This window comes from Harpia harpyja, chromosome 9 (genome assembly GCF_026419915.1).
Source record: "Harpia harpyja isolate bHarHar1 chromosome 9, bHarHar1 primary haplotype, whole genome shotgun sequence".
Taxonomy (NCBI): Eukaryota; Metazoa; Chordata; class Aves; order Accipitriformes; family Accipitridae; genus Harpia; species Harpia harpyja.
This window is the reverse complement of record NC_068948.1, coordinates 41,036,428-41,166,080: the sequence shown is the minus strand read 5'-3', so window position 1 is coordinate 41,166,080 and position 129,653 is coordinate 41,036,428. Positions and strand designations below refer to the sequence as shown.

Genomic DNA, 129,653 nt, shown 5'->3' with positions numbered 1-129,653 from the left:
GATTAAATCCTCCACTTAACCCACTAAAAGAGGGGTTATTTCCTGCAGAGAATTACTTAACTGTTAAAGACACAGTGAAGTACTCTGGTATGCAAGAGTTTGTTCCACATTTTAGGTACAGCTGCACCGTAACGGCACAGAGTATATGTTTTTGGATGCATTTTAGAATGCAAGATCACAAAATTTATGAAAGCCATTATACTTAGCAAGAGAGCGACTAAAGCAAGACTATTCATCAGAGCTGGCAGCTTTGCTTTCCTTGAGAACTCAGTCATTCCTGTAATTAGATTTCTAGACTGAAGCTATTAAGGATGCCCAGGCTAGCTCAATTCTCTACAGGTCATGAGCTGTTCTAGTACCTAATCTAGCAGTTTACTGTGTATTCCACCATCAGCTTGTACTTGTTGCTATAAAGTCATAGTAAATTTTTAAGTTGAGAGGAAGTAAACTCATACAGTCACACTAATCCTAGAGCTGGTCTTCAGTTCCAGCTGACTTACCCAAATTCCTTTCAACCCACAAAGAACTGGTTATGAAATAGAAGTACCCTTTGTCTGGAAAATAGTGTGCTACCTGGCTAATTCCTGCTAGGAATAAGTCTGGACAGAGTGCAGATTTGCTTGAACTCATTAGCTGCTCAGTATTTCAAGCTGAGCCATTGAGTGCTAATCAGTACAAAACTGAGATTAGTATGTTACATCAACACTTGGAGCATTCTGGCCTGTATCAGGAAGGTTGACACCGCATCTCTTTGCCATTGCTATCACAGTGCACTGCCTAAGGGAGACAATCTACTAGTTAGAATTGTGCCAAAGCATAGTCTGCTGTTAGTGATTTCACAATGCTGGCAGTCTCTACTGGTTGGCATTTAAAGATGCTTTGCCCTGTTCAAGTAGAATTCAGTATGAAAAGGTGTAGCTTGCCACTACCACTGCTGTATTAATGTGTTTTAGTGGAGAAGACACTAACTGCAGCATCACCCTCAGCACAGGACAGAAGCTTTTCCAGTCCTGTGAATGAAGTCATATAAGCATGTGACTGCCTCCTGCAGCATGACCTCCACACGTGACAACATGTGCTGATGTGTCCAGTGAAGAGACCACAACTCCCTTTTAAGTTAATTACTAAGCCAGCCATGTTAGGTACTTTGGCACAAGTTTCTCTTTTCCTGCCTGGCAGCCTTAGTTGTCAGATTAAGAAACCTGATGCTATTAGTGGTAGTGTATTACTACTAACCAGTCCCCACCCCCCAAGATATTAAGACTAGAACCACACAGTGGATACTGCAGTTTTACATTTATAGTTGGACTTTTATAATATTCAAGATTAGCACAAGATTCATAACCATAAATTATACATTGTTATCTAAGTACATAAAACGTTAATGATACATGTATTTGAAGTGGCACAAAGTAATAATACATCCCTGTTGGCATTCTCAAAGAAAGAGGTGGGTGATGGACACGCTGTTGATACTACTGCAGCATAGCAGAACTGAGTCACTGCACCCTGTTAGTTCAGGTGGTGCTGACTCTGCCCACCAGACAGGGTCAGAACATGGTGTGGCAGGAAGCCAATGCCAGAATCAGTTAAAGGTGCAAATAAAAAGTCAGGATTATGGCCCTCCCTACTGCCTCAATATTTTAGCAGTGTGTGCCGTCCCCCTCCCCAACCCTGACACTGTGCTCTTGCATCTCTAGTACTTTGGCAGCCCATGCACACTCCTATGTTCACTTGCCACACATAGCTGAGGTTTCCTTTAGTACCATTTAACGTCAGTAACATGCTCTCTTCTTGTTAAACAAAAAGGATCTGGGAAGTGTTTGCTCTCTGGCATGAGAAGATTTATTTTCTTCAAGTCTCAGATCTACTCCAGAAAATATAGAACAGACTGCAACAGCATTGAACCCCAACAGCATTATTGTCCAGAAAAGGAAACTTTCCCAATATTCCTCTAAACATTCAGAGCACGAATATTAGAAAGCCCATTTTCTTTTGCATGTAAGACTGCAAATAAAATGGGGTAGTCAGATGTACACAAGCTTTCAACAATTCATTATTAACGAGATGCTTCACTGAATTGTTAACAACCCTGCTACTTCAGTAGCTTCAGCTAAAGCTTTAACAACTTGGTGCCAGGCAATTTCCCAGCTGCCTTCAATGGGCTTTGCAAAAGAAAGAAAAATATGCTCTCTTCCCCCTGGCCTCAAGCAGTTATTGCTATATGAGTTAGTGAAATAGTGCCTTAACTTCAGACAAGAGTCTCACAATGTCATTAACAAAAGCTGCCTTTCAGAGGTTGAAATGTAACCGGACAATAATCAATAAATAACAGTAACAGGCATCCCGTTGAAGTCTCCTCACTGAGCTGGGCAGCAAGTGTGTTCAGCCAACAGAAGGTCATCTGTGCCCTTAGGACCATTGTACACTTCTTGGAGAAGTTAAAAAGGGACGGGAAGGAAGAGAACAGAGACAGTGAAGGTCTGTCAGAGAGCTAGTTACATATTGAAACCATAAACAGGCGGCTGGGTGAATCCTGGTGCTGTGTATCCATATGGGAAGTTTGCCTGGGGAGGTACTGCACTGGGGCCTGCTGTTAACATCAACTGCTGGCCTAGAAAAGCATGAGAAAAAAAAAAAGAAGGTTAGTTTAAGAACCTCAGCTTCCCTAACGCTAGCTGTACTATGGGACAGCATTATGAGGCTTTAGCTAAAAATCAGCCACTGTGCAAGCATACACTAGCAAGTCACACTATTACTCAACATGCACCACAGAGTGGGCACAGAGGCCATCTGCTCTTGCTACCAGAAAGCTACAAAAGCAAGGCAGGACTTGGAAGGAAGATGAGTATCAGCTGATCTTGAGGGCAGGATAAACATGGCTTGTTTTGAAGAGACCATACTGAAAGCCAAACAAACCGATACTATTTAACCCATGCATGGTAAGGACTGAAAAGTAAAGCAGTTCAAGCAAATAGTTAGGTCTGTTAGGTCTCACAGTCTGGAGAGTGCTGCAGAAGGCCTGAACATACCTTGACAGATTTGTCTTCATCACTAGGAGCACACATGCCTCATGCATATGTTAAATTCAGGTTAACATTTACATCAGACAGTGAACCAGTCACATCCTTCCCTTACCAGCCACTTCTAGGTGCTTGTTAGCAGAATGCCTCTTCAGAAGGGCTTCTAAAATAGCAGCACACTTGAGGACTGCCATGTTTTTTTGGCTGCACATGTCTTAAAATGGGTGAGCTAGGAAGTCAGTCTGCCTTTCTACTTGGAAAAGCAGAAAGCAGACACACTCCTCTTAGACAGGAATAACAGGAGGAATTTGCGTGCTCTGTAAGTTATTCCTGGGGTTGTGCACACCTTGGTATCCCCTGTCCTGTTACCATACTGAAAGACTATTCCTAAGCTAGAGTTCTGAGCCATGTAAGAGGAGCAATACTTTAGCTGAAGTACTTCAAGACTGAGATGTCACTTCAACAACCTATGCAGTTCATCGAGCAGAGAGAACCATTTTACTGCTGGAGGTAGTCATTTAAGTTACCTCCACAAAGAGAAATCAGAGTGACAATAGGTAATCAATTAAAACCAAGTCTTTCACCTACCAAATACTATTGGAGTGGGTTCAGTTACTTGTTCCTCTTCTTTTCTTAGGCTTTCAGAAGCATCAAGTTTATCCACCTACATTGAAGTGAACAGGAGATGTATGAAGGCTGTGTCTAGGAATTGCACCATCGTGTGAGGCTTTTCATGCCTGGTACCTTAGCTATCAAGTGTTCCTTTTATTAGTCCAAGTTGGAGACAACAAAAGTCTGCATGTTCCCAGCAAGCTATGTGGTAGACCTGCCCTCCCAATTGCTTTAAGTTTATTGCAATAAACAATAGCTGTCAAATGCAGCTGAGATCATCATTACCTTCAAGTGAAACGCTTTTTGGGGCCCTATTCTAGTCACTGTTAACTCTGTGACCCAGAAAACAAGCCCCTCATATTGCAGTTCCAAGCATCATCTCAAATGGGCCTAATCTACACTTACCTATTAACCTGCAATCCCTCTCCCCTTCAACAAGAGCACCCAGGTATTTGCAAATATTCCAGACCCATGAAGTTTGATCTTATCTAGGACTACAGCCTAACCTGGGCTGCAGAGTACTGGTTTACCATATTAGTATTCACATAGACTCTTCTAAAGGAAACTCTAGAACCATCATGGAAAGTGGTCTAGTATTATCAGCTTTATACAGATCCCAGTGCTGTGCCAAATAAAGCTCTGTTCATGCTAAACACATTTGTGAAAGTGCTACAGTAATGCAGGAGCCCTGAACACAACTTTGAATTGGGAGTGGTGGGAGTAATCCAAGAAGGCAACAGTAGCTTCCTTCTCTCAGGTTTAACAAGTTGTATCTTCCATAAGAGAACCATTGAAATTGAAGACTGCAAGGCATAAAAATCACACAGCTTCACATCCAGATACAGGCAGTACTAACATAGCCCAATGCTGTATTTCAGCTGCTCCTCATCCTCCTTTCCCACTGCAAGTATCATATCTGGTCTGAGAAGTGATGCAAGAAGGATCTCTATTATACTTTAGAGATGTTATCTAGATCTGGTGTTTAACAGTTTCCTGGGCTTTTTGAAGTCTGCAACTCAAAAACTTCAGTGGCAGTAGGTCTTTAACTGGTTCACTTATAGCTATCAGCCTAACAGCTCTTCAGGGTAACACTAAATATTGGTGCTACAAATGCTATCCATATTACTATGGATCAAAGCAATTGAGAGCTACCAGTTTCAAACTAGTTGTATGGCTCTACTTACAACCTGAAATTCCCACTCTCTCAGATTAGACTTTTCTCTTTAGTGCCCCTAAAGCATTAAGGAACTTTTTACAGAAGTGCAGTTACTCCCTCTGTTGGAGAACAGCAAGCATGGCCAGAGCTGACATCCTGAAGAAGGGACAAGAGCAGCTCTCCAGGAAAGCCTAAACATCTGTCTGCTTTGCTGCCTAGAAGTGAAGTTGTTCAAAAGGTTTCCAAATGAGTGTCATCATACTTTGTGTGCCTGGCCCCTTCTGGGCCATAGGGTATTCTGTGCTTTAACACCTTCTTATGCATAAAAGAAAGAAAAATTCTAGAAGACGTACACACCCCACTGATAAACTAGTCTATTCTTTTGTACTTTTGAAGTTAGTTACGTGACAATTTTAGACATACCACATTTATAAAGCCCATTCTCTAATTCCATGTTTTGCAGTTAATTCAACAGACTAAATTAGTTCCACTGTAAACCACTTTCACCATGCAGATTTTCCTTCTGGCAAGTTATCCCGTATTTAGTACATGTGATTACTTGTAAATCCAACCAGCAGTTTAAAACCCATTATTTTAGACCTAAGCCTCACATGGAAGAGTTCAGGTGAACTTGTGTGGCAAGTTTCTCCTCAGTGGAATACGAGGAGGAAGAAGTGTTTAAGATCTGTGCAAGTACTTTCATCATACTAACAGGCAAAAAGTTTACAGAAGCTTTATGCTACTATTCAAACTCACCATGCCTGAAAGATTGCACACTTCAGTAATTTACAGCATAACAAGCAATTTGCACTTAGAACACATCCTGTTACACAGCAGCTGCTTTTGTTTACTTATGAACAATATCCTCCCTGCCACAAGATATCTGTAATATAGCGAACAGGAGCCCAAACACTCAAGTCCTCCTCAATCGCTTGCTTCCACTTCCCATGAAGAGGAACAGAGTCTGGTTGGATTTTCAAGTTGCTTGTGAATAGTTAACCTTTTAGCATTAGCAAGTGAACAGAAAATGAGTTAGAGCTAAATTACACTGCTCTTCTGGCAGAAGCTACAGCTAGATTCCTGTAAACGAAACCTAGGATATCGAGGGACACAAATGAACACAAAGAGTTTGAAATCAGAGTGTCACCTTATAGAACAGCCCATCAACCTGCAAGAAAATTCAGAGGGGAATACTTAACATGACTTGATTAGAAGCAACCAGAAGCAGTCACTTTTAGATTACTCATTTTAATGAAGTTCTTTACTGTGATGTCCTACGCAACCCTAGAGCCTTCTAAGAAATGATCTTAGCTTACTATCTTAGAGCTGTTTCAAGACAAGCATTTCAGAACCATACATGATCAGAATCTCTCTTCTCTCTGAATTGAGGACTAGCTATTGGTATCAGTATTGTACAGTCACACTACACATTGGAAGTTCTGTTTTCCATTTTTAAAAAAAAAAAAAAGATCTTCAGCAGTCTACTCCTATGGCTGATGTAGGAATAGCATGTACTATTAGTTACTCAAAAGCTATGTTCTCCATAACAAGAAAACAGAGTACTTTTACAGCTACATGAAGTAAGAAGTGATACAGGTTGTCCTCACCAAGTTTTCAGTTTCATCAACTATGGAGCTGCTCTGAAAAGCACATAGTTGCTTATGCCCACTGTTAAAAGCAAAAATTTAACTAGACCTCTTTCAAGTCCCAAGCCATCTATTTATAAGTTTTGCTAGCTAGCCTAAAGTTATCAAACCCACAGAACTTCACAGAAGACTTAGTCTATGAGGAACAACAATATTCCAAATACATGCAAAGAGCTCTGGTTTGCATAATGCTAATCATCCAGCAGACTAGAAGTCTTAACTTTGTAGCCTATGCAATACTCACTTTGGTAAGGTACTCTCTCATCACTTGGATGAAATAAGGCATTGCAAAGTCCATGATGTTATGCCTCCATGCCAACTCAAGGACTACATCTGGGTGCAGCAAGTCATAACATGTGAAAAGGCAGGCTGCAAAGCACTCCTGCTTGCCTTCTTCCAGGAACCACTGAAGCAATTTCTCAGCTAGCTCTGCATCTTTGGACTCTGCAGCATACTGCATAGCATCCTACAGAAAAGAACAACAGTTAAGCTTGACCCTTGCCTGTCAGCATCTTGCTTTACACCTTATGCGCATGTTACTGGTAGCTAGATAAGCCAGGTATTTGGCGTACCATGAAGTTAGTCTTTAACACCACACCAGGCATGTTCTGTAGGAGCCAAGCTACAGTACATACACTCAGTTAAGTCCTCTTATTTTGAAGCAACCCAGATACTTGTATGAACACTATCCAACAGGCTTTCCTTAGTATTTGAAGTGACCTGATGAGATTTTTGCTTATTTTTGTAGCAGAGAGGATAAACAGTCTTTCTGGTATCCCACCTACCTCAACATTAACTATTAAGGATTATCCAGAGCAGAAGAGATTATTGCATCAACTGCTTGCTATGTGGCAAGACAGAAAACTATTTGCCAGCTCTCCTACACAGTAGGAAAAACTGGCCCATGTGAACTCACTACAGGCTTGAAGACTATACCACTGTAATCATGTTTCATCTGTACTCTTATAAAGGCCTAAGTCTTCAGTTCTATGGAAGACATTCCATACTGATACAGAAAACTGTACAGATGCCATTGATTGATATAGATAGATCTCTGAGTACAGGAGAACATTATGAAATTAGATTTAAGATGTGAATTTGAAATTGCAAACACTTCTGCTCTGAGAGTCTTTCCTTAAACTTCCAAGTGAAGGGCTAAGACTAATTAGAAATCCAAATTTGAAACTAACAACACACATTCAGTATCTAGGAGATCTATGCTTCACAGCTCATACTTCTTTTTGACAGTTAGGGAGACAAGCTGCATTAACTCACCTTATACAGACGGTCTTTCTTGCATAGCTCCACACTCTGTTTCCAGCGGTTGTTACCCTTATACAAGTATGCCGCAATACGCCTAAATTCAATTAGTTCGTGCTTTTCCAGACGCTGAGCCAATGTTATGTTATCAAAGTTGTCATAGGCATCAATGGAAGCTCTCAAACCCTGTTTGAGAGAGAGATGTTACACATGCTTCCAGATGGTAGTAGGGCAAGAACTACAGTAGAGAAGCATCTAAGCATGGTGCACAAATGTTTATGTTCTGCCAGCTGGATGTTGGTACTATGGCTACAGCTTACCCTGCTTATTTCATGCATCTCTCCAAAAGATGATTTTTAATAAAGCAAGATGCAAACTTGGTCATACTGATTTTACTTGACAGAACATAAAAGCTAGTTACCTTTAGAAGACAAAGCATGTCTTCCAAATAGCAACCAGTGGGGCCAGAAGCAAATCTGTTTACAGAAGTGTTGCCCAGTAGAGTACACACCTGATATTGACCTTTGTGAAGTCTGTTCTGAGAAAAACAACTGTGGCATCTGTTATGTTTGCAAATCACAATGTCTCCAGACTCCTGCCCACAAAGGGTCTGATTCCACCCCCCACCACTGCATTGAAAAATGTATCTTCTACTCAAGGAAATTACTCTGTGTCACCTGAGGAACAACCAAACTATGGCTTCTTTTTGTTGGAGAAAGAAGCATCCCTCAGGCCTAGCAATCTATTTTGTGGGGCTCACCTGGTAATCTTCCTCCTCTGTTAAAAGGTTGTTTAGAGCTTCATTAACTCCTTTGTTGTTGTGGTTCTGGACTGAACGCAGATAAGGCTTTACTAGAAGTAGCTGATTAACCTGGAATTAAGACATTTCCAATACAAGATTAAGTATACCAATTCTGACACTTCATAGTCCTGAAACAGGTTCCTACTTGTTATTGCAAGAGTTTGTGCTTACTGTCAGGACCCTTCAGACAAAGCATCTTGTTTCGCCAGAAGTAAAATAAAACGGCTTCCTAGGCCAGCTATGCTAACTCTTCCAGTGTTTCCCATATCAAGCCAGAATTGGGCTGCTTCTCAGTCCTTTATACTGGAGGCAAAGCTACTTGACAGATACCAACCCTTTTTTCCAGCCAGAGACTGGAGTGTTTTACCCTGAGCAAGAAGATTTCTTGTTCATCTACCATCTCCCAAATTCACCTTTGAGAAAAAATTGACTGTCCTGGTGTGATCCAGTCGTGGAGATAATACAAGCAGGAGATCGTTGATCAGCAGAGGTTTGTAGTCCAAGTAGAACTGCAAGGCTTTGTAGTACAGCTCCACATTAGCCACCTGCATGGTTAGACACTAGTTAGTAGTTCAAACACAAGTAAGCCTAAGGTGCTTAGCTCAGACCACTTAACTCAGCACAAAGTTTATCTGACAAATAAAAGCTGAAGTTTCCTTCTAGAGGTCAGAAGTGTTACACTTACATGCAGAATTCTTGCTCAATCTTATGACTGCTTCTTGTGCCATCTGCTTCCAGACAGTGAACTCACAAGCTACTGGGGTAGTACAAACCAATTCTAACCCATCCACAGTTAAGACATACTGGCACAGGTAGCCCACTACAGTTAATGTGACCATTTGTTGAACTCCTGAAGCCAGTAAAGGCTGTAGCCTTAACCAGTCTAAGTTGTTGCCTTGAAACCCATAAGACCAACAAGAATGCGTTCAGTCTCAAATCTTGTCTAAACTATTCATCAATTCACTATTCTCTACTGTATTCATGGGACTGCCCACCCCAATTCTGACACTGAAACAGCTGAAAACATTTGCAGAGATCTTTCAAGAACAGTTACAGCCTCAGACTAAAGACAGCAGTCAGCTCAAAGGTATTAAGGAGGTTACGCCTCTTGCTTGTGACCTATGATCCTGAGCAGTCTCTGAAAACATTCTGTGCTAGCTGCTGCCACTCAACAGAATGTGCTGCACAGCAGAAAACAGAGTATAAGATTAGATTAATTCTTCTGCTAAAATGATTGGAGGTTCTTTTAAGTACAGCAGGAAAACTGAGTAGCAGCTTAAGCAAACTCATTTTCTAAACAGCAATTCTGTTGTACATTTTTGCCTCTGTTCTGAAAGAAACTTTCAATGCTTTCAGTTAACTAGTTACTTACCTTAGCAATTATGTCTTTAAACTGCCCTTCTTTCCAGGCATCAGTGGGATGGTTCATCATAGTAATTATTGCATTGTCATACTCCTCATACTTGTCATAGAGGAATACAAGTTCTGCCCAGAGATGAGCCTGTTCTGCAGCTCTGAGCACCTGATAAAACAAAAAAATCAGTTTGATTCACTGACAGCTTCCCACCTGCACTTGCAGTGTAGCTACCCTACTGCATACCTTTGGAATATTAACTCTAGACCAGAAGAGCTCCAGATGTTCCCTCATTTTCTGAGGCTTGAATTTGGAGTATAAGATGGCAAGTTCAGTAAACATTCCCATGTGAGCACGCTCTAGGCCCAAAGCAGCTTCCAAAAGGGCAATCAGTTCTTCAAAGTAGCCACGATCCTGGATATTAGGAAAATAAGGATTAATTGCAAATTCATGACCAACTGGCACTTTAAAGCTTGCTAAAATGCATATTTACTTCAATTCAATATGCTTTGATTTTCTCTCCAAATGAGAGTGCTTAGATTTGCAAGACATGATTCCAGTGAGGTAACAGAATTGTAAAGAAGGGACAGTGAAAACTATCATCCTTCCATTTACTACAGAAAAAAAATACATGCAGCTATTGGGAAGTGGAGATGGAGGAAGAATAAATTTAAGATCAGCCCCACACAGTATGAGGTTTTGTCTGTGACCACTTCACTAGCAGATACAAGTGTGCTGTCTAAAGTCTTCTAGGATATTAACAGTGATCTAACCTGATAGTAACTGATCAGCTCTTCAAGTTCATCAGCATGGATGACTATGTGTAAGCCACAGATCTGTGCCAAGCGGAATTCTTTTCCATCCACACAGGCGAAGCATACCTGTAATGAGAGTTGGCAAATAGTCAGTCAACAAGAGAATACTGCAATGCTTCATCTCCTTATATTAAAGGGAAAGCTAATTAGCAAAGCTTTACCAAATTTGAGGCTTACGTACAGTTCCAAATAGGTATTTCCATAATGCTAGTTCTAGAATTAACATCTCTACCATTCATTTTACACTGTTTTGAAATTAAGCTTTGTTATCTTGGACAAGAGGACAGCTTATAAATCTACAGACATACTCTGTAGCCAGAAACAGTTAAGCAAGCTACTATCAGAGCTAAAGCAACATGCTCAGAAGCAACAGTACAGCACATTCTGCAGACCATTAATAAACATGTGTTTAAGTTACCTCTTTCCAAGTCCTTGTGCTGTTGGCTTTGCGGCCACTGTCCACTGCTGCCTGATACTCTCCAAGGTGCACCAAGGTAGATGCCAGGCGAGCAAAGTTAGATACATTGTTATAGAGTAGTTTTGCTGCTTCATACATCCCCTCTTCATAACAGCGATCACCAACCTGGATTAGGAGTCCCAAGGTAAACAAGGATAACAGCAAAAATCAGAAGTCAGCTAAGCAGCAGGTCATTCACACACGGGAACTGTGGATCAAGACATACCTGTTGTATATGGGCATTATTAGGGCCACTAATAAACTCCTCCAGTTCTGACAGACGATTAGTTTTAGCCAAAGCAAAAATAAGTTCTGTCTCTACATAAGACTCTCTAGCCTTCTTCCTGGCCATCTGTAAGAACTTGACTAGGTCCTCCCAGTTATCTTGGAGAGAAGAGATAAGATCCTTTGTTTAGTCATTCTGTATTGCCCACCTTAGGAACAGTCTTCACTAGTAGTCTCAAGGATCTCCTCCACCATGATACTAAGCCATCTGCATTTGAGTTAAGGAAGTCCCTGCTAAACACCACATCACCTTCATGTAAGGCTGAACTTCTTGCAACTATTATAGAATCCAGTTGGCAAGCAATTCTGCCACATACAGCTAAATAAATACATTATACTTGGCTATACTTGAAATGGTAACAGTCCAAATAATCTCCACAGGAAGGTCTATCTTTGGTGTAGCGACACAGACAAGCTTGTTGACAGGAATCCCACTAAACATTGATTCATCCATTCCACATACTGACTGCTCCCATTTCCTCTGAAACAGAATTCATAAGAATCCCTGCTGCTCAACGTAGATGCAATAACCTAGCTCATATCCAAACAATCTTAAGTTTGAGGATGCTTTGCCTTACCGTTTCTATTAGCTGCTTGAACAACCTCCATGTAGGCAGAAGGATCATCTGCCTTTATATAGGAGTCAATGGCTTCTTTCACCAAGTCCTTCTGGAGCTGTGCTCTAGCTAGCTGGCTCCATACTGCTGGTTCGTTACATCTCTCTGCAAATTCGTAAGCACGGTCTAAGTTGCCGATGTGCTCAATCAGCACCTGTTTGAAATTGAAATTGCAAATTAAAAATCAAAGCTTTGTAACATTGTCCTTTCTAACAGAACTCTTTCTTCAAGTGTCCTGTGTAAGCAATATGAAGCTAACTGCTTTTAGAACAGCCATTTCTGTCCAATGCAGCAGAGGTAGTCAGAATAAGACTCTTGTTGCTAATGTTTCTCCTCTGCCTTACAGAAGTCAATAACGCTGGCCTACAGACAATGCCTAGTAGCATTTGCTCCTCCTGCACCTTTCAAGTAGGAGTCTCCAAAGTAGCCACTCTGAATCAAATTCAGTGCACACACCCCAAGTGTACAGTGCAACATCCCAACATTTTGATTGCTCTGACCAGACCAGTCTCTGAAGTCATTATTTTGACTTTGTTTTGCTATTCTTTGCACATAATCCCACTTCTCCCTGCAACTTGGTATCATATGGGAACTCTACTCAAGTCTCAATGATTTAAGTGACAATCACCCCTTGAGAATCAATGTAACAGTACACTCCCCATTCTCTTCATTACTAGCATTCTACACCTTCACACAGGAACCACACCTCACCTGAATTGCTGAAGTATTAACATCAAATTTTCTGAATATAGCAAATGCTTCTTCATATAGCTCATTACTGATGGCAATGTTTGCGATATCTGGGGCATCATAGTTATCCAGCCGATTGATGTATTCCATCACACGAGTGCGGTCAGCCTTAATGGCAGTCAGGATCAGCAGATTCTGGAGATTCCTTTGGTTAACAGAAGGCATAGGCTATAAGCAGTGCACGGTAACACCTGCTTAAGTGACATATATTGTACATGCAAAAAAATACACCCACTTGCTGTCACTAGCAACAACCTCTCATCCCCAGATTGAGAAGCACTGATATTTGCCTTCCAAAAAGAAAAAGCTTATCAATATCAGTGTTCTCTTAACACATCACTGCGAACTGCATAGTGTGAACTAGCTCTGTTCTTAAAGCACAGAGCACTTCAAATTTTGCTTTTTCACCTCATTCTACACATTTAAGAGTGCTTAGGTCCTGCAACCAAGAGACCCACAAATAACTTTGGTCACTTCACAACCTAAACAAAGGCACTGAATAGGCTAAACTTGTGGACAAAGCTCTCCTCTTACCTGTGTTCACTGAACACAGAATTATCCAAGACAATTTTTTCCAATAACTCAATCAATTCATTAGGCAGGTCAGCTGTCATGAAAGCTTTCACAGTTACAGAAACTTCCTCTGGATCCTGTGTCTCTGATAAAGCTGTTTGGACAACCTGGATTTGAAGGCAGGAGAGTATTAAGTGTTTTCCCCAAATGAGATAATTGCCAACATATTCCAGTGAACTACAAATTAAGGCTTCAGAATTTTGAGAGTATTTTGTCATAAACAGCAGGAAAGAGCTACTTCTATACAGGACATAGCTATTAAAAGTCACACCTTCGGTCTGCGTACGGAGCAAATTCACTAAAGGTAGGTCAATTCACAGGACAGAAATGATGTCTTACTGGTAACTAGATTTTCTGACCACGAAGGTCAGAATTAATACCTGCCACTCAACTCTTAGAAATTTCTATATGGTTGAGATGGGGCCTCAAGGGACCTTGTGGGGAAAACAGCTACTTTAATACTCCGTAATGTTTCCGAGACATCCTGAGGTCTCCTCATACTGAAAATTTAGCCTTTGTGCTGTACCTGGTCAATAAGCTGCCGCCTGAACGGGTTGTTTTCTTCCAGAACATTTGCCCAGAGCTCAGGGTCCTTCCTGCGCACCAGATAGCGAGCCTCACTCTTAAACAGCGAGTTCTCATTGCAGACCTGAAGAAGTTACAAGTATTAGCATTAATATCAAGGGTCAGTACCACAAGACAGGTTTAGCTAGCTATGAATCAGACAGTCTAGAAGACTGACTAGAACTAATTGCTGACCAATGCTAAATGCCACAGACAAGTTCTTACCCAACCTCTGATCGGGAAGTCTCATGGAGAAGGTCTCCAGCAGAATTTCTATAGCTTCTCTTGGTTTTGCCCGACACACAAATACTGTGACAGTGGCTTCACAGTAACTATTTGCTTCTGTTTGAAGTGAAGACCTGCAGAAGCCTGAAGAACTTAAGTTTTAAATCTAGAAAGGGAGCCACTTGCCTGGGCAGTGTTAAGGAGTGAACTGAGGAACGGTGCTGGTGTTTAAAGCTAGAAATAGGTTACAGATTCGGTGTCATTAGCTTTACACTAGAAGTGTGCAGAGTAGCTTGGATTCCCCTGTTAAAATGTTAAGGGTATAGAATAAATGTGAAATCTCCAATAAAAGTACAGCAAGGAAGAGTTATGAGTTATGATCCTATTAGTACCACTAGCTTCAATTTCAAACTACAAGAGTAGAAACCTGAAGGTGTATTCCATCTTCTACCAACAGGTCATGCTTTGTTAGTATCCACATTAGCTCTTGGAATCTCAAGTACTTTGCTGTAAACAAATTAGTAGTCACACAATTTTGCTTTATATTGTACATCTATTAGTTGCAGGAGTTGAGCCCTCTTCTAGGAGGCAACAAGGTCTCAAGAATAATTCTTACATGAGGAAGATCTTTTCTCCACAACCAGAAACACCTGCTCAGAACATCAGTTCAAGGAAGAAACTGTTACTGGCAGGGGTTTTTTTTATGGTTAGCCAGAATGTTAAAGCTTATCCTAGTAAAGTCAACAGCTCGGACCCACCTTCATACCCTGAAATAAAGAGTGCCAAATATAGCCAGATTTTTTTTTTTAAACAGCTATAGGGGAGGTATTACTTCAAAAATAGCTGCTTCAGTCTGGAAAGTCATCCACTTTCAACAGGAAGCCTAGATTATACCACTGTTTTAACACTCACAGGGTATGCCTCACCAGGGAACAGCGTTTACTTCCTTTCAAACAGGGCAAAACAAGCTAGTTCTTAGCCCTACACAGCTGACATTCTTTGCATATACTAGTGCTGAAGTGCAGGTGGAAGGAGAATGTTTTCTTTCTCAGCAGCCACAAGCACTACAATCTGGCATTAAACTCTGGTGTTCAGTGTGAAATTAGGATGTGTTTGGAGAACCCTGGGAATTTCACTTGCCCTTGAACTTCCAAGGGAGGTTCTAGGAATCAACAAGCTTAAGATAGGAGAGGAATGCTATCGGAGTAAGTCCTTGCAGTTTGACTGTCAACATTTATTTTCCTCATTTCTAGTTACGCATTGAAGCAACTCTCAGGGTCAACAACAATAAAGGACAGTTACAAGCCCCATTCTACTTTCAGGAAAGCTTTTCTTCCTACTGTAGAGTCAAGCTAGATGAAAGCCTGTCCCTTCTGCTGATCAAGTGCTCAAGGCTCAAAAAAAAAAAATCATATTAACAAAGGTTTAACAGTAGGCATATTCATTAGCTGAGCCCAAGAAAGAGTTTAATTTTGAGAAGAATCAGCAGATGAAAAACATGAATGGTACCCTAAAGTTGCAGAGTTATATAATTTTAGTTTCAACATATAGCATAAGAGTTCTTCTCATCAGCATGAAGGTTACTGTCTCCATATAGAAGAATCCTGCCTACCTCAACTCCTGAGTAAGACTGCAAGACAGGATTCTGCAAGTATTAAGACAAATAGCCAGCTAGGCTTCCACTTCAGGCAGCAAGTAGTTCTTTAACATGTTTATAAATGCAGTTTTGCTAACCTTTATGAGTTCCAGATCACATTGCCCCCTCTCATAAGCAACGCAGGCCAGATGAGGGTCCCTCTTTTCACAGTATTTGCCAACTACCCGGCTGTCATAGTAAGGATTCTCACGAAGGAACCGCTCTGGATTATTATTACTGTCAATGTAGATTTTGGCCAAGGCATTATGAGTCGCAGGTTCTTCACAGCCTTCATGAATCCTCGATTCAAGCCATGGCAACAGCAACTTAAGCCTTTGAAGAAGCAAATATTTTAGGTTTGTAAGTCAGACTGAGGTATGCTTGACCAGCTACCCATTAATACCTTGCCTTCCCTTCAAGCTAGTCTGCTGGTCAGACTTAAAAGCAGACTGAGACCAGCCAGTTATTTCTAATGAGTATTAAATGAGTGGAGGCCAGATCTGCAGTTTACCATCAGGTACGGTTGCAGATGCCACTAGTTTTGCAATCTTTCAACTCCTGTTCTATTAGCTGGCTCTTCACACTTAAAGCCATTTGCTTATTTTACAGGTACCTACAAACTAATTACACAAGCTGCTGTGTGCCTTCAACAAGACTGTCAAGACAGTTTTATCCAGATTTACTCCAAAGGCACATCCTATGGTTGGCTGCACAGGAAGTGTTCAAAAGCCATGTTACTCATCATGTAGTGCTGTCAGGCATTCCTATATGGCCCAAGTAATGAAGAGACCGACTAGCAAATCTAAGCTGCTTTTCTATAAAGAAACATAAAACAGTATTAGTACTGTATCATTCAACAAAACTGCACCCAATTCAATTTGAGTGTATACCAGGGTCAGGAAAACCCAACACTCGTGTCTACAGATGCATTTTCATTACCGATTTCTTTTTTCCACTTCAGCCACCAGCTCATCTGTTGAGAACTGGCCTCTAACCACCATGATCAAGTTCTTAATGACATCTTCAGAACAATCCACATCAAGAAGCCCTCCAACCACTGCTGGTATACGGCTAGGATTCACCTAGAATAAACCACCATCATTAAAATTAGTTATTAGCATTACTAATAACCCACCCCAGTCTTCCACACGGGGAAGTTCTTGTTAAAAATTTAAACTATGCTTTAGAGTAATGAATTTTAAGTTACTAACACATTTTTGTATACATTCCAGGAAAAACTACACTTACAGGTTTATAACAGACAAAAGGCTTATTGAAGAGCCTCTGCACTAAAAGTACAGGCATAAAAAAGACATAGCAGATTCTGCATTAGTCTAGTGAAAGGTTAAGTTCCTTCTAAGGAAGGAAAGAGCAAGAGCTTAAAACTGGATTCCCCTTACCTTCTGTACATAGATCTCTATATACTTCTGCAGATTATTACGATATAAGTAGAGCACCAGGTCATGAACAAAGTCAAATCGATCACAGACAATGATCAGAGGAAGTTGGTCAGTGAGCTTTGCCTCCTGTATTTTGTGCAAAAAAAAAAAGTAAGCAACCACCATTTGTTGAAGTGTTTTCAAAGCAGGAAAGTCTGGCCAAGTTCCCTTAGCACTAGAAGTCACAATACATTCAAATTTAAGACTGCCGAGCAGACAATTGACTTCAAAAGGAAATTACCCACTATGAATACCATGTGGCCAGTCTATCAGTTGAGTTTTAAGTTTAAGCTCTTCATGAAGTGCCAACATCTCTAGCTTCAAATTGACTATCAATTCACATATCAATTCAGAAGACAGTTGCTGGGCCAAGAACTTAACAGTGCAAAATGAAGTGGCATTAAAATCCCATTTTACCAGACACAAAGCACGTGAAGTGTTGTAGTATAGCTTGACTCCAGCTTAACAAGCTTTGTCTTGCCAATACCCTTGATTCTGAATACTTCAGCATAGTCTTTCCTTCTGCCAGCCTAGATTCACCTACTGGTAGGTGACAACATAGTCATGAGTCTGGTACAAGTTATATCATACAGGCTAATTTTAAAGGAATGGTGAAGTTGGGATTTTTTTCCCAGAGGTAGCCTAAACAGGACCTATTATATGCCTGGAATAGGATCAGATTCCTATTCCAGCTACACAGTAGACTACTCACAGCCATGCCAGCTAAACCTTGAGTTGGTATTTCCCCCCATTAGAAGGCTGTAGTTCTGCTGCTAAGCAAAACATACAGAGGACTGCTCAATCCATTGGACAGAATATTTACCTTCAGAAAGTTCTTCACCCGTTCTGGGTTATAGCAGTTACTTTCACGGCAGATTCTTTCCACTTCCTTTATCTGACCAGTCTTGCAAGCTGCCTGGATGTACTTGAAGTGAACATCTGGATCCTGGCTGAAGTTTACAATGGAACCCAAGAAATAGAACAGTCCTAGAAAGAGTCACATGTTTTTAACATAGTCAGAAGGGTAAGTGAAGCAAGTGCAGACTTTCATGGGCTTCAGCTTGTGACTTAGTTCAACCCTGCTGAGAAGGTAGCTTTCATTCAACTGCAGGAAAAAAATCGTTCTGATTTTTTCAGGTTTCATCCTTCTTTCTGATCTTTACTCAAGAGGGTTAAGAAACCATCTAGAACAAAGCTACCCCTAGGGCTCACTTTGATAAATGCATTCTAAGGTCCAGCCATGTGACAAGTACCTCTCCCATAAAAGATACAATCCTTACTATTAGCTTCAATCAAGTAGTGCTTCCAAGTAAGCTGCTTCCCTCTAATACTGTACCTTCATAGCTTTTGAAAGATTCAAAAAGCTCCACAAGAGACTGGGTACCAAGCTGCTCATGGTATTTAGAAGCAACTTGTACACAGAGTTGTAGGTTTTGCCTAATGTTGGCTGACAGCATGGCACGCAAACACTCCACAGAGTCTTCAACTGAGAGCGAGCCAAAGAAGTTCACAAGCCACTGCAAAGAGATAGAAGTTTTACTCAGCAACTTATACAGGATTTGACTTCTAAAATGTGGCAGCTAGACAGAGTTTCTACCCCAGCTACTAGAGAGAAGTCTTCCACGTGCTAAGACCAACAACTTAAAAAGAAACACGCTCACCATCTTTACAACTACAAAACGCAGTTTGGAAGCAAGATTTGAAATGCCCACCTGGGAAACTGAGGTCAGATTTAAGCCATCAAAAGTATAGATTACAGTTTAATCATTAGCTAGACAAGTGTTCTTGAATCACAGCTGCATGTGCTACTTTGCTACCTACAAACCACCTTATAGCAGCTGCAGGGATTTTTAGCAGCTAAAGAAGTGCTAAAGAGTGTTCACTTTACTTAAGCTTCCACTTTCTTACTCTAAGACAGACTTACCTCAGGATTCAAGAGATGAGTATGAACAACAGCGCGTTTAATATCATAGAGATCCGTGTAGTGTTCCAAAGCTCGCTGGAGCAAGCCTGCCTTCTCACACAACTGGGCAATATGAGCACGATCATAGTGTGTAAACATTTGGTTTCCAAGAATGGCATCTGCAACCTAGAAGGTTACATTTCATATTCAGACTGTCAAAGAATCACCACAGCTCAGCCTAAAAGTTATTGAAGAGTCACAGCAGACTCATTAGTAGTCTTTGATGTTGCTTAACTACTTATGGCTATCAGTATCAGACATCATATTCCTGTGCAAGCCTACCACTGTCTCTCCTTCACTTTTTGGAGGAACTAGGTTAAGAGAGCTTACCTGCGGGGCATGAATCAAATTCATTTCCAGGAGACGAGTCTGAAGGTGGCCTTCTGCAGGGCGGTTATTTTTCAGGGCATCCAACAGAAAGGACGTGCACTGCTGAATAAGACTGTTCTCCATGAACACATCCACGATCTGTTGAGATCGGTCAAGTTAGAGAAGGGGGTCTATATACATACATGCACATTTATCTGTATACACTAATGGCCTGGCTAGAAGGCTAGAAAGGCAGCTCATCACAGCACCTACCATGCTGTATTCCCTTTGCTGTCACAGGATTGCTACCATGGTAATAGAGACAAGTTTCACACTGTTTTCTTTTTCTCTAGAATGTAAGCAGCACATTACTTTAAGCTATTGTGCCAGATTTTGCCACCCACGCTAATCTTAACACAGCATGCAAATCCCATCCCTTCTCTCTTGTTGAAGTAGTTGCTACAAGAAAAGCTAAGACTTTTTCTAAGTAACTTCAATTATTTATTAATGTAAATTGTTGCCTTTTTTCTGTCCATTTAACCAGAAATGGCCACTGGCAGCCAGCACTCGACTCTGTTTGCCTTCCTGTAAATTCTCTGCATGGGAAGAGTTAGTGTATGCTCCATTAAAGCCAACAGTAGGACAGCAACACTATTTCTTAGACTAAGACTGTGGCAGATTCATTATCAGTATTACAGTAATAAGCCAGAAAGCTTCCACAAGAACTTGAGAGCACACTTGCCTCTAAAGACTTAATGGTAACCAAACTTGGTTAAAGTGACTAAACTATTCTAGTCAAGCCAACTAGAGACCTGAACTGGCCTTACCAGTCACCAAAATGGTACTATGCTATTACCTCTGTCTAGAAAGAGACCAGTACTCTTGTTGTAGGCATCACCTGGTTAATGTTAGCCAGTGGCTCCTCATCCTGTACCAGCATCTGAGAGAACTGCAGGCCTTGCTCTGGACTGACTCTCATCACACTTCTCAGTAAGAAGATCCAGTCTGGGGTATAGCCAACCTAGAGATTTCAGAAACATTCATACAATGTCTGGGAAGCTTTACACATTTTTTAAGCCTTCACATTCTTCAGTATGAACTGCTGTGAGGTTGCCATGCCCATCCCCCATCTTCCAGGAATTCTCAGACAAAAGCATTGCTTGTCTGTTGACACAGAAATTCAGTATTCACCTTCTTAGTAACTGAACTTGTGCCAGGGCATTTCTCTTGCTAGGTAAGAAAACTGCTAGGAACAAATCTTTCAACAGTCTTAAGGCACTATCTATCAAATAAGGTCCTAAACTTAAAAGTGGACATCAGGCAAATTGTTTTGTAATCCATCCAAAAAAAAGTCTTATGATCTTAGGAAAAAAAAAATCTTATCTTTATTCTCTAGAACAAGCTTGAGCCAGTCCATTAATTTGATAGTTCATAAAATTCTGGGTGTTCTGAATTTAATTTTTTTGCAGACTGCTCAGACCTTAGTCATACACTATGATTTGCACTATGACAATGAAGAAAACACTGTTTCTCAATCTTACCTACTTATCAGTTTTAAGTTACAGGAATCAAACTTATCTCATGGAAGATAGCTTGAGAATGTACACATTAAACATAAGATAGAGTCTAGCAGTTTGTGGTAAACAACTTTACCTTTTTAGCATACAGCACTATTTTCTGGAATTGACCAGTTTCAGCAAAGCACTGAATCACTTTGTTTGGCACATTAGCACGAAGATAGACACTGAGTGCAAGGGTTGGGTCAGCTGTCTTCACCAAGTCTCCCAGCTCCTCTGAGCACTCCAGCTGAAGTCAGAAGGGGTATTTTGTCAAGCAGAAGAATTCAGAGATGTAGTATCAACAAAAGTATTGTTCACACTCAATTGTTACAAGGCAACAGCATTAAGCTAGTGTCATGATTGAGTGAGCCTACCTTGTCTTCCTTCAGCCACTTTTCCAGAAGCTGCTTGCGGCCCTGCTGTAGGACAGGGCGACAGAGCTCCAGAGACTCAAACTTGTTCAGCTGTCCCTGGTCAAGCAATATTCCAAAGTACTGGAGCAGGGGAGAGGCCTGCCCAGGCTGAGCTGGTACACTCTGGAACTTCCTGATTGTATCACTGGTACGTAGAATTCCCTGAAGAGGCACAAGATAGAGAGAAGAAATGTTTAATTACTGAAGGCTGAATAGTATTAGTCAAAAACCAGGTGTTAAGCTCTACACTGAAGCATCTACTCTTAAGCCTTCAAGGTGGAGATCTTCACCAAACCAGTGACATTCTAGCAAGAACTCAGTGGCCACAGCAAGTCCAGTCTATGGTTGGATAAGTGTAGCAGATGCTCCTTTATGGGATACAGGAGAATATTAGTCAGTACAACCACTGAACTGCAGAGAACTAAGGCTAGTATTGCAGCACTTCAGTTTTTGAATGTCAAGTACTGAAATGCAAGTGAGCTAAGCAAGTCCACTAAGCTAAGGCAAATCCCCATGACTTCTAAGCTGTACCTTTGGAGTTATTTACCTTTGGTGCAGATGCAGCTACTTTAGCAGCATCTGCATAGCTTCCTTGAGCAAACAGTGTGTTGAACTTTCTAGCAAATAATTCCTCTGCCCCAGCTAGATTACTACGTATAGCCATACGCAGGCCCAAGTCAGGATTCTGGAGAACATTCGTAGCATAGTTCACTATGTTGTCTTCCTCAACACATACAGAAAGCACCTGGAAAGGACAAAAGGCATATTGAGGAGTACTGTCCTTTCCACAACTACTTTGAAATATAGCAATCAAAATGGCTATCAGTGAAGTACTAGATTATTAAAAAACCCAAGTTCCTCCCCAAGCAGTTCTGTACTAGGAGAGGTTAAAAACTGACTAATCAAATAGTTACTTGCTTCCTTCCATGACATTTGTTGCATCAAGTCACTCACTAGGTTTGTTACATTCACTCATTTGTTACATGAGCTTTAGAAGGCTCAAAATCAGAATGCTGGATTTGTTACCTGTCCTTTTTTATTCACACCAATAATGCCTGAGGTAGGTTCATGAGGAGCTGTGACAAAGATAGTATCAGCACTAATACGGTTCATGTAGATGCACACTCCAGACTCCAGGTCATACATGTGAATATATCCATACTTTGTGATCAGGTAGATAACACCATGCTTAATTCCAATCTGCCAAAAGAGGAGTTTTTATTAGTCAAGACTAAGACTATAACAGTTAAGACAGCTGCCTTTAGCCTAGTCACAAGACAGTACTGCAGTGACATGCCTTTGCACTGACACTAAGAACAAATATAGCTTCGGGCTTCTTCCTTACAGACTCAAAGCAATGAACAGCATTGCTGGCCATTTGCAGCCATAGCTCCACTGAATAGAGAGGCTGAAGGGAAATTAAAATTCATCTGCAGCAAAGGACATACTCCTCATCCTAATGAGCCAGGCTGAGGAAGAAAGTTTGGGTATAATCAGCATTCTGGTCTATATATGTCAGTACAAGTTTCTGCTCAGAAATATTAATGAGATAGTCCCACTCTCTTTCAACAAGGCCTACCCAAAGTACCAGCAGAACCTAAACCAAGCTCAGCTACTGAGTACTCCAGTTTACCTGTCAAGTCACCTAAACTGGGAAGGCTTTCAAGCCAAAATGGTCTTCAAAGTACTTTCACTCTAAAACAAGTCTTCAGATGTTTTGTTAATTACACCTCAAGCTGAAGTACAGAGCCACATGAATCCTGCCATGTAGACAGCTTCCTTTGTTTACCTTAGTTTAAGGCATCTCTTGGTTCATTTATGAAGCTGGTCTATTAGACTGGTCAGCAGCTGCATGCTCTGAGATAGTTTGCTTTTATTACACAATTTCTAGTCCTGCAGACATGCTAAGTGAAGTTTGGTCTGTCAAGGCAGCCAGCTATGTTCTTTCCTAAAGAACCTCCCATTAATGTCCCAAATTGCTTCTTCTGTGCTGCTACTACAGGAAGTATGCTGATACAGGACTCCCCACTCCATTTGTCTCAGTGACATCTACTGTAGATGAAATGCCACTTTCATATGAAGTTACTTCAAGCACCATAACATTCTTATCTAGAACTCTGAACATTAGTAGGAAGTTCAATAGCTGAAGCAATGTTAGAGACATTCTAGCAGAAGACACTATTGAGGTTTGTTTGGGTCTGATTTTTTGTTGTTGTTGGGGGTGGGGTGGTGGGTTAGGAGGGGTTTTGCTGGGGCTTTTTGTTTGGTGTTTTTCTGGTTTTTTTTTTGGTTGAGGTTTTTTTTCCCCTCCCTAAATACAACCTCAAGTTGACTTATCTGGACAAATACTGGAGCAGCCTATATATTTGTGTTTGAGTTACTGTTTTAATGTCCAGTCTACCTCCCACAAATCTATTAACACCCCTCCCAGAACAAGGAAGAATAACAACAAAGCACTAATAGAAAACATTCTTTACAACAGAGATGGCAGCTACTTGCCAGGCTGTAAAGTTGATTTTTTGAGGGTCAAACATTTACCTGCATTGCCACAGGAAAGTCTGTCTGTGCCTCAGGTGGGAAAAACACATCAACAGCTTTCTTAACAAATGGCTGATTTCCAGTAGCTGGCTGACCTACTTCAATTATGTGTAGCTAGGAAGAAAAGAGTACATGTCACAAGATTGCCTGCAAGTACAGCCACATGAAAGAAATTCCTCTTTTCAGATATGCTACTGAAGTCACCTGCCACACTTGGCTGATGAATATCTGCCCAATCCAGAACCAGCACAGTCTGGGGAGCTGTGCTCCAGGTATTTATCAGAGGGACAAGTTTTCTGGAACTTAAAAACTGGGAAAAAGATCAAAAAGAGAAAAAAACACTCATGCTTTCTATGAAAGCAGACTATTTTTATTCAAGACAACTTGTTCAAGATGTTTTGAGTGAGAATTGTCAATTCATCAACAATTTTGCTGGACAAGTCTAGAGCACTGAAGATATTTTAGTGTTACCTCAGCTCTTTACAGACTGCTCAGCAGTTGTAGCATTCAACTGCTACTAAATTCCACTATCAGTTTGATGCAAACAACCTACCTACAGCACTAAGGCTTATCTAGCCTCTTTCTGTACTGAATTCGACTTAACTTCATACACACAAAAAACCCCATGTGGGCATAAACTGATGCTTTAACACCCTGAGCTCAGTTCTTAAATGCATCTACATTTGCTCTTATGCATCTACATTTGCTCTTATGTCGAAGTTTCACCCAAGCAACTTAAGACTTTTTGCAGTTTCTACCCTATTGAAAGAAAGCATTTTGACACTGACCAAACATGCTGCACACATGGCTCCCCAGCTGTTCTTGAGAAAGCATACACTAAACTGTGTGATCACTGAAGTTCTATTAGTAGAGTTCTGTTACAGCAGAACAGTAAAACAGCTGCAGACTTTACCTTGCCCCCTGCAGGACTCCTCACAGCAAAACAGAAGAGGGTAGAAGGTTTGGCATTTCCCTCTATTTTGAATTCTGCAAAAGCTGCTGCATGGCCCTCTATAGGTTGGGAGACTTTTCTATCAACTGAGTACAGCTGCATTGCACCAACCACACGATTTTGCTAGAAAAAAGAAGAAAGGTCAGCTTTTAGAGATAAGATTTCAGATGTTTATAGCAAGACCTTTGGGACAGTAAACTAAAAAGCAGCAAATGCCTCTCATCCCCTCCTCCAACACTTTAATCGCACTAAAGGTCAGGTTATTCCTACACAAAAGACATCCTTGAAATTTCGATCTACAGAAACCAAAGTTAAGAAACTATAGCAGCTATTAAGTGAAGTGGGGACAGGGCTCTCCTGATTGTTTTCATAGCATGCTGTTTCCAGCTAACTTACCTGTGCTGAAATTCCTATCAGCAGCAGCCATTTTTGGTGTTCATCTGTTCTGTAATTGATGATTTGGCAGCCCGCAAGACTAGCATGCCTGTCAAACATCTTTTGGGGTTGCGATTCTCCCTCCATGCTCCAGTGGTAGACTGCTGTCTCTGTCACCAAGGCAACTGTATTCACAGATATCCATTTCCAGAAGATCACTTCCTCTGCCATCGTATGGGCTTTCATTTTACTTTTCATCTCAATGTTAAAGATCTGAAGTGTTTTCCCAGCTAGTATGACAAAACCCAAGAAACATCATAGGCAGATTACCACAATGGCCATCTTGTAGTCCACCTGTTTACAAGCACCCTGTTTAACCCACTATTCCAGTAATGTTACAGACAGGGTTAGTGTCCTGTCACATCTGAGCCTCCTTTGATATTTGACTCTTATCAAATGGACTCCCCTCCCCACCTCCAACACCTCTACCATCCCTGAAGCAAAAAAGTCTACTTCTCATGGACACTTACATGGACATTCCAACAACTGACAAGCATAGACATTTTAATTAACTATAAGCTGTAGTTAAAAGACAGTCTAAACTACAGAGCTTGTGTAAACTCTGGTTTAGGTAGCAGAACTGGTATATCAAATTATGGGTGTCTAGTAGATGCCATTCAGTATAATTAATAGAAAGAATGGCTCCACTTTGTGTCAATTCAGTAGCTGCTGTAGATGACCTGGACCGAGTCCAACAGCACAAGACTTGCAACAGCTCTTGAGATAGCCCAGGACCACAGCTTCCATTTTATTTTTCTGCTGAATGATCTCTGCACTTAACTAGGACATGGATGGGCTCTGTACAACAGTAATACAAGTGCCTATTGAAGAAGAAAGTCAAAAGTTTAGAAAGATTATAGAAAAGTTTGGAGTTTTAGTTCCAGTTAAGGTTACTGCTTCATGATTTAGGTAACTATATTGCAGGTTTAAGCTTGACTTCAGTATTCCTTTTAATTGCCAGAAGCAGCTAGTAAGGGTATACTTAAAGCTAATGTTAATTGAACCAACCTATAAAGAATAAGGGAATCTGTTCCCTTCAGAAAGTCAAAGTGATGTTTTACTTCACTGCAGATGAGACGACTCAGCTCTAAGAATATTGTTTTCTGTTCACAAGACACCCACTCAGACTGCTAGAGTATTGGCTTGTAATGCCATTATTTCTATCCACATTTCAGAAATGTTTTCTCTGCTAGTAACACTTCTGACTATCAAACTGGTAGATGTTCCTTCTACTGGGAAGTTTTGATAGATGAAGGCTGCTGGCCACTGAGGAATCATTTTCAAGAGATACTAACCCCAAGTTAATATGCATCTCAGACTGCTCTATAACATTTTAGCATAATTTATACAGTAAATTGATCATATTAGTTTAATGCAGTGCCAAGAGACAACACAAGACTTGACAGCTACCACATGCAGCATTTATGCTCCCTGGATTAACTGCATGAAGAAGTGTTAACCTGATTAACTAGTTCCCAGGACAGCTTGCTAGCTTTCCTGGGACCAAAAAGCAGCCTGCTTCTGACCACTTTGCTCTGCACATGCAGTTACCGTATTATATAAATGCAATAAGCCCAGGCCTAACACCAGCTGTAAACTGATAGTTAGAAACAGCGTATTTACTGTATTGGACAACAATTTGTCCAGCAGTGGACTGATGCTATCAAGGGCTTGATTTTGGAACTTCCACAGTGTGCAGCCTCACATGCAGAAGGCAGACAAGTAGTTCTGGAAAGTCTCTAGTCACCATCTAAACAGGAATACCAGTATGTGCATACAGAAACTACTGTCAAAGTCAGGTCTTCCTGAAAAGGAAGCAGGATGTCCTTCCTAGTTTTTAGAACATAGAAGAAACCAATAAGCTACTGGAACAAGCTAAAAGCTCATGCTTGTCTATTTTCTAGACTAAATTTGACTGCTGTGTTACAGTTGGAAATGGCTTTAGAAGCTTCATCAGACAGCTAGCTCTGCATGTTGGGGGCCACAGGAGCCACAGCAATACAATTTCTTCAGTGTGGCAACATAAATTCAAACTTCAGAACTCTAAACTGTAATTAAACTACAAAAAAAAAATCAGTATTTGGATTAAGAGAGAGCAGAACCTGCTATAAAGTCATAGTGAGGGCAAGTGTGAGTTTGAGTCTTATGTCTACTTGAACACTTTTAGGCCAAAATTTGAGACAAAAAGCCAGACTCTTACATAAGTTTTTCTGATCAAGCTACCACACTGATCAGTCTACTTAGACTATTCTCTACAGGTGTAGTCAAGTAAGCATCTTTGTTTTTTGAACACTGGCACAAGAATTTACATTTCAGTTCACTGGAGCATGAAGTTTCTCCATTCCACAAAGAATGGAAGCACTCCCGAGTGCTGCATTCTCCACTTGCACCAACTGGGGAGTACCCTCACTACAGAGCAAAGCAAGAGAATCACGAACACAAGGACAAAGCATAAATCTTGGTACACCAGGAGAATGCCACATGCAATCCAGAAATGAAATTGTGCATACTGTATTTCAGTTTAAATCAAGAACCATTTCATTTCTTTTTCAGAGGGTGGGTTTGTATGTTTATTGCTCAATAATCCTCAGATTATGAGCAACTTCCAATCATGGCACACTGAGTCACAATATGCAACGGTTTTGACTAGTGAAGCCTCAGCCAATCAACAGGGAAAGTCTGGAGTGACTGACTTAAACCATGCCTTCAGTGCAGCTCACTGTAGTTCTGCTGGTTATCATGGGTAACAACACATTGGTTAAGTAGCTCTGTTCATCCTCTTTCCTACCCAACCCTTTGGTCATTAGATTATTGATAGAAGAAGAGATCATTAAGTTTGCAATACCTGACAACACAACTTCACATGTCAATGTGACATCATTCACTCAACCTTCTGCATGGACAGAACAATACTCCTTTTGAGCAAGTCTTAACACTGGCAAGACTAAAGCTGTATTCTTTGAAGTTGATAAGCCATTTAGTTAGTAAGTTAGTTTTAAAACCAGATTATATAGTTTCCTTTTAAGAGGAAGATGAAGCTCTGCTAGTGTAGAGAAGGCACTTTGCTTGCCAATATGGTTTGTTTAAAGGGGTCCAAGATTAAGGACAGTGAACTCAACAGATCTGAAATTATTTTTGCATTGTTACCATTACCCACACCCCAGGTAAGGCAGTCCTTTGCAAGATGTATAAGCACCTTAGCTGAATCACAGATTCAGCAAGTCAAACATATTAGTTTTTCCCTAATGTCATTATAAGCTTGAGATCAAAGACAAGACGTTACAGGGTTTGTGCCAGTTCTGAGGCCAGTTATTTCTTGGACCCCTAAATAATTTCACCATGATTTTTCACAATAAAAAACACACTTAGGCAGAAATGAATAGCACACAGGACATGCTAGCAGAGGTCTCATAAAAATATTGCAACTTGGTTTTGTCTATCAACTGTACTTCCATCATATATACACACACACACACAAACATTGAGAGCACACTCTTCTCCTTCACTTGGTACAGTCAATAGTCAAAGCAGCCAAATGGTTAGCAACAAGCCAATGGAGAACATTTTCACTATAATACCAGTTGAGGATTAAGATCCCCCACCTGGCTATGAAGTGAACTGTCAAATGGCTACCTTAAAGTTCAGTACTTTTTATGAGATTAGACCATTCTGTACTACTGAACATGAAATGTCACAACAAAGTTCACTCACCATCTGTTTAGATAAGATGCAGGAAGAAAAGTACACAGTCAGTAACAGTTATTGAGATTAAATACCAGAAGTTGGTCATTTAAGAAAAGAGCCAGAGATGTATTAACAATTATTTCTTCGAGCTCAGAGTACTACTTAAAGGCAGCATCAACATCACAGTTACTGGAAAGCAGAGGTCTATCTGCAGGATCTCATTATTACCAAACTTAACATGCTTGTACATTCAGACTTCCACAGTTACTGGCCATCCTTATGACATTTTGTTGTTATCTAGTAAGCTCTTCAGAGCTACAAGAAAGGGCCAGGACAGAGCAGAGACCAAGAATGGCTTTACACCCCTATTCATCTTTACAAGTGAACATTGTGTTTACAACACCTGTTTAAAGGGAAAGTATACCATATGTTGACCTGGTCCTCAGTGAGGATAGGAGGCTGCAGTGCCAAGCCCAAGCATCTCACACCTACTTGGAGGCAAACCATCCAAAGACTACTGAAAAATCTACTGCCAAAACTACAGCATGCAAATTCAGGCAAGAATTCTCATCCTCATACACATTCTTAGAAAGTTTACATAAATCTTAAGTTTAAGAGCATATGTAAGCAGTAATACAGCTAAACAGTATGTTTCATACTGCAATAATAAAAGGTTACTCACCTTTTAGCGCAATTACTTTAGAGGCTGGATTCATGATGGCACTTTCGGCAGAAATTGGGCGTCTGATGGGTGTTGTTGGATCACTCATGTCAATTATCACTACTTGTGCCTGCTCTCCCACTTTCTCCCTGATGCAGATGAACTTGTCAGATTCCATTGTTAGGGTACTGAATCCAATGTTTGCTGGGTTAATGCCCAAATTTTGGAGCTAGAAAGATGGAAGAGAGTGCTTTATTACCCTTCCCATGTTGAAGGTCTAACTCAAGCCTATGTCTAAAGTCTCCTCCAGAAGGAAATGCAAGACTAGTATATTTCTCTGACAAGAGCATATATTATGGAACTACGATTTATCTTCTGATTCTCTTTGTTGCATAGGTAAAGGGCTACACAATTCTCAGTACTCAAGTCCTAAAGACGTTCCAAAGTTGTGTTATTGATGCAAACTCAAAGGAGTTTTAACATAAGCATTTATTGCATAACTTGGATCTAGTAATGTGATAGGCTGTATACTATCAGTAGCATCATGATTCCAGATTAAGCAAGGCTGGTAAATTTGATATTGGAAACTTAAGTGGCAGAACTACAACATACAGCATCACTGGGCCTTATGGAAAGAACCAATTACCCTTATGCAACCTATTCCTAGCAATATTATGGAATGAAGTCTACATAGCAGGTCTCAAATTGCCTATTTTTACAAGTGCACTTGTTCATCTTGCTTCTTAGACTCTAATTCTGACCAGTGAAAGGTAAGAAAGTTGTGTTAAAATAATCAGTCATTCCATCTCTCCTTGCCCAAGATGTCATCCCACCTGGCTCAACAACAAGGGCAGGGATTTCAATGCAGGCCCCCTCCAGCCTTATGTCCAACTCTCAAAAATAACTTGTGCTCAATCATGTGGCAGTAGGTACAAAGCAGTTACTCTTAATGTAACTTAAAGTCATTTTGTGCCACGGAATAGACTGCCCTAGAAGATGGCTATTTCCCATTTTCATCCTTTTGTGTTAACTTTGTTTCCATTCACTTACAATTTCAGGTTAACAGGAGCAGGTGGCAGTGAATGAGTATCACTGTTTCAATTGGTCTGCAGTAAATCAGATTCACCTATGTAGCACACCTCAGCTTGGTATGTATGCAAGCTGCATTTTATATAACAGTAACTGTGATAAGCCTGAGCACCTGCTTTATGCCCCACAGCAATGCTTTTCAAGCAGAAGAACTGTATCAGCTTCACTGAAGCTTCTCAAGGGATTAACCTACACTGCTTTTCAGTGCACTGCAAGTGAAAAATGACTGCCCTCAAGGAGACAGGATAGAAACTACCACCAGCATCACTGAGTCATTAGACTCGTTTGATACATATCACCCCGACCCTCATACAATAGACTAAACCCTTTGGGCAACAAGTCCCATGGTGGTGTCACAAACGCTGTTTTACTGTGTTTTGATCTGGCTGATCATGGCTTGTTACAGCTTCTGTAAAGCTACTCACTAAATCATAAATTGGGTATGTAATGGAGATACCTAGAAGTGTGGTGTGTGAGGACTGTGCCCAAGAATGCCTCAGGAAGTGTTTGTTTTCTGTTCAGCTTACTAATGAAAAGCTATTCAGCTCAGTAACTGCTAATCTCAAGGTACTCAAATTTCAGTAATGCAATACAAGCCAAATGTACACAAGTGTAAAGAGACATTTACTCCCTCCCGCAAGTGTCTCAGCAAAATTGACACATTCAGCTAACACCTCACTTCACAGGTAAATACTTCAATACACAGTAGTACACTTCAGTAGGTGCCATTTGTTCCAGAAGAGAATCAAAAGTTTAGGCACAAGAACATCAGAAGCTGCTTGCAACTAGAGTTTTGAAAACAAGTCCACTGGACATGCAGCTATTACAGGCTTCTGTGTCAGTAAGGAAAGAAGTTTCCATATCAAGACAACTCATGTAGTTTTCATATATAATGCAGAAATTTTTAGTACCCAATAAACATGCAAGTTGTAGCTCCATCAGCTTCTGTGACCTTGAACAACAGAGGAATAAATGATGGACTCAATTCCACTGTTCTTAGTCACATGCTCCACACCAGACAATATCCACTTATTGTGACAAATTACATGTTCAGGTAGTACACAGTTGAGCACTTTAATGTTGAGCATGATCTGAGTCCATCTAGCAATACAGTACAGTCCATTCTAAGAGACTAAGTTAAGTGTCACAAGAGTGGTTAAGAGATTTAATTGCAGCACAGCCAGGTTCCTCACTTGATTTAATTAACCCAAACTCAGATGTATTTCCAGAGTACTGAAGTGGAAACACAGCCTCTTCAAGGTCTCTTCTAAATTACTGTGCTTCAGCTTGACCTACTCTTCAAGAGACAGCCCCTGGCCACTCTTTCTGCACGGTGAGAATCTTGAGGCATTAGCCTACTTAAAGTTCAGCTTTAAGCCCAAGGTTATTCACTCCAAAATCTGGTCAATGTTGAAGGATAATGCTTCAGGTATCTCCATTAAGCTAGGTAAGATTTTACATCAAGTCCTGGTATTAAGATTTCCCGATTTAACTATTACAAAATCTAGCAAAGCTTTCAGAAAATGTAATACTAAATTATGCATGAGTATCACTGCCATCCTTATTAGGGAAGTCAGTCACATCTTTTAAAGGCAAAATGTCAGTACTTCCTAAAGGATGGTCGTATGAATACTGCAAGCCTCAGTGAATGATGATGACACTTCATATTTTAGCAGTCTGAAAACACTGAAGACTGTTTCTGCCATAAGGGGAGTGATAAGTATCCTCATCAGATCCTATGTGCTCCTATAACATGGAAGCAGCGTTAAGAGGCATATTCCTTATGACTATACAAAAGAATATGAGCAGAATCCCTTTACCACCAAACAAAGGGACATCAGCCAGCATTGCTTCTATCCTGGATGGGACAAACCTGCCAAGACAATCTGAACTATGTTGTTCTAAAGCACCTTCCCGTCTTCCTCAAGCACAGAATTAAGAAAACTTTATTACAGGAGGTAGCAAGCATTTAGCTATATATCTTAAAAGGCCTCAGGTGAAGGTGCTACAGGTCATTTCTGAAGTTTGTATATACAAACTAGAGATTTTTGCAGTTTATTTTCATAAAGGAGTGAACATCAGACCTCTCAATTGCTACTAAATTTTCATTTTTTATTATGTTCCTTAGGCAAGCAGTACTTTCAAGCTAAGGTTGCCTTCTTCTGAAAAGAAGGATTCAATATTACAAAGTCATTCCAGAGACATTTACTATGGAGGTAGCCTCCTCCCACAATTTTACCCCACACGATTTTTGGGTAAACCAGTTAAACCCTACCAAGCACCCCCATGTAGGTTACTGTAAGCCTTGCTGTAGAGGAAAGGATAACATTCTGTTCTACAAGTAACAGCTTAATGCCTCTCCTACCCTTTCATGCCCTATCTATATGTGCAGTGTAGAACTACCTTCACTATCAGGCTGAATGAACCAGATAAAGATTTTTTTTTTTTCTTCAGAGGTATCTCATATTACTGCAAGGCTGGATTAGATACCAAACTTACTTTAAGGCATCTTACAGATACTGAGAACTTATGACATGGTAAAGATTAACCCGAGATGTATTATTTGATTCTCAACCTGAATGAAGATACACAAGTCCCACACTTAGGATGAATTACAACTATTAATCTGAGATTTAGTCTTTCCCAATTCTACTTTACCAGCATGGTACCATTTGCTAAGAAATGGAGTTGAAACATTTTTACACAGGAGTTTTAGTAAATAATCTAGCCTTTCCCTTTCTGTGGAGTGTAGTGATCCAAACTAAATCAGCACAGACCAACTCAGATACTATCAGTCTTCAAACTAAGTCCATTTCTCTAACGGGAAATACGTAAGCCTAACTTACTGTCTCTTTAATACTGACACTCCAATACTTGGGACCTACAATCAGTTAAATGCTGGAGTCAGAAGAACTCTGAATTTAAGATCCATCCAGGGCTCAGTAAATACCCCATTTCAGCTTTATGCCACACAGCTCTAGTGGAAATGCTTTTTAGAGGTGACCAAATATTGTTTTTTAAGCCCATTAGAAAAGCGTAAGGCTTGGGCAGAAGCTATAGGTATCCAATTAACTGCCTGCTAAAAGCTCTGTAAGCACATATCATTTTAAGCACTACACAAGCCAAGAACACAGTAATATAGTTTCTCAGAACTCTTTCACTCATGTGACTATAAAAAGTTATAATCATGCTCAATAAGGATCTGCATATAGTTGTTGGACATCTCTCAGTTGCCCACCCTCCCCTCATCCCCTGCTGTAGTTCCCTCCCATCTTGACAGGTGAGGGACATCAAGGAAGTATACAAGAACTGAAACATGCAAGACCACTGGCTCACAGGTTTTAGTTGCAGTTGCAGTTAAGGCTTTCATCTTAAGTGACAGTTACTTCCTACACAAAAATCTGTTCCTGCATGTCTGTGCTGAGGATTAGATCATCTATGGAATGAGTCTCCCTACCACATGTAAGACACTTTTCAATCCAGTGAGCAAATATGGTCTCTCCAACACTAAATAGCTGAAGCAAGTCATAATATTTAGCCCTACCTTTCAAATACAAGTCCAAAAAGTCATTTACAGCTTACAAATATCCTGAGTGCTTTTAAGTCCACATGTCTAGCCAAAGCAAACTCATGAAAGCCATTACACTTCAGCTCAGTCATGCCTATTGCACAACAGATAGTAATTCTTAACAAGACATCTCAGACTATCCAAATAGAAAGTGTTTTTGTCCAGAAAATGACGGAAGTAAATCTACATCCTTTATGTTTAAAGCTAGGATACCTCAGCTTCTCAGTGCTGCACCAAGACACAAAACTTCTACATCAAGAGCACATCATGCACACAAGTTTTTTCACATTAGTTGGCTGTGCTCAAGAGCCTGTATTAGTTATTCAACTGAGAGCAGAACTCTGTCTACAGATCCCTGTGTCTATCCATCTAAGGGATGAAGTCCCTAACCTAGGAACCTGAGACTTTGTCTCAGTTTTCTTTGCAGGCAGAGATTTTTGCTAGTGAAAACTGACAAAAGCTCAAAAGGGGACAAAGCCAAGCTCTTAAGAGCAAACCAATGACTAAGTAAAAGAAAAGTTTAATTTTAGATCAAGAACACTCTGTACACTGAATTCCAGCAGTATTGCTTCCAGTCCACGTACCAGTATATTTAGTCTTTTACAGCATTTCCATTGTAAACTCTACAATCCCCTTGGAAGAGTTCAATCTGGTAAATAGTTTAAAATTCACTACTCCAACAGAAGCATTGGAGTTAAGAACCTGATTAAATCACAGTAGCTTAAGTAGTGCGTACTAGTACTTCACTATAGCAGGGCTGGCATAGTTTGTACTGATGCAGCTGGTCAGCGACGAGACAGATAAAAATGTAAGTCCTTATCTTACCTCCCTTGCCATAGGACTTAACTATGATATCGTCTGTGGGAAGAATGAGCAAGATGCAAGTTCTTTATGAATTTGTGAAGACTCATAGCTACCAAATTCACATCTAAAAACAACCATTCAATTGCATTAAATGGCACTAAATGAACAGTAAGACCGGAGTTCATTCTCAGCTTGACTACTACCACATCAAGACTGGAATATCTTTCTTTTACTGCAGCTATTCTCCATCTTTCAAGCTCACACAGGACTTGAATATACAAGCTATAATAACTTCATATTTAATGTGCACTGTGACTGGCAGCCACTCTTCCTGCACAGGTTTGGAGCTACAGTTCAGTCAGAAGGATTATCAACATAAAGCAAAATGAGCTTCAAAAGGAATGTAAACAGTCTGCTGAACCCTAGTACTCCTCCAATTTTACGTGGACCAAGATCACTGTTTCACTTCACACTATCATTTATCTACTTCCAGCCAGAGAGAGTGGGAGAGAAGAGTTCAGTATTTAGCACTGCAACTTATGTTTAGCGTCTCTGGAGAGCACTTTCCACATGCTTCAGTTCTTTTTGTGAAGTACATACAACTATCTCAGGAATACTCTGAACTTAAGTGAAATAATGTTTCATCAGCAACAGGCTGAATTTGGAATCGAGTAATTCCAGTGTTAACAGCTATTCTAACCACTTAAAGCCATATTAGTTAAAATGGCTACAGGTATAAACAGTACACAGATTGACATAATGTACAGAAAGATTTCACATAGGATCACTGAAACACAGCACAATAAGGAATTGTAACTTTTGATTTAAGATCATAAAGCAGCATATTAGATCTGTTACACTAATTTTAAATATGACAACTTAACTGTAGCCAAGCCAATTTCTTGAAAGTAACATGGCGGGGGGGAGAGATATTAAGCTGATAAAGCTAAATATGGGCAACAGTGAAGCACTATGAAGGACTGAAGGCCTAATCTTTTAATGAATTCCCTACCAGTCAACAATAAGCACCATGTATCATTTATTCATGACTCTCAATGTGTACAACACAATATTAAGTTAGAGCTGATAAAACTGTACTGCAAATATCCAGCCAGAGCAAACGCTACCAGTTCCCACATTCCTTCTGATTCCCCCCCACCATGTAGACAACTGCAGAAGCAGCACCAAGGAGGCTGGCTGCATTCCTACTCCCAGCTACTACTAATCTCAGTTACTCTTTAGTAGAGTACTGCTTTGGAGCTACTGCACTCAAACTGCAGGGAGAAGCAGGAGAGAGTGAATCCTGAAAAAGAGTTTGGTCCTACATGTTGGCAGCAGGGGTCCAAGGTTTCCCCTACTCCTCTATACAGCCTCCATGCTGGGGAAAAGTCCCTCAAGCAGGTTTAGTCCTTTTGCCAAGATCAAATTATTTAAGAGCAAAAGCAGGTGGTAGCAAAAAATAGAATATGACTTCAGTACAAATCCCCTGAAATTTGCTAGCCCCCCCCAAGAGAAGTACCACAATGTTAATATTGGCAATGTTGCAAGACACACAACACAACACTAGCTATCACAGAAACAGTCATTTGATGTGCAAAGCAGCACATTATACCTATGACATATGAGGTATGATGTTCTCTCATCATTATTGTATAGACCAAACACAATCAGCAGGATTGGTCACATTTGCTCGTTTTAAATTGTAAGAACTATATGCTTCTTTCTAAGAAGAGTCTGATGTCAAAACCACTTTGATACCAAGTTTCTTCCTCAGACAGCTGTACTGTAGCTCTTAGGAATTCATTTGAGGTTACTACAGACACTGCTATAGTGGACATTAGCAGGGAAGAAGGGGAAGTGACACTATAATTCTTCTTCACTATGTTAAACTCTTAACTCATGACAACTCTGAGGAGACAGGTGTGTCTGCTCCCTTGGGCACAGAAATCAGATATTTCTGGAGTTCGCTAGCCCTATCACTGTTTTTCAGGATAGGGCTCCTTCCGGAGCGACCAAGACAGTTCTTCCAGTCAAGCAGAAAAACACTTCCAAAAGGGAGCTAAAGTGGCAATAACCATTTCCCAAGCTGACATGCTCGAAGTGGCACAAAGTCCACACCGATGGATGATACCCAGTTCATATTTTGAAATGGATGCCTGATTTGACAGAAGGGGCGGTACAGAGACAGAAGGATGACTTGCCAAGTCCACTTCCTGTTCTCTCATTCATTTAGCAAATTCCTTTAATTCCTGCCTCAAACTGCATGTTCAGAGACTGCTGTTCTCTCACTCCATTTACAACCCTCCCTCACCACCAGTTCACAAGGAAACAGATAAACCGGTTTGTCTGTGCTGCATCCATTAGTCATGGATCTTTTCCAACGCTGGCATTATGGTTTTCACAGGCTATTAAGAACAGAACTATGTCATTTTTAGGGAGGGGTTTTTTAAAATATTGTTGTGTTTGGAAGGAGGGACAGAGGCTGTGCGGCTTCCAAGTTCAAATGGTTTCTTGCACCTCATCTCACCAATTTCCTCCCAGTTCGCAGCCGCACAGAAAGAGGCTCCCAGGAACCTCCGCGATCCGGAGGCTGACGGTCGTTTAGGCAAGAGAGAAAAACCTCGATCCCTCTCCAAGAATAAAGCGCCCACCTAAGCTGAGACGGGGGAGCCCCCGCGGTCCGAGCAGCCCGGCTCCGGCGCCTCCCCCTCCCCCGAGCGGGAGGTCCCTCAGGCGGCGAGTGACTCTGCACAAATCGCGGCCGCTCCGCACGCCGCGGAGAGGCAGCCCGGGGGATGGACGAACGGACGGAGGCGGCAGCCGGGGAGCCCGCACCGGGAGCGGGCTCGGCCCCGCGCGCCTTCCCGCGGCGCCCAGCGGGACGGCGGCCCCGCACCGGCGGAGAGGAAAGGCGAGAGGGTCCCCCGCCACAGCGGCGGCGGGAAGGGGTCCCGCGGCCCGGTCCCGTCCCCCCCCGCTCCCCAGCCTCCCCTCAGCGCACCCCCAGCCCCGGATAGGCCGCGGCCCCCTCCTCTCTGAGGGACGGGGTGAACCAGAGGAGGGGGAGCCCCGTCCCTGCACTCCCCACCACCACCCCCCCTCCGCTCACCTGGAAATGCTCCTGGAAGCGAATGGGCAGTATCTGGGCCATGGCTGGGGAGGGGGGGGGGGGGGGGGGGCGAGCTCCCCGGGGCAGGGGCGCGGGGCAGGGGCCGGCGGTGGCAGCAGGGCAGGCGCTGCTGCACCCCACACGGCGGCAGGGAGGAGGGGAGGGGGAGGCGGCGCAGGCGCAGTGCCCTCGCTGGGATGGCGCCCCAGCGGGTTCGCCTCCCTTTTCTGCCTCAGCTCGGGGCCGCTCACTCCGGAGCCGGGATCACTCCGCACCTCACCAGCCTGCCAGGGTCTCCTCAAATAGTCCCTCCCGCTGAGCTTCTTCCCCCGCCCCATAGCCCCCGCCTCTCGCCCGCCCTCCCCCCCCCGCCGCCCCCCCCCGCGCCCCCCGCTCCCGCTGAGTGGCAGGGCTGGGGAGGGGGCTCCGAGGAAAGGGGGGGGCTCCCCCCGCCCCGGCTGCGGCCAGCAGAGAGGGGCGGGAGGGGCTGTCAGAGCCCCAGGTATCCTTCCGCCGCTGCCACACGCACTCACGTGACCCGACCCCCTCCCCGGCTCCCCGCGGCAGCGGCGGGCGGTGGGTGAGCGCTGCGGCCCCTCACGGCCCTGCCCCGCCGCCCGCCTCACACGGACCTCCCCCCCCACCCCACCGAGAGCTCCTCCCGCCCTTCCCCACGGCAGGGGTGGAGGTGCGGGGGGTGATGATGCTCCTCTCAGGGCTCCGGGGCTCCATGCCGAGGGTGAGGAGAAAGGCAAGGGGCTCGCAGGCGCTGCCCCGCCGCCCGGCTGTGGCCCTTGGTGGGCACTGAAGGGCGGGAGCAGGCCCGCTCCTTGATGGTCGGGCCCCGCGGCCTGTCCCAGCACCTGCCGTCGTGGCTGGTTGTGGCAAAGAGCGGCTGTCCTCCTCCTCGGGGTGGACACCGGCTCGTCCTGGCCGCAGGGGAGCAGAGGGATGCGCGGCCTTTCACAGTCATGGCCCCTGGCTCGGGGCATAAGGGCCAGGGCAGCCACAGCTTCTCAGCAGCCCCTGGGAGCCCCGAGGGGCTCAGCCGATGCTTGGGTCCGGCTCGGTCAGACGGCATGGCTGCCCACTGCCCTCGGCCCGCCGAGAGATGGTAGCGCCACGTGGGCTCTGCCACCTACTGCCGTGCCCGAAGGTAGGTGAGGAGTTTTATGACCAGTTATCAGGTATGGTTGAAAAGCCATCCTGCTGTTCTGCCCTGTTGAATTTCTAAATGGAAATAGGGTTCCTTGCCCGGAGAGTTGACATCGTAAATTGGAAAGTTACTGAATAACCAAGAAGTGAAGGGTCCAACATGCAAGAGGTATACACCTGTTTTTTTCTGCCCTCGCTCCTAGTCAGCCCATTAGCATCAGATGAGGGACGTGAAGGTAACGTTACTGCTATTACGTTTCTCCTAAATTACAGTAATCCTTTGAGATAGAAACTGCTGCGGCGTTGCTAGCTCCAGCAGTTTTATCCAGAGCATCGTGGTGTTCGCATTTCCCAGAGAGCCCAGCTCTGGGAAGCACAAGATTACAGGAGAATCTCTGATTTAATTTTTTATAAATTAGTTTCTCATGCTGTGGTTTGCAAAGAAAAGCTGAACAAGGGACCCCTGAAGACTCAAAACCAGAAGGCAGATTAAAACAATTCCAAATATATTACAATTTTAAACCTCATTATTTTTACTTAACCTCATTCATTTTTAATACATAGAGCTGGGAATTGCCAAAACTGGGTTAGGTTTCCAAAGGGATCGTAGGCATGGCTCTGCTGAGACACCTTGGTTCCTAGTGGTGCGCACAATTGCAGGCTGCAGCCATGGGGACCTCTTTGCCACATATGGGAGATCCGAAGGTCTACAGCTGGACTGAGGAAATCCTGAACAGCTCATTGAACAGGTGGCAGAAGGTGCTGGGACTGAGGTGCTGCAACAGCCCCATCCCTCAGGAAATCTGGGATCTGTAGCTGTCCCCAGAGGACTCGCAATTGGGGTTAGGCACCAAGGTCTGTTCTCTCAAAAGCAAGCAAAAATGGAGCTGAGGTGGAGACAACTTTTCTTCACATGGTCTCAAAAGGGGTTTGAGTAGCATCTACTCCGCAGGTTGGTTAGTAGCAGTTTGTTTGTGGTGGGTTAGCTGTATCAACTTCTAAATGAGGGCAAGTCAACAGTGCTGCAGAGACAAGACCATCAGTGGGACATCAGGACATGATCTGTCACCAGCCCATTTTGGTATAATGAAATTGTTCTGTGTTTGCTTCTGTCAACTGCCCTCCCTCACAATCGCTTTATGGATGCTAATTATTTATATCCAGAGCTCCAATTGCTAGCTTTTGCTTTCTAATTTATAGCTAACTAGCTCTGTTTAAAAAGCGAGCCACAGACTTTCATCATTTATTTAAAAAATGAAGTAGGACCTCTTAAGTAATGTGAATAGTTATAGGTTATATATTTTTATATTATTTATATTTTAAAGAAAATTGTGACAAAGGAAACAAGGTTGTCTCTGAGACATCTTTATTAGCAAGACTTAGAAATGCACAAAAATCACTGTGTACTGTGTGCAATCACTCTTAGTAGTCTGGCACTAAACTGCGGACGTGAACTAGAGAGATCACTGGCTAAGGAAGTCAAGGCTCTTTTAAAGTATAATTAAAATTAAAGGTCTGTTATATTTCTTCAATCCAGTTTTAATAATATAATGCTTCATGCCCACTCCCAGCTGGCCAAATCCTAATTACAACATCCCATAATTTCCGTAGTAAAAAAAGCATCTCACTTTATGTTAAAGTGCTTCGCCACACTTCGTCTGCTGATGTCTTTCTCATTTGTACCTTCTTTACGCTGTTCTGTGTTTAAATATCTGTTCTTTTTAACACCTGGCTTTGCTGGGAACAAGCATTAGATTCTTTGCAAGTGTGATCAGCTCTGAAGAGCTAGCTGGTAGTGTTTGAAATTTTGACACGAATCAAAAAAATGGGAAGAGTATTTTGCCATCTTATCTCCACTTTGCAACTAGCTGAGCTTCCATAGCTAAAGAAACTGACCTCTGTACAGTCAGCTGTGTACATGGATGTAACTGAGTCTTTCGACCTTGTTTTCTATATTTAGTTTGGGATCTCTCAATGGAAAGGCAGTACTGGCCTTATTTAAGGTATTTCTCCTACAGTCTATAGTCTATCAAAAGGAAATGTAAAGGGTCTCAAGTCTCTAATTCTTTGCTGTGCTAGCACCCCTCTGATTAGCTGCTACTCTCTTCCTCCTTTATAAAAGGCAGAGCCACAGCACTTAGCAGCTGAGAAGGGTGTAATCCCTAGCAATCCTTTAACAACGCAAATGGAAAAGCTCCTAGTAAATGTTTCTCTATTTTTTCAGAGGTTGCTCTCCTCCAGATGTTCTGTTTTCTGGCTCCTCCTATGGACGGCAGCCTGATGCTCTCTTTCAGTCTTTGAAAACAGCCCTGAGAAGAGCTGCATTTTTGCCTTGGAGAGGCTGTTATTTATATGGAAAAATGTTGTATGTATTGTGGATGTTCCTAGTCTTCTTCCCACAGAATCAGCCAAGGAAGTCTCACTGGAAAAGCGGTGTGCATTTCTCTTAAGTGTTCCTCTTGGAGTCTTGCTCCACAACATCAGTTCAAATCACAGTTTAAATACAGAAGTGTTCAATTTGCAAATGTTTGGCCACTTTACTGTTTTGATTAAAAAAATAAAATTGCACTGGCATATATTCTGGCCTATATGAGAGAGCGTCCACTTGCTGACAGTGGGAGACCTGCCTGAGTGTGAACAAGTAAAACTTTAAGTGACCCGGAGTCTGCGGGTTGGACTTGCACGTCCTTGCAGCTGACCACTACAAACTCCTGGAGAGCTCATGTGCGTGACACAGCATTGAACGCAGAGTGTTTTATCTGCATCTGTTCCCAGCTGTATGCTGACTGGCACCGACTGAGTGTCAATGTTTTGCCTATCAGATAAATGCAAACCTTAGGAACGCTGTATCAGCAGTCGCAGCACAAAGATGTTGTGGTGCAGCAACAACAGAGGGTCACAACTCCAAAAGTTCTGATTTGGTCTCTCGCAGAGAAAATTGACATTTCATGCATCCCAAGGCGCTCACTGACTGCCCTGTTTGCTTCAGGATCCAGTTTGAAATTGTACTCCTTGTTTTTCAAACCACACCCTCACTCCTTGGACTTCTTTCCAGCTTGTCTCCTGGAGACAGTGGAGCCCTCCCTTTTCCTCCCGTCTGTCTCCTCTCTCTCCTTTCAACAGGCTCCTCACTGCTGAGTCAAGAACTGACTCCTCTCATCATCTCCCATCCAGAACTGACTCCTTGTACATGTCCTGCAGTCATTCTCAATTTCAGTTCAAAATTCCATTCAAATAATGTTCTTTTCCCCTGTAATTCAATTCTCCTTTTCCCATCTGTTCTTCTTATTGAATGCATAACTCTGGGTCATACAAAGCACTCTGAGGCTCTGGATGAGTTTCTTCTGTGGTTTTTGTAAGTCATTGCGCAAGCTCCTGAGAGCAGACTGGTAAAAATTGTAATGTTTTTGAAGAAATTATTCGAAATGTAAAGACTTTGTTGCAGAGTTGTTTAATGTCTAACTCTTTAATGTTTAAATTCCCTCTAGTTCTTTCTCTGGCAGGAGAATGTTATTGTACACACTTAGCATTTAAAGGAAATCCCCTGTTATGGTGGATTTAACTCCTGACATGTTCTTGATAAAGGTCACTTTATGAATTTAGTTTGGTATGTGAAGCCCCATCCTGTATTCCCTGTGCATGGAAAGCTCTGCTGGAGATGACAGATTCTCATAGCATTTAATGTCAAAATGAACAGAAGTGTCTAGAGGCAGTAGCAGTGCAGGCTGGAGGCCTTCAGATTCCCCACAGAGCTAATGCCATGATGATACATAATTTACTTGTAACTTGCAGACAATATGCCCATCGTTCTTCCCAGAAGCATTTCCATTTAAAGAAGCCATTTCTGTCTGTGCAGTGCGTTGACATTCATGCTCTCTGTGCATTCATACAGTCATTTGGTTCTTCTCTGGACACTTGCATTCTCCAGGGTTTGCAGCACAGATGCTGAATTACTTGCACGGCGATATATTAGCTGAAATTGCAACTCCTCCAGCCCAGCCTTGTAAAAACAGAGGTCTACTGGTCAGTGACGCAAAGCTGAATAAAGGGCATGGGAATCAACGTCTGTCTTCAAAATCATGACAGATGGGTCAGGGCTGCTTGCTACGTCAACCTTTTTAGAAGCTGAATTCCTGCAGAATGTTTTCTCTCATCCATCAAGTGGATAGAGGGTGAATGCGTTCTTTGAAAATGTAACTAATGGGAAGAAATGAGGTAGCCAATATAAATCAAGTGTGCATCTATTCCTAATTTCACTAGTTCTGGAATGACAGAAACCAAGCTACACTTACAAATAGACCAAGTAAAATCTTAGCCTAAATGCTCTGAGTGGTTAAATACCATTTAGGAGCATAACTAGTAAGTATGCATAAATAGGATACGAGAATAAAAGGCTGGAAAGGACCTGAAGGGGTCTTCTGGTTATTACCTCTGTCCTACAGCAAGACTGAATGAGCCAATGTTTTCTAACTGCAGATTAATAGGGTGATTTGGGAAATGCTGAATATACTGACTGTTAGGCCTTTTAGCTATTTCCTTTGAAATAGACCCTTGACAGGAAAACCTCAGTGTTCATTTTCTTAATGTTATTATATTATCCAGGAAATAGAATAAAGCCAAGAAAAGCGGAAACCCCATTACATTTTAGAGTATAGTAGTAAACCATGCAGATAGTGAACAGACTTTTAATTTTCTGTAGGGCCTTTACAATATATTTCCCCTTCTCTTAATCCTGGAAAGAAGCACTCTCTAAATTCATAAGCTATGAATTGCCCCCATCCCCAGAAGGAAACAAGTTTTTTATGACTATGCTTTCCCCATGTTTGCCTGTTTCCTTTTCCCCACCATAGTAAGTTTTGAGACCATTAGCCAAATTTAGCCATACGTGATGGAGAGGAATAAGCTCAAACATGCTAGATTTCTGCAAGGTTCATGAAAATAGGCAGACAGAGAGTGGAAAGAGACTTCTATTTAGAAGGAATGGCTGAAGTGGGAGTTCAGCCCTTACTGGCAAATCTATGAAGCAGTGAACCCAAATCATGGAAAAAAAAATCTTTGACCAAGGTCTGCACCTTCTTGAATTAGTTTTATTGTTCATGAAATATTTTTGTTCCCTTTCTTTATGCCCAAATTCCTGCTTTTGTATGAATCTGTACCTTTGTCTGCATTAACTTTAAAGATAGGTTCAGAAATCCCCTCCTGAAAACACCATTATTTCCTGAATTATGTTGTCCCCTTCAAAACCAGGTTTTTATTAGACCATGTAATGCTATTTTATGTAACACAAAGGCCCTAGTTTTCTTCTGTCGGCTTGTAGGATTTCAGGAAGCTGAAGATAAAAGTCACCCTAATTTTCTTACTCATTCTAGGCTTCCTCTGTCTTGAATTGTTTGTGGAACAGGTTTTAATAGAAGTTCTCTGCATTTAATGGTTCTTAATGACATATATAACCTGAATGTAACAGACTGGCTTTTCTGGAACTTCAGTCTTAACTAGAATTTTCAGGACACAAACATAATACAAAGCTGTTTCCCAGGGAGGTTCAACAACCATACAAGTTTGCTACCCTTTAGATTTTTGAGAAAAAAACAAGCAAGATGGCCGAGCTAGAATAAAATGTAGGTAAGCACAGACTTACATGCTCAAAGTCCTCATAATGACATGTCTAAATTACCTTTAAAAAAATTCCTACCAGTGCTAGCAGAAGCAATATATAAGCACTTTTGCTACCCTGTTGCTAGAATGAATTTAGATGACACAAGATTAAGACTACTGTGCCCCTTTATGCCAGTGCTTTCAGTGTAACTGATGCTACTTGTATGAGGGATGTTAAATAAAGGGAGAAAACCTCTTGTGCAGAGACAGCCTTAACAAGCACCAGAGGGAATTTACAGTCCTATCTTTTTAGAGTGTAGTTAATCTTTTTAGAAAGATCTTCCTGAATTTAAAGAGTACTTGGTACTTCCTGCTTTTCTAAAGGCCTGAGAGATGCCCTGCAACATTAAAAAAGTGACATCAAATTTTGGCAAACTGTGCTGTTCCAGATATGTAGAATATCTTTAGCAAACATAAAAATGAAAGGGGAAGCATACAAAGTGCTAGTTAAACCATTTATTTAGCATTTTGTGGTCACATTTCTTTGTGGATTTTTGGCCCTCATTGTGGAAAAATGTGATCTAATAAAGTACTAATTTCAAAAAGAATGTGTGGAGGTCCAGTTACGCAGTAGATTTAGTTGCCTGCCTCTTTCTGCACCACACAATACTGCATCCATGTAGCAAAGGAATGATTTCTAGTCCCAGTGTCAGAATTTTCCCTCTTCCATCGTAGCTCTTCACAAGTCATTTGCTCCAACTCAACCAGAGTCTAGTGTGAACACGTTTAAAATTCTGGATCAAGTGAGGCTCTGTAGTCAGAGCACATCAGAAGTGAGTCGTCTTTGTGTGTTTCTATCCATTTCCATTCCGTGAAGACTGAAACATAACTGTTAAGATTAATAAGCAGCTCTTCTTTTGTTTCTTTGGTTGTGCTGGAAGAGGAAAACTAAAGAATTGAAAGAAACTAGTTTAGTGTTAAGAAATAACCACTTTCATGGGCCCTCCCAAAGATCGTTATATATCTGTATGTTTCTCTTCTAGCTCAGAATGTGACGGAGACAGCACATGATATGTTGCCTGATGCAAGAACTATGTTCAGTTAATGCATATTGGCAAGCTTGTGTCCACAAACAGGAGCTTGATTTGCTATGTCTGGGCTGTGACTGATCATACTCATTCAGAAAACGAGTGAACAAATGGCTGTATAAATGTCTGGTAGAATACAGGAAACTGCGTTGAGCTTTTTCATCATTTATTCCAAAACAAGGATGGTCAAATATAGGCCATGGGATTAAAACACAGCCTGAATCCATCTTCATTTGTAATATAGTTAAACATTTCGGAATGGTCTGTCCCTTCCCAGTCCACCCACTCTTGTCAAAAAATGATGCAGTTGGATTTGCTGGTGATACCAAGATTGTGGTAAGCTATCGGCATGGTCCCTCTGGTTAGTCAGGGCTTCCCGATTTGTTTCACTGGTGTGTTAACCTCCTCAGCTGTTGGATTACAAAGCAACAAGGCAGCATTTATTATACTGCATATCTCAGATACCACTTCCTCTCTATTCATCTCCATTCATAGTTACATACGACATGCAGTATTATTTTCAGCTATATTTGGCTTGCATGTAATCCAACTTTCCAGCTCCTCTCTGTATTATGTAAATACAACAGCAGGGAGAAGCAGCCTTTTGTCCCCTTGTGCCAGGAGGATATGCTGAACATCAACATGGACATGTTACTGAAGACCAAACTGTTTTCTGGAAGTCTGCTCACAGATTTCAGAATCCATCTGTTTTCTGTAGAATGCAGTTATTTAAAGCAGCAAAGTTCACTTCAGAGACATTGTACAGTAGCTGCTGTTTATGTTGATATTTCCGATGAGGCTCAATATTGTCTATTTTCCATTATATCTCAACACTTTAATTGCCTCTTTCCACCAGATTTACATATTATCCCTCCCGGCTGTTCACACATAGACTTTCCTTTACTTGGCAATCTTCCAGTCACTCCATACTACAGACAGAGGTACTAAAACAGCAAAGCAGTTGATGAGAGTCAAAATAAAACTACATTATGTTATACTACATGGCCTACAGATGACTGAACAATTAAACAACAGAGCATCTGCGACTGTCATCAGAAGTTCTCTTCCTTTTCTTAAGACTGTTTGTTTTAAGTACTTTTGGGCAGGTATGTAACAAGGTTGTAGAGGCTTAACAAATGTCTCTTCAAATGTTATCTAATTCCATTATTTATCACTACTCCAAGGAAATGTAAGTCGGAATTAATGATTCTCTCAAATACCAAATGAAAATTGTTCTTACAGGAATTGGCTTCATAACCCTGACACTTGAGGCACCTGGGGAAGCAGAGACATTCCCTGGAGATTCACACTGATCATTAACGCAGCCAGACTCAGGAATACATCTACATGGGCCTAACTGCAAAGATATAAGGAAGCTTAATGGTTTTAATGCGATGCTCAACATAAATACACACCTATTTCTTAAGTAAGTACATTCTTGAATTAAGGCTTTAGCTTCTTGCCTTCTAATACACCCAAACCCCACTGCTCTGTCATTGCCAGTAGCTGCTGGTGTCCATTGATACACGGAAACCGGCAATGTGCTGCTGTATCCCACAGTGAAGAGCTGCTTTGGTTGTGCTTTTCATCTTGCCTCACTTAGGCACAGGTGAAGCCCTCAGGCTTCTGGCAGGCTGCCACTGTAAACCCAGCATAGTGCATGTTGGCTTGAGTGGGGAATAAGGCCTCAATGTTGCATTTCAAACACTGATTAGTAAAGCAGGCAATTGAAAAAAGTGTTTATTTAGCTTATAGAGATTGCAGAAAAGAAAACAGCTCTACAAATTTGAAGCTAGAAATGCTAGAGCAGTCAGGTACATCAGATTCCTAAGAATGAGCTTCCTTCCCACCACCTTCAGCTGCAAGGATGACAGTCTGACCATACTGTCTCAGACATTGTGCTGGACAAGCAGCTGAAATGCAGCTCAACAAAAAGCCATTCAAAAGAGTCAAGAGCAAGGATTCGGGCAATAAAATAAACACCTGGAGATGGAAAAATCCTTCTCCATTTTTCCTCCCACATGTTTTGGAATTATTGTGCCAGGAAATTATTAAATCACACAAATTTCAATAATGAATGCATTTGCTGGATGGCACATGAAATTACTGAGGGATATGGCTAGGGAAAATAAAAATGTTTCAAAGTCAGTAGTGGTGAAAGATCAGATAGAGGAGCTAGACTACAACTTATATGGACTTCTGAAAACAGTGCTGGTATGGGAGGATATTCCCGATTGATACAAGTGAGCATTAAGAGGAAGCATGTGCATAAAAAGCAAAGGAATCTGTTTAATGTTTTCTACTATAATTCAGCACAAAGGTTCCCCGTGATATTTTTGCTCAACTGGGAAGACTCTGCCACCTAATTAGGAGAGGGAGAAAGCAGACCCACTAAAGCACTTCTGTATCTAGAAGGCCATTTTTATGTCTTTTGAGAACAAGGCTACTTTTGCTGTGCAACAAATCCCAGTTTATAGCACGCTAGAGTTGTTCTGTGGCTTAATAAGGTTGGTGCATTGGTAACAGGACCCTGACAAGCTAGTTTTCCCACCTGCACTTTGCTTAATGTTGCAGTTCAGTTTTATTTCATTAGATCTTGCTAAACATGTACCAACAAAAATTAACCCATCACTGAATTACTGCAACTATGTCATTTAGGAAAGAACACCCTTCTCTCCATATCACGATACAGTATGTTCTGATTAATATTTTCCATCTGGCTCAGTCACAACTGAACAAGGAGCATGTGGAGGAGAGGTGGGAGGTGGCAGCCGGTAGGCTGGCCATAGCAAAGCAGGCTGCTGCATTGTCACTGACTGTGCTTTTGTTGCCATTCTGAGCACACATGGTGAGGTAGGGAGAATCCCAAAGGCAGAGACCAAGGATTAGCACCCACAAATGCTGCTAGCTCCTATCTATACTATATTGCTACATGCAGCTTTGGGAATAAAAATAAATATCAGAAATGTCAACAGCCTATAACACAACAATGTACGATGAAGCAGATAAAATGACTTGCAGGTCTCCTCTGCAGTGGTGTTAGCAGCCTAAATTATTTTCTGGGCAGAAGGCTGTGGAACTTTCAATCTGGAATTGTCTCAGTCTCCATCCAATTCCTGCTTTTTAAGAGTTCTCGGCTTTCCACAAAATTAAAATTACAAGTAACAAGTCCTCGGACATTCAGTCCTGGTCATCCTGCATGCATTATTCCAGGAGGAAAAATACAGGCTGATGCTGTCCCTCCCTCGCAAAGCCTTCTCCATGGGCAGGTGGATGCAATCAGGTTTTAACCTTTGCTTTCTTACATGACAATTTTGTAACCTTACTATTTATATCATACTGCCTCTCTGCCTAGACTTCACTGAAAGAGGGAAGAAACATCCTGTCATCATCATCCAAGAGGACCAGTGGGCAGAGATGTAAACAGATTGGCCAATCCAGACACAAATAGGGCAATAAAGTTAAGGCTATCAAGACCTGATGTTATGAGTGTTGGTATGCAGTAACTTAGTACTGACATTCCTGTGGATCTTACTGGAAGTCAAGAGCAGACTGTATCACCACCCTTTTCAGTTGCTTCACACAAAGGAATTCCTGCAGGAATTTTTCTTCAAAGGCACCCAAACATGCTAGCTAGTAAACACCATCTAGCCAACAAACAACAGATGCAAACAAACATTGGGGTTGCACAGAAATTCTAAGAGAAATCTGGGGCTCAAATCTTAGGGCACGTAAGTCAGATTTTAGTATCTACATAATCTGAACTCAGGACTGGCAAAATTAATACACTGATGAGAGCATATTGAAGAAAAGCTCTTCTGTTAGCTATTTCTTTCCCATAGGATGGAGTGGGTAAATTTAAAAGATGAAAGAGCAAGGAAGAAATTGGGAAAGACATACGAAATGTTCAGTGAAACAAAGCAAACTGATTAATAAGTTGATTGAATGTAGGGAGAGACTAAAAGTCAGGAATAAAGAGCCTAGCCTTTACCTATTTTACAAAATAGTTAATGTCAGTAAGAAAGTTTGTTGAGTAAAACCAAAGGAAAATAATTAAACTGTGTAATTTCTCCCAATAGCTCTAACATGCCTGTTCTTAAATTATAAACTTTTTTGGGCAGGTTGTCCCACTCTCTAGCACTGTCAGCACCTGACATACACATTCCAAACTGTATTGTCTTCTTTCTACGCTGAAAGGTTAACACATACAACATGGCCTTGGTGGCACACTTCATACTCTTGCTGACCCTGGAAGGCTGTGAGATACACTGGAGCTGGGCAAAGGTTTCTTCCAAGCAATAGAAATTCTAGCAGCTTTTTAGAGTGCTGAACTGCAGGCAGAGCTCACCATTGGCAAATGACTGCTATCCATTAACAGAACAGATTACAATTAACATGGAGGAAAAAGAAGGATCATCTAGAATGAAGATGCCAAGGAGGTCCATTGTTTTCCCCAAAACATCCACAGCTATAGCTGGAAGCCCATTTTCTAGAAGGTTCTGCCTCGCCAACAGCAAAGTCACAATCCATCTAGACTTTTTATAGCCGAGGCAGGGCTCCAAAGTCACTGTATTTAGAAAACCCTGCTTAGCATTCAGCGATCTTCCCGATTTGGCAGTCTGTTTATTCTGGGGGCACCTCCCTGCTTTCTTTCAAGTGAGCCTTACCAAGCCTTCAGTTCTGGCCCCAATGCAGTTGTTCTTCATATTTTCCCATTTTGGGAATATGTAATATATTTATTTGGAAGCAAACAAACCAACCACCTACCAAAACAAAATGAAAACTGTAGAACTCCCTCCTAAAACCAAACCTCTTTTCAGAAGCAGGAAAAAGAGAAAGAGGCAGGCAGAAGCATGGGGGTCCTCCATTCCAACAGCACCTGCTCTGCCTGGTTTTACATACTTGCATGAGCATCTTTTACCTCCCTCCCCTTTCCTCTCTCATTTCCCAGAAAGGCAGGGACTACATTGTAAGCAAGGAAGTGCTTGAGAAAACATAAAAGGGTTGAAATGCCTGACCAGCCATAAACAAACAGATTTGTGTGAAATGCTCTCCTAAGACTCAGAAACAGATTCTCCATGCAAGCAGAGCAAGCTAATAATATTCCTTGCAGAGATCCAGAATCCACTGCACTGCTCCATTCTCTACCATCTTCCACTGTGCTCTTTGCATTATTTTGATTTTTCTATATGCAACAATGAAGTGCAAGAGATGGCAGAACTCTCAATTCCCTTTTGTTAGCACAAGTGCAGAAAACTAAGTTTCCAGATTTAAAAAAAAACTGTCAGTCACTCTGTAGCATATTGACTTTCCCTTTTGAGAGCTTTTGTAATAGCACTTTTGAATCTCTGCTTATGAAATTAAACGACTACAAAAAAAATTTCAGAAGCCAGGTTCCTCCCTTCCTATACAGCTAAGAACCTAACCAAAGGTCAGAACATTCTGAAGTTTTCTGCCATCACCAAATTTGGGACCACACAGGAGTATTACATCCTGTTGGTTTTAAGTTTTCAAGATGGTACATATTTTTTTTGCCTTACTCCTGTTCCACCTGCCTTGTTCATGCATACATCCAGTTTATGATATTCCTGATAATACCAAGCATTATGGTAAGATTACTTTTCAAGCAACATCTTGAATTATTTTATCATCAGAAGTTGAAGTTTTGCAAAAATAAATGCCTGTTTGCGTTCCTCTTTCAAGATCTAAAAGAATCTACTCAAGAGTCAAGTAGAAATGTAATACCCTCTTTTTATTCTCAGAAAAGAAAACCCACCAGCTGCAAACTTATTTCCATTCGGGCACAAACTTAACAGAGTAGATCCAGCATTTTAACAGATGTTATTATGGAAAAGAAGTGCCAGTGAAGTTGTAATCAAAGAATTTTGGGAAATAAATGCAAAAAACTCTCCATTACCAATAAGCACCTTTATTGACCGTCTCCTAAACTGCTTAACTACTACAGTCCAGTTTAGCATTTAAATAAAAGAAAATGTATTTCAATTTGACTTGTATAAAAAGTGTTATACCTGGGTAGCATAGAATTACAGTACTATTTTAAAAAGCCATAGACACAAATAATCACTATCTGTGATTTTGAAAATTAAGCCCTATATATTTCAAAGACAAAATTAAACACATATCTTCCATATGATGTTATGCTTGTAAAAATGCCTACAAAAATCTGTTTGTTCAGAAGGCAGAGTGGTTGGAAAGTATCTTCTATTTCACCATTTAACAAATGATACCACTTCACAAAAACTACTAGGCAGCAAACTATTCCAGATAAATTTCACACATTAAAAAACCCCTGACACCATATAGTGTCCCAACAATTTCAGCAGGCAAACAGAGTTCAGTACAGCAACAAATCTTTGTAGTACAGACTAAAATTCACCTATGCATCATTTGTTACAAAATTTAATTCAATGCTCAGGAAATTTAAAAATCAAATACACCTAGGAATCTAGTAGTCTGATACTGCTTATTCCCACTTTTTTTTCCTTGCTGTTTTTAGAGTACGTCTTCTTATATTTATGTTACGAAGGGTATGCTACTTCCCAGTGTTCAAAACCTCTTCAAAATTTATTAGCAAACTTTGAGATGCAAGAAAATCGCCTTTGATAAAGATGACATAAAATGTTTTTGGGGTTTTTTTGCTATCTTCTTCTGACCTTAATATTAAACTTCTACTCAAGCCAATAAGAATAAAATTAACCAGAGCTATTTTGCTGGAAGGACTCCGATTTCTATGCCAACATAAGTATTTAGACAAAATCATTTAACATACCAAGTTAGCACTTGAGTGTATATTAAATTTCTTCTGGAATTCCTATACCCTACACAAGGCAAGTTTTTCAACAGGATCCAAGAAGAAATAGAACTATCTCAGGAAACAGTAAGAAAAGCTACTGAAATACATCCTTCATAACACATGCAAAATGACATCTCCTGGAAAGGCAAAAATTGTGGGTTTTTTTCGTTTAAATTTCCCCTTTCTGCAGGATGGAAAGTTATTTTATTCTAACAAGCAAAAAAATTCATCACTATTACAAAATAGTTTTGTCTCCTGATGTCAGTTAGACTTACGTTCTTTATCAGCATAAAGCATCTGTATGAAAACTGAGAAAGGGAATTCAGTTTGTAGCAGAAATTCATTTATACCCATGCACAGTCTTTCTTCCCCACAAAAAAAAATCCAATGTGGGAAATAATCCTTTAAAACAAGGCCACTGAAAAAAACCAAACCAAAAATAATAAATAAAGCAGGAAAGCCTAAGCAAAGACATACATTACTGAGACAGTGAATGGAATTATTAGAAGAGATGAGAAGTTAGACCTCTGTGTAACTTCCACATGGCTGAGATCCTGGTTTTCTAGTCTGCTTGGATCACAAGGTTCTCAAAGAAGAAAGAGGGATTTATTTTTTTTATTCCCCTTCCCTGCCTGTGTTTTTAAAGGCATCAGAGATATCCAGGATGCAGTAAACATTTCATAAGGTTAATACAACTAAAGAGTTGACCAAAAACTTGAGTTCATTTTGTGAAATAAATCAGACTAGAAAAATGGAATAGCTTACATCAGAAAGGCAGTACACTTCACTCTTAAATAAACAAAAATTTTTGCTTGGATTCAAGCTCCACATTTCTTATTACATGTAACACAACTAGATCATCCAGCTACATTTTTTCCTTCATTAGCCATAACTTAGTGGAGAAATTCTCAGTTCACATCCTAGTTACTGAAGTCTTACTTTGGAAAAAATTTAGTTATGAAATGGCTGCATACAGGTGAAGGCAGATTTCACATTAAAATGAGTGTTATTAATTACCAGGCAATTTTTTGGTATTCTCTGTTCTGGAGAGAATTTATACATCCTAAGATGCAAGTGTTTGTTAACCAGCACTGGGATAAGAAAAAAGAGAAGTCTTTTCACCCTTTTTATTAAAAGGAGAAAGTCAAATAAGAAACTAAAACAGGTATAATCAAAATTTCAATCTTCCTTCACTGAGGTACTTAACATTTTGAAAACTAATGATTGTATCATTTGCTAAATAAATGTTATCAACCATCTTGAGATATCAAATTGTGTCACTCAAATATTTTAACAGAGTAAGAGAGAATTACTCATGGTATACACCCAAAAAGTTGGATGATACATTAATAAGGTTTTTTTAATGGTTGCAAACAAGCATAAATGACACAAAGTGAAAATTAAAAAGCAATTAAAAGGTACTCAAAAAGTTCTTGAAGCTTTACATCCCTGGAAAACACTTTTTTTTTTTCGGGACTGAAATCAATGACATCAGTAATATAAGGGGGAAAAGGCTCACCTTAAATCTAATTCACAACTCTACTTTGCTAGTAATCCCAGGAATAATATTTTTTTAAATAACACTATGTCCAAGAAGTGTAGCTTTTTTAGTGATTTATTTTTCTACAAGTGAACTTTCAGGAGACAGTAAAACAAGAAAGGCTCAAGATTTCTTTTATCTCCTTAATGACTGGGCACACTTTGTAGCAAGTGAGCTCAAGGTAACAAATCCCTTGGGAAAAAAAAAAAAAAAAGGAAAGGGGAGGGTGTGAATGTGATGTTCATGAAGGATACAAGCTCGATAGCCCTAAACACCAAGGTCTTCCTTTAATTCCTAAGATAATGTGGCACCAGCTCATAAAAGTAACCATCTCTTCTTAACCACTCGTTGTCATTTGTGATAGCAAGTGTTGCAATACTGACACAGGGCCCTTGGCCTCTCCAAACCAAAATAACATTTGTTTTCAAGACAGCAAGTTCTCATTGTCATGTCTTCAAGCTGGAGCAGAATTGTAATTATTTTGTTCTACAGTGATACTTACAAACAAGTAAAACAAATTGGAAGGCCCACCTTGTATCTGGAAGACTCAAAAACATTTTTGAGCTTTTCTTCATTTGCAGGAACTTTTCATACCTGCTAAGCCAATGCAGAAGTATGTGAACCATAGCTGAGTTTCTTAAAAACAGTCATATTACCTAGGAAAACACAGCATCTGCTCAATCCCTAATCACATTTGAAATGAACATTAAAGAACAATCTCCTATGATCTGTTTGTGCAACATCAGAGCAACTCTCCATTTCTAAAATGGAAGCTATTTTTCAAATAACCACCTAACTGAATAAGCTGAGAAAGAGCAGAAAAAAAAAAAGCAGATGGTGACAATTTCTACAAAAGAATCTTTTAGAGCACATACCTTTAAGTCTTGATTTTGTAACCCAAATTTTTTGGGTCACTGTCAATCAACATTTCTTGCAGACCGTAAGATACCCTTTGAGATCTCTACTGAAAATACTGTAAAGGTGATAGCATTTAGTGACCCAAACATAAAGACCACAGTTCGTGGATCCACCATTTGGCAAAAGTCATCTTAGGAAAGGGAACACGCACAAGATATTATCATTACTGCACGACACCCTTGATATTTTACAACTTCCACAGAACAGTTCGTTCCTTAAGCCCCAGAATTGCCAGAGAACAGTCACTTCAAATTATTTTTACAGCTGGAAATCGGCATTTTTTTTTCAGAATTTAAAATAGCTGTAAGTAAACAGAATTAGCAACATTTGTTCTGAACAAAGCAGCACATTCTGTTCCCCCTGCCCCCTCCCCAAAACAGAGGCAAAGTGCAGTTACTTCTCTCATCACAGCTCCCAGGCCAAGGACACTGAAGCTTTGTAGATTGAAAATTCCTCCACGCACATGACGCACAGTTATACAATTGAGCCGGGCATCCAGCACAAAAGCATTTACCAAGTGCTGAGAGATTTTACTCAACCTACACTTTTCCTGTGTACATTAGGAAGAAATTTAAGGTATTATGCTGCACTTAAGATTATGCAATTTTAATGACAACAAAATCGATATCAGAAAAAAGAGAAACAGATACTGCCCAAGATTTTTTTAAGAGATTGGTTGAGCTAAGACATCCAAGAAGAACTGATGCTGGACAAAAAAAACTTTTAAAAACCCTTTAAAGTTGTCGGACTTTTTTATCAGTGCTCTTAATATTGACGTCCAGTGTCTCTACTTTTTTTGTAAGCCGATCCAGCATATCATCTTGCTCATCTATTTCTGTCTGCAGACCAAGAGCTAGGTTTTTCAGACGACTCAACCCAGAAGACATCTCGTCTGTCAACAAAGAAAAGGATCATAAGGAATCAAAACAGTGTAAAGCATAATGTTTAAATGGAAACTATTCAGGATTCCCTCTTCTCCAAAACCCTGGGTTAGAAAATGTTAAGTTACAACTGCTGAAGTGTGAGTGTTCTTCTCCAATAGTGGAAACACTGATATTTTAATACATCTACTGCATTACTACCAGAAATAATCATGTCCTCCTTTTTTCCCCATTACAAGTTAACTACAAATGCTTAAAACCAAATTGAATCTTTATAAAACAACATACCCTGTAATGTACTTTTCACGTTTTTTAAAAAAACTTATTTTACAGAAATTTGGGTACATCTTTTGTCAGCTCAGTATACACACTACCTCAGTTGTTTTTCTTTAAACTTCATGCAGAGATATCATCAATACACTGGATTTAAGCACTTAGTTATTTCACATAGATGGAAAAATCCCATTTCCAGATTTTCTAATTTGCCTACAAGGAAACTATTTTATGGCATGATTTATCAGTATAAATGCTTTTGAGGCTAGTAAGTTTTGCATTGCTTGGGAGTAGAACAAATGCACTTCCACTAACTCTTATGCTTGACTATTTCTCTTTGATCTATTCCTTTCGATCTTTTCTTTCTAGGTCAGCTAAACAGTGACACATGTAAGCAAAGAGGCACTTTGTATATATGCTACAGAACAAAGGAAGACAAAGTCAGCTGAATGGTTTTGCGAAGTAATAAAAGAAATGCAACAAATTCACAAATTAAATATTTAGTGCCTTTTGATTATTCTATTTTCTGCAAAACATATTTATTTCAAAACCTGCGCACAGTTGTAAATTCTTTGGGTCCAAACTAATGTACAATTTAATATGTGAGTTTAACTGTCAGTTCGGTAAGTTGAATGCATCTTTCAATGTAAGTGGTAAGCTTTAGAAAAAGAGGTAGTAAGTATCCATACTGGTATAATCTGAATGTCAATTTGAAGCAGTATTTCCTTATTAATATTACTAGTACCTGCTTAGTAAGATTTTTCAGAATGGATGGATAAGCCTGCTTGTCCCAGTGATATTCCAGTCAATTTATAGGATGATTCAAAGAAACATTTTCCTATCCTGAATGCAAGCATTACAGGATACTTCAGCACCATTTCCTCATTCAAATGACAGAGAGGTGCTAGCATATTCACATTTGGTAAGAGTGTTTTCCTTATTGTCAATGTACAATCTAAGAGGACTCATGCTTTTGGTATGGGGTTTTTTTTCCCCCTGGTCTCTTTGCTCAGGGACAGTTCAAAAATCTAACTATTTCTAAAGCACAAGCATGTTGCAGAAGAGTTGAAGTACTGATGCCAATAGCATATCAGTTTCCACAGTAGATTTATACTAGTCCAGGCATCCTAGCCAGTTTGTTTCTGGCTGGTTTCACGTGAAATACATTTCTAACTCAGATTTATTACTAATATTTGCAAGTAGTTGACCCACAGACATCCCACAGCATTCTACCATTCAAATAATGTATGTCTCAATCAAACTTTGGATTCTGCCATGTAGATAGTTTTGAAATGCAGAATACAAGCAAATTTTTTTTTTATTATTATCATCAAATTTCACATGAGCCAAACAAAAAAGCGTTTGTTGGCAATATATTACTTAGTAATTTACTCTGGCTTAAGAGCCAAAAATTGAAAATTGTATTATATCAAACAGCTTCAATTTTTTCACTTACCTAAGTTGTTATCAATTTTCTGGTGGTAAGCTCGCAGGTGTTGGTTCTTTGGATAGGAATCCCTTTGCACTGAAGAAACGAAATCTGCTTTGCTGAAATCATTGTCTGTTAAGAGTATAAAATACAGCATATTATATAATATTATATAATAAAAAAAGCTAGGAAGAAGAGGCTTTAAAGTTTTAGAAGGGCTATTAAAAATTAGTCTGACCACAGCTGCCATGTAATCACATAACCTGTTAGCAGGAGTATCAAAAGTAGTCCACCACCACGATCTATAGGGCACCCCTCAAGATGAATAGTTAAGCTACAATTATTCTTTTTTTGGCTGCCTTTTGTAGTTCTACTAGGTAGTTGAGAGAAAAAAAGAAAAAAACCCCAGCCATCCAACCAATAAAGCAGGTAGGTTAGTAACTTCTACCAGCAGTTAGCATTCCCCCAGGTCAAGCCACCAGAGAGTTATTTCTGCCCTCTACTGGACAGACTTTTAATATTATATGGAGTGGAATGGAGATTAATGGTACCAAAAAGCATTTCTTTACTTACAGAACTACAACTATAAAGATATCCTGCTGCTTTCTCACTCTTACTAAGTAATTGAACCTCACTTTAAAAAGGAACAGTTACTTTGTACATAAAAGTCATCATGGAAGTTAACGCATTGTGAGAACAGGGAACAAGACCAAACCCCGTACGCTTCCTTGCGTGAATCAAGTAATGAATTCAGTATGAAGGTTATAGTCCATGTTTGAAATAACAGGGAAAATATATCTGAAAACTATGACAAATGATGGTTAAAAAGAAGAAACTCTGAATATATAAATTAAAATTTTGGCAAACATAGGACAAGGCTGCCTGCACACTGTGTGGATTCTTGGCTATAGTCTCCTCTGTGCAAATATAAGCACTGGATGCTTTTAAAGTCTTCAGTGGATATAGCATAAATCCCCCCCAGGGAGGGCTAAATAAAACCTGTATCCAAATAAAAAAATTGCACGTCTTCAGTATGGGTATGAAGAATTTTAGGGGAAACAAATCCCTAGAATTCAAAGCCATGAAGGCTGGGTTACATTAGGCAGCAACGTAAGTCAGCAGTTGGGCCAGCTGAAGGGTCTCTGCCTTCACCACTGTGCAGGTTTGCCCCCATGTTGATGATAGACATTCAATGTAAAATAAAGTTAACAAACCTGAATTATCTAGCTTCCTTAAATTTGGATGACTTTCCTGGTATTTTGACTCTTGTTCTTTACTAGACATCATTGCTTCTTTTAATCTAGTAATAAAGAGAATAAAAAGAAAACATTCTTATGGACCACAGGCCTCATTCTGAATCTGTTAAAGAAGAACAGGTATCAAATTTTGCAAGAGCAAATTTGTTAGACCTGATCCAAAATGTTCCTTTAAAATGAACTACTAGCATTTGTCTTCAGTGAAAGCAGAACTGGTTGCTTTAGTGCTGAAAATAGTGTATGGAAACTTTGATACCAAAACCAAAACTGTATCTTCCATCTTGGAGGCAACCTACTCCTTTCCTCTAGTGGACGATGGAGGGGGAAGGGAAGGAAGAAATCAATCCATGCAGCATTACCAGGCTTTACATAAATTTCTCAGCTGAAGAGAGACAAGTACTGTAAGACACAGTAATTTCACAGCAATTAATTTTTATTTACATCTTTTAGTAGAAGCTAGAGAAATACACACAATATTTAACTGGAAGCATGTCAATGCTACAAATCATGATTCCCTGATAAGACTGAAGTAAGCATGATAATTCAGAAGACTCTGAAGAATTACTTGTGTAATTTTGTGTAATTGTTTGATTAATTTCCCAGAAATATGAAGTTACTCTTACCACTACAAATATAAACAAAAGTAAAAATCCTTTTCTCAGAGTTAAAGGAAAAAGGGAGCTAGACACCATCTCAGGAGTTTACTTGACAGAATCAACAGATCTTTTAAGTTCTGATTTTCTGGTGACATTTCAGAGATGCCGTGGGAGATAAGTTCCAAGTAAAATGTTTATTTTACTTACCTACTGTTAGCATAATATTCAGGGGTTCCATTCTGCTCTGGCTTGCTCTCTGGAGGTTTGGCTTTGAAGTAGTTTACCAAGCCCCCCCAAACACTCTTAATGCTATTTATGTGCCTTTGACTAGTCTTCAAGTCCTGGTCCATTTTATCTACCATCTGTTCTGTACGCTTCAGGGCCTCTCCTTGACGTACAAGCTCCTAACAGGTATTGACAGAAAAAAAGAGAAGCTAGTAAAGCCAAGATAAACTGAAATATCAAACATATTTAATAGACACTATAAAGAAAAAAACCATAGTTCCTTCATCCCTGTAGATTATTTCTAAAGTGATACAGCTTTTTCACTCATTCTTCTTCCTCCAGGGCATTTCAATCAAGAGCCATAGCATTAACCAGCTATAAAATCCTCATCACTAAGCAATGCCAGGTTCCTGACACCTACTACAAACAGCAGCCAGGAATTTTCTGTATTGTCCTTCTGTCAGATTGACATTTGTATCTCCTCTTGATGGAACAAGTATGGCACCAGATGGGTGATTTAGTGAAAATGCAAAGGTTTATAGCAGGGAAATGAGCAAGTAGAACTATTTCTAGTTGTGAATGACACCTTCATTGGTAAGGGATACTTTTTTCATATTACTGGGATGTTCCTCAAAATTTAGAAACAGAATAACCAAAGGAAATAAACATAAATAGAATTTTTTCAAGTATGAAATAATTAGCAGGAATAATCTTTAGCTAATACTAACAGTGCGGGATTTAGAAATTTTGCAGCAGCACAAACACTGTTCCAAAGTAATCCAAAGATTAATTCTGGCAAGAAAGTTGCCTGCAGCTAACACTAGTGCAAAATAACGAACTTGTGTACATATTCTCTCTAAACTCTGGGGAATTCTAGTTGAATATTCCCCCCCCCCCCCAATAAAGCAGCAAACACATACAATTCAAGTTTTACAAGGAGCCCTGTGTTAAGCCTAAATTCTTGATTCCTCATTTGTGCTTTTCTGGACAAACAAATCACGAGTCTGCAAGTTCGTGGAAGTGCCACTGAGAACTACTGCAGCTTGTGGATGCTCTTGGGTTAATTTAGGCAGCCACGTTACTAATGTTCAAGGAAACATCCCATTAACAGGTGACACAATGGACAAGACCTTTATGAGCGATATCTCCGGGTATAAACTCTTTTCCGAAACAAGGCCAGAAGAATGAAGGAAGTGATTAATCGGGATGAAGCAAGCACATCACACACAACAGGGCAGGCTCTTCATTTAATCAACAGAACTGCTGAAAACTTTTCAGTCAGATAAAGATAGGCATAAATACCATTAATAAGGCTTAGTAAGAATTGTAAAAGACAGCTGAAGGCACCGCTGAATCCTAGTCTCAGTGTTACACATTTAGCGGGGATCTAACTGGGATTTTTTCCTCACAAAACAGACCGCCTCCACCCAGAAAATCAGTCTGCAGTAACACGGACAGCTACGTTGTCTCTGAAACACCGAATAACTCCAACAAGAGATGTTTCGGGAGACTTTCGGGGGAAAAAGGGAGACCAACCCCCCCCCCCCCCGCGGTTTCAGCCGGAGGAGGCGGCAGGCGCGGGGCGGCACACCGCAACCGAACCGCCCCAGGGGGGAGACGGCCCCGTTCCCGGTTCGCCCCCACCCCGTCCCCCGAGCGCCGCTGCCCCGCGGGGCCGCGACCCACCTCGGAGGCGGCCACGCCGATCCGCTCGGACTCGTAGAGGAGCGAGAGGGAGCGGGCGGTGCTGTCGGCAGTGGCGGCGGAGCGACGCAGCACCTCCTGCTGCAGGTACCGCTGCCGCTCGGCGCCGCCCGCCTCCCCGCTGCCCCTCGCCGGCCATGTCACCGCCGCCGCCGCCGCCTCTTCCTCCTCCTCGGCGAAGGGGTTGTAGCTCCTCGGGAGGGCCGACATGGTGCCGCCGACAGCGGGTCGCGAAGGAAGCGTCCGCGGAGTGAGCGCCTCAGGGAGACAGCCCCCTCAGCCCTCGCTCCTCAGAGAGCGAACCGAACCGAACCGAGCCGAGCCGGGCCGCGCCTGGCCTGCCCCGCCGCCGAGCCCCCACCCCAGGCCGCGGCCCGCTCCGCTCCTTCCGCCCATGGGCCGCCACCCCGCCCCAGGGCGGGGCGAGCGCTCCAGAGCGCTGCTAAGGGATACACGGTTGCTAGGAGGAACCACTGCGGCGGCGGGGGTGGGGAGGAGTGGGGGAGTCGGGCGCGCCCATTTGTAGAGCGGGGCCTGGGGGCGGGCGGCGCGGCAGGGAGGGCGGGTCACAGGCGAGGGGCGGGGCGGGGAACCCACGGGCAGTGAAGCCGCGGCGGGCGCCGCCATTTTTGTGGTGTGATTGGTGTTTCGGGATCCCGCCGGGAGGCGGTGGTCTCGCGAGAGGGGGCGGGGCGGGGCAGGGCGGGCTGGCGGCCGGCCCCTTGCATTCCCTCACAATATGGCGGCCGCGGCAGTGGCGGCGGCAGCGGCGGCTGCTGCGACGGCGGCGGCGGCGGCCGCGGCGACCACCACTGCGGCGGCGGCCGCGGCGACCACCACTGCGGCGGCGGCCGCGGCTCCTTCCGCGGGCGCGGGGCGGGGGAGCAGCGCGGGCACCGCGCGCGGCTTCTACTTCAACACGGTGCTGTCGCTGGCGCGGTCGCTGGCGGTGCAGAGCCCGGCGCCGTTGGAGAAGGTGAGGGGCGTCCTGCGCGTCTGTGTGTGTGTGGAGGGGCCGTCAGGCGTGGGGGGGGGCGGGGGCTGCGTCTGTGGGGACCGGTGGGAGTGTCACGCGCGGGGGCTGCGTCTGGGGGAGGCTGCCGGGTTGTCACGCCTGGCAGTCGCCTGTGTGCGGGGCGGAGGGGCGTCACGCGGGTGGGAGCTGCGTGGAAGGGTCGGCATCAGGGGTGCCGTGGCAAGGAAGGGGGCACGGGGCCCTTCCTGTGGAGAATATTCGTGCCGCGTGGGTGGGGAGGGTGGCGGGTCCCCGGGCCGCCTCGCTTGGCCCTGTCACGCGTGGGGGCCCGTGACGCGCGTGCCCGCGGGTGGGTTTCTGCCCTGCTCCCGCAGGTCTGTGGCCGCGCCCGTGGGAGGCCGGGCCTGGCGTGCCCGCCTGCGCCCGGGAGGACGCAGCTCTCCTCGGGTGGGGGCTGTCCTGCGGCCGTGGGAACGGGCTCGGCACGCCAGCAGCGGCCCTGTGTGCAGGGGGGCTGCTGGGCCCACGGGGCGCTCCCAGGGCCCATCTTGACCCAAAAATACGGTGGCGGCGGGAGGCGCCTGCGGCAGCACCCACGGCCGGTGCCCTCAGAGCAGCCCCCCATGCCCTTGCGAGCAACGCGGGTCCTCGCAGCAGCTGCGGGTCCCTGGAGTTTGTGGAACAGGGTCTTGTAGGCGTAATTAGTCTCAGCCTAATTAGGGCTGGTTGCTTTACTCCACGTATCTGGTTAAATCCAAGCAATGCAATCAGCTTAAGGTAAAATCAGCCTGGTTGAGATAAACCTTTACTGAATGTAAAACCAGACAGGGGGATCTGGGTCTGGGCGGTTCCCCTCGTGGGTCTCCACTGCTGGTGTGGAGCGGCTGGTGTGGTCAAGTGTTGCGCTGCTGCGGGGAGGAGAGAGGGACAGCCTGGTGTTTTGGGAGTTGGCTTCTCTGCGCACAAAGTGATTGAACTTCTAAATTGCCTTATGTAATAATGAACGATGACTAAATTGTTGAAAAGCACAGCTCTGTGCTGATGAAAACTATAGTGCTTGTTCTTGGCCAGCTGTTGCAGGCTTCTTTTCTTGGTTCTGTTCTGGAAATCTACCATTGGTCTGACAGCCAACTGTGTATAATTTTTTTAAGCCTTGCTGTTGGTTCACTCATATCCAGGGATTTATTTTCTTCCCTTTTGTTTTTTTTTTTTTTAGTTTGAGAGACTACAGTAGGAGTTAAATGATATTAATAGTTCATATCTAGTGAAAGTTACTCACTTATGTTATTGCACATATTAACCTGATGTGGGACACATGCAACAGAAGTTATTTTCCAAAGTTCCTATTTCCTCTGCTGTATTTTACGTTGAGCAAGAGGATTATTTGTGTTGTGTTACATGCCTTGTAATTATGAGATCTGGCAGTTTACGGACCAGAATCTTAAATTCCACTGAGCATCCAGTAAATCCTTTTAATCCTCTAGGGAAATAGTGTTTTTGTTTAGAAATTTCAAGGCAGGGTGTTTAAACAGTTATCTAAATAGGAAGTAACTTGACATTCAAACATAGGTCATTCAAACATAGGTATTTATTGTGAGAGTCCTTTTTAGATAATATTAAAATCAAGGAGATTTTTAGAAAAGACGATATCCTTGTTGCATTTTCCCTTTCTTAACAGTTCCATAGGAAAACAAAGTATTCGGGAGAGTTGATATATTCTTTAGATGTGTGTTTGCTGGGTATGGAGTGAAGTAATAGGTAAGTAGTGAGAAAATAATAGTTCTGGAAACTTAATCTGTTACGTTAAAAGGATTTGAGCAAAAGTCATACTCTGCTAGGTAACAGTTTATTGGTCAGTGCTATATATGAAGAAGGCATTGGTGCAGCTGTAACCAAAGCTCCATCCACCTGGTTTTTGTTTATAGCAATTGAGTAAATATGATATATGTGCCTGCTGCATATTTCGTGCACATCCAAAATGTCCAATGAATTAGTGGACGGAAAGCTTTTTTGTACCAGGGATGCAGGAATGATCTCTGCAAATGTGATGTTCTGAAAAGTTTCAGAAATTCTCTTGAGATGTGAAAACAAACAAACAGCTTGATCAAGTGTTGAAGAAAACTTTTAAATTGACCCGTGTTGTGGTAAAAATGTTTGACATCTACTTGAAATTTTTCTGTCTTTTTCTAGTTTCTGTCATTCATCACTCTTTCCTAGCCCTTAGATGCTTTCATTAAGATTGATGACTAAAGGAGAGTAATGTGGCCATCTGTCCTCCAGAAGATGGAAGGACTACTGTCCACTTCAAACACAGGAGGTCTGAATGAGTCTTGAAAACCACAGCCTGTCAGCTCGTTTCTCTGCTGTGAAAATATCTTGCAATTGTATTAGTGCTACGCAGGCCTATTGCTTGGGGTGCTCTAAGGCGTGGACATGACAGTTAGCTCTGCTCCATAAGAGAGAAGCTGGGAGCTATTTGCATTGCTTTCTTAAGGTCTACTGGTAGATTTTTGAAAGACAGTTTTAACACATGTACTGTTGTTCCCCTGGATTGTTCTGACACTTTCAGTCTTGTTCCGCTGTTCTTTCCCTTTGCTGTTTTTCAGGTACAAAAACTGCTCTGTATGTGTCCAGTGGATTTCCATGGGATTTTCCAATTAGATGAACGTCGCAGAGATGCTGTTATTGCTTTAGGAATCTTTCTAATTGAATCTGACCTTCAGGTACTTTTCCCGCGTAGGCTAACTTTATTTAACTTGAAAGATTTTGGATTAATTCAAATTTAGTTGTTCAGTGAATGAAAAGTTGGTATTTACTCTTCATAAAAATAAAATAAAAAGATCAGAGATAACAGATGGATGCAGGCAGGAGAGCACAAGGACAGTACTGACGAGTGGGATAGACAGCAGTCATGGCACTGCCACAGGCAACCTGCTGTCGTGGGTTTTGGTCATCGTAGCTTAAGGAGAGAAGGGAAAGGCTATTCAGGAGGATTTGCTCAAACCATATGTGTCATTGCGTGTTCTTCCCCACATGCTTCTGAATGGTGGGTATGTTCCAACATACTCCTGAACATCAGGTTTGTAATACGCCTTTTCATGCCTGGCACTAGCCAGGATAAAAAGACAAACAGTGCACATAGGCTGCATTGTACACAAACATCCCTTTTGTGTCTGTCAGCCTGTTTATGACAAGCTGGTTCTCTTCCCTTCGAGCTCTGGGCATAGTATTGTTTCATGCAGAGGAAAGGAAGGATATACAGAGTCCTAGGTCCAAAGTCATTAGACCTCACTTTAAGTCATTTAATGTTGCTAGGGTTTGCATCAGGCCGGAACTTCCTCCTACTTAGTATCTATTTGCTATGATACAGCTTGTGTGCATATTATTAATGTTGTCCTTTTTGTGGTTTTTGTAGTACGAAGTTTAAATAAGGCAGCTGTATTCATGTTTCTTAGCATTTTTCTGATGTTTTCAAAGCCAGCAGTTAGTATTAATTAATCCAACTCTGAGGAAGGAAAGCGCTATCCTTTGATTTGCAGATTAGGAAGCTGAAGTCGTACACAAATGTGTTAAGTGACTTGCATAAGGCCACGGGATGGATCACATGTACTGAATTGGGACTGGCACTGAATTTCTAGCTGCCTTAAAATTATTTTGTGACCTTGCTGTAAACTAATAAATTGTTTGGGGTCAATTACTGTTCTGGAAACTTTTTCTCCAACTTCTACAAAGAATGCACTGTTGCCTAGAATTGGGATTAGATTGCATTTGTAGCAGTGAATTGGTTTACTGTCATTTGCCTGTGTTGAAATCAATTTTGCAATATTCAGGAATCCTGTGGCGTAATTATTAGAAGCGAGTTCTGTGTGCAGCTAACGTAGTCTTTCCATATCTCTAAAATATCTTGAGATGATAATGGTTCAGCTTTTCTTCTCCATTTTAAATAGAGTATTTTTCTCTCTAGCACAAAGATAACGTGGTTCCTTACCTCCTCCGACTTCTGAAGGGTCTTCCCAAAGTCCAATGGATAGAAGAAAGCAATGCACGGAAAGGCAGAGGTGATGTTTGGGTTTTTTGATCATTCTCATGGAATGCCAGCCGAGAAATAGAAATAACAAAGGTTATTCAGGACATGGTACAAGGGGAGGTGGTAGGTCCTGCTAGGTTCTTAGCTCCTGACTCAACAGCCTTTCATATTGATTTTATTTAGAAGCAAAGAAGAAGTTGAATAGCTCCCAGCTTTCTTGCTTGACTGCTTTGTGATAAATTGCACTTTCCAAATAATTCTATGCTCAATATATTTTGTTACTAAATTGGAGAAGATTGTGTAGTAGTTAGAGCAGCAGAGGTGAACCTGAGATTTGTGCACTCTACTTTTAGCTTTGATGCTTAGTAGCTAGTTAAACCACTTCATTTCTTGCTCCCTTAATAGATCTTAAAATTAATATAAGAATACTTTTATATAATACTATATAATCTAATTTTTTTTTCAATTACTTGAAAGCCTGGAGAATTTTTTAATTATTAAAATTATTCTTTTAACATTTCATGGTGAAATTACGATGGTTAGAGCATACTTCTAAATTTTGTATGTAACACTATATTTTTCTACAGTCTGTCTCAGAACTGTATGACATGGGAATCAACTTAATGTCTTCTTGCTTTATTATTATTTGCTCTTGCTATGTTGGTTCTCTCTAACAATGCTTAAGTGGCTTAATTTCTGTCCGTTACTTTGCAGGCTTGCTTCCAGTGGCAGAAAACTTCAGCTTCTGCTTGGTAACGTTGTTATCAGACGTTGCTTACAGGGATGCATCTCTCAGAGAGCAGGTAGAGTTTATTTTAAGTTTGTGCTGATGTAGTACCCAATTCTCCAATGCTGCAGTACTGACAAATGTCTAGAGAAGAGTACACCACAGCTGCTTCGTTTCTTGCAAAGGGATTTTTTGCTTTGACATATACTGTTGCATTATTTTGCTTGTGTTAATTAATAGTCAAGCATCTAGAAGATATTCATAAGTCTGCTCTTACTTCTGAGTGTCAGAGGATGTCAGTTGCTGAGCCCAGAGGTTTAGAATTCAGGTTTTGATACTGAGATTAGGACTGTTGCAATTTTATTCTGCTAGTACCTACCGGGTAACTGCAGACTTTACAAAAGAAGCTCTGTAAGCTAAGTGAGAGCAACCTACTTTTTTAGTCACACAGCATTAAAAAGTCTTGGTTACAGAGGTGCTTACATTAATATTTGCACGTTTCATTTGTTGTCGTGATCTAGTATAAGATAATGATATGTCTTTACCAAAAGATATTTTTGTATGTCTGTTTTGATTACTTAAGATTTTGGATGCAATTCTACAAGTAATGCAGTTCCTGTTGGGAATGTGCCAGACCCCGCAAATGCATGATAAAGGTACTATTAAAATTGTTACTATATTTGTAACTCCTGTCCTCTGAACTTCTCTTCTGTTTTCTAATTATCAGGATCACTTTTGAAAAGTGAGCAGCTTTTTCTTTCAACTTCCTTAGCACATATTTATTCTGTTTGTTGCTGACTGATAAATATGGAAGCAGAAGTGTATTAATTTGCGATACCTTAATGGTTTTTCCTCTACTTGCATGAATAAGTCTGTAAAGCACATTAGGCTGAAACAGTTTAGTGAAGCGGTAGCAAAACTGTGAAGAGGAAGTTCTAAGTTACTGTTAATATACTGTTATATGTGGTTTTCTTTTCCAGAATATTTATGCAAGTATGCAGTGCCCTGTCTGATAGGAATTTCTCGAGCCTTTGGTCGCTACAGCAATTCAGAAGAGGCTCTCCTTTCCAAGCTTTTTCCAAAAATTCCCCCGCATTCCCTGAGGGTTCCAGAGGAGCTTGAAGGAATTCGCCGACGATCCTTTAATGATTTCAGATCAATTCTTCCCAGTTCTCTACTCACTGTTTGCCAAGAAGGAACACTAAAGAGAAAGGCTAGCAGTGTATCTAGCATCTCACAGGTTTGTATGACTTGCTCTCTGCTGGAGTCAGTGCTTAGATGATTGCATGGTCTTGGTGGAGTTAAGACAGCATTAAGGCTGAATATGCAGACAGTCTTTTAACACATTGTTTGATCAGATGCAGAGATCTTTATTTTGGTTTCACAACTGAGTTTCAAAATAATTTTGTAGTTTCTGAGCTACAGAACAATCAGTGACGGTTAAACTAACAACTGTACTAAGTTTTCACATGGAACAATTGACAAATCCTGTTCCTTGTATTATTCTCATGAAAAAGCATTGTAATGTATATCTAAGACTTTGGGAAGCTGGCACTTAATAGCTAAAGTTTTCAGAAGTGCTCAGGATACATAGGCTCTCACTGGTTTCACCAGGAGCTGCGGGTGTTAGGGAAAGAATGGATTCAGATGCCAATTTTGAAACCACAGATTGTTATTAGCATAGTTACATGCAGTACAGGAGTCATCATTCTGATCACTTCCCTTTAGTCCAAAGCACTGAACTAGCTTTTTTAACTTCCTGGTTTTGGCTGGAATTTTGCTGTTAGGCCTGGCAATATGTAGTTCCTGTTAGTTTTGCTTGAAGCTGTTTTTCATTATAAAGTGTATGAACCGTTTTCTGGAAGATTTTTTAATGTTTTGTAAACAGTTTTTTAAATTATGGCTTTTGTATCATGTTTCAGGTTAGTCCTGAACGTGGAGTTCCCCCTCCCAGCTCTCCTGGAGGATCTGCAATTCATTACTTTGAAGGTAAATTATTTTGCAAAGGAACAGTGTGTGATTTGGGTTTTTGTTGTTATTTATAGGAATTGAATACCAAAATCTTTTGGCCCCTTTTTCTGACACACACCTGCTGGGATTCTGAAAAGTTTTGGGATATAAAAACAGTAGGAAGTTACTATTAACACCAGTGGTTTCCAGGCTCAGTTGTTTCTGGCAAGCTTCTGAGAGAGACATGATTTCCTGACTGCTAGGCTGTGCCTAGTACTGAAGAGCTTAATTCCGCTAGGCTAAAAATATTTCAGGAGATTAGCCTGAGTAACTTTGAGGAACAAGTGTTAATATTGAGCTTCACTAGACAACTAAATTTTTGGACTAGGGTCTGGAATTTTGGGACCTTTGTGGCACATTGCATAAATATAGAACAAGTGCTCCATTTGAAGTAAACGTGATATGGGTCGTTGTACAACACCTAGTAATTTGCTGAAGTGAGAAGTAATAAAGAAGACACTGAAATTGAGTGCTCACTAATGTGTGTTAATTACTGTAACATAAAAGGCAGAAATGTGAAAAACTTTCATGAGTTAATATGCAAACTCTTAACCATTGGGTTTTGGTAGAGCTCTAGCTGTGAGTTCTGCGTCAAAGCAGGGCTTAAAAATAAACTTTCATGAGTCAAGTGGAGAACTAGCTGTGCATCTGAGACACCTCAGATGGTGTCTCTGGTTTTGTGTGGCCCTTTGAGGTTTTTAACAGTTTGGGCATTCTCTGTTTCTAGGTCATTCTCCTCTCCAGAGCCCTGGCTTGAATTAATTTCTTCCACATTACTTTTCTTTTTCCTTCGTGTTACTATTTGTAGAGGTATCTGTCTTCCTCAATCATATCATGGGATTGCAGGATAATTCAAATATCATTCTTAAATTGCCAAGTAGGAAGAGACCTGTTTGTCATCTGTCTACCCTGTTGAACTGACCTATATACTACTTCAATTTTACTTCAATTTTATGGTCTTCGTGTTTTGAATTTAAGAAAAAAAAAAAAAAGGCTGCCGGTTAGAGAGAGGCGATAGTAGTGGAACAAAAATCATCTTAATTAAAACTATAGGTGCATAGTGGACAACTTTGTAAAAATTTCAGAATAATTTTAACTGTCTCTAGCAGAGTTATGATTATTCTAATCAGGATTTTATTTTCAATACTGACTTCTACTAGATACTTCAGATACAGGCAGCCCTTGTATTATTTCCAATAATATAGTTTGTGTTTGTTTTCTGAAGGAGATGAGTAATGGCCTTGTTTTTGTTCTGCGCAAGGCTAACAGTTGTTGCCAATAAATAAGTGTTGCTTGAAATCAAATTAATCACAAGAACAGTACTTTAGCACAGCTAGCTGAGTACTTTAAAAAGGCAGATACATAATTTCTAAAGTGGAAACAGTACCTAAAGCAGTGTGCTTAGAAAGTTGTTTGCTCAATAGAATACTTGAATTTGAAAAATAGTTTGATTTCTCTTTACCTTCAAATTGCAGCAGTGAATTGGTGCCTCTTCTCAGATGAAAGCTGTGCCACGTGTTCATTTGATCTAGTATAGGGGAAAACCTTGCAAGATAGTTTTGACTTAACCTGTTCTTTGTACCTCTATGCTTTTGAGCGAAATGGCATTTACAAATGTTTTCAGGTAAATGTACATCAGTAGTATGGGAAGACTTATTGTCAGCAGCGTCCCTGACATGAACACAAGTCATTGAATCGAATTCTTCCATTGTGATTGTAAACTTCAAATGAACAAATGTATTTTTTCGTCATGGTTTTCTGTCTTGATTTACCAGTAGATTAGCTGAAATGCACCTCTTGATAGCTTGCAAGTTAAAGACTGTACCTGTGTTGGAAATAACTCTTTAGTAGTAACTAAACATTACCATTAAACAAAGTTTATGTATCCTCTCTCTCCCTAAACTTTTATTTCTATTTTTTTTTCTGATAAGGTTCATATCTTCCTGATGGGAGTGCACTGGATCCTGATTATTACTTCTCTACAATCAGCTCCAGCTTTTCAGTTTCTCCTCTCTTCAATGGCATTAACAATAAAGAGTTTAACATCCCACTGGATATGCTCCGCCAGCTGTTGAACATGGTATGTGATGGGTTCTTATGGAGGCTACGGTGAGATTGCATTCTAGATATTCATGCTAGAAATAGATGCAGTTTAAGTTTAAGCTTTTAGAATTGCAAATAAAAAGACAGTGTTTGTCTCTCAAGCTTTGTGTAATGTTATTTTTATGGCACTTAACGTCACGCTTTAATAGTATTCCTAAAACGCTTTCATATGAACCATGAAGAATTTGTAAAATCAAATAAGTTTCTGTCAAATTCTTCCTGTTTGACTCTTGCAGACTACTTGATCTGAGGTAATTCATGTACTGCTAGTTGCTGAAATAGAAGATTGTTTTTTGCTGTGAGATTGAGACCCTTTTCTAGAAGTGTTTATTTGCTGGGAATTCATGCAAGTGACAAAAACTACTGGCCCTGTCTGCTTCCTGCACCAGCTATTTTGGAACAGCACACAGAGGCTCAAATATATTTATTCTTGTTGTAGCCAGAAGTTCTTGTAGCCCTAATTTCATCTGTCACTTTGCAGTTGAGTGACTTGTGTTTTCTGTGCATGGGCAAAATTGTGTTGTCTTCCTATCTAGAGTCATCAACAGGAAACATCCTTTTTTAATTTTTTTATTTTTTTTCCTCTGTAGGTAAAACAGATCGTTGGGGATTCTTTGCTAAAAACCTTAGATGCAGTTGTAGCTGAAGTTGCAGAGGTATGTTTTTAAATTCCTTTTCTAATGACTCAAATACTTTATTTTTTTTTGTCTTAATAATTAATACTTGGAAAATTAGTCTTTCACCTATGTAAGGTATGCCTTCCCTTTGCAAAATGATACAATTTCCTATTTGCACTGTTCTTTCAGTGGCTTAAATCTAGCCTTGGACTGTGTAAAAATGGGGGAGTGAAGGAGGAATGTTTTCAACTAACATAGAAGGAAATAGTTATTCTCTTAAAAAATGAAACATTTTCTTACTTTAGCTCTGTTATCCTACTAAATTATAGCATTGGTTGCCCCAAACTGGTTTACTGTAGTCTAAGGTCTTTATTTCATATTACGTGGTATTTTTTTGTGGTGTTGGTTGTTTTCTTTTTCTGGCTTGGAAATGATTGCTGCTCTTTTAGGTGTCATTTCTACAAGTTTAATAGCGTTACAGTTTGTGGACCTTTACTTTCAGAGGTAGCATGCTCATTTCTGTAGGTCTGTGAGTCCTTGTTCTCCCCTTGCCTGGGTGCAGTTCTGTAATAGCCTCCACTATGTTTTATGGAGTTAGCCTCATCTCCGTGGGAGCGTAAAGCTGTGTTGAACAGAGTATGTGTTCATTTGTGTGGGAAAATGACTTTGCTGTTCTCTCCAGCCTTCCTTCAAATACTGCCATATTTGAATTGTAGGCCTAAGTGGAGACAGCTGCAGTTTCTCTTTTTGCTATCTCAGTAAAATGATAGGTTTGAATCCTCCTCTTGTTTTTTTTTTTTTTGTTTAACACCGCTGTTAGAGAGATCATATATGTGTTCTTCAAATTGAAAGAGTGACTGAGTCTTATTTAATGCACTGAATGGCTGTACTTTTGATAAAAGTAGGGGGGAAGGCTGTGAGGTTACTTCTGGTACCCATTTTAAATGCTTGTTTACGTTGTGGAGGAAAACAATTATGTGACCAGAATAAGCTTTATTTATCCATATAATTGAAAATACTTAATTTTGAATCTACCAAGTTGCTGCTTTTCTCTTTCAGACGGCTGCTAGTACAGATCTCTATTATAAAACATTCAGTGACCCTCTTTATCTTGCTCAGTTTAAAATGCTGAGAGACACATTATACTATATGAAAGGTATAGTATTTGTATTTTTTATAATTTATCCTTCATTGCGTTTAGGACCCAAAGCATTGTCTGCATTGTATTGAGTGCTTGAACATTGGGGTTTGCATTTCCTGGGAACTCCATGTATGGTATAAAATTTGTATTTTGAAATGTTTCCTTATAAAAAAAGATGCTGTGGAAATAGAAAAAAAAATAATTTGAGCACCACTAAAAGGATTAATAGGTGGCATTTCGATTGTCTGCTTACTGGTAGACTTTGCTATGAAATTTATCTTTTAGGTAGGGGATAAACTTTAGGAAATAATACCATTTATAATGTAGCAATGCATCTTTTATATGCTGTCATTCTGATACACTGACTCCCATCCTGCTAGTATAATGCTATTTCCTTTTATTTCTTTAGACCTTCCCAACTCATTTGTGAAGGAAATCCATGATTTCGTGCTAGAGCAATTCAACAGCAGTCAATCAGAACTTCAGAAAATCCTTCATGATGTGGATCGACTACACAATGAACTGAGTCCTTTAAAACTGCGTTGTCAGGCTAATGCTGCCTGTGTGGATCTCATGGTGTGGGCTGTGAAAGATGAGCAAGGTAAAAAATGCTCTTCAGTCTCTGGAATGTCTGTCTTTTTTTTTTTTTTTTTTTAAGTTGTAAAAACACAAGTTCTCTGAGAGTAGATGATGCTCAGAGAAATAGAAAATAAATTTCAGTGAAATACTCTTTGCTATTAGAATACAAGAGTAAAATTTCCATCAAAAAGTTGTGAAATGAGTTGGCTAGGTAGCTAGACATCTCTTCATAGAAATGGAAACAGAAACATCCTATTGGCCTATCTAGAAAAGATGGTATAATTGCTGCATTACATGCAGCTGCCTAATTTCTAGTTTATTTTATGTTTTTAATTATTGCTCTTAGTGTCTTAAATGTTTCTCAGTCATTCTTTGAAAGAAAATGTTTTTTCTTCATTGCTAACAGGATTGGGAAGCTCTTTCTCACTTTTTCTCAATTGTCTCAATTTTCTTTCTTGTTGCATCATTCTTACACATTCTCTGAATATGTGAAGGATTTTTTCCTTTGGACCTTGCAATACTTAATTTCTGTCAAATGTGGAGTATGCTCAAAATCAACTTTAAGTACTGTAATTCCTTCATTCGTAGTGTTTGACAGAGCTGTTTGGTGCAGATACTAAGTTTCCAAAACTGTTTTTTGCAGAAGCAGCACTAAATCTCTTTGAGGAATTGTAGTATGAGGACAGTGAAGCTGATGTATTTTCTGCGCTCTTTTAGAAATTCCAGTAAGCATTGGGTTGCGTGTGGCCTAATAACAAGTCTGATAAACATACATTTTTCTGTTGGATTTTTTTGTTTAAGGTGCAGAAAACCTTTGCATCAAGTTATCAGAGAAGCTGCAGTCAAAAACCTCAAGCAAAGTCATCATTGCTCACTTGCCACTGCTAATTTGCTGTTTGCAGGTCTGTCTTTACAGTATTTGACATTGCTATATCAGTGAGTGAGAGTTTGGGGAGTTTTACAGGTTGCTAGAAGAGCACTTTTTTATCTGCTGTTTGTATTGCTTTCCATCAGTGTGTTCTATGTTTGGATGTTAGAGGTCTGGTGTGGAAACTAGAACTGCAGTAGAGTAGTGCTTTCAGAATTTTCTAAGCTCAACTACTTGAAGAATAATATTCATGACGTTTTTTTAACCAATATTTCATTTCTGAAATATTTAGCTGCTTAGTCCATTACATAAATAGTTAAAATACTGGGACTGGCAGATCACTGAATTGTAAGACTAAGGCTTGGTTATTCTAATTTTTATGTCTTCTTATTGGGCACTTATTCATTGTCTTACAAATGTGGTGTTTTCCACCACATAGTAAATAATCAGGATTCTCTAAATGCTGGAACTTGTCCAGTAACTTTATTTTTAGAGTGTGAAGTTCATTTCATTTAACTCCTGTGAAGTCACCGTGGAAGAAAGCAAGGCATGGAGCACTCTAGGATAACCTAAAAGAATTACAGGCTTGAAATGTCTAAATTTTCTGTTAAAAATTGAATCTCTCAGAACTATGTATGGTTTGTTTTGGTCTGGGTTTTTGTTTGTTTGGTTTTTTTTATTGAGCTGAAGTTGCAGGCTTACAGTTGAAATAAAAATTGTGCTGTTATATTCTAAAGCTATGTTCCTTTTTTTTTTTTTCCCTTCTCTTTTTTAGGGTCTAGGTCGTTTGTGTGAGAGGTTCCCTGTTGTCGTTCATTCTGTCAATCCATCCTTGAGGGACTTTCTTGTGATACCTTCCCCAGTGCTTGTGAAACTTTACAAGTATCATAGCCAGTATCACACAGGTAAAGGAAAAAAGTCCGTGTTCCAAAGGATATGCTCGTGGTTGTTTTCCAGCTTGTATGGCTTTTTGATGCTTTTGGATATTTCATGGTGATACAGCTGTAGGGGGAAATGGAGATGCATTTGTGATTTTTTTTTTTTTTTTTTTTTTTTTTGGAGGTGGAGAGGAGGAATGCAAATCAAATTCTGGTAGAAGTGTATCTAAGGGCAAGGCAGTCTATATAGAACTACATTTTATCCTAGCAGCAATATTGCTCTGCCTCTTTTGCTGAAACCAAGATAGTCTTATCTCAAGCACTTTTGTCCTAAGTGAGATCACCAAGTGTAGCATCATAGTGCAGTATTGAAGGTTGAATTATGTGTGTCAGCCTTCTGCACTCAATTCAGAGCAGTTTGCTTAGGGCTTTGTCCACATGGGCCTTCAGAAACCTCCAAGGACAGAGATTCTACAACCTGGGTCAATGCATAATTATGCTCATAGTGGGGGCAGGAATCACATATCCAGTAGGATCCTCCCTTGTTTGAAGTTGTGGCTGTTCTGTCTCATTCTCCCATGAAGCCTGCTTCTGTTTTCTTGGTAACCTACTTCATGCTTTGGAAGGCAGCTGTTAGGTCTGTCCAAAGCTGCCTCTTCTCCAGGCTGAACAAGGCCGTGTTCCTCAGACTCTCCATACAGGTCCTGTTCTCCAGCCCCTTGACCATCTTGATGGCATTTGGCAGGGGTTTTGTTGTTGTTTTTAAATTGTAATATCGAGTTATGATTTCCAAAAATAAAATACTCAATTTAAATAACTTGCTAATGCAAAAGCAGTATCATAATGCTAAAGCAGAACAGGTAAAATGAGAACTGAAGGTGACTAAATTTAGGAATAATTATTTAGGAATAGTTAAATGCAGTAGTATCTTGCATAGCTAGTGACAACACATGCACTTCCAAAGTTCTTCAGCTCAACTCTGAGCTGTGAAGTAGGCTGTTTTACACTCACCAGATACTGTTCTGCCTGTGTGTTCTCATCTTGGGAAAAAAGCTATTTCAAATGGTGTTGATTTCCATGCTCTATGTTCTTAGTAGGTGGTAATGACATCAAAATTAGTGTAACCAACGAGCATTCAGAGTCCACTCTAAATGTAATGCCTGGCAAGAAAAGTCAACCATCCATGTATGAGCAGCTGCGTGACATTGCCATAGACAACATCTGCAGGTAAGAGGGAGATTTCCACCATATGTTGGAACATGTGTTCTATTACCCTAGCGGAAAAGTATTGTGAGTGTTTAGAAGGTGCTGCTCTGTGCTGCTATAAAGGCTTTTTGCCTTTTTTGATCGTGACTTTATTTTTCTTCAGACATCGCTTGGTTTTGTTTATGTCCTAATTGTAAAGTAATAATTCAGTCTCATTGTTTTGCTTCTCACATATGTAATTCATGCTAGCCACCATTTTGATACTCAGCAGGGTTTTTGTTTTCTGTTTGGATTATCATATTGAGTGAGCCTCCTGTAACAGAATGATTGTTACGCACTCAAATGTGGGCAGTGTAATGATTATTCTTCCTTTCTAGGCAGCTACAGAAAGCTGGAGGGAAGACAAATAGTTGGTCACTAGAGACAAGGGATTGAAGTTTCTAAAGCAGTGGATTCTGAATTTACCTTACTGCATATCCCCATCTTTATTGTTGCTGGAGAAAGCAGCAGTAGAAACTCCACTCATTTTTTAAAATAAATCTGCAGTGTTCCTAGGCAATGAGTTCTTATACTTCAGTATAAACTTTTTTCACTTATACCTGGTGTGCCTTTACAGTTGTAAAATGTGAAATGTTTAATTCATGCTTTTTTTTTTTCTCTGGCTGTTCTAAGAAGTTTTCTGTTCATTGTTATTCCAGGTGCCTGAAAGCTGGCTTGACTATAGATTCGGTGATTGTTGAGGCCTTTCTTGCCAGTTTATCTAACCGTCTGTACATCTCTCAAGAGAGTGATAAGTAAGTTGTTAGTCATCAAACCAATTTTTCCTTCACTCAATGAACCTGAAGCTTATTCTAAGATACAAGCACAGGCAGCATTATTTTAGAATTAAGTGTTTCTGAGATTAGTGAGCTTGTATGTGGGGTCAGGATCTTCCCATGCAAATCTTTGCAGAGCTGAGCCCTTGTTTTCATACTGAGAGGTATGGATTTGTTTTTATCTGATTGAATCAGCAAATCTTTGGTGAGTATTAGCCGATTTTGAGTCCTAGATTGAGTGATACTCTCTCTGTTGTATCTTTCAGGCTTCAGCTATCTTTTATGGCTTGACACAGCTAGTCACTTGTGGCATTTGACTTGCTTCATTTTTAAGAGACCCACAAGAAACCTCCAAGGGGAGGTCCTATCATACCTGGTCTGACTGTCATGTCTTAATGTTTTGCAGATCACTGTTAACTCTTTTCACTGTTGTTTCTAGAACAGTTTGTTCATGGATTAGTGTGGGTTTCTTGGATAGTGCATTTGTGGTGGGATTTTTTTTGTTTTTTATTTTGAAAACCAACTTGTGCAAGTATATCTCTAATGTTAATGTTGGGAGTAGATGGGTATATAGAATGGCAATATTAAAGTTGTTAGTGATGTTTAAATTTAGTATATGAACCGTTTCTTACATGAAATCTAACCATGCTTGGAGGTCTTGATAACTGTTGAACAGTTACATGTATGGTTTGGGGGTTTTTTGTTTGTTTTTGTAACAGGGAGGCTCATTTGATTCCTGACCACACAATTCGTGCTCTAGGGCACATTGCAGTGGCACTGAGGGACACCCCAAAAATGATGGAACCCATCCTACAGATCTTACAGCAGAAGTTTTGTCAGCCACCTTCTCATCTTGATGTACTTATCATTGATCAGCTGGGCTGCTTGGTCATCACTGGAAATGTAAGGAAAGAACTGGCCAAGAGAGTGCCAGTTCATGATCCCTTTCCTTTAGTTAAAAGGAAATGTATTTTAGAAACAGCATTTGCAGAAGTTTGTTCTTTCTTTACCACAGGTATGTGCTTGTACAATCCTCATGTCTCTGTGACATCAGAAAACAAGAGCTAATTAATAATGTGTAAGATGCTGTCCCTGTAAGGAAGATTAGTCACCATAGAAAATAATAAGAGTGTTTTTTTCAAAAAAAAAAACCCCAACTATAAAAAACCACCAAACTCAAATGTTTTCAAAAGTTATTAAGAAGTTTATAAACTTGGCCTATGTCCTGAATAGGTGCACGTTATATTTTTTCATAGCAGTACAGATAGCCTTCTTCAGTCATACAAGGATTAACTGACTTTCCAACTGTAATTTTTGCCTCTGAGCAAGCAATTAATGGCCAGAACTCAGAAGCCTGGAAAAAAGTTTTCCATCAGGAAGGTGGAGTTAAAGAACTTAATACATTTTGTGTAATTTGAGCAATTAAAACCACTAATGAAAGCACTTCTACTTTGTGCTTTATGGAAGCTGAAACTGTTGCTCAGACTATGACTAGATACCTATCTGAAGAACTTCATAATACTTAGTGTATTTTACAGGGTTGTTCTTTAAGGAGATTGTATTCAGTAAGCTCTACTTAGTGATTTGGGTTTTTGGTTTGTTTTTTTTTTTACAGCAATATATTTACCAGGAGGTGTGGAATCTGTTTCAGCAAATCAGTGTTAAAGCAAGCTCAGTTGTTTACTCTGCCACAAAAGATTATAAGGATCATGGATACAGGTAACACTTAGCTGTGTCCCTTAAATGTATGAATACTATATCAAATATCCTTTATGGTACATCAGGGATTTTCACTTTTTCCCAGTTTAAGTTTTATAATGAGGTTATAAATAGTACTGTTCTTTTTTCTTTGATGTTAAAAAGTAATATATTAGTTTGAAAAGAGTAGCACTTCATAATGTAGAGATTCCTAAAAATGCTTCTCTCTACAGGTAGTACTGATTTCACACTCTTTCCCTGCTGTCCGTCCCCCTCCCCCAAGGAGCTTGTAAATGATAATTAACATTGATGACTTACATTATTTCTAACTAGAGTAATTAATCTTTTAGCCTAGAAAAGCTAATGAAGTTCCATTAGGGTTTTTGTGTGTGTGTGTTTGGGTTTTTTTTTTTTTAGATGTGGTTCCCATACTTGTTAGGGATTAAATGCAAACCATTAACAATTTAGTTCTTGATATGTAAGTATGCATTTTAGTCCCTGTTATAATTAAAGATTTTGGCTGATTTCATTGGTAGTTGGGGTAGGCTGGATATATTTTAATGTAGTATCTGAGTAACCAAGAAGACTATTCCTGTCAATATGTTTTAACATGCTGTCTGACCCAAAGCAATCTCAACTTTAACAATAACTGATACTAGTTCTGATTCTGCTCAAGAGCTTTTCTAATCCAGAAGCACAGCCCTTTGCTGCTTCTTGTCTGTAGCTGTATCTGCTACAGGAAAGTAATTTTCTTTGGCCATGATAGCATCAAAAATGAAATGTCCTCCAGAGGCAAAGTTTACAAATAATTTTTCACTTAATACTGGTTGCATTTCAATTATCAATAAAGTGATGTGCCACTATTCATAAAAACAAAAAATACCCCCCCCCCCCCAAAAAACTGAGTGAAGAAAATGTCAGTAGCCTTATTACAAGAGTTACTATAAGCATTATGAAGAAAGCACTGAAAATATAAAACTTTGAGGAACTGCTTGTTTATAACTGTTCTTTCTTCTCAGACACTGTTCCTTAGCAGTCATTAATGCCCTAGCTAACATCGCTGCTAATATTCAAGGAGAACACCTTGTGGATGAACTACTGATGAACTTGCTGGAACTGTTTGTTCAGCTTGGGCTAGAAGGAAAGAGAGCTAGTGAGAGAGCAAGTGAAAAAGGACCGGCACTAAAGGTCAGATATTCACTGTTTTTTAATAGTATGCAGCTGTGCATTTATACAGATGGCACTACTAAACATAGTCTTCTGTGTGTCTTTTGAACCAAAACCATGCCCTTACACACAGAGAGAAAAAAATCATGCTTCCTTAAACCTAAGAATGTGTTCTGATCATGGAATATGAGTGCAGATCTGTAATGCCTTTCGAACACCTAAATAATCTGTGTATATATCTGAGATAAAGCAGTGGTATACCTATTGTTCAGCTGAGTTCGATTTTGTGTGAGGCTAAGTAAACTGTCTGGAGTGTTCAGCTGTTAGAGGCAGAGCTTCAAAGAGAAATACAGAATGCTGATTACTGAACTCCTCTTACTAATTCTTGAAATGTCTTTAGAAGTGATAGAATTCTACTTCTAATTTTAGTGGTGTCATAGGATCATAGGAAAACTCAGGTTGGAAGGGACCTCAGGAAGTCACCTAGTCCAACCTCCAGCTTGAAGTAGCCAGATGATGTCATTCTGATTAATCCTGAGTTGCTGTTATGAGTGCGTGCATCTTGATTTTTTCCAAGATCCAAGTTGATGCAAGCCTATCTATCTAGGCTTATAATGGAAACAGTGCAGTGAAGTGAAAATTAAAGATTTAATAAAAATCTCTGCTGATTTTTAGGAGCGCTTTATTTAGAGAGCAAGTTTATTCAAAAAGCTTTCCTAAGAAAGAGAAGACTTGTCTCTTACGCTGATTTGTATGGTAGGAATACTTTGCAGAAAAGTAAATTTGAGTGGTTTTGTTGTAAAATAGAGTTCTTCTTAAACGCAGCTTTTAATTGTGATTTGTAAAATTTAATACATACTGTCCTTTAAAAGTCTGTGAGGGGGTCCAGAAGAAGCATGTCTTTAAATGCTAGCTAAATTTCTGCAGGAGCATTTTATATGCAGATTACTTTATTCATTCAGAATTCTCTGCTTTTTTCTTATGTGAAGACTTTTTCACCTCATTTCACACTAGCTTTTCTTCCCATTTCAATAAAGTATCCAGAGTACTCGATGTGCCTATTCTATTTAAACAGCAAACTAAAATCTCAGCCTTTCCCACAATACCTCTCATCTTTGCTCTAAAATATACTCATAAACAAGCTTTAACCTTGACTTCTGCTCTTGAGATTTATATTATCATTTGAAAAGCAAAGTGTGATTGCTTCCTACTCATCAAAAATCAGAGCCGCCTTCTGGTTACGTTCCTCCCTAGTGTTCAAATGCTGGAACCTCTTGGCATTCTAAGCACTTCCTTAGGACAACTTTTAAAAACTCATGGTGTTTGATAGTGATTTTATATATAAAAAAATACACCTGTTTGTTAATAATTCAAATGTGTTCATAGTGGAAATTTAAGCTTTTCTTGGAGATGCGGTTTGGGAGCTGTTCCCTGCTTTTTAGAGCAGATAGTAACACTTCCTTTTGAAATAGGCACGTTTTCCTAGTACTAAGGGGAACAATGTTTTTGGTTTTTTTGTCTTTTTAACCTCTTTTTCCGTCCTCCTGTGCATGCTGCTTAGTAGTGCTAAGTTTTGTCTTTATCCTTTTATGGAATGGGTGAAGTTTCTTGGTAAATCCCTCTGAAATGAATCTGTTTCCTTTGAAGATAGACTGCATTTAATCAGGAATGCCAACTCTTCTAAAAGGGTACTAGGGACTAGGACATGTCTAGAATCTGCTTTTCATGAAGTCTGTGGTGGAAAATCTCTTTCCATGGGTTTCATAGGTTCTTTTAACCATGGATAAGTAAGCTGAAATGGCGAAAACCAGATTGTAAACATTGCTCTAAAATGACACTTCTAAGTTAGTTTCCACCCTCCTCCTTTCAGGGATATTTTTCCACTGTTTCAGTTTTGGAATCACTATGGGAGACAAACTGCTGCACTGACTTAAATTTGCCTGCAAACTGAAAAATACATGATTGATTTAACATGGATTTGAGCTAGGAGGCAGTGTTTCTTTTCCTATGAAGATCCTGATAGCAATTTTTACTAGAACACTCTTTATTCAACGTAGAGTAAAAGTTAAGAAAGGTATTCTGAAGGCTGGGTTACTTGATTTTCAAGAAGAGTTAAAGTAGTTAAAACACTGCACATGCTGTGCTCCCAAGCAAAAGCAGTTTTTTTCTTTGATAGTTGTCAGATTGATTGCTTATGTTCTCTGTTTCTCAGCATACCTTATAACGGACTTAAATTTTCTTGCTAACCATTAAAATGCTTCAGTGGCCTATTTGTTCTGTTTTAAACCAGATCTTTCAACCATGCAAAAGTGGCTTCTGTGAGGGGAAGAAAAAGAACTTTTTTTTTTTCTTTTTTCTCCCCCCCCCCCCCTTGCTGGTAGTTAACAGGAGTGTCCCCTGAGTACGCCCAGGGATGGAAGATCCTTCATCCTCAGTGCCATATATTATCATAAAGAGGCTGATAATCTATTTTTATAACAAAAATGCTAGTATAGAAGTGGGTTTTCTGCAGTTCTATCTGTTGGCGTCATGTCCTGGGTTCTGGCTATCTTAGTTAGCTTGCATATCTACTCTGACTCTGCAGCAGTTTGTCACGTGCAGTGGACTGTCCTGATGCTAGCAAAAAAAAATAGTGATTTTTTTTCCAGTTGCTCCAAGCCCTTGGAGTGACTTGAGTGGTGTTCTTTTTTTCCCTTCAAAATATTTAAGCGTCCATCTTTTGTTTTGCTTTATCTTGGACACTACAGGAAAGATAACTAAAATGTGTTTTAGTTGGGTTGGATCATTATTGTTTCATCTGAAGACTATTTGGTGCCCTCTCCCTCTCCCCACTTTTCCTCTTTTGTTTTTTTTTTTTTTTGATTCCTTTTGGTTTATTCTACTTTATGCAAAGCTTTACCCCGTTAGCATGTCTGCCTTGCCTCCTCCCTGTGGGACCAGTGGTCTCTGTACCTGGTCTTTCTTCTGTGTGGAGGAAGCTGGAGAGTTCTCTCCCTCCCAGATCCAAGGTGGTGGGATATGGGAGGTAGGAAAAGACTTTAGAGAGGAGATGTCTCTGAGCACGGTATCTGTGCTATCATTGTTTGTCTTATCAGAGAAGGTGTGGGACAATGTGCTGTGTACAATGAATGTTTTCAGTTTTTAAACACTGTATTTAGCCAAGAGCAAACACACTTGTTGCATAGAGTGCAATTAAAAATGTCCTAATAAGTCAAAGGAATTTTTATTTTCCCTTACGCTTCTTGCATTTCAGTGGAAAAGGCTGCTCACCCTGCTTAAATAAGTTCTTGAATATGGTGTCTTTTTACAGACTTGTTATTTTTTGCTTCATTTTGGTAGTAAAAATAGACTTTTGGTAAACATTTGACACTTGTCTGTGGCCACCTGTTTAATGTGAGCATTTTTCTTGCAGTTGTTGGATGTCAGAGTAGACATGGTATCAATGAATATTTCCTGCCCTTTAGGTCAAGGCGTAGTGTCTGACTTCCAAATATAGAAGATCCTGTGCTCAAGATCCATTAGAAAATGGAAAACATCCTTTCAATGAGGGACATCCCAGTCTATGAGCAGTCACCTGAAAAGCTTTGTTGAAAGACTCCTGGGTGTCCCAGTCCTTTGGATGTCTGGGGTGCTCTCTTGGTCACCTTGTGCACATCTATTTGCAAGATACAGAGCTGTAATTGGCAATGTATGTTTTCATTTGCATAGACAGTAGGAATGTTTGATGCTTGAAATACGTCTTGTAGCAGGTATTTCAGAAATGCTTTTGTAGATGTTTTGATAACTTCCTTTTTGTTTTCCAGGCCTCCAGTAGCGCAGGGAATCTGGGTGTGCTTATTCCTGTTATTGCTGTGGTGAGTATCCAATGGTTGGGTTGTTGCAAACAGAATAATTTTTCTCACATATATCAAATACTGGTGCTATTTCATGGTCAAATGATTTGATCAACAACTAGTGCAGAAGTAAGCATCCAAGAGAAATACAATCCAAGTATTGTAAAATAATATTTCTTGCTCAAAGAGGGGGGGAAACATTTGTTTAATAATGACATGTCTCTTAAAATAATTAATTTTTTGTGATTGAGAGTTAGATCATTGCTAGTCATGAATTCAAGAGATTCATGAGCTAAATAATACCACAGGGGATATTTCTTTGAATAGTGTTTGACATGCAATGTAATAAACAGCATGTATGTGTGGCCTGAGGAGAAAAGTAAAAAACAAAAGTTAATAGAAACAGAGTTAAAAATACATCTTAGTTTGGCAGCACAGTGAATTTTGCTTCTTAAAAGGAAAAGAAAAAAAGAATCATTGAGGAAGGGGAGGAAGTGTCCTGTGTCTTCTGAAACTAGAATTGGTTGTCATGCTGAAAACATTTTAGGAAATGGGCAAGTACACTGATGTCCATTCCAGACTCATTTATTTTGATGTATATCTGGTTTTAGTCTCAGATCACAACTTTTCCTGGGGCAAAAGGATTTTTTTTAACAAAGTGTAACTACTAATTCAGTCAAAAATTGGTGTGCAACCATTCTAGATCTCCAACAGAAAATTTGGTATGTCCAAGCTGGGTTTCCAAGTCAATAGCACTAGTTGCCCAACTGCTGTAGCTTCTACAAAAAATGTCTAAAAGATCCATAGACAAACTTAACCTTACTGGAGAACAAAAAATGATCATGTCACTTTTTCCCCTCCTGAACTTGAATTCTTCTGTGGAGTTTTTCCTGCACAGCTAGTGAGACAGAAAGGGAGAATGTATTACATACTTGCAGTAGGCATGCCTGCTTGTAATTTGCTCATACTGCACATCCATTAACAAACAGAAAAAAATCATTCATTTCATACTCTGCTCTCACAGACCTCTTTACAGAAGCTTTTCAAAGAGAGGAGCCTAAAATTAGCACTGGTTAAAGATCAAAGAATTGTTTCTTTCTTTCCCCTGTCTTTTCCACCAGTTTCCAACATAGGCTTTTCCTGAATTCACCAGCGATCCCAAGGGCCAGATTGTAGCTTTACAGAAATGTGTTTATAAATGTCTTGGATTGCTGTTATTGAATAGGTGCTCAGTTTTTGCATGAACTAGCTAGTCCTGTGTTGAGAGATATGTTCCAGGGGGTAGTATTTTTCAGCTGTTAGTAATGCCAGCACCGATTTGAGTGAAAGCAAGATCATTCCTTGCATATTGAGAAAAGATTAGCACTTGTTAGAGACTTAATATAAAAGTTATGAAAGTACTTTTCTGTTTCAAATTTTTATTGATGATATATTTGTTCTGAATAGCTGGTGATAACTGCATTTTTCTTAACCAATGTGACCTTTAAATGGAGTCAGATAGTGCCAGAATCTGAGGCAAGAGTTAATGGTTACATTATGGTTGTTGAAGCAAATATTTGACTTTCTTGCACAATGTATGAACATCATGAGTTTTGAGCAGTAGCTGATTTGCTTTTCTGCTTGAGTTCTTTCTCTCGAATAATTCCTGTTACTTAGGTCTCAAAACCCCCATACTTTGATGCTCCAACTCATTTAATCATTGATAAACTAGTTAAATTGGGAGCATGAATATTTAATTTTTTTTGAATATAGATAAAACAATAAAATGTGTATATGAATGTTAATAATTTCTGTTGTGAACCTTCAATACTGAAAATTTTCCCCCACTTAGTGGGCTTGTAAGCAAGCACAGTGTGAGACATGAATAGAGAAACATCTGAGCTTCCTATTCGATATCAGCTCTTGATCATCTAATACCAATATTTCACTGGCTGTCACGTTAAAAAGTTCTAGGGGGGGTGCAAATAATTGTAGTAGATGCAAAATTACAAGTATCACTATATAAAAGCAAAATGAAATCAATTAAGTTAATATTGGAAAACACCTTTTTAAGAGAATTCCTAATCCTTAAAACAACTGTTGGTTTATAGCTTAATTTGCATATTTTTGCCAACATAAAACAAATTTATAATATGAATATATTTAGATGGATACAATATTTGATACAGCAAATAGTAATAAAAATACCATCACTGGCTTGTGAGGTACCTCTTTTTAAAAGGTATGATGCAAAGGAAGGTGTGCAAAGGTGAGTATGTTCATTGGCTTTAATAACTTGAATGTAAGATGCAACTCTGTTCCTTGTACTGGGTAGGTAGTAATATGCTACAGACTTCAGGTAAACTTTCACTTTTTTCAAATGTGAAACAGGCTTTTGTACAGCATTCATGTTAACAGAATGATTCAGAAAGTTTACAGTCTTGGTTTGACTTGAAAGGTTTTGTCCGCTGAATCAAGTATGGAGAGTGTATTTGAATTCTTAACAAATGCTGTGACTGCTATAAATCACACTTTTTTGTAGAGAGGATTAGGTGATATTGGGCTGGTGAAAAGAGCATTTTGCTAGCTGCTTTCACTATAAAAGGTATTCTAAGGATCTTTATATAATTTACCTGCTTGGCTAATTCTGATACTGCTTGTACTGGTGAAGATGAGAGAACTGTATTGAAACCATACAAGTTAGGTTGGGGAAAAGTAGTGGATCCATTAGTATTTCATTCCTCCAAGACATTTTTATCTCCTCTTATTTGGTGCATGGGTCCATAAAGTTCATGGTGTGTAGGTCTGCTGAATGTTAAATAATGCAAGCAAAAGAAAGAATGTACACATCTTTTTCAAGTTAGATTATGTAAAATACCCAGGAGAGACTTGGGCTTCTAAGACTGATCAGGTATTCAGGATTTCCTTATTCCTATTTGTTATGAATAGGCATCCTAGCACAAATTTAGAGCTAAACTTCAAGAATCCAGATAGTCTAAATATTTTATTGGTTACATTTTATACACTGACGTAGAACACATGTAAGTTACTTTGTGATTTATTTTTTTTAATACACTTGTATCGATACGTGCCACTAACCATTTTAAATTGCAGTCAAATTATCTACTGCTATGAGTCCATTCATGTGAAACTACCTGTAGATAATGTATTTTCTTGTGATACCAGTGGCTTTTGTATTAGCTAATATGACAATAAAAATTCCTTTATGATACTGGTATATTAATGTGTAATTATATAGCCCATGTGTAACAGCATGTTGAAGGTCTTCCCTGCTTTTAAGACTTGGCTGGGTTGACAACTCTACCCATGAACAGGAGGCAACTGGTACGATGTTCATAGATCAGAAACAAAAAGGGGCGGTCGACAATAAAGCGAATCTGAGCAGAAAGAGGCATGAACCCGACGTTGGTTATTGCTCCAGCCTCTGTGCCTTCCTCATTCACAGTTATCGTGCCTTGATGATTGAACTGTTTAAACAAACAAAAAAAGGAAAACAAACAAAAAAGAAATTGAGGATATTGTAAGTACTCAAATGATGTGCTCACAGCCTTCCCCCTCTCCATGTCCTGCACATGGCTCCCTCATGACGCTCTTGCTGGTAACTCCTACGCGGCAGCAATCCTTTGGTTTTGGTTTGTGAATAAGCCTGTTCCTGACTGACCACAATGCTTTCAGTGCCTTTGACGGGTGATGAAACATGTTCCTCATTATACGAATAGTCAAGGACATGCAGAGAAACCCATGTCCCTATGTCCTCTAAGAAAGATGAGAAGAAGTATTATTTTAGCTTACTGTGAATTTTTTTTACTGTGTTGCCATGTTTGCAGGTGATATAGTTTAATCAGAAAGGAAGTGAAAAGAGGAGTAAATACCCTGTCAATGGTGACTTTCTCCTCTGATATACCAGAGTAGTTGCCTTTTTCATTGAACAGTTCTTCTATTCCCATGGATCTCAGATAACCAATCAAGTTATAACTCTTCTCCAGCTTAAATTTAGGCAGAACCACTTCTCTTGTTCTAGTAAAAATAAAAACAAAAATGAAAAATCATTAAGGAGATACATATTTGCATGATTCCTTTGCTTTACATATCTGTTGTGGTTTGGGTTTTTTGCTGTCTTCAGCAAGCAGGACACAGAAATATACAGGACTGTTTACTGTCCTTTTACTTTCAAAACTTGGGCATCATTACTTTTAAGCTGTGTTTTAAAAAAATTAATTCCCCTCCCAAAACTGTTAGTTTGTAATTTAATGTTTCACTTAACGATGATTTACATTATTTGTGTGTGTAAGATACATAGCCATGAGCAGTTCAGTACATGGTTGCATATGCTTGTAATAAATGTTGAACTGTCAGATTTTCTGGAGTACTGAACTGGAGGTTTGTCAGTTAATGTATCCAATAGGAATAGGTTGGCTTCCTGAATAGCACATCAAATCAGTTCTTTTTATCGAGTCTGAAGACAGATATCACCTAGTCTGTCATCTTGCACAAGAGAGGCTATCTGATTTTTTCTCTCTCCCATAATGGTGATGTCCATTGTTGATTACTGAATGTGTCCCTTTACACAACAGATATGTTGAAATGCATAGTGCTGAAATGAACGCAGGCTGCTTTCCATATGATTGAGATTACTCTGCATAAATAGCCTGTTGTTATCATACTCCTGTTTTTCCTCCTCATTGTAAACGTTATCAGTAATAACTTTTTCTTTAAATCTACAACATTAACTACTTAATAGAAAGGATTTTGGAACTCCCATTAGAATTTTCCACCTCAATCATCCTTGATTTCTTGACAGCATTTAAATTTTGAGATATCACTGGTCCTTATTTTTGATTCAGTAAATCCATCTTTTGGGGGGTTTTGTTTAGGTTTAATGTTTTTAATCAAATTATCATATGTTATCTTCTGTGCTCTTTACTTACCCTTACCAATCTCATCAAGAAAATACATTAAGACTTTAGCAAGATGTACTTTTCAGCAGATACCTGTTTGTCATGCTCTTCTGCCATTTTTCCACCACGTGAGGTGTTATCTGCTTTTCTAGGGCTTTCATGCCAGAGAGTTTGTGTGGAAGTACAATCAGCATACTGATGTTCCCCACGAACGGGAGCTGGATCACACTGCAGTCTAGCTCAGGGTCTGCAGCAGCTAGGAAGTTCCCTTTAGTCTGCATCATAGGAACCTTTATTGTTTGCTTCTCATTCAGTCGGAAACTTCTCTTTGTGGTCATTTCCACTGGAAACTTATTCTCCCAAGTTCCTGTTAATACAATGCAGAAGACAGATAAACAAAAAACCCCAAGATCCTTGTTTAATAAAATATTCCCAGAATAACAGTTTACATTAAGTTTTAATTCATGTGAATTGGGAATTACTGTAGGAGATTGTTGATTTCAGTTAAGCCTGAATAAGAAGACAAGTTTTAAAGTGACTTTAAAATTCCTGGCTTTCTTTCTAACTTAACATTTGTCTGATTTGAATGTGCTGAATTACAAAAGCAGGTAAACACAAACTGGAAATTTGAAAGGGCTTGGTGTGTACTATTTTTTTCCACAAGGAGCCTAGAAATTACAAAGTTCAAACAGATGGAAAATATTTGACAGGGTTTGCACCTAGCGAAACAACTGACAGCTGTATTTTCTGAGAGATCTGATACTTGAAACCAGACTGTTTCAAGCATCAGAAATGCCAAACTAAGTAATGACTGTTTTCATTTTGCATAAAAGATATTATGCTGAAGGTATTACCTTGACTTAGTCCATTCAAGCCATTTAACTTTCTGTCGTAAGACATCCTGAAGAGTTTGGGTGTTGACTGCTTAATTTTATGACCCAGTTTGATGGGATTTCAGCACACCTACGTGAGCCTGTCATCTGACAGGTTTATGCCCAAAGAATACAATTCAACATATTTTGCAGCCCTGAAAGCTTTGCCATCAGGGTTTGAATCTTTCTAAGTGAAGATTGTTTGGGTACCCCAAATATTTATCGACTGTGTAAAAGAAGGTGCTTTTTTAAAGTGGTGTTCCTATTGATCTGTTGTCTGAACTGAGGCTCTGGAAAAAAACGTTGTTTTTTTCTTAACGAGCAGACAAAGCTAGGATTTTATAATGGAAATAGGGTTACTGGTATTTCCTGCTAAAACTCTGGATTTTAGGTCACTGTTGGCAAGCAAGTACCTGGGGAGCATGGCTGTAACTGTGTGGAGACTACAAATTTAACCTTAATCGGTAACTTTTTTTTTTAAAAGGTTGCAAGTGATGCCGAGATCCTTAATCTGACTTTGCCAAATTGACTGTGAAGTAAGAAAAAAAGCCTTAAGTCCAACTTTCATTCTGATAGTTTCTTCATATGTTGGGCTGATGGGGAGCAGTTTGAGAAGTGATCAGACTGTGGTTAATATTCTGAAGGGAATGGGATATAAAATGGATTATGCTATTCCCAAACAAATTGTCTCACTTCTCAGGAAAAACTAACATCTGTCTGTTCTTCAGGGAGCAGAATTCACAGGTATAGGACTCTAGCTAGCTAAAGGCACAAAGCTGCTGTGGGTCAGGGGAGCTTCAGCAGCACTGTGATCACCTGAGGAATGGGAGACGTTTATCAGCTCTTCCTAGTAAAAGAGAGGGGCTGGGGAACTTTTTTCTTGACTTCACTTTTGCAGATGTCTTTGTCTTGGAGTAAAATACTGTTCTCCAGCAGGAGGCATGTGGTCTTCTGGGGTCAGCTGAAAGCAGTTGCCACTTTGACTTTTGTGACTTCTTGGTTTGCATCTTCCCACCAAGATGTCTTTTAGATCCATCTGTGGTGGCAGAAGTTGTCTCCACTGATTGACTTCTCTCTTGCATTCGTGACTAGAATCTCATAGGAGCAATTTTGGATTTGTCAAAATATGTCAATTCTCAAAAGCTGCCGTGATCTACCATGGCTAAAATAACCAGCTTCTACTTGATAGGAAGCTCATAAATGATTGTTCAGACCTCTGCAGAATGGAGGGTAGATCTCAGTTGGAGGTAGACTGGACACCTATACAAGACAAAACTTGCTTCTTACCAATGTGAAGAGTTTCCAATAGTTTCTTGATAGTATTTAATATAAAAGGAGCTTGAGACTTCATGGTGTTTGGCAAGTATCCCATTACCCAGTATCACTTGTACTGAGCGTTTCTGTGTAGCTGAGACTACTCATAGGTTTCTTAGCTCGCGGGCTTAACAGAGCTTGTCTGCAATGGTACAGACAGTATAAATATTGTAAATAGAAAGATGTGGACAAAAACTAGCATGTCCAGAAGGACTCATGGGGAAACTAGGAAAGCAGGAGCAGAACTTGCTTTTTAAATGTTCAGTTCCGCTTAAAATGGAATTACCAGGAGACTGTCACTGTAAGACGAAAGAATGGAAGACAGCAATATAGAATTGATTTTTTTGGTTTTGAGTGTTGGAAATAACAGCCTTCAGCAGACAGCACCAAGGCAATTTGGACTAACAGGACTCCATGGCGAGAAGAAAAAGCCAAAAGTCTTTTTGGTCGTGATGACTCGAGAGTTCCAATACTAAAGCTATTGCATTTTTGGTGTTGTTTTTGTTATTTTGAGATAGCAAAAGTCTTTAATAATTTCAGAGTAAAACAAAAAGGTATTTTAAAATTGACCAAATTGTGAAAAAATTATGTATCTGTTTTACTTTGCATAATCCTTCTCTTAGGATGGTCTAATGGACAGTAAAGCCATGTATTTAATATATGATATGATAATCAGAGATGTACTTAAGGACACAAATAAGTCCCTTTTGGATCATACTTCAGAACAGGGGTTTGTTTGGATCTTATGCTAATGACTGCTTCAGATCTTTTGAAGAGGCAAGTGGCATTATGCAAGGAAGGAACACCTTGCAAGTGAGTGGGAAAAGGTATATTTAATAAACTTGTAGGAATGGTGTTCCCATAAGTTCCTATAATCAAATGCTGAGAAGGCAGGTGTAAGAGAGCCCTTGAGCATTTGTTTCCTGGAAGCAGAGACATAGTTGGGAAAAAGAAATTCCTTTATAAGTTATGGAAAGGAGTACGTTGTACTTACAAACACTGATATTCTTTTGTGCTGATTTGTCTTTCCTTACCAGTGTTTTAAGTCACCTTCATCTGATTTTAATCTTAAACAGTCAGTAACAGATTTCCTTTTTTTCCTTAGTCCCTCTTTCATTGGCACCTCCCACCTCTTGCTCATTTAATACCATTTTAAAATTTTGTTGAAAAATTATCAAACTTTCAACCTGAGGCAGATAACTAATGTTGAAAATCTCACCACAGGCTCTTAGTTTAAGTGTTAAGAAATTGAAAATAAGGATTTATAATAAGAATTATTGTACAGTCTTTACTTCAAGCCTCTTTAACTGTTCAGTCTGTAGTGATACATGTAGTAGCCCATATCAGCAGACAGTTCATACTGAATGAAGTATTGCAAGTGGTGAATGTGTTTGTTTTTAGCTGTAGAAGAATACTGTTTTTGTTATTCTCTTCAGTCCCCTGTATAGGCTTGTTGACAAGAATCATGCTCTGATCATATAAAAAAAAATCTGATCATGTAAAAATATACATACTTTAAGCTGAAATAGTTTATAGTCATTCCTGTGAATCCTGAATACTTCACAAATGTTAAGTGTTTTAACTGAAATCAACCTGTACCATTTCAATGAAGCCAATAACTTGAAGCAGGACTGAATGTGACTAATAACTTGCACATGAATTAATAACCTCACCATCTGAGACTCCTACAAAGCTTATGCTTTCTGAGGCTATTCTGCATTCATATGTTGCTTTTTTAGCCTCACTTTTAGACTATAAGGTTTTGGATGTAATAAGTATTTGCTGTATTTATACAATACCCACTAACTTCAGGGCATGACTGGAACGTCAGTGTGCTACAGAAACATGTGAAAATGAGCTAATAATAGACATTCTTCTTAATGAGAGAGTTGATAGGCTTTTTTGAACTGTAAACTAGATTTAAGTTCAGTCTGGGATTTCTAATGAAGTATGCAAGTGAAGTGAATTGCTAACTGAGAAAATCCATTGCTAAGATTGAAATAACAGATTCTTACCTTTAAAGTAAAGACAGTTAAGAATCATCATCAGCGTTGTAGGGTTTACATTCACAAGAGCTTCCTTTATTAATCCTTTGGTCAGCTTCAAGATGCGTTCATTGGTTTTAGTTATGAAGTTGGGATCTGAAAAATCAGCTGGTTGGGCGTCAGCAAAGTAGTATGTCTTCATATTGTTTCTGAAATCATTCAGAATAGAAAAGTCCTTCTGAATGTAAAGATCATTGACAGACCTCAGTGTGTAACCAAAATTGCGCCTGAATAGCCGATGAGTGAGTTTGCGGAAGAGATTATGAACAGTCATGAGCTCGTATTTGGTGCTGGCGTTAACGAAGTCTTGAAAGCCAAGAACAGATAATACTTGCTGCTGAGTTTGACCCTTTAGACCCAGAGAAATCATAGCCATCGCAGTGGAAATGCCAACAGGAGCCATGAGAATGTTATCTGAAGAGTTGGCTTTGTCTGCCACGCTGCGGTAAAGGTTGAAGCCAAAGTTTGCATTGAGGATATTGAGGCGCTGGATTCTGGTTTTGCCTTGGAATAGTTCAAGAACATTTCCTTGCTGAATTTCAGAAACCATGTATGGGCCAGCATCAATAATGTCACTGTAGTCATCTTCACCCAGTATCTTGTCGAGATCTAGATAGTCCTCTTCCTCCTCCTCTTCAGGAATCAAGTCATTAGTGATAGTGTTTTCTCTGTGGAACTCTGGTGGTAAGTTTGGCATATCATAGGTCCCGTTTTCATGTGGCTGTGCATCTTTAAGGCTTTCAAAATGCTCAGTGAAGTCCTTGACTCCACAAAATGTGGAGGTTATGATGAGAGCAAGGGCAAGCAAATGAAATAGGAACTTCATTCTGACAGGTCAAAACCTGGAAGACAACATAACACAGCTGAGAGAGCATAGGGTAATTGAATTTTAGTTATCTATTCCCTAATTTTAGGTCCACACTGAATTCTGCCACAGCAGAAGGTCTGTAGTTACCTTATTCAACAGCAGGTTTTTTTAGTGGAACAGAACTTAATTAGATGGATATCTGTTTTACTGGTAATCAGTTTTGCTTACATAATGCCTCCAGCCTGCCAAAGAATTGCTTGACCTCTTCCTCCCATGGAAGTTGTCATTATCGGCATGTTTCAGCAGTAACAAACTCATTACCTAAAATATGTGGGGCTCCTTATTTATAAATCCGTAGCACTTAAAATGTGTACTAACTGTCTTACTAGCATATGCTAAAAATATGACGTGAAGATAAGTTTGAAGATTTGAGCTTGGTAGGAGGAGTGACTAGGCATCCACTGAAAGAGCATACCAGAAGGCTGAGATGTACTGAAGAATTTGAAAAACAGACATTCTGTAGCTACAACAAAAAAATGGAGTTTTATGAGACTGTTTTTGGAAGAGCAAAGCTGAAATTTGATGGAATAAAGGAGATCTAGGGATTTGGCAACAAACCTGGAGAAAGATGTGCATTTGTGCTAAATACCATTAGCGGGACTGCACTGTTAAAATAAAAATGTTACTATGATGTTGATTAGAATGTTTTTTAAATTAGCAAGTAGTCCAAAGAGCTGTTCTGTAGAAGTAAAACATGTAGATATACATACCTGTACATCTGTGAATAAAACTAGTGCTTGAAGGAAGATATTTGAATTCAGACATGTTGTAGCAGGACTGAAGTAAATGAACTAACTGTTTAATTTTTGAAACTCTCCCCCTGAACTGAAATCCTAAAAGCATTAAAGGTGATTGTCCCATACAGAAAATGAATTCTTTTGCAACAAGGAAGGATCCACAGAAGGTGCTTTTTAAATGGTTTTTACTTTGTGACTTAACGACTTGAGTCACTTTTTCTTATTGTTTCTTCATAAATTCATGACTTTTTTTCCCGCCCCCAGAAGTCAGGCCCTTAGGGCTGAGATACTCTGTCCAGTAACCATTGATAAATTTTTTCTGCTTTTGGCATAGAAGAATTTGCTGTCTGTAGTTCCCAACTTTACATTCTCGTCTTCACCAATGTTCAATTATTGCTTAGCTGCACTTAAACAAGCAAAACATTCCCCCACTCTGCAATATATATGTCTTTGGTCAGATCAACCTAAAATAACAGAAGATGTAAATGAAGCTTACCTTTAAGCCACTGTACAGAAAGGATGTGTTGAATAGCTCAAGTAAGGGGAATGGCAGGGTTTAAATCTGAACTTTGACGCTAGTTTTTTGTGTATCTCCCAAAGTAAACATTCTCTAAACCAAACACTGCTAAACTTACTTCGTCAGCCAAAATCCCTCCCTTGCCTGGTGATCTCTGCTGAATTGTATGTTGTTTGTTGAACTACTTTTATGGCTTTGCAGGTACTTGTTCACTTTTGAGGAAGATCTTTGAGCAAAAATTGGCATGTATGTAAAGTTTGAAAGTCAAGCATGCACATAAACTTGACTGTTAATGACTAGTAAAAGCCATGTTGCTGCTATTTTGTGCTGAAATGAGGGGGCATATTACTGCAAATATGGCTGAGGCTGCTGTGGTTGTGATGGTCAGGCTTCTTCAGTCAGTGTTATATTGGTGCAAACATTTGCGTTGCACAAGCAACTTTTTACCATAGTGCCATTTACCAGCTTAAACTCAGATTAATTTTACTATAATAGAGAGATTTTTTCATTTTGGTTTTGTTTTTTTTCTTTAAAGGAACCATCTGCCTCATAATTTACAAATGTATCCAAAGTAAGCTTTATATAAGGTTTCACTGAAATACTGCTGGCTGTCTTACCTCAAGGGAATTATTGTACAGTTAAAGAAAACTTCTTCAAGCTAGATTAGAATCTAGCATTTTCTTAATAAAGTTTACAATAATAATGCACAGTCGTATTGATTAAAGCTCACAGTTTAATGGGCCGTTTCTTTCACTTTTTAAACACTGCCTGTACTTCTAACACTTTTTAAGATAACACACGATGAGCTTTGTTACATAAATTTATCTAAAATTGTGTATCATGCTGGCTGGGAGTATAAACTGTGCTCCTCTAGTGGTAGCAGCTGTTTGTGCAAAAAGTAGCAGAGAATTTTAATAAATGTGTTGAAAATAATGCTCTTTTACTTGCTTGTTTAGATAGTAAATTCTCCAGAACTGATGTCATTGTGTGCGTGGGTGCAAACAATGAAAGATCCCCAATTGGTGCCTCAATGTATTTCCACAAAGCCAATAAACAATAGCAACCAGAAGTATGTTTGACTAATATTTATTTGGTTTTGAGTTCCTTTGCACTGAAGCAAAGGGGCATGGCATTGTCTTCAACACAGTTTAAAGGACCACGTGGTCTCTTCCTCTCTGCAGTTGATAGTATGCTAATATTACAGTAACCTCTGAAGAGAATACATATCAGCATGGTATTATTCCTGTGTAAAACAAAGGAAATTCTTACTTCAGGCATCTCAAATGTTAGCATTTCAGATATTCTAACAAGATCTAATTTTCTTCAGTATAACAATAGTAATGTAATAGTAGTTTTCATAGGTGACAAAGAATATCACCTTCATAAATCATAGTAAGGAAGGTACGTGAATTGATTCCTTAGCATGGAATTAAGTTATTGTAACTCCCGCCATTTTCTAATGTTAATTTTTATTTCTTTGGTAGCTCACTAGACGCTTGCCACCCATCAAGGAGGCCAAGCCCAGGTTGCAAAAGCTCTTCCGTGACTTCTGGTTATATTCAGTGCTGATGGGATTTGCTGTGGAAGGATCAGGTAGTGTAAATTCTGAGAGAGCAACATTGCTGCTCACATTTAAACTCTTGTTGAATCTAAGTGTAACTGCAAACTGTTCACTGTAGGCTGAAATAAAATTAGAGGCATAAAGACATTACAAAGCAAACAGCTTACATGTCAGTTCTCTGGTAGGATTTCTTTACATCTTTGCTCTGTTTTGCTGTGAGATTGAGCACAGTACAACTTGTTCTTGTACTTAGGTTTTCTTTTTCTAAGCTAATACAGCAGTTAGCCTTAGTTAAGTATGAGTTTTGATAGCTAAGTTCCCAAAATGGAAGATCAGACACATGGGGTACAACAATAATCAAGTAGAAACTTCTTACCCATTGAGAAATTTCACTTGGAATTACCTAAATGTGTTTACTATGTTTGGAACGTGGATCACCTGTGGTGAGTGTTTGTGCTTAAGTGCATGAAAAATTGGCCCTAGGAAGTATTACAAAGCTTGATAATGCTAGTTAACTTTGTGAATCCTAATACTGTTTTTCTCCCTCACCCCACCTTCCTCTTTATACTTGTGCTGCAGGTCTCTGGCCGGAAGAATGGTATGAAGGTGTGTGTGAAATTGCCACCAAGTCTCCCTTACTCACATTTCCCAGCAAAGAACCACTTCGATCTGTTCTTCAGTACAATTCTGCCATGAAGAATGATACTGTGACTTCTGTAAGAATTAATTTCTTCTATTATCACCTTCCATAATGTCTGTCATTGTTAAATGATACAGTAACCATGATTTATTGAAATAGCACAATACCCATTCAACCTGCCTCCTTTTAGTGAAAAATATGACAACAGTGTACATAAGTGACTTGCGTTTAGTTTTATTGAGTGTTATTACAAGTGTTCAGGGTGGTAGTGACACTATTTTGATTAGGTGTAGAAACCAAGTCTTTTAATAGTTTTTTTTATCCATTTTGTATCAGACAGACAAAACTTGCAGTGTTTAAAAAACCAAAACAACAAACTTTGGAAGGAAACAACACAGTCTTTCAAAGAAATGTTCAAAGACATGCTAAGTGAGCTTTTTCCCTTTTTATTTGCTGGCTTGGTACTGAGATACTTCTCTCTCCCTAGTGTTTGCAGGATAGATTTTACCTGAGGACTCTGTGGTAGCAGTGTGAAGTGGGTTGAAGAGTTGCAGCTTATGAAATGTCTTTGGCTCCCAAATAATACAGAAATCTGTATTGTGCCTAGATATTTAGTTCTGTGGCATCTGTGACAACAGACCCATGAAGTTTAAGAAGCTGGGCAAGATTGATGTTGATCAAAATTACATGCATTTAGTGTAGGAACTGTATTTCTTCATTGGTATAACTGCATGGAAACTAGCAGTTATTTCAGCAGGGAGCTTGACTCCAGTATTTAATTCTGTTTAATTCTGTATTTGAAGAATCATGGCTTGCTGAGTCAGAGCAGGTTGGTCTTAGTCTGCAGACAAAGACATCTTGGCATATTGTTTGCAAAGGTTAAAAAGTAATAGCTGAAAGCAAATGTTTTCAGAACACAAACTAATATAGTACTCCCACTTCAGATAACTTCATGTATTCATCTCTAGGCTGAATTAAATGAATTGCGGAGTACCATAATAAATCTCTTGGATCCTCCTCCAGAAGTGTCAGCGTTGATCAATAAGTTGGACTTTGCCATGTCTACCTATCTCCTTTCTGTTTACCGCCTAGAGTATATGAGGTATATATATACTTTTTTCACTGATGAATTAAAAAAAACCCCAGTGTATGGTCAAGTCAGAATTGCCAGACACTAAGATAAATGAGAATCAGTGTTTTGAGTCACATTAGTTCTATTGAAGATTTCAAGACTGGGAATTCGTCTGTGCAAAAATGCCTCTAGGGTAGATAAAAAGGATGGAATAATACAGTAGGGCCCCAAAAATGGGATCTTCTCTGTATAAGAACTAATAGAAGGTGGACAAAAGGGTTCTTTAAAAGAATGTCTTGCAAGCAAGCATAATGTATCCTCTGCACAGAGTCTTGTGCTTGCACCTCTGAAGGACAGTGTAAACACTTGCCTATTCTGTGAGATTAGTGTAATGTAGAAGCTGAGAAAATTTTTTTGTAGTGTACTTTTTTTTTCCCTCAGTAGTATGTATTAGGTTGTATTAATCAAACATACTGAATTCACAGACTATTTTTTTTTCCTTTAAAAGTGTTTTTATTACTGCTATTCAAAGAAGTGTGTAGCTGAAAGCTGAGGTGGAGGTCTAGCAGTGAGGAAAGTAAGAAGAAACTTCTCCATCGAATTTTTACTTTGATAATAGCTGACAACAGGGACAGTCATTTCCAGAAACATCTGGGCTGTATTATAGAAACAATTTTTTTAATAAGTGATATTTCCATCATATGCAAATTCAACAAATGCAAAGCCTATAGAAATGCCAAAGATTGTACCGTGTTTATATGTTTGTGGTGATTGTGTAAGTGCATCATCATAAGGTTTCCCACTCCTGAGGTGTGAAAATTATTGTCTCAGTGACAAACCAGCGTTTTATGATCCAAGCCCTGTTAGTTCAATGTAGAAACAAATAGTAATATCACACTTACTAGAGACTTAAAATTATCACCAAATGAACAATTACTATATTGTTGTGTGTGTTGTGTACTGTGACATTAAAGTACATGGATTTGTGTTGAGGATGTTTAAAAGAAAAAGGAAAAAAAACTAAAACAAAAACCCAAAACAACCCAACCCACAAAACTCTTCTTTTCCTAGGGTGTTGCGTTCAACTGACCAAGATCGGTTCCAAGTCATGTTTTGCTATTTTGAGGATAAAGCAATTCAAAAAGACAAATCTGGTAAGATTACCTGTCTAGGTTATCTTGCAACTTGAGATACTAGGAAGTTATCTCCAGGCACGCAAAACTAAAACAAATCAAGCAACTATATAACAAAATTAATTGTGTTCACTAGATTGCTGTTGCTTTATTCTTGCCAAGAATGCTGGTTTTGTTTTGAAACAGCTTGGTGCAGTGTTGGCTGAGTAAACATAAACACTTTTTAACTGTTAAACATGGTTTATAAAGCAAACGTAATTCTGATAATCAAACCTGTCACTTCTCTCGATTCTTCAGGCATGATGCAGTGTGTGATAGCTGTTGCTGATAAGGTGTTTGAAGCTTTCCTGACAATGATGGCTGATAAAGTAGGTTACATGGAAACTAAAATTTTAAATTTGTATAAATATTTTCATTTTGGTTTATAAAAGTGTGCTTGTCTTTTTCCTCAAGAGCTTCATTCTTCTCTTTGGTATGCTTTTTAGCCTAAAACTAAGGAGAACGAAGAAGAGCTGGAGAGACATGCTCAGTTCTTGCTGGTGAATTTTAACCACATTCACAAGAGGATCAGGAGAGTTGCAGACAAATACTTATCTGGTCTGGTAGATAAGTGAGTGTAGATTTCATTTTCTGTTCTCTTTTCACATTGACTGCTTAGTCATTACTTATGCAATTGATGACAACAGTCAAGTGGATTTCTTGGCTGGTACTTCTGCTGAAGCATCTCCTTGAAAAATAACATTCAGTAGTTTTTTTGACCTGGCTTCTGAAACCCCTGCTTAAAATGTCTGTGTCTGGTTAGTATTCCCATGGATGGAGCAAACCAAAGTGGCCGTGAAATAAATGCAATCTCAATTCCTATGAAATAGCTCTCCATAGCTTGCTTTTAGAGAGCTTTTGACTCTGTATTGAGCGAGGCTGTTGTGAGCCATGGCAAGCTTTGTGACTTACGTTGAGTATGAGCTTACCTACTGATGTATATAGCTAGCTCTTTGAGCAGCTCCATTTCTTGATAAAATAATTTCCTTCCTTGGCTATCCATGGTTATTGTGTTTCTGAATCCTGTCTTGCTCTAGATTTCCTCACTTGCTGTGGAGTGGAACTGTGCTGAAGACTATGCTAGATATTCTGCAGACATTGTCACTGTCTCTTAGTGCAGTAAGTTCCTTTTTTTAGTGATGCTATTAGGGAAATAAAATGTATATTTCCATATTTCTTTAGTAGAACTGAATTTTTTGCTTTGTTTTGCATTTATTTGATACATATTTGAGTTCTTAATTTGTTTTTGCTATCATCACTAAGATTGATAAAAATCTTAAAATTAGTTCTGCAAAGTAAGGAGTGCATTTGCACCCCTGTTTCATAGGTAGCAAAACTAGTGCTAGAGATTTTTTTGTCAAATGTAGTTCAGAAAATCAAATTTAGCATCAAGAGTAAAACACAGGATTACCCATTGTGGGTTGTTACTGTTAAACTGTCTCATTTGAAATAAAAGTTTGGTGGTGGGTTTTTTTGGTTTGTGGGTTTTTTATGAATTATGGTTGTCAGATTATATTCTTTCCAGTCTGTGTATGTGTATCCATATTCCTTGGATTTATTACATATTCGTATTTTTTTAAGGAGGAAATGCTTTATAGAGTTTTATTTTTGTACTTAATGTTGAGGAGAGGGCTTTGGATTTTTAAAGTTATTTATACTGAAAACCAAACTGGAATAAAAAACATTTCTTAGAACTGTTCAGATTGCCTTTGAGAGCAAGTATTAGCAAAAAGGTTTGGTAAATCAGACTCCTTGTTTGAGGAGACTGTTACCTGTAGTGTTCAAGTTAACTGATGATGAATTTTATCTTATTGAGAATTGATAATTGGTTTTGTTTAGGACATTCATAAGGACCAACCATACTATGACATTCCTGATGCTCCATATAGAATAACTGTCCCTGACACACATGAAGCCAGAGAGGTAGGTGGTCCTCCTTGATTTATCAAACAACAAAATAATGCCTGATTTTTTTATGCCAAGGAGATAAATTAGTGAGCTACGCTGAATTGTCCTTTCTTAAAAATACTTCCCTAGGTAAGGTTTTTCTAATACAATATGAAATTTGGTATTTATGTTTTTCTGAATCTTACTATTTTTTTTTACTTGAAGCATGACAGTTCTTTGCTTACCAAGGGTACATTTAATTGTTACAGAAAATCTTAACTGTATCGTGTTGCTGCAACCTGCCTTGCTCCTGATGTTACTTATTAGACTATTAAAAGCAGTGCCTCTTGTTAAATGTCCTGTATTTTACTGATTGTATCGATGCTTTCTGATTCTAGAGTATAGTCAAGGATTTTGCTGCACGCTGTGGGATGATTCTGCAAGAAGCAATGAAATGGGCTCCCTCAGTTACAAAATCTCATTTACAGGTAATGAGCCTGCTTCTGTGAAAGAATTTGATCTTTGCACATCTTCAAAATGAGAATTAAATTATGTGGTGTTTTTTATTTTTTTTCAGACTATCCAAGCATCATTTTAAATTTTTCTGTTGCTCTAAGTTTTCCTTTACAGCATTGGCAGAGAATAATTAGAATTTTTGATCTGATGTGACTTTTGATGTAGTCCAAACCTGGGTATCTTGAAAATAACAGGTTTGTAAACAGTTGATCATCCTGGATTTACTTCAGAGGTCAGAATTTGGTGTAATAGAATCATCTGCCTAGCAAAGTTTGTTTAATACTGGTGCATTAGCGGAAAATATCAGCTGGACTGAAATGTATGGTTAGGATGTAAAACTTGTTTCTTGTTTCCCTCTTGGGAGGATGTCTTTTTCTGTCTTTATGTTTTGGGGGTTTTTTTTAAATACAAAGGAACACTGCTAATATATGAGACCATTGTAAACTACAGACTTTAATTTGAGCGTGGGCATAGTAAACACATGTGGCAGAGTTCAGTAGAAAGCAGTCACAAGACCACAAGCAAAGATTACAAAAGACTATTTATGATGTACTAATAAAATAAATACAATACCTTTTATGTAAACAAAAAGTGTCACTGTAGTAAAATGCAGGTCTCTGTTAATCCTTGGTGAGTAGTTGAAGAAACTGCATAGTCCAGGTTAGACTAGTATTCTGCCTAGAGGTGTCTAACTTAGTGCTGATAACAGAATTTCTGGGGAGGCTCAAGATGATAGAATCATTTAGGTTGGAAAAGACCTTTAAGATCATCGAGTCCAACCATCAACCCAACACCACCATGCCTACTAAACCATGTCCTGAAGTGCCATGTCTATGTGTTTTTTGAACATGTCCAGGGATGGTGACTCCACCACTTCTCTAGGCAGCCTGTTCCAATGCCTGGCAAAGATCTTGGACACTGCAACTCTACCTGAAGTTTATACTTCCTTCCCTAAAAAAAACTCAAGGGATTCTATCCTTATGTAAAAGGATAACTATATTCCCTTCTTCCATGGAGTCCAAAGCATTTCCTTCTATAAGGTTCTCTTTGTGAAAAGTGATTCTTTTTAAAGAAGACATCAGCCTTCAAGTATCTATCTTGATCACTTTATCCTTTTACAAAATGGAACGAGTCTTACTCTTAGCATATTTAGGAGGACATTCAGAGTTTCCTATTGCCAGGGGAGCAATGCCTAAGAGGGAGTAGAGACAGTCTATTTATTGTCAAGTATGTGTGTAAGTTTTCTGGTAGTTTACAATGATGCAACACTTGCTTATGAGCTGCCTTGTTTTGAAAAACACAGTAGTTTTCCAACAAACGCTTTTTGGTTTTGTTTGTTTGTTTGTTTGTTGTCAGGAGTACCTAAACAAACATCAGAACTGGGTATCAGGTTTGTCCCAGCACACAGGACTGGCTATGGCTACAGAAAGTGTTTTGCACTTTGCGGGCTACAACAGACAGAATACCACTCTGGGCGTGAGTATTGGGCACAATTCTTGTTTGTTTGTTTGTGCATGTGTATAGCTATCATGTTAATTTTATAACATTCAGTGTAGCCACATAATACAGATTTTCTAAATCACCTTTGTTATAGCACTTGAACATTACTCAGAAAGACACCTTATTTCTTTCCATCTCAAATCAAGGTATCTTCCAATCATGTTCTGTAAAATACTGAAAAGTAAGATGGTAACAAGCAAGAAAATAAAACTGTATCTAATGCTGTTTAAGAGTTTTCTATAGATTATTTTGAATGATTTGAAAGTAATATCTTTGTGTAAGACTGAAATGAGCTCCTTTGTAGAATTGTAGTGTAGGTGAGTGTTGGGTGACACCCATTTGCTCTGAGTTTTATATAGGTTCACTCAAAACACGCTTTTGCATTGAACATTTCATGCAGTTATATATAGTTTTTTACAGTTCATTTTTTCTCATTTGTTGTTATAATTTCTGATCTCCTGGAGAAACATCCAGTATAATCTGTTGTATCATCAGTCAGCTTTTTTTCTAGCAGCAGCTCTGAAACTGCCTCCAAACCCACCTTTAGTAGGATTTCCTTTTGGTTCTCCATTACAGTCATCCTTCTAGACAGTGCTAGTCACTAAATGTAATTACGATAAAGAACTCCCAGGACTCAGGAGCGTAGTCACATAGTTTCCAAAAGGGACAAGGTGAAAAATCTTGGTATAATAAAGACTATGCTGGAAGAAAGTAGAAACTTTACAACTGGAAAGGTAATAAGAGAAACAGCTTTGTCATTTTCTTAATAAGTTAACAGTATGTGTTTTTATTAGGGCCCTCCAGCATGTCAACCAAGTGACAAAAGCTCTTTCAGATTGCTAGCAGTTTGTTTTTCCTCCTGCTTTAGTCTATGGACTGGACATTGCTAATGCAAAGACGATAGTACGCAGATTTTATATCCAAGACGTAATAAGAATAGTTCTCAAAAGTTTATTCATTGCTGAGTCAAGCTAGCCATTAGCAGTACTGAAGCAAAGCATTGCAGGAGTGTTGAATTTTTTATGGTTTTGCTGGTCTTGTATTTTAGTATTAAATCCTCAATATAAAAAATTCATTTTACAGTATAAGGAATTATTCTTTTGTTTGTTTTTGAGGAGAAGCCTCTGAGTGACAAATTCCTGAGTGCTTCTGCAAAGGGAAACATGGATTACTAGTACAGTTCTTAAAGACAGGAGCAAAATACTCTCTCTGCATACTGTCAGTTCAACAAGCTGGTGCATGGAGAGAGCAGAACCAAGATCACATCTATTCTTCTGTCTTCTTCCTTACCTGTTCATGAAAAGGGAGCAGCAGTCCCAGAGATTCTACCCTTTTTATGCTTTTTTTTGCTCTTTCAAAAAGTATATACAAATACATATATATTTCAAACTGTATACATGGAATTAATGCACATGTTCCTTATTTCATTTTTATCAGTCTGGGTACTTGTCGTGGTTTAACCCCAGCCAGCAACTAAACACCACGCAGCCGCTCACTCACTCCTCCCCCCCCCCCCAGTGGTATGGGGGAGAAAATGAGGAAAAGAAGCAAAACCCGTGGGTTGAGATGAGAATGGTTTAATAGAACAGAAAAGAAGAAACTAATAATGATAATGATAACACTAATAAAATGACAACAGTAATAATGAAAGGATTGGAATGTACAAATGATGTGCAGTGCAATTGCTCATCACCCGCCGACCGACACCCAGCCAGTCCCCGAGCGGCGATTCCCCCGCCCCCCCCCTTCCCAGTTCCTATACTAGATGTGATGTCACATGGTATGGAATACACCGTTGGCCAGTTTGGGTCAGGTGCCCTGGCTGTGTCCTGTGCCAACTTCTTGTGCCCCTCCAGCTTTCTCGCTGGCTGGGCATGAGAAGCTGAAAAATCCTTGACTTTAGGCTAAACACTACTGAGCAACAACTGAAAACATCAGTGTTATCAACATTCTTCGCATACTGAACTCAAAACATAGCACTGTACCAGCTACTAGGAAGACAGTTAACTCTATCCCAGCTGAAACCAGGACAGTACTGTTATACCTAATAGGCATGATACTATTCTGTTTATTAGCATAAAGAAAACTAAGCTTAAAACATATGTGAATGTATAAATAGAAAAAAAGACAAGTGGTTGGATATGAGCAGTATAAACAGCTAGATGTGGTCTGGTCATAGGCAACCCAGCTAACTGAAAGACCAACTTGTGTGAAGAAGGACTACTCCAACTTCATGGCTTCTCTTAACTTGCGCAACCGCTATGCAGGAGAGGTAAGTACAGGATTTCTCCTGAGTGTGGAGTGTCCACGAGCTCTGGCAAGGCTTTTCAGGGGATGATGTCCCTTCCAACCTAAACTATTGTATGGTTCTATGTTACTTTAAGCACCTTCAAGATAAAGGGTATAATTTTCCTAGGTTATTAAACAGATCATTTTACTGTTGGTCTTGCAGAACATTCTTACATTGCAGATAAAGCTAAAGATTCAGCTAAGTAGTAACAAAAAATGTCTCTGTTTGTGGAGTTGCTTAATCAGCACATGACCAATACCAAACTAGACTCCTACAGACACTGTTGTCTGTTGAAAAACCCCTTGTATTTTACAGGTTTCTGGAATGATTCAGTTCTCAAATGCTACAGGACGAACATCTGACCTGAATAAACTGATGGTTAAAGAGCTGAATGATGCTCTTGAATCAGGCCACACTGAATTCTACACCCAGGCCATGTTTAAGTTGACTGCACTGCTAATAAGCAGCAAAGGTATTGAAAAACAAATGGAGTTCTGCTTTCTGGCTGTGAATGCAAAGAGTAATAAACTACAGAAACTATCCATGTACAAACCCAGTATGCATCAACTTGAAGCAAAACTGTGTTTTGAGTTTTTTCAATTAGGCTTATATTGGGACCTTCTTAAACTAGAAGCTATTTATTAGGAATTGATTATTACATACTGTGCACACCAATTTCATGCTGATGTGAAAAGCATTTATTTATTCTGTTGGAGAAATCTGAGTGAATGTTTGTTTTCAGACTGTGATCCCCAGCTCCTTCATCATCTGTGTTGGGGACCCTTGCGAATGTTCAATGAACATGGCATGGAAACAGCAATTGCTTGCTGGGAGTGGCTGCTTGCTGCCAAGAATGGAATCGAAGTGCCGGTAGGAAGCTATTTAACAACTCTTTCTCTGTCCCTGCAAGGGGGAAGAGAGAAAATCCTGAGGGATTCACAGCTATTGTGAATCTGTGTCAAGTAAGGATGTTAAATGCATTGTTAATCACTTTAGCCTGCCAGGTAGTCTCTGTTCATGTATTGTTGGAAGTCTGAGCACCCTCACAAAGTGAACTGTGGAAAGCGGATCTTTCTCAGCAGCAGGAATGATACAGTGAAGTAAATCTGTTAGGATCTCAGCTGTGTGATTTACTTTGCTGCTGAGATGCCTGAGCAGCTTATGAATCAGGTTCTGAACTACCACAATTTATAGAATAGTGTTTTAAAACAAATAGAAATCGATGTCCCTGTGCATCAGTCAGAGCCTCTGGTATCTGGCATTACACCCTTGCATAAAAAAATAGGCTTGCAAGTGTCCTAATCCTGTAATAGGCTAGACCAGCTGTATTTTGTGAGGTGGGGATGAATCTAATAGTAATAAAGCAACTCAGTGTGGTGTAGTGACAGCCCCCACGCAGCTGAGAAACCTGCCTCTGGTAATTGCTCCTGTTGTTGAGCACTAAGTGTTTCACTTGCTGGAGATATCATCAGTCTAAATTTACGTAGATCAGTTTACATGCACGTTTCAGTGTTTAACTTTTTAAGCATCAGTTTCAGTTTCATTTTTTCCTTGCACTTCTGGGGAATTTCTTTGTATCTTGTTGAGGAGATTGGATAAGCACCCTTGGTTGCTGGGCCTCCTTTCTACCAGAGGATGCTGCTCCTTAGAGCAGGTTCAGCAAAAGTGAATTATGTGCCATCTTTATGTTGTGTGCTTGCTTCGTCAGCTGAATGTGCTCATGGGCCAAACTGTGTCCTGCAGTACATGAGAACCTGGCATATGCTTGTCTCTGCTGTCCTGGTGCTGGAGGCAGTAACCTTCAGTAGAGCCGTGAGGATGGACGGCACCAGCTGATCTAACAGTTCAGTTTCCTCAGTAAAATACAGTGCTTGTCTGCTGTTGCCCTTAGTCTTTGTGTTACTAGCTGAACTTCTGGAGGAGTCTTTCTTCCCTTTGTAATTTAGGATGTCAAAGAAACATTTTATTTCAGGTGGGATGTGTAGACCTGTCTCTGCCTCTCTGTTAACGTTGCAGTGAATTTTAATTGATGTATTAGATTCTTGTGTGTGCTGTGGAGAAGCATTGTGCTTTCCACTTAAGAAGATGCTCTTGAAACAAGAAACGCGTATCTTCCTTTTTGCAGTTCATGCGGGAAATGGCAGGAGCCTGGCAAATGACAGTGGAGCAGAAAGTTGGCCTGTTTTCTGCTGAGCAGAAAGAAGCAGATCCATTAGCAGCCTCAGAAGAGAGCCAGCCGAGGCCTTGTCCGCCAGAGGTGACTCCACATTACATCTGGATAGAGGTGTGTATTTCTTCTGAACATCCCACGTATGGCGGTGTTGCAGTGATGCTGTGATTAAGCTACTCTGCACTATTTGTTCTCACAATTCAGGAAGGGAGTAGAGTCGTGATGGTAGTCCTTCTGCCTCAAAGCCAGGAGACACACTCTTTTAGGATGAGCATAATAATTGAGGGGGAGAAAGATGTTTGAAACAGAAAAGACTGGGGGTGGGGTGAGATAAAAAAGGGCAAAGGAAGTATGGCATGTCTTTCTCTCTTTCTCAGTTTTTGGTGCAGAGGTTTGAAATAGCCAAATACTGCAGTTCTGACCAAATAGAGATTTTCTCCAGCCTGCTCCAGCGGTCTCTTTCATTGAACATCGGAGGGGCAAAAGGCAGTTTGAATCGGCATGTGGCAGCAATTGGACCCCGATTTAAGTGAGTAGGTTTTTTTTTTTTCTTTGGTGGAAGAAATAAGGTTATAGAGGGGTGGGAGAAAAAAACGTAAACACTGAATGTATAACTTGTCCTTGGCTTCAAGTGGTGAAAATTCCTCTAAAAGCCTGGAATGATGTAGAGTCTAAGTTCTGTTTTCAAAGTAGAAGTAGCTAACTTTAGCTTGAAAGTAATTTTTGGTGCTTCAGAAAACTTAATGGGATAATTTCATATAGTGAATTGCCAGCATCATGGATCCAGTCAATGTATCACTTGGGGATAATTTTGCTCCACCAATTGTTTTCACTTTTGTGACTCGAAGGATTCAACTTTCTATGGTTCAGTAGTCAAAGCTTTAGGACCAGACTAATGATAATGAGAACAGTTTGCCAAGAGCTCTGAAACAGTCACTTTTCAATGAATTGAATGGAGTTACAGCTGTAGCTGTGGCTTGTATGGTGTTGCATTGGTCACCATTTTGGGAATGACAAAATTTTCATTCTCCAACTATTTTGCTTATTAGGTTACTGACTCTGGGGTTGTCTTTGCTGCATGCTGATGTGGTTCCAAATGCAACTATTCGAAACGTTTTGAGAGAAAAGATTTATTCAACTGCCTTTGATTATTTCAGGTACTTTTTTATTTGCAACTACTCACTGAAAGTGTCTGTGTGATTTCCTGAACCTTCCATGAATGATACTTCAAAGCAGCAGCTGTCTTTCTCTTCTAGTGATTTAACTTCTTCCTTTCCTTTTTCACCCATTTTAGCAGAAACTTTTCTTTTCCTTGTGCTTTTCTGTAGTTCATAAACCACCTCAAAGAGGTTTAGATGTGAGTTCCAGTTTTTATGTGTGGTTTATAAAGTAGTACCTTTAGGAATGTTTCTGTTCTTTCTTTCCTTATTTTGGAGTTTATTCAATGCTCAAAACTGTACCTAGATTTATAAAATATAAAGAATTGCTGTTACAGAGTTTGTGGCTGAAATATAGTTTCACTGTTTTGAAAATATACCCATACTGAATCTGATGATTTCAATGTTTGACATGGGTACAACAGGAAACAATATAATTGATAGAAGTGTCTGAATGTGAGGAGGTCAGTCAGTCATAAAATTAAATTTCAGATGAATCCAAGATGCCGACAGACTGCTGCTTAATTTTCAGTTATAATAGGAAGTTTGTACTCTTCAGTCAGGCAAAATAAAGCAATGAGGATACAATGTAGTGATGTGTAGTCTCATCCTTGTAGATTCTGGTCAGAATAAGAAATATGACTTGATTAGATTTGTGGGGGTTTTGTTTTTTTCTAATACATTCAACTTCACATTATTTCTGTGATTTCTTTAAGCTGTCCCTCAAAGTTCCCTACACAAGGTGAAAAGAGACTTCGTGAGGATATCAGCATATTGATCAAGTTTTGGACAGCGATGTTCTCAGACAAGAAGTATCTTACAGCCAGCCAACTCGTGCCGCCCGGTGAGTTCCTTTATATGCCCTTTATATGCCATTTCAAAAGCCTGTCGTTTCTTTGATTGGATTCTATGTCAGACCTGTGCTCTCGTTGTTAGATAATCAAGACACCAGGAGCAACCTGGATATCAATGTTGGATCTCGGCAACAGGCTACACAAGGATGGATAAATACTTACCCTTTATCCAGTGGCATGTCAACCATATCTAAAAAATCAGGTATCTTTTTGATTGCAACCAGCTCATTGCAGCCATCTTGACAGCATATTTTATATGCAGATATTGCTTAAAGTCAATATTTACCTTTCATATTGGGCTCTTGTTCTTCTGGCAGGGTATTTAATTACCAGTACCAAACTTTGGAGAGGGGGCGGAAAAAGTCTCACTGGTAGCAAGCAGCAAAGTTTTGAAATTACTTGGGTTTTTTGATAGAATGTTCAGTTCTGTAGCACAGAAGAAATAAGTCTGGAGGTCAAGATTTATTGAAATCCTGTAAGGAAATTGCTTTGTTTGTGCAAACATGCCCCTAGTGCTTTTGGGGGGCAGCAGAGTGACATTAGATTGTGGGCTGTGTTTTTGTACAGTTGTAAACTATGTGCTCTTTCTTTTTAGTAGGCTGTCATGTTTCTAAAGTGAATGCAATACTGGCTAAATTGATATCCCTGTAGCCTGTTGTACTTCCTGTGTTCAGAGAACAGCTGTACAATGAGTAGCTGCAATGCTTACTTTCTGAAGTCACTCTGATCTAAGTTTACAAGTGTCCTATGGTTATTCAGTTCTTAAGTGTTAATGTTGCCAGATGTAGACAGTTTGAAAGCACCATTTAACATACTGGACAAAAGCCACTGAAAATTTTTTATCCTTTTCTCAAGGAATGTCTAAGAAGACTAACAGAGGTACGCAGCTACACAAGTACTACATGAAACGAAGAACATTACTGCTCTCATTGCTGGTGGGTCATCAGAAGAATGGAGAAACTGCATGAATTTCTAAGACCCTGTTGTTGTTGCAGGATACATACACTAAAGTATGAAGTTGGGAGTGATTCTTCTTCCAGAAAGCACGTTATTTTTTTTCTGTTTCCCTCAGGCTACTGAGATTGAACGCTTAATCACATGGTACAACCCACTGTCTTCCCCTGAGCTAGAGTTGGATCAAACCGGAGAGAGCAGTGTAGCAAACTGGAGGTCTAAGTATATCAGTCTTAGTGAGAAGCAATGGAAGGATAATGTAAATCTGGCTTGGAGCATTTCTCCTCATCTTGCTGTACAGCTGCCCACCAGGTGAGATACTTCAAAAAAAAGAACTGATGTAATTCCTGCTGCCTTAGAAGTTGAGCAAGTACTTACACTGTAAGTACTGATGGCACTTGTTCCTGTTTACAGACCCCTTGCATACTTTCACAGCTGGTTGAGACCTTTGAAATGAAAAGAACTAGATTACTTAATAGACTCATTTGGCTCAGGCTCTAGTGGAGTCCAGCTTCCTTTCCTGCCACCCATTCTTCGCTAACGCTTAGATATGTTTTGTTCAGAAAAAAACATGTTTGGTTTTTAATAGCATTTAACCCTTTAGCAGGCATAGCATTTAAACAGTGCTAAAAGTATCTTTGAATGAAGTGTTCTAGCTAGATTCTATGATTCTATATATTGGCTTGCACTTTAATACGAATTACAGGAGAATTAGCGTAGTTGGCTCCGGAAGGGAGAGGAAATTCTTTCCCCCTTACAACAGTGATAGTTTTTGCCAAGTAGAGTTCTGCACACTGGTTTCTGTAGAATCCCAAACAGTATATTTCAGCCAAGAATCCGATAGTGGGCTAACATACTAGTGGTTTATACAAAAGCATTGGATGAGGACCAGTTGTTCCTGAATCTTCTTTTGACAGCATATTGGTCCCTCAGTGTGCATTATTTCATGGTTGGACTATTTGTTTATTAAGCATATATTTTTCTGCCTTTTGCTGTCCTCGTCTTCACTTAAATAGAAAAGGCTGTCAGAATTTTCTAACAATGTTATTGAATTCCTGGTTATACTTAGATTTAAGAACACTGAAGCTATTGGAACAGAAGTGACCCGTCTGGTTCGGTTGGACCCAGGAGCTGTTAGTGATGTTCCTGAAGCAATAAAGGTGCTTGTGAATATTTATACCGTTACAGGGCCCCAGTATGCCTGTTCATCCAGATATATTGGAAAATACAGTCTTTATTTAACACAGTGTATGTTCTAGTGCTAACCATAGCTCTGTAGGAGAGAATGACAGAACAGCTGTGGAAATAGGATGCTGAGGCAAGAATCACAGTCATGAGTAGGTGGCTAGTTAGCTAATGGTACATCTTGCTCTTGGGTATATTCTCGCCATACACAAAATGTCTCAAAACTCATCACTTGCAGCACAGCTACCATTTCTGTTCCTTTTGCTTAATATGTAAAAAAGACCACTGGTGAGTGCTGCTGAAATTATTTCAAGCTTAACCTGTTCTGTGTGTCAAGAGGCCAAGCCTCTTAAAATGGAGGAGACTCAGGCTGATCTGCAGTGAAGCACTCTAGTAATGTGAGGGACAGTCTTGTCAGAGCTGCATTCTGTGCATCACCTGTAAAATAGGTGACAGGAAAACTGAACCTTCTTTGACTCAAAAGGGCTCATCCTTTCTTCTTTCTCCCTATGCTAGAACTCCTGTATTGTGCTTTTAGTAACTTGACTTCACTAACTTCATCTGGTGATCTGGGAGGTGAGGCGATTCCAATAGTTAGATTTCCATGGAAAAAAAATTCTTTAGATAAAATAGCTGTGGTTTTGTAAAATAAAATGTAGCATGTTTTACTTCCCCTGCTATAGGAAGCTAGATTATAGCATTACTGTCTGATATGTATTACCCAGACATTATTGGGTGCTATAAACTCCTAATGTGTCTGACCTGCTTTTTCAGTACCTGGTTACCTGGCATACAATTGATGCTGATGCACCTGAGCTCAGCCACGTTCTGTGCTGGGCACCAACAGATCCACCAACTGGCCTTTCCTATTTTTCAAGCATGTATCCACCTCATCCTCTAACAGCTCAGTATGGGGTTAAAGTCCTGCGATCTTTTCCTCCGGTAAGATGAGTTTCAAGAGAGCCTTAACTCCCCCAGTAAAGTTATGGCCTTAGTCATTGTGGCCACAGGCTTTATTTTAGTACTGTGGAGAGACGTGTATGCTAAATGGGCACACCACATTGCAGAATGTGAATCTATTGGGGTGAAAATTTAAAGTTGATTGTCCCACATAATACTGGCTCATGTACTTGCAACGTTTTTGTCATAAATCACACTAAGCTGAATTCTTCAGGCTGCTCTTCTCACACTCAAATTGTTCCTTTCAAATCTTTTCTCAGTGGAAAGGTGTTTCTTCTAAAGCAGCAGAAGGCTGGATTTTTAACACTTGTCGGACTTGTATTAGGATTGTAAAATACATGATTATTAATGATACTTCTGAAGGGAGTAAGCGGATAGAAAAATACTTTGATTTGAGGAGGTGGCATATATATAGTTTAAAATACAGAGGCAGTGGTATTTTGCTCATCACCTAACTAAAGAGAGCTTTTCTTTGTGCATGTGACCTGTCTTCCCTTCCAACTACTAAAACAATAACAATAAAAAACCTGCCGTCTTTTCTCTTTCAGGATGCCATTTTATTCTACATTCCACAGATTGTGCAGGCACTTCGGTATGACAAGGTGAGGATATGAAACAGCTGCATATGAACAAAACAGATTTTTAAAGCAGCTTTTAGACTTAAAATTGTAAATCAGACAAAATTTAAGCTTAAACTAATGTTGCTTGTTACTGTCCTATATCTCTAATACATAGAAGAAAAATTATTGTCTCTAGAGGCTGGCTGGCTTTAGATTCACCTCTTTTATGAACAGGTAAACTTGTGAAACCAGAGGCTGTGTAGCTCATCTGTCAGGAAAGAGATTTTATTATGGGAAACCCCAGATGAGGACTCTGTCTGAATAAAGCTTTTGAAGGTCTGCATGAGACAAGAGTAATGAAATTAAATCACTATCCTTAATCATTTTGCTGTGGAGTTAATCAGAGAAGACATCTAGGGATGTCTTGTGCTCCATCATGTATATGAAATCGCATTTTAGCTTCATCTTGCAGAAGCCGGAAGTAAAGCTTGACGACCAAGTTCAGAGTTCATTAATGTGAGGTCATTGTTACCTGCCCACAAGGTATGTGAACTCTGGTCAGTGTATTATTTTCAGGTGAAGACATCCCCAGCCAGTAGTGTAGGTGACTGTATTTATTTATTCTTTGAGAACTTTGCATAGATTTAAGTATCCTCTGCCATGCAGAACATGAACATCAGACATCTTGTCTGTTAATATCAGTCAAACGTAGAAATATCTACAGACTACAGAATAGCTGCAAGTAGAGGAAAGGGAATGCAGCTTCTGGAATGAGTAGGATTCCCTTGTACACTTCAACTTCTTTTGTAGGTTTGTTCTTACTTTCTAGAATTTCTGTGGAACTGTGACAGCATGTGCAGTTCTTGCCACCAAAATGTGCAGTCCATATGACACTGATTTCTGGTCTAGATTTCTGGTATTACAGGAGTATTTAGTGATGCCAAGCAAGACCAATGTCTCTATTGCCCTGTGCCTTGTACACATACTGGGAGATGCCGTAAGTTCAAAGAGATTTGAAATCCAAATAAAACAGATAGAAAATGGCACAGAATTGGGAAGAAGGTTGATTAGAATAACGGAATAGGTCAGTAATAAAGCTGAAAACAGTTTAGTCAGTTCACTTCCTGTTAAAATACACTGTCATTCTTCAAAGGTCTTTTTAGTGATGTGAATGAGATTGCAGAGGTCTTCTTTCCATCCATTAAATATTTTTGAGTTTGAAGAATAGCTGTTAGAAGCAGTAGTATCAAGTCTGCTAGAGTTGTAATGATCTTTGATCCTTACTGGACTGGATATGGTTGCAGATGGGTTACGTTAGAGAATACATCCTGTGGGCAGCTGCCAAATCCCAGCTCTTGGCTCACCAATTCATCTGGAACATGAAAACTAATATCTACCTGGATGAGGAAGGACACCAAAAAGATCGTGAGTGCTTTAAAATATAATCTAGCTTGACTCCTTTCCTTGTCTCAGTTCAGACTGAATCTCTTTCCTGCTTCTCTCTTGGCAGGGGGAATCCTTTTAGCTAGGAACTTCTCTTTCATTTGTAGAGGTAGGGCCCATTCTGTAGAAGTGTTCTACCTGACAGAATGCATCAAAAGAGATGCGGCAATGTTAGCATGAGTACCTTGTTTTGAATACTATCTGAAGGTGGCTGTTTCTATCACCCTTATCATTTGGCTTTCTGAAGTAAGCTGCTGACACAAATACTTCCTTTTTCACGTGCAGCTGACATTGGGGAACTTCTGGAGCAGCTTGTAGAGGAGATAACTGGCTCATTATCTGGTCCAGCCAAGGAGTTCTACCAACGGGAATTTGATTTCTTTAATAAAATCACCAACGTTTCAGCCATTATCAAGTAAGTGCCGTACTTCAGAATTGTGCTTTTTGGGGGCTTGCTGTTCTGTTAATTAGCAGTGTCCTGATTAAGAGGCTGAGTCACTTTTAGGGGTATTGAGATAGTGTTTTCAGGAAAAAAGAATTAATTATTTATATAAGAAATGAATTTTTTTCTTAAATGTAACTTAAGAGTTGTAGTAGGATGCAAAGGCTCATTTTAGTTTGACTTTTAGGGATAATTCATATCTGCCCTGATCTCAGTGCTTGTGCTTTGAGCTAGCAGTCCGTCTGAAACAGCTATAACTTTTTACTTTGGAAGCAGATGATTCTAAACTTGAAGTTTAGTTTTTAATCTGATTTTATCAAATACATTGTGGTTGGTAATAGTGGAATGAGGTTCCATAGAAAAGTGCCCTGATACAGGAATGGAATTGGTAAAGCAATTGGTGCGCTTGTCCTAGTTGAAATCCCCTCAGTCTAGTTGTCACCTGCATCATTAATTTGGCTTTTTGGATACGCTGCCAGTGTTTTCCTGAGCAGTAAGCAGAACATGATTCAGGCAGGAAAAACAGCACTTCTCTGTTTAGGTCTACCAGATTGACTGTCATTTTTTTGCATATTATAACTTGTTATCAGCATTTCGTGTGGAGTTTAAAAACAAACAAAACAAAAAAAACACCACAAACCCTAAAAACCTCAAGGATAGGTAAATGGTTTGCCTTCTGCTAAAACTCCATTAAATTTTCTTTTCTTCTTCTGGAAGAGATTTCATTGTGGAGTGTAATACAAAGATGATTGTTCTTTTTCCATATATAAGTCTTTGTCCTTCATTTCTAAATTGTGGTTATGGAGAAAGATTTGATGTCATAAACATTGGATTGTTGATCTCTTAAAACTGGAAGTTCTGCTCATAGAGAGATTCTCACTGTTGACTGTAAAGACTGCAGTAGGATACGTAATTTAACTTTTATAAAGCTTGCCAGTGGATGGCAGCAGCTCAGCGCACAAGCTCTAAGTCTGTAAGTGTGGTTTCATTGCATATTTTTAAAATATTCTCTGATATATGAAAGAAAGTATTTGAAAGTCGTATAAAATGTAGTCCTGGCACATACCTCCTCTAAAACGAAGCTTTGCAAACTACCAGTATAAGGGCATCAGGCTAAAGGACACTTAAATCACAGAAACAGTCGAATATTAGGTGCCTTCTACATGTATGCTAAGATGTTTTCGCCCAGTAGGATGAGTTAAAAGGCAGGGTTAGGATCTGAATATCTTTAGGATGAAATCAATCCACTGTTTGTTAGTATGAAGTCATAATTAAGCAACTGATAATAATTGTGCTTTGCAAGCATTGCATTTTGCACCCCAGCCTTAAAATGAATCTGGGTTTTGTGCATCTCCAGTGTAAAGACAACATAGAGGAGATGCTGTTTGTTTTGTAGATGGTATAAATGAATAAATATATCATCTGTGATGATTTCATTGTCTTAAGTGTTATGTTGCTGCTTCAGTAATCTGCTGTACTGCTTAAAACTAGAGCATAAGTAATACCTTTCAGTTGCATCCTGCTACACCAGGTGAGCATGCAATTGTGTGACTGACTTCAGTAGATGGTTAACACAAGTGCCTGTGCAAAATAGGTAATTGTACGTACTAATCGTTAACCATGTTACCAATTATCCAGTTGACACCTGCAGTCATGCTAAGTATGTGAACAAATTAGGCATGTAATTGCATAGGCATTTTGCTGGCTTGTCCTTTTGCAGTTAACAATGTTCTTATTCTAGAATAAGTTCCACAAGGGAAAATTATGTTGGTATAACAACTGTAGTGCTTACAAAGGTATAATTTTGCTCAAATTTCTGTATAAGGAGGAGCCTTCATATATTTCATTCACATCTCTTATGCTGTTTGGGTTTGTCAACAACCTGTATGTCAAATCAATGTTAAATCTACAAAGCAAAGACTTTAACCTTCATTAAGATAGAAAATGTTCTGGTTAGGTATTGAGCCTCTAAATTCTCTAGAAGTGGTGAAGTAAGTGATCTTTGTCATTACAGGAAGAAACATTTTTAGTGAAGTTTGTGTAAGTTTGAAACAAATTTGAGGCTAGTGCATAGAGTAATATATAGTATGCAGATAAATAAAATATCATTCATCTTTCTAGGCCATTCCCTAAGGGAGATGAAAGAAAAAAAGCTTGTTTGAGTGCTCTATCTGAGGTTAAAGTGCAGCCTGGTAAGACGTGATTTAATCACCTAATATAGTGGGCTTTTTGCATTCAACATGAATACTGTATTTTCTGCAGGCAAATCTTGGAGTCTCCACAAGTGGCATCTCTCAGTTTTGGTGCTGGTGGCTGTTCTTCTGTTACAGTTGGATTGTTCCTCTCTTGAAACAATTCAAATATTTTTACCCACCCAGTAATTTCTATATGGTGCATCAAAACTTGCCCAAGAGCAAGTCAGATAATGCACATCATGGATAAAAGTAGAAATGTATGTCTGAAGAGGGAAGATAAATAAGCTCTTTTTCTTTGGACCACCTTCTTTTCTAAAAATATGAGGTGCTTTTGAGAAGTTATGTTATCTCAAGAATGAAGCGTGTCCAGTTCCTTTGATTCTCCTTTTTCTCCCATCAGGCATTCCCTTGAAATGTCATTGTCTGAGGGTCCTTTCAAATCTTGAACATATGTTTTCCCAATCTGAATCTTCTCTTTAAAATGGAGTTTGGAAAGCTTTTCCTGACTTCTGTCTAACAGGTCTCAATTCTCCTACCATGTGTTGGTTGCTAAGGGCCCTCACTAGCGCACTGGGACATGCTGCCACATCTTATTAGGGACTATTGTAAGAGAAGTCCTGTCTGTACGTTTCTGTGGTACAGATTCTGCGGTATTAGTTCAAAACTGTATTCTATTAGTTTCTGGCAATCACTCACTACTGCAAAGGGTACTTACTGCGTCCTTCATGGCTCACAGACTATAATCTCCAGTTTTAGATGTGCTGAAGTTATAGACACTAACATCAGTTATTCTCCAAGTTGCATTGTCGCACTAGCCAGTGGATTTGTTCTCAGCTGTCCGCTCCATTTTGCAGGCTGTTACTTGCCCAGCAATCCTGAAGCTATTGTTCTGGACATTGATTACAAATCAGGAACTCCTATGCAGAGGTACCATGCTCTTGTTATGTTCTCCCATTAAGTTAATTCATTATATTTAGGTATTTTTCTAGAAATTCTTGTTTAGCTAACTTTCACTCATCATCATCTTTGTTTTTATTACAATTTAGTGCAGCAAAAGCACCCTACCTGGCCAAATTTAAAGTGAAACGATGTGGCGTTAGTGAGCTTGAAAAAGAAGGTTAGTAACTGCATCTTAATCACTGACACTACTAATTATGAGTCAGCAAGTCCTTTAAAATTGCCTGCTTTTAGTGACCTATACTGCTGTGTAAAATTACTTCTATGTTGAACTTTATCTGCAATGGTTCTGCTCAGAAATGAAACTGTCTGAAAGGAAGAGAGAAGAAAATTCTGCAAACTTACATCCATTTTTTTGCAATTTTTTTAAAGTCCCAGGAAGCAAGCCACATAGGTATCTTGAAAAAATTTTAACAGTGACTTTAGACTGACATATAAATTGATAGCCTTTCTCTGGTTTTTTAGACTGTAGCAAACTCCAGGTTTTGGCAGTTTTTTCTCATAATTTCTTTGAGAGAGGCTGTAGCTCAATGCAATTCAGGCATTTATCAGGTAAACCATGAGCACTCTTTTGATATGTTCCAGTTCCAGTAGACAAAGGGAACTATCTTACGGTATTCACCTTGCAAGGCAGAAATATCTGTAGTGCACCTGCCTGCAGTGAAATGCGGGTTTGAGTGCAGAGGGCTTGACATGATAGAAAGTTACTAATTAAAGTCTGTGTCTGGGTTTTGCTTTGTAATCTTCTTGCAGGTCTGCGTTGTCGTTCTGATTCCATAGATGAAAGCGCAGAAGAAGGGGTGGACAGTAAGAAAATCTGTTGGCAGGCAGCTATCTTTAAAGTGGGCGATGACTGCAGACAGGTACAAAGCTATCGGGCTTTGCAGTTATAGGAGATTTGTAGGTGATAATATGTAAGAAGAAAATAATTCTAGTATAGAAATATTCTTCTTTGGAATTTTGAGAATCTCCACTAGTTAGGGACTGAGGGAGAGAGCTGTGTTGTACCACTAGAGAAATTCTGGTTTGGAAACAAAGGCCATTATATCAAGACAGTTTACCATGACTTAAAGTTCTTTTTCAGAGTTTATTTTTCGATTGAACTGTTGGTAACATAGCAGTAGTTTCCAAGGTGGTATCTTGTACATTGAAGCTTGATTGGTTTTGATTAAGAGGGAATGCTAGCTATTACCCTTGGAGTTAGTAGTAGCCCTCTTATCAAAGAGTGATGGAAAAGTTTGTTGTTCTTAGGTCAGCAGTTAAATCTTCAGTGTTGCTTGCTACCCACTTAAACAGCATTTATCTTTTCCCTTTTTGATTTCCCCCAGAGCCACAGTGCATGCACAAGCACACATCTGCAGACCTGCTGGGGTAACTTAATGTTCACTTCAGAGTTCTTCAGAGCATTTTTGTAATCTAACTTATGATCCATAACCCCTGTAATGCTTGTGCAATTTTTTTCTTGTATAACAGGACATGTTAGCTTTACAAATCATCGATCTCTTCAAGAACATATTTCAGCTAGTAGGCCTGGATCTTTTTGTGTTTCCATACAGAGTGGTGGCCACAGCTCCTGGGGTAAGTGGGCAATTAACTGTACTGCTGTAGAAAATAGCTCCTAATTTAAAAAGTCTCTCTTCCAGCCCACATAAAAATTCCACACTGGAAGGAAATACTGCCCACATCACTTATGCCAAATATTTGGAGTACCAGCGACAAAAAGAGTCTTTCCTCTCCTGCTTCCTGCATTTCTAAAGCTTTTGGCTCTGAAATTTTGCTGCTTGTGGTTATTCATGTTTGTTGTTTGATTTTTGGGACTACATTGTGCAAGTCAGTGGAAAGTCACAGAGCTTGTCTTATGTTGCATGGAAATCCTAAAAAACTGGATATACTTTTTTTATGAGTAAACTAGAAATTCTGTATTCAGTGATCCATAGGCTTCCCCATGTTTCCCAGGGGACCTGTATGACTGCCAAGAGCCATGAACAAAATATATGTTGGGAGCGTGCTTCACAGACCTGTTTCTCTTCTTTCCCTTCAGTGCGGTGTTATTGAATGCATTCCTGACTGCACATCCCGTGACCAGCTGGGCAGGCAGACAGACTTTGGGATGTATGATTACTTTACAAGGCAATATGGAGATGAGTCTACCCTTGCATTCCAGAAGGTAAAATACCAGTTGGCAAGCACAGCAAAATCTCAACTGAGAAATATTCTAGCTATAAGAAATAATGACAAATAATTGGATAATGACTACCATAATGCTGTATCTGGTTTCTGATGCTGATAATCTATTTTTAACTATGAGTGAGTTAGCTAAAGAAGTTATTGAGCTGTAGATGTATGGAGAATATCATTGGACATTGCTTCAAACTAATCATGAATGGAAAAAAGAAAAATACTTTGTTCAGCTGTATCTGCTCCTGGGATGGAGAGTTATTAAATTTTCTATGTTCTGATTTGTTTTAACTTCTTGTTTGTACAGGCTCGCTATAATTTCATCCGCAGTATGGCTGCATATAGTCTTCTCCTGTTTCTGCTCCAGATTAAAGACAGGCATAATGGCAACATCATGCTGGACAAAAAGGGACACATCATTCATATTGGTCAGTCATGTCCACATTTGAATTTCAGTAGTTACCTTTTCTTTCTGCTGTAAAATATTGCTCATAGAAGACAATAAGCCATTTCCCTTTTGAGATCAACCTATATACTGATTACACAGTTTGTAAATATACATGGGATTTTTTCATGCCTGTTCAGTATTGTATGCATATTTGTTTTGGCTGCTTCTGTGTAAATTTAGCTTTGCAAAGTTCTACCAACCTCAGGGAAGTATATACACATACATGTATGGATTATGCATGTGTATGTACTTATGCATGCATACATACATATATGTGTGCATATATATGTATAAATATATAAATGTATCTTTGGGTTCCTTTCATCACTGTATGGGTATGAATTAAATCCGACAAGTAAATTTATATAATTGTGTGAGGCTGTAACTTCTGCTTTAGCTTTGCTTTTCTGGAACTGCACAGATGTTTCAGCAAGGAGTTTATTTGATGTCATCATTCTTACATCTAGTTTAATGTCATTGTGATGATTCTTTTGTTGGTGTTCTTACACTTCACCAAAGCTTTTTTCCAGTTGGAGTTGAAATGTTGGTAGAAAAAGTAGGTACTAATATGTGAAGTCCACCTCTCCTTTCTTCTGTCAGCTTTGACACTGCACAATTAACCAACAAAGTTTATGAGGCGGGTTATCTTTTGTGCACAGATTTTGGATTCATGTTTGAAAGCTCACCTGGTGGAAATCTGGGCTGGGAGCCTGACATTAAGCTGACTGATGAGATGGTGATGATAATGGGAGGAAAAATGGAGGCAACTCCATTCAAATGGTTTATGGAGATGTGTGTCAGAGGCTATCTGGCAGTCAGGTAAGGTGTTCTTAACTGGTCAAAAGTGGAAGTGCTTGCCTGTCTAAAACCAGATGAGAAGATAAATAATAATAAATATTTGTCTGTAGGGGGTCTGAGCCTGTCAGACTGTCCTAGTACATCTTGCAAACTTTGAAACAATTTAATAGTCCTGCAATTTTACAGCCTAATTTTCTGGGTTTTTTCTGTTCTTATGTTATATTTGAAAATTTTATATCTTATATTCAATTTATAAATGAGATGTTACACACATTTCCTCACACGATTTAGTATGCTGTTAAAACTTCGCAGTAAGAAACTACAGGAGAATCAAAATCTTTCTTTGTTTTCCCAAATAGGACAATCACATTAATGACCATTTCAGCTAGAGTTAATTAGGTAGGAGATGTGAAAAAGTGCTACCATTTTCTGTTGTAAAATATGCAGGGGTTTTGGTGGCTCAGCTCTTCAGGTGTGACTGCCAGCCAGTCACAGTAAAGATTTGCAATGTTAACTTGCTCCATACCAAGCAAACAGGGTTTGTTTTAACATGCAGGAGCACTAATAAATCTATGAAGATGATGTTGCATGTGGGTGGGAGGAGGACAGTACATTAGAGTCTAGATAAAAGCTCATTCTATCACGAGTATGAAGTATTATTGATAGTACCTTACAGAATCAAAGTTTCTTCAGCTAGTAGCCCCAGAAGGGGCTGTCTTGCAGTCAAGATCAATTTGGTTCCTTGAGGGGGAGCAGTCTGGAGAAAGTTTTGTGTCAAGGCAAAAATGTCACCCAAGTAGTAGAGTAATAGCTTGGTAGGTAATAAATGTTCTGAGTAGGAGGAGAGGAAGGAGAAGAGAAGCTGGGCTGATGTAGCAAAGAATTACATAATTAGGAATTAGAAGATAATCTGTTACTGTGGTATTGCTGGTTTCAGCCTTTTGTACTGATTCACCTTTCTGATGCCAAAGAAATGTTGTTTACTAAAGCATTGCTTTGTGTAATCCTCCTTGAGATTGTTCATCTTGCAGCATTCTGAGTATCTGGTAGTCCAACATCAAGGAGTGAAATTTAAAGTGACAGATTGCAAGCAATGGTGTAGGTCCACCAGCAAATATAAGAGGATTGTATGTGTTAATTTAATTACAGAAAAAGGTGTGATCCAGCTTGTTGAACTTCTCGGCTTGCCTGCTTTACCTACTAAGGCTGCAGAAGCTTGAGTGCTGTAACCTTTTTGTCCTCTTTTTCTCTAGGCCTTACATGGATGCTGTCGTCTCACTGGTTACATTAATGTTGGATACAGGGCTGCCCTGTTTCCGAGGGCAGACAATCAAGCTGTTGAAGTAAGTCAGCATATGTATGAACTGGAAAATGTTCATATGTTCTTCACAGAATGTATGTTGCCACAACTTATGCAGTGAGTATAGGTGTCATGCTACTCAAATATCTTAAATGTCTTAACATTGTAAAAATGGTGACTTTTGTTTATAGAATATCTCAGAAAGTAGGAATTGCAGAGGTCTTTTCATAGAATTAAGTTCAAGTGCAAGTATGTGCATTATCTTGAAGTTCGTAGGACTAGCAAAATAAGACTGTAAAGGAAAGATCTGCTTTAATTGAGAGGTAATGTGTTGCAGGGTCTGACATCCTCTGAAATGGTGTTGGACTCTGAAGAACAGCATCTTAAAATTTGTTCTACAGATAATGCAGTACTGAATGGATCTATGTTGTAACATCCCGCAGCTTAGGCAAATACAAATTCTAATGTGACACTTTAAACAGGCCTTCAGGCTTATGCCTCCAGAGTGAGCAGAGTTAGCTCAGCACTTCCTGCATATAACTTCCTACAAGTTCCTAAAGATAAGTGCAGATTCATAAAGTATGATGGGCTGCAGCTCAAGGGCACTACTAGGTACAAAGATATTTTAAAAGCAGCAGCTGCCTAGGAAGAGGGATCTGCTGTTCCTAGAATTACCACTAGACTGATGAAAAGTTCACAGCCTCTGTCTCCGCTAACGGCAAGTGCTTATTAAAACATTACATATTTTGTACAAGGTAGTCTCACAAGAAGTAGGTACTTGCAGCAAGTGAAATCACCACCTGGCTAAGCTTGTGCAAAGACACATTTGTATCATGCTCAAAGGAAATTTTACTCTTGCTCACTAATTTTACTCTTGCTTTTTTGTGATTTTCTGCATATAGACACAGGTTCAGCCCCAACATGACTGAACGGGAGGCTGCAACTTTCATCATCAAAATCATCCAGAATTGTTTCCTCAGCAACAGGTTTGGCATCTCTGCATGTCATCTCCCTATGGCTAAAGAAAGGTCATCAAGCTTTGAGCAGAGCTAAAAAGTAGAGTTTTATCAGTCAGATGCCAAGCATTTTCGAGTTGTTGATATTTAGATAATGCAGGATAGCAGCTTTGCTTCTGAATATGCTGCATCTCCTCCCTTTTACACTCGGAAGGAAGGCTTAAGCCCAGGCTGGTCAAATGGCTCTAGGCTGGCTAGTCTGTAGAATAGAAGGTTTTCTGTCAGAGTGAATCTTTGGCCCCAAAGTTAAGCATTTTGGCTCCTATGTTAGAGCATGGCCAACTGTATTATTAGGGTTGTATGTCTAGTTGTGATACCCCCTTTTATATAGGGTAGGGTCACCTCTACAAATAAAGGGATAAATAGTAAAGAATGATGTTGAATGGCAACAGGAATATAGCATGCCTTCTGGTCAGAATGAAGAGGGATTGATCTTGAAGCTTGTTCCCTTTTGTAAGGAGAAGGTTTCTTAAAAAACAATATGCATTGTCCATTGGTCTGAGTAAGCATGGAAGTGAAACAGGACTACAGTGACTTTCAAAATCTTTTTTATGATTGCTTGTAGGCATCAAGTTGCCTGAATATCCTCCTGAAATTCAAAGCTGCTATTCTGTGCAAAAGTGTATTTGACTCTTCTCTAGAAATGCGTTCTAATCTTTCTACTAATTTTTTCTTCATGACTTGATACTACATTAACACATTAATCATTTTGCTAGACCATATGTTAGTTATTGTATAATACTGGCTAGGGAAAATGCCTCAAGTAGAGAACACTGGCAGTGTGGTTTTTGAATGTCTTTGTAGCTGGGCCATGTTTATTTGTCATCTACTATTCAGTACACTGAATGGAATAATCAGTTCTATCAGATAATTAGCAATTTAAAAGTCAACTTAATCACCAGCTAGCCAATCAACTGTAGGTTTTTTCTGTTCAAGTATACAAATAGTTTGGTATCTTGTGCAAAACTTTTGAAAGGAAATGACATGTAAAAACATAATTTTATTACATTTAATACTTTAAGTCAAATGAATTTAATACTTAAACATCTTAAGTGCATGTTTTATTATTATCCCAGATAATAAAGACTTTGTGGGATATATTGGAAAGTCTAATACAAACTCTTGTGTAGTTCCATATGGAGTCAGCTTAAGACCGGTAAGGTTCACTGGCTCAGATGTAGTCCTGCTAGAACTGAATTGGATTTTCTAGTGCCTGCTGGTGCATCTGCTCAGAATCTTAGATTTATATTGGGGGTTATGAAGGCAGTCACACTGCTGTGTGAATGCCCAGAGCCAGCTTAGTTCTGGCAAGCTTAAGCTTCTGTACCTGTGGCGTGGTTAGTCTGTGACCTGAATAAGCTCTGCCCATGGATAATTGAGTTATCTGTAACAAGGCTTAGATTTGTTTGATCAGTCACTCATCAGAGATGCTGCTATTAACGTTGTTATTTCCCCTGCACTTTTATTTTCATTATTAGCATTCTCCTTAATTAAGATTACTTTTATTTCCACATAATCATGTCTCCATGCAGCCCTGATGATCTTGCTTTGTTCGTTGTGCATTTGCTTCTCCTAAAACATACTGCCAATGCAATGTGAGGTGCTTCTGGCTTATCCAAACACAGGATCCAAGCTGCTGTTGGTGTTGCCACACTGAGAAGCATGGAAGTACTTTTTTTACCTAGTTTAAACAAGAGCAGGATGTTTTGTGCTGTTCATAACAGTAACTGGGCCTTCACAATGCCTTCAAAGCATTTAGGGCTAGTTTTGATTAGCAGCTGATTTGCTTCACCCATGTTTTGTTTCTGTGGGATCTTGATGTTTGTTTCTGTGACAATGAGTGCAGTGTTTTTTTAAACTTACCTCTGGCTTTGCTTTTCTTCTGTAGGAGTAGGACATATGACATGATCCAGTACTACCAGAATGACATCCCATACTGAGAGACACTAGAAGAGATTCACTGCCGAAGTGAAACGTGCAACCCCATGCCCTCACTCCAAACTTGTAATAAATAGGAGATGCTCAATCGCACCTCGCTATCTTCCATCTTTTGTGTATGTGTGTGTACATGTGGGTACATGTTTCCTGGACATTGCAACAATCAGTCTGATTCATTCCTTTCTCTTGACCAGGTTATATATATTTCTGCTTTTCCGTGGATTTTTGGAGTTGGGCTGCAATCACAGTAAAAATTGTACTACAATTATGAATGTGTGTGAAAGAGGTAAAGCTTGTGGAGTTTGGTAATTTTTCATGCAAGGCAAGGATTTTATAATATGTTTAAAAAGTAAAAAAATCCCTTTCCTGCACAATCCCACAAAATGCCATGGAAGGGAAGGGTATGGATTTCTCTGTGGAAGCAAAAATGTTAACTTGTTCTAATTTTACTGTAGAAAAAGCCTGATAATCATCCAAGGTGGTGATGTCTGTGTAGCTGTGTTCATACTTTGCACTGTACATGGTCCCTGCTACGTGGTCAGTATTTCCTATGTACATGAAGAATGTATTTTTTCCTTTTGTGTGTTTTAAAAAAGAGACTCTACTGAAGATATATTTAATCTATGAAACGTAATAAAAGACCTTAGACTTTGTGTCTGTTGCAAATCTTTTGCCATGCACTGAGTTTTAGTTTATACACTGCATCGTTCTCCACATTGGTGTAGCGTTCATTATATCGTGACCTCTTTCTAATGGAGAAATCAGATTTCTTTTTCGGCTTCTTGTCCATTTTAAATGACATTTTTTATTCATAAATGTTTTGTGCACAACTCATGGACTGAGAAGCTGAAACGTCAGACCAAGGCAAAGCTCCCCCTATGCTGCTTGCAAAGGAGCCCTACCCTGAGCTGGGACACACGTCTTTGGGCTCTTCCTTCCCTTTATACATTCTAGAATGTGCTCTTGAAAACTTAGTCCCATCTTCAGGGGATTTTTTTTTTTTCACTGGATGTCCAGTCCATTCCTGCTCCGGGCAGGGGCTGCCGGGACCTGGGGCAGTGGGAGGGGGAAAGGGGCCCTCACAGTCAGCTGCGGCTGATGAGGTGACGGGCAGCACCTGAGGGGGCCTGTGCCCTGAGGGGAGCTCAAGGCTGAGGAGAAGCCGCGCCCTGAGGGGCTCCACGCTGAGGAAAGCGCAGCCCTGAGGCGAGACCGCGCTGAAGCAGGGTCCAGCTCTGAGGAGAAGCTGCCCCCCGAGGGTCCTCAGCGCTGAGGTGCGGAGGTGTCTGAGGCGGGTTCAGCCCTGAGGCGGGTTCAGCCCTGAGGCAGGGCTGTGTCGTGAGGGGGCCCGGCCCTGAGGGGTGAGGGTGTCGTGAGGAGCGCCCAGCCTCCATGAGCCGGTGGTTGTTCACACGAGGGACCGGGCCTCCAAGAGGGAAGGGCCCTGGGCTGTAGTTGCCGTGGCCTCGCTCCTGGGTTTACCTGGGAGCTGGGCTGTGGTGGCAGGCTGAGCCTTGCAGGGAGCAGGGTAGTCTGTGTGTGAGGAGATGGGTGGGCGCCTGCCCTGCAGGGCCGATGATGTGGCTGCGCCCATGTCTTCCCCTTGGTAGCGTGCCCTTTTGAGTACCTTTGAGCCAGCACGTAAATCTCCCAGGGTGAGTTTCTGCTTTGCTGAGGGACCTCCCAGCGTGCGCTCTTGGCCCAGGGCAGCTGGAGCCGCTTAGGGGGGCAGCCAGCCCAAAGCCAGGCTGGCTAAGGAGGTCCCTGCCAGAGAAAGGGGCTGAGGTGGTGGCAGGGCGATGCGCTGCTGTGCTTACAGCTCAGGGAGGCGGGGGCAGGAGAGAGGGCAGCGAGGGCAGCGTGCTTTGGCTCTGCCTGTGAGGTGGGGTCTTTGTGCGTGGTGTAGTGAAGGGCCTGTCCCTTTCCCAGGGCTGCAGCCTGCCTGTTCCGTTCAAAAATGGCTCGGGCTTTTGCCACAGGTGTCAAAATGGGTCTTGTGCCGCTGCCTGTTGCCTGTGTGGTGGGTGGCTCACAGCAAGGTGGGCTCTGAGCCCCTTTTTTCATTAGTAAAATGGGGAGGTGCTACTGGCTTTCTAAAAACATTTTGAGGTTCACCAGGGAGTGGTGTGCAAGGACTGCTTTAATTACTGATTTAATTCAGTTTTATTATACAAGCAACCGGGACATGGAGTGCTTTTTGTGCTCTGTGCCTGCAGCTAGTTGTACCTATTCAGGTTCCATAGGAAAAGGAGCTGATTGACACTACAAATGTGGTATACTTCCTCACACCTTTCCTGTAACAGGGAGCGAGTGGAGTGATGAGATGTGAAGGCTTCTTCTCAGGGGAGGTGGTGAGGAGTTCTAATATTTTGCTAATTCAAGTTAATGCTTACGTGCATGTATTTTCCCTTCCTTTCCTGCACCTCAAAATAAATGTACCATGTGAAATGAAAACCCAAATGAGTGTCTCAAGCAGCATTATGATGAGAAGATCAATTAAGAGCTAGCATAAATGGAGATGGTATCTGAAGTTACTCTCTTGAATGAGTACAGGATAAATGAACGCTATTAGGTGCAAACTTCCTAACAAATGCTTGTAGTAGTATTGTTAGAAATATCTGTGGCTAGAAGTGACTATCAGCAGGCGAATAATAATATTAGGAATAATAAATGGAGCTCTGCTAATGCTGGACTTCAGAAAGTCACTCCCGGTCGCAGATCTCAACCCACGTAGCAATTTCTGTGTGTTCTAGCATAGGTTGTGTAGAATTTGCTAGAGTGCAATTAAAGTT

At 39.8% G+C, this 129,653-nt stretch overlaps 4 protein-coding genes across 9 annotated transcripts; 1 reads left to right on the top strand and 3 right to left on the bottom strand.

Annotated features, from left to right (window-relative positions):
- Window positions 1-1,281: 1,281 nt before the first annotated feature.
- CLTCL1 (clathrin heavy chain like 1) lies at window positions 1,282-38,560 on the bottom strand. 4 transcript variants are annotated; one of them, XM_052795579.1, is made up of 34 exons: window positions 38,299-38,560; window positions 29,750-29,957; window positions 25,345-25,613; window positions 24,910-25,071; window positions 23,997-24,110; window positions 22,485-22,658; window positions 22,006-22,203; window positions 21,420-21,620; window positions 21,140-21,292; window positions 20,385-20,507; window positions 19,508-19,645; window positions 19,139-19,303; window positions 18,551-18,731; window positions 18,038-18,201; window positions 17,176-17,301; window positions 16,715-16,857; window positions 15,874-16,108; window positions 13,877-13,999; window positions 13,312-13,457; window positions 12,739-12,922; window positions 11,989-12,181; window positions 11,352-11,509; window positions 11,087-11,251; window positions 10,627-10,734; window positions 10,100-10,267; window positions 9,872-10,021; window positions 8,913-9,044; window positions 8,458-8,568; window positions 7,713-7,883; window positions 6,682-6,903; window positions 5,939-5,959; window positions 3,608-3,687; window positions 3,139-3,227; window positions 1,282-2,614 (listed from the first exon to the last, which is right to left on the bottom strand). In XM_052795579.1, exons 1-34 carry the CDS (start codon window positions 38,338-38,340, stop codon window positions 2,499-2,501), a joined length of 5,133 nt encoding a protein of 1,710 aa, XP_052651539.1. In that variant the 5' UTR covers window positions 38,341-38,560; the 3' UTR covers window positions 1,282-2,498. The 4 variants fall into 4 exon arrangements, with proteins under 4 accessions (XP_052651539.1, XP_052651536.1, XP_052651538.1 ...); XM_052795576.1 differs by lacking the exon at window positions 3,139-3,227 and having other exon boundaries at window positions 3,612-3,687; window positions 38,299-38,558; XM_052795578.1 differs by lacking the exons at window positions 3,139-3,227; window positions 3,608-3,687 and having other exon boundaries at window positions 38,299-38,559.
- Window positions 38,561-52,540: 13,980 nt separating this feature from the next.
- SNAP29 (synaptosome associated protein 29) lies at window positions 52,541-62,114 on the bottom strand. The gene is made up of 5 exons (XM_052796834.1): window positions 61,755-62,114; window positions 60,051-60,247; window positions 59,206-59,291; window positions 58,019-58,123; window positions 52,541-56,300 (listed from the first exon to the last, which is right to left on the bottom strand). Exons 1-5 carry the CDS (start codon window positions 61,980-61,982, stop codon window positions 56,143-56,145), a joined length of 774 nt encoding a protein of 257 aa, XP_052652794.1. The 5' UTR covers window positions 61,983-62,114; the 3' UTR covers window positions 52,541-56,142.
- A 397-nt stretch (window positions 62,115-62,511) lies between these two features.
- On the top strand, window positions 62,512-127,514 carry PI4KA (phosphatidylinositol 4-kinase alpha). Of its 3 annotated transcripts, none has more exons than XM_052795526.1 (55): window positions 62,512-62,748; window positions 65,355-65,471; window positions 66,713-66,806; window positions 67,490-67,578; window positions 68,086-68,158; window positions 68,483-68,742; window positions 69,425-69,491; window positions 71,444-71,592; window positions 72,206-72,271; window positions 73,292-73,388; window positions 73,783-73,974; window positions 74,754-74,854; window positions 75,596-75,725; window positions 76,793-76,925; window positions 77,603-77,698; window positions 78,439-78,622; window positions 79,335-79,438; window positions 80,437-80,605; window positions 84,388-84,438; window positions 97,153-97,261; window positions 97,809-97,945; window positions 98,838-98,971; window positions 100,013-100,095; window positions 100,372-100,442; window positions 100,560-100,684; window positions 101,151-101,232; window positions 101,953-102,036; window positions 102,399-102,488; window positions 103,873-103,992; window positions 106,196-106,288; window positions 106,622-106,778; window positions 107,049-107,176; window positions 108,432-108,590; window positions 108,854-109,005; window positions 109,526-109,633; window positions 110,350-110,477; window positions 110,570-110,689; window positions 111,343-111,422; window positions 111,560-111,753; window positions 112,511-112,601; window positions 113,401-113,568; window positions 114,135-114,188; window positions 115,451-115,571; window positions 115,875-116,004; window positions 118,153-118,223; window positions 119,081-119,153; window positions 119,273-119,343; window positions 119,937-120,046; window positions 120,657-120,761; window positions 121,225-121,350; window positions 121,669-121,789; window positions 122,469-122,628; window positions 123,861-123,950; window positions 124,810-124,893; window positions 126,812-127,514. In XM_052795526.1, exons 1-55 carry the CDS (start codon window positions 62,512-62,514, stop codon window positions 126,861-126,863), a joined length of 6,390 nt encoding a protein of 2,129 aa, XP_052651486.1. In that variant the 3' UTR covers window positions 126,864-127,514. The 3 variants fall into 3 exon arrangements, with proteins under 3 accessions (XP_052651486.1, XP_052651488.1, XP_052651487.1); XM_052795528.1 differs by having other exon boundaries at window positions 62,588-62,748; window positions 76,796-76,925; XM_052795527.1 differs by lacking the exon at window positions 62,512-62,748 and adding an exon at window positions 62,978-62,995.
- SERPIND1 (serpin family D member 1) lies at window positions 87,382-95,800 on the bottom strand. The gene is made up of 5 exons (XM_052795529.1): window positions 95,648-95,800; window positions 93,517-94,388; window positions 89,409-89,682; window positions 88,290-88,434; window positions 87,382-87,884 (listed from the first exon to the last, which is right to left on the bottom strand). Exons 2-5 carry the CDS (start codon window positions 94,370-94,372, stop codon window positions 87,693-87,695), a joined length of 1,467 nt encoding a protein of 488 aa, XP_052651489.1. The 5' UTR covers window positions 94,373-94,388; window positions 95,648-95,800; the 3' UTR covers window positions 87,382-87,692.
- Window positions 127,515-129,653: the final 2,139 nt, after the last annotated feature.

Coding starts and splice junctions, on each gene's coding strand:
- SERPIND1 (XM_052795529.1), bottom strand. CDS start 94,372: ATGAAGTTCCTATTTCATTTGCTTGCCCTTGCTCTCATCATAACCTCC. Junction 89,683..93,516: donor TAACTGTCTTTACTTTAAAG/GTAAGAATCTGT, acceptor TTGTATTAACAG/GAACTTGGGAGAATAAGTTT. Junction 88,435..89,408: donor CAGAAGAGCATGACAAACAG/GTATCTGCTGAA, acceptor TATTTTTACTAG/AACAAGAGAAGTGGTTCTGC.
- CLTCL1 (XM_052795579.1), bottom strand. CDS start 38,340: ATGGCCCAGATACTGCCCATTCGCTTCCAGGAGCATTTCCAG. Junction 19,646..20,384: donor CACTGGCTAACATTAACCAG/GTGATGCCTACA, acceptor CGATCTCAACAG/ATCGTGGATGTGTTCATGGA. Junction 12,923..13,311: donor TCTGTGTTCAGTGAACACAG/GTAAGAGGAGAG, acceptor TGTTAACCAAAG/GAATCTCCAGAATCTGCTGA.
- SNAP29 (XM_052796834.1), bottom strand. CDS start 61,982: ATGTCGGCCCTCCCGAGGAGCTACAACCCCTTCGCCGAGGAGGAGGAA. Junction 58,124..59,205: donor AAGGAAGCTAGATAATTCAG/GTTTGTTAACTT, acceptor TACTCTTAACAG/ACAATGATTTCAGCAAAGCA. Junction 56,301..58,018: donor GAAAATTGATAACAACTTAG/GTAAGTGAAAAA, acceptor CTTTGTTGACAG/ACGAGATGTCTTCTGGGTTG.
- PI4KA (XM_052795526.1), top strand. CDS start 62,512: ATGGCGGCCGCGGCAGTGGCGGCGGCAGCGGCGGCTGCTGCGACGGCG. Junction 62,749..65,354: donor GCCCGGCGCCGTTGGAGAAG/GTGAGGGGCGTC, acceptor GCTGTTTTTCAG/GTACAAAAACTGCTCTGTAT. Junction 121,351..121,668: donor CTACCCTTGCATTCCAGAAG/GTAAAATACCAG, acceptor TTGTTTGTACAG/GCTCGCTATAATTTCATCCG.